This window comes from Rhinolophus sinicus, chromosome 9, assembly GCF_057876585.1.
Source record: "Rhinolophus sinicus isolate RSI-liver-muscle chromosome 9, RSI-T2T, whole genome shotgun sequence".
Lineage (NCBI taxonomy): Eukaryota > Metazoa > Chordata > Mammalia > Chiroptera > Rhinolophidae > Rhinolophus > Rhinolophus sinicus.
This window is the reverse complement of record NC_142509.1, coordinates 316,377-452,301: the sequence shown is the minus strand read 5'-3', so window position 1 is coordinate 452,301 and position 135,925 is coordinate 316,377. Positions and strand designations below refer to the sequence as shown.

The 135,925-nt window shown below is 64.2% G+C and overlaps 1 long non-coding RNA gene, 1 other non-coding gene and 35 pseudogenes across 2 annotated transcripts; 35 read left to right on the top strand and 2 right to left on the bottom strand.

The window, feature by feature from the left end:
- Nucleotides 1–378: 378 nt before the first annotated feature.
- Nucleotides 379–498, top strand: LOC148757111 (5S ribosomal RNA; annotated as a pseudogene).
- Nucleotides 499–1,931: 1,433 nt separating this feature from the next.
- LOC148757110 (5S ribosomal RNA) lies at nt 1,932–2,051 on the top strand (annotated as a pseudogene).
- Nucleotides 2,052–6,754: 4,703 nt separating this feature from the next.
- On the top strand, nt 6,755–6,874 carry LOC148757109 (5S ribosomal RNA; annotated as a pseudogene).
- A 1,434-nt stretch (nt 6,875–8,308) lies between these two features.
- LOC148757108 (5S ribosomal RNA) lies at nt 8,309–8,428 on the top strand (annotated as a pseudogene).
- A 4,698-nt stretch (nt 8,429–13,126) lies between these two features.
- LOC148757107 (5S ribosomal RNA) lies at nt 13,127–13,246 on the top strand (annotated as a pseudogene).
- A 1,394-nt stretch (nt 13,247–14,640) lies between these two features.
- LOC148757106 (5S ribosomal RNA) lies at nt 14,641–14,760 on the top strand (annotated as a pseudogene).
- A 4,703-nt stretch (nt 14,761–19,463) lies between these two features.
- LOC148757105 (5S ribosomal RNA) lies at nt 19,464–19,583 on the top strand (annotated as a pseudogene).
- Nucleotides 19,584–20,977: 1,394 nt separating this feature from the next.
- LOC148757104 (5S ribosomal RNA) lies at nt 20,978–21,097 on the top strand (annotated as a pseudogene).
- Nucleotides 21,098–25,758: 4,661 nt separating this feature from the next.
- LOC148757103 (5S ribosomal RNA) lies at nt 25,759–25,878 on the top strand (annotated as a pseudogene).
- A 1,426-nt stretch (nt 25,879–27,304) lies between these two features.
- Nucleotides 27,305–27,424, top strand: LOC148757102 (5S ribosomal RNA; annotated as a pseudogene).
- Nucleotides 27,425–32,068: 4,644 nt separating this feature from the next.
- LOC148757101 (5S ribosomal RNA) lies at nt 32,069–32,188 on the top strand (annotated as a pseudogene).
- Nucleotides 32,189–33,614: 1,426 nt separating this feature from the next.
- LOC148757100 (5S ribosomal RNA) lies at nt 33,615–33,734 on the top strand (annotated as a pseudogene).
- A 4,643-nt stretch (nt 33,735–38,377) lies between these two features.
- On the top strand, nt 38,378–38,497 carry LOC148757099 (5S ribosomal RNA; annotated as a pseudogene).
- A 1,403-nt stretch (nt 38,498–39,900) lies between these two features.
- LOC148757098 (5S ribosomal RNA) lies at nt 39,901–40,020 on the top strand (annotated as a pseudogene).
- Nucleotides 40,021–44,294: 4,274 nt separating this feature from the next.
- Nucleotides 44,295–44,414, top strand: LOC148757097 (5S ribosomal RNA; annotated as a pseudogene).
- Nucleotides 44,415–45,837: 1,423 nt separating this feature from the next.
- On the top strand, nt 45,838–45,957 carry LOC148757096 (5S ribosomal RNA; annotated as a pseudogene).
- A 4,643-nt stretch (nt 45,958–50,600) lies between these two features.
- LOC148757095 (5S ribosomal RNA) lies at nt 50,601–50,720 on the top strand (annotated as a pseudogene).
- Nucleotides 50,721–52,123: 1,403 nt separating this feature from the next.
- On the top strand, nt 52,124–52,243 carry LOC148757094 (5S ribosomal RNA; annotated as a pseudogene).
- A 4,275-nt stretch (nt 52,244–56,518) lies between these two features.
- LOC148757093 (5S ribosomal RNA) lies at nt 56,519–56,638 on the top strand (annotated as a pseudogene).
- Nucleotides 56,639–58,051: 1,413 nt separating this feature from the next.
- On the top strand, nt 58,052–58,171 carry LOC148757092 (5S ribosomal RNA; annotated as a pseudogene).
- Nucleotides 58,172–62,448: 4,277 nt separating this feature from the next.
- On the top strand, nt 62,449–62,568 carry LOC148757091 (5S ribosomal RNA; annotated as a pseudogene).
- A 1,409-nt stretch (nt 62,569–63,977) lies between these two features.
- LOC148757090 (5S ribosomal RNA) lies at nt 63,978–64,097 on the top strand (annotated as a pseudogene).
- A 4,274-nt stretch (nt 64,098–68,371) lies between these two features.
- Nucleotides 68,372–68,491, top strand: LOC148757089 (5S ribosomal RNA; annotated as a pseudogene).
- Nucleotides 68,492–69,917: 1,426 nt separating this feature from the next.
- On the top strand, nt 69,918–70,037 carry LOC148757088 (5S ribosomal RNA; annotated as a pseudogene).
- Nucleotides 70,038–74,681: 4,644 nt separating this feature from the next.
- LOC148757087 (5S ribosomal RNA) lies at nt 74,682–74,801 on the top strand (annotated as a pseudogene).
- Nucleotides 74,802–76,224: 1,423 nt separating this feature from the next.
- On the top strand, nt 76,225–76,344 carry LOC148757086 (5S ribosomal RNA; annotated as a pseudogene).
- Nucleotides 76,345–80,987: 4,643 nt separating this feature from the next.
- LOC148757085 (5S ribosomal RNA) lies at nt 80,988–81,107 on the top strand (annotated as a pseudogene).
- Nucleotides 81,108–82,510: 1,403 nt separating this feature from the next.
- On the top strand, nt 82,511–82,630 carry LOC148757084 (5S ribosomal RNA; annotated as a pseudogene).
- Nucleotides 82,631–86,906: 4,276 nt separating this feature from the next.
- LOC148757083 (5S ribosomal RNA) lies at nt 86,907–87,026 on the top strand (annotated as a pseudogene).
- Nucleotides 87,027–88,444: 1,418 nt separating this feature from the next.
- LOC148757082 (5S ribosomal RNA) lies at nt 88,445–88,565 on the top strand (annotated as a pseudogene).
- Nucleotides 88,566–92,810: 4,245 nt separating this feature from the next.
- Nucleotides 92,811–92,930, top strand: LOC148757081 (5S ribosomal RNA; annotated as a pseudogene).
- A 1,425-nt stretch (nt 92,931–94,355) lies between these two features.
- Nucleotides 94,356–94,475, top strand: LOC148757080 (5S ribosomal RNA; annotated as a pseudogene).
- A 4,706-nt stretch (nt 94,476–99,181) lies between these two features.
- Nucleotides 99,182–99,301, top strand: LOC148757079 (5S ribosomal RNA; annotated as a pseudogene).
- A 1,395-nt stretch (nt 99,302–100,696) lies between these two features.
- LOC148757078 (5S ribosomal RNA) lies at nt 100,697–100,816 on the top strand (annotated as a pseudogene).
- Nucleotides 100,817–105,486: 4,670 nt separating this feature from the next.
- LOC148757077 (5S ribosomal RNA) lies at nt 105,487–105,606 on the top strand (annotated as a pseudogene).
- Nucleotides 105,607–108,084: 2,478 nt separating this feature from the next.
- Nucleotides 108,085–122,282, bottom strand: LOC141569867 (uncharacterized). The gene is made up of 5 exons (XR_012493632.2): nt 122,147–122,282; nt 113,885–114,064; nt 112,606–112,676; nt 111,229–111,444; nt 108,085–109,760 (listed from the first exon to the last, which is right to left on the bottom strand). It is a non-coding gene; the product is annotated as an uncharacterized LOC141569867 (long non-coding RNA).
- LOC148757076 (U5 spliceosomal RNA) lies at nt 111,186–111,307 on the bottom strand. The gene has a single exon (XR_016022470.1). It is a non-coding gene; the product is annotated as a U5 spliceosomal RNA (small nuclear RNA).
- Nucleotides 122,283–135,925: the final 13,643 nt, after the last annotated feature.

Genomic DNA, 135,925 nt, shown 5'->3' with positions numbered 1-135,925 from the left:
TGAGTGGTGGGGACAGCACAGCAGCAAGGGGGGTGTGCGGTTGTGGGGTTGGGGGGGGGATGAGAGGGGTTGGGGTAGGGGGGGCGTGGTAAAAACCATTCCGGGCGTGGGGAGTCCCAGGATGCCAGGGCGCCCAGACATATGTCACAGTCAGGGAAGTGACAGAGGCCTGTGGAGCCACTTGGGGGCGCGAAGGGGCCTCGCTGCGGGCCAGGAGTAGCCCGTCGCCCACACCAGCGGCGACCGGAGGAGGCGGGGAGCGGGCGGGAGGCACTCGGGCAGACATGCTCGCCACCCGAGCGGCCCAGCAGCATGGCGCGTGCGCTCAGGAGGCAAGTCGGGAGCAGGCTCTTGGAGTGCCGGGAGCCGGGTCCCAGTGCCTAAGGCCATACCACCCTGAACGCAGCAGATCTCGTCTGATCTCGGAAGCGAAGCAGGGTCTGTCCTGGTTAGTACTTGGATGGGAGACCGCCTGGGAATACCTGTTGGCTTTTGCTAGCGTCTCCTTTTGCATCGCCGCTCCGGCGTGGCTCCCTCCGAACCCCTGCCGCCCCTTGCCCCTCTGCAGCCTCCCAGCCAGCCGCAGGTCCCCCTGACCAGCAGAGGGTCAGCCGCCCGGCACTACAAGCTGGCAGCCCCGGCCGCACACCAGGCCCGTGGGCCAGGGCTCCCCCCACACGCCCTCCTCTCAGTCCTCTTCGGTCCCGCAGGCCGTCATCGCGAATCCTTCGCCGACGCGCGGTCGCCGCCACCGCCGCCTGCGCCAAAGCCACCGCCACCACCGGGCTCCCCACACCCCCCCCCACCCCCCACCCCCCGCCAGCGCTGCCCTCGCCCCCGCCCCTGTCCCCGCCCCCGCCGCCGCCACCGCCAAACTCCCTCAAACTCCCTCCTGTGCTCTCCCCACCTCGGCCGCCAGCACCGCGCTCCCCATCTCCGCCACCAGTGCTGCCCTCGCCCCCACCCCCGCCCCCGCCGCCGCCATATCCGTACTCCCTCAATTCCCTCCTCCGCTCTCCCCGCCTCCAGCACCGCCATCTCCCCCGCCCCCGCCCCAGACCCCCGCAGCCACCATCGCCATACTCCCTCAGTCTCCCGCCTCTGCTCTCCCGGCCTCCGCCGCCAGCACCGCCCTCACGCCCTCCCCCGCCCCCGCTGCCGCCATTGCCGCACTCCCTCAATTCCCTCCTCTGCTCTCCCCGCCTCCAGCACCGTCATGTCCCCGCCCCCCCCCCAGCCCCCGCCGCCACCAATGCCATACTCGCTCAGTCTCCCGCCTCTGCTCTCCCGGCCTCCGCCGCCAGCACCGCCCTCACGCCCTCCCCAGCCCCCGCCGCCACCGCCGCCGCCATCGGCCCCCGTGTCCCAGCGCCCACCGTCAAAGCCCCCATTGTCGCCGCCGCCATCGCCGCCCTGGCGCCATCCACGCGGTTGCCATCGCCTACCTCGCCACCCTCCCCTGCCTCCGCCGCCGCCGCCGCCGCCGCCGCCGCCGCAGCCACCCCCGCCGCCGCCGCGGGGTCCTCCCACAACTCCCAGGCCCAGGGTTGCCTGCTGGTGCAGGCCTCCACCAGCCTTGGGGCTGCGGTTGGGGGTAAACCTGGTGGCGGTAGGGGGGCGGGTTGTATGCCGGTCTGGGTGCGGGGAGTCCCAGGATGCCAGAGTTCCACGACTTCTGGCACCATCAGGGAAGTGGCAGTGTCCCATGGAGCCCCGGGTGGCGCGAAGGGGCCTCGCTGTCGGCCAGGAGTAGCCCGCCGCCCACGCCAGGGGCATTAGGAAGAGGCGGGGAGCCGGACTGGGGGGGGACGCGGTGCTGGCAGAGCCGGCCCGCGGGTCGATGCTCGCCACCGGAGCGGCTCATCTGCATGGCGGGCGCTCACGAGACAGGCCGGGAGCAGGCTCTTGGGGCGCGGGAGCCGGGTCCCAGCGTCTACGGCCATACCACCCTGAACGCGCCCGATCTCCTCTGATCTCGGGAGCTAAGCAGGGAGGGGCCTGGTTAGTACTTGCATGGGAGACCGCCTGGGAATACCTGTAGGCTTTTGCTCGCCTCTCCTTTTGCGCCGCCGCCCCGGCGTGCCTCCCTCCGAATCCCTGCCGCCCCTTGCCCCTCTGCAACCCCTGCAGCCGCCCAGCCAGCCGAAGGTCCCCCTGGCCAGAGGAGGGACAGCCGCCCAGCACTACAAGCTCGCATCCCCGGCCGCACACCAGGCCTGTCGGCCAGGGCTCCCCCCCTCTCCCTCTTCTTAGTGCTCTTCGCCGAGGCAGGCCGTCAGCCTGCAGCAGTCAGCCGCGTCTAGGTCGCCGCCGCCGCCACCGCCATCGCAGGGCTCCCTCTCGCTCCCCGACCCTGCCGCCGCCGCAACCCCCAACGCCCAAGCCCAGGGCTGCCTGCCGGCGCAGGCTTCCACCAGGCTCTCTCCATCCCAGGACGTGCCGGTCCTTTGCACCTCGGCCCGAGCCCAGGGGACGCCCATCCCTGCGCCTGCCCCTGGGCCCCGAGACACAGGATCGGCGTGTCCTCGGGCAAACGGGACGCCCACCCGCCCCGCCCCACCGGAGTCTTCTGTCTCCGCGGGCAGGCACCTCTCCCCACACCCCCGCGCGTCCCCTCCCGTCTCCCACAAGAGCCAGGAGCCCTCCCTTCCCGCCGGCCACGGTGTCCCCGACACAAAGGGCACAAAGAGCCGGGACAAACCAGGGGACGGCGGGAGCAGCACCCCAACACACCACGCGCCATCGACTCCAGGGGAGACCGCCACAAGGGAAGAGCAGGCACGCAGGCACACAATCCTCACAACCAGGGTGCCTGGGGGCTGCCACTCTCCTCCCGCGGGCGGGTCCCTGGGCGGGGCTCAGAGCCCACTGGCCCTCCGGAGACCCTGGCGGCCCGCCCCGGGGGCTTCAATGGTGACTGCCAACGCCAGGGCAATGCCTCCTTGGCGGAGCCCAGCCCCGGGCACGACCACACTCCGGTGGAGAAGCCACCACTTCAACACAGCCTCAGTGCGTCTGTCCCAGTCCGTGTGCCCGAATGTGCGTCCCTCCCACCCTCCCCCACCCCATGTCTGTCTGGCTCTGTGACGTGCCTGTTGGGTTCTGGCTCTGGCTCAGGAGCTCTCTCCCCGCGTGCCAGCCCCCTCTTTCTCTGTCTCTGTCCATGTCTCTCTGTATGTCTAGACACATACATGTACATATACGTGTATATTTCCATCTCGCTCCCTCTTACTCCTCCTCCCGTTCTGTCTGTCTGTCCCTGTCCTGCGGTGACTCTAGTCCCTCTGCCCGCACAAGAACGCAGGATTTGGCGAGGCCAAGAAGGAACACCCACAGAGCCACGGATAGGGGGCTCATAGCACCATGTCTCACGGGCGGCTGGCTTGGAGACACGGCAAGCCGGAGCCGCCCGATCCCCCACCTGCTGGCCGATTCTCTGCCAACCAACAGACCCACCAAGCCGGCCCACTGCAGTCCGCGCCCCTCTGCAATTTGCAGTCCACCATCCGCGCTTCCTAGCTTGGCCACCGCAGCTCTGCCGGTGTCCAATGGCCAACTGGCAACAGCTGAAGGCCAAGCGGTAACAGCTGATGTCAGTGCAGCCCCACGCAGTACCCCCGTCCCCCGGTACCCCCGTCTCCCCGTCACCCCTGTCTCCGTTCCCCCGGTTCCCCGTCTTCCTGTCCCCCGTCTCCCGGGTCCCCCGTCCCCACGTTCCACCATCCCCCCTATTCCGGTCCCCCCCGTCCCCTGTTCCCCCCGTCCCCTGATCCCCCTGTTCCCCCGTACCCCCATCCACCCTCTCCCAGTCCACCCGTCCCCCGGTGCCCCCGTCCCCCCAGTGCCCCATCCCCCGTCCCCCGCTCCCCCGTCCCCCCAGTCCCCCCACGCCCCTGGTCCACCCGTCCCCCATTCCCTCGTCTCCCGGTCCCCCCCTCCCCGGGTCCCCCGACCCACATTCCCCCGTCTCCCGGTCCTCCGTCTCGCGGTCCACCTGTCCCCCGGTCCCCCAGTCCCAACGTCTCCCCGTCCCCCCGTCCCTCCTTCGCCTGGTCCCCCCGTCCCCCCATACCCCCGGTCTCCCGTTCCCCGGTCCCCCGTCTCCTGGTCCCCCGGTCCCCCGGTTCCCCCGGCGCCCAGGCGCCCTTCTACCGGTCCCCCCGTTCCCCGGTCGCCCCGTCTCCCGGTCCCCAGTCTCCCGGTCCCCTGTCTCCCGGTCGCCCGGTCTTCCGGTCCCCCGGTCCTCCGTCCAGTGTTACCCCCTTCCCCCGGTCCCCCGGTCCCCCCATCTCCCTGTCCCTCTGTCTCCCGGTCCGGCCGCACACCCATCCCCCCGTCTCCCGGTCCCCCGTCTCCCGGTCGCCCGGTCCCCAGGTCCCACGTCTCCCGGTCCCCTCATCCCCTGGACCCCCAACCCCCGGTCCCTGGTCCCCCGGTCCCCCAGTCCCCCGGTTCCCCCATCGCCCTGGCCCCCGTCTACCGATCCCCCAGTTCTCCGTTCGCCCCGTCTTCCGGTCCTCCCGTCCCACAGTCTCCCGTCTCCCGGTGTCCCATCTCCCGGTCACCCCGTCCCCGGTCCCCCGTCTCGCGGTCCCCCGTCTCCTAGTCGCCCCGTTCCCCGGTACCCGATCTCCCGGTCCCCTCATCCCCCAGTCCCCCAACCCCCGGTCCCCCGGTCCCCCCGTCCCCCGGTCCCCGGTCCCCCGGTCCCCCCATCTCCCGGTCCACTGGTACCCCCGTCCCCCCAGTCCATTCATGCCCCTGGTCACCCCGTCGCACGGTCCCCTATCCCCCGGTCCCCCCAACCTCCGGTCCCCCGGTCCGCGGGTCCCCTGGTCCCCCCATCCGCCGTTCCCCCGGTCCCCCCCGTCTCCGTTGCCCCGGTCCCCCCGTCCCCCGGTCCCCCCATCCCCCGGTCCCCCCGACCCTCCAGTCCCCCTGTCCCTCTGTCTCCCGGTCCCCCCGTCACCCCGTCCCCCCGGCCCCAGGTCCCCCATCTCCCGGTCCCCCCGTCTCACGGTCCCCCATTCCCCCGTTTCCCGGTCCCCCCCTCCCCATGTCCCTCGTCCCCCAGTACCCTCGTACTCCTGTCCCTCCATCCACCGGTCTCCTGGTCCCTCCGTCCCACCGTCCGCCAGTCCCACCGTCCTCTCATTCCCCCAATCCCCCAGTCCCCCAGTCTCCCTGTCCCCCAATTCCCCGGTCTCCCTTTCCCCTGGTACCGTGTCCCCCCATCTCCCGGTCCCCCCGTCCCCTGGTCCCACTGTCTCCCAGTACCCAGTCCCCCTGTCCCCCCGGTCCCCCGGTCCCCTTGTCCCCCCATCCCCCAGACCCCCGTCCCCCCGGCCCTCTCGTACTCCCGTCCCCCCATCTTCCGGTCACCCCTTCCCCCCGTCCCACATGCCCCCGTCTCCCAGACCCCCCGTCCCCCGGTTCTCCCAGTTCCAACGGTCTCCCTGTGCCCCTGCCCCCCTTCCCCCATCTCCTGGTACCCCGTCCCCCGGTACCCCCGCCCCGGGTTCCTACAGTCCCACCGTTCTCCCTGTCCCCCCCTTACACCCGTCTCCCGGTCCCCTGTCCCCCGGTCCTCCCGTCCCCCGGTCCCCCTGTCCCCCCGTTCTGTCTGTCGGTCCCTGTCCTGCGGGGACTCTAGTCCCTCTGCCCGCACAAGAACCCAGGTATTGGCGAGGCCAAGAAGGAACACCAACAGAGCCACGGATAGGGGGCTCATAGCACCATGTCTCACGGGCGGCTGGCTTGGAGACACGGCAAGCCGGAGCCGCCCGATCCCCAACCTGCCGGCCGATTCTCTGCCAACCAACAGACCCACCAAGCCGGCCCACTGCAGTCCGCGCCCCTCTGCAATTTGCAGTCCACCATCCGCGCTTCCTAGCTTGGCCACCGCAGCTCTGCCAGTGGCCAATGGCCAACTGGCAACAGCTGATGGCCAAGCGGTAACAGCTGATGTCCGTGCAGCCCCCACGCAGCACCCCTCCACGCGAGGCCCAGAGCCTGGAAAGTGCTCTCTGCAAGTCTGTCCCCACAGTCCCCGTCTGTCTCTCTCCGCCTACCTCTTGCTCCGTCTCTGGCCTTCTCTCATCCTCTCTCTCAACACCCTGGGTCAGGAGAGGTGATGTGTAGCCAGTGAAGTGACCAGTGATCGGGCGGGACGCCGGTCGCTGATGAGGGGCGAGGGCCCAGACAGAAGGCTGTGTGACGAAGGGTGGCGGCAGTCTGGAGGTGCTGCCCCCTGGTCGCGGGTGGCTCTCCCTGGCTTTGGGCCAGTGGGTGGGGCCGGCCAGGGCCAGGGCCTGGGTTGCACGTCCCTAGGGTGGAGGGGACTGAGAGGACCCTGCGACCCCCTCGGTGGCCCTGAGTGGTGGGGACAGCACAGCAGCAAGGGGGGTGTGCGGTTGTGGGGCTGGGGGGGGGGGATGAGAGGGGTTGGGGTAGGGGGGGCGTGGTAAAAACCATTCCGGGCGTGGGGAGGCCCAGGATGCCAGGGCGCCCAGACATATGTCACAGTCAGGGAAGTGACAGAGGCCCGTTAGAGCCACTGGGGGGCGCGAAGGGGCCTCGCTGCGGGCCAGGAGTAGCCCGTCGCCCACACCAGCGGCGACCGGAGGAGGCGGGGAGCGGGCGGGAGGCACTCGGGCAGACATGCTCGCCACCCGAGCGGCCCAGCAGCATGGCGCGTGCGCTCAGGAGGCAAGTCGGGAGCAGGCTCTTGGAGTGCCGGGAGCCGGGTCCCAGTGCCTAAGGCCATACCACCCTGAACGCAGCAGATCTCGTCTGATCTCGGAAGCGAAGCAGGGTCTGTCCTGGTTAGTACTTGGATGGGAGACCGCCTGGGAATACCTGTTGGCTTTTGCTAGCGTCTCCTTTTGCATCGCCGCTCCGGCGTGGCTCCCTCCGAACCCCTGCCGCCCCTTGCCCCTCTGCAGCCTCCCAGCCAGCCGCAGGTCCCCCTGACCAGCAGAGGGTCAGCCGCCCGGCACTACAAGCTGGCAGCCCCGGCCGCACACCAGGCCCGTGGGCCAGGGCTCCCCCCACACGCCCTCCTCTCAGTCCTCTTCGGTCCCGCAGGCCGTCATCGCGAATCCTTCGCCGACGCGCGGTCGCCGCCACCGCCGCCTGCGCCAAAGCCACCGCCACCACCGGGCTCCCCACACCCCCCCCCACCCCCCACCCCCCGCCAGCGCTGCCCTCGCCCCCGCCCCCTGTCCCCGCCCCCGCCGCCGCCACCGCCAAACTCCCTCAAACTCCCTCCTGTGCTCTCCCCACCTCGGCCGCCAGCACCGCGCTCCCCATCTCCGCCACCAGTGCTGCCCTCGCCCCCACCCCCGCCCCCGCCGCCGCCATATCCGTACTCCCTCAATTCCCTCCTCCGCTCTCCCCGCCTCCAGCACCGCCATCTCCCCCGCCCCCGCCCCAGACCCCCGCAGCCACCATCGCCATACTCCCTCAGTCTCCCGCCTCTGCTCTCCCGGCCTCCGCCGCCAGCACCGCCCTCACGCCCTCCCCCGCCCCCGCTGCCGCCATTGCCGCACTCCCTCAATTCCCTCCTCTGCTCTCCCCGCCTCCAGCACCGTCATGTCCCCGCCCCCGCCCCAGCCCCCGCCGCCACCAATGCCATACTCGCTCAGTCTCCCGCCTCTGCTCTCCCGGCCTCCGCCGCCAGCACCGCCCTCACGCCCTCCCCAGCCCCCGCCGCCACCGCCGCCGCCATCGGCCCCCGTGTCCCAGCGCCCACCGTCAAAGCCCCCATTGTCGCCGCCGCCATCGCCGCCCTGGCGCCATCCACGCGGTTGCCATCGCCTACCTCGCCACCCTCCCCTGCCTCCGCCGCCGCCGCCGCCGCCGCCGCCGCCGCAGCCGCCCCCGCCGCCGCCGCGGGGTCCTCCCACAACTCCCAGGCCCAGGGTTGCCTGCTGGTGCAGGCCTCCACCAGCCTTGGGGCTGCGGTTGGGGGTAAACCTGGTGGCGGTAGGGGGGCGGGTTGTATGCCGGTCTGGGTGCGGGGAGTCCCAGGATGCCAGAGTTCCACGACTTCTGGCACCATCAGGGAAGTGGCAGTGTCCCATGGAGCCCCGGGTGGCGCGAAGGGGCCTCGCTGTCGGCCAGGAGTAGCCCGCCGCCCACGCCAGGGGCATTAGGAAGAGGCGGGGAGCCGGACTGGGGGGGGACGCGGTGCTGGCAGAGCCGGCCCGCGGGTCGATGCTCGCCACCGGAGCGGCTCATCTGCATGGCGGGCGCTCACGAGACAGGCCGGGAGCAGGCTCTTGGGGCGCGGGAGCCGGGTCCCAGCGTCTACGGCCATACCACCCTGAACGCGCCCGATCTCCTCTGATCTCGGGAGCTAAGCAGGGAGGGGCCTGGTTAGTACTTGCATGGGAGACCGCCTGGGAATACCTGTAGGCTTTTGCTCGCCTCTCCTTTTGCGCCGCCGCCCCGGCGTGCCTCCCTCCGAATCCCTGCCGCCCCTTGCCCCTCTGCAACCCCTGCAGCCGCCCAGCCAGCCGAAGGTCCCCCTGGCCAGAGGAGGGACAGCCGCCCAGCACTACAAGCTCGCATCCCCGGCCGCACACCAGGCCTGTCGGCCAGGGCTCCCCCCCTCTCCCTCTTCTTAGTGCTCTTCGCCGAGGCAGGCCGTCAGCCTGCAGCAGTCAGCCGCGTCTAGGTCGCCGCCGCCGCCACCGCCATCGCAGGGCTCCCTCTCGCTCCCCGACCCTGCCGCCGCCGCAACCCCCAACGCCCAAGCCCAGGGCTGCCTGCCGGCGCAGGCTTCCACCAGGCTCTCTCCATCCCAGGACGTGCCGGTCCTTTGCACCTCGGCCCGAGCCCAGGGGACGCCCATCCCTGCGCCTGCCCCTGGGCCCCGAGACACAGGATCGGCGTGTTCTCGGGCAAACGGGACGCCCACCCGCCCCGCCCCACCGGAGTCTTCTGTCTCCGCGGGCAGGCACCTCTCCCCACACCCCCGCGCGTCCCCTCCCGTCTCCCACAAGAGCCAGGAGCCCTCCCTTCCCGCCGGCCACGGTGTCCCCGACACAAAGGGCACAAAGAGCCGGGACAAACCAGGGGACGGCGGGAGCAGCACCCCAACACACCACGCGCCATCGACTCCAGGGGAGACCGCCACAAGGGAAGAGCAGGCACGCAGGCACACAATCCTCACAACCAGGGTGCCTGGGGGCTGCCACTCTCCTCCCGCGGGCGGGTCCCTGGGCGGGGCTCAGAGCCCACTGGCCCTCCGGAGACCCTGGCGGCCCGCCCCGGGGGCTTCAATGGTGACTGCCAACGCCAGGGCAATGCCTCCTTGGCGGAGCCCAGCCCCGGGCACGACCACACTCCGGTGGAGAAGCCACCACTTCAACACAGCCTCAGTGCGTCTGTCCCAGTCCGTGTGCCCGAATGTGCGTCCCTCCCACCCTCCCCCACCCCATGTCTGTCTGGCTCTGTGACGTGCCTGTTGGGTTCTGGCTCTGGCTCAGGAGCTCTCTCCCCGCGTGCCAGCCCCCTCTTTCTCTGTCTCTGTCCATGTCTCTCTGTATGTCTAGACACATACATGTACATATACGTGTATATTTCCATCTCGCTCCCTCTTACTCCTCCTCCCGTTCTGTCTGTCTGTCCCTGTCCTGCGGTGACTCTAGTCCCTCTGCCCGCACAAGAACGCAGGATTTGGCGAGGCCAAGAAGGAACACCCACAGAGCCACGGATAGGGGGCTCATAGCACCATGTCTCACGGGCGGCTGGCTTGGAGACACGGCAAGCCGGAGCCGCCCGATCCCCCACCTGCTGGCCGATTCTCTGCCAACCAACAGACCCACCAAGCCGGCCCACTGCAGTCCGCGCCCCTCTGCAATTTGCAGTCCACCATCCGCGCTTCCTAGCTTGGCCACCGCAGCTCTGCCGGTGTCCAATGGCCAACTGGCAACAGCTGAAGGCCAAGCGGTAACAGCTGATGTCAGTGCAGCCCCACGCAGTACCCCCGTCCCCCGGTACCCCCGTCTCCCCGTCACCCCTGTCTCCGTTCCCCCGGTTCCCCGTCTTCCTGTCCCCCGTCTCCCGGGTCCCCCATCCCCACGTTCCACCATCCCCCCTATTCCGGTCCCCCCCGTCCCCTGTTCCCCCCGTCCCCTGATCCCCCTGTTCCCCCGTACCCCCATCCACCCTCTCCCAGTCCACCCGTCCCCCGGTGCCCCCGTCCCCCCAGTGCCCCATCCCCCGTCCCCCGCTCCCCCGTCCCCCCAGTCCCCCCACGCCCCTGGTCCACCCGTCCCCCAATCCCTCGTCTCCCGGTCCCCCCCTCCCCGGGTCCCCCGACCCCCGTTCCCCCGTCTCCCGGTCCTCCGTCTCGCGGTCCACCTGTCCCCCGGTCCCCCAGTCCCAACGTCTCCCCGTCCCCCGTCCCTCCTTCGCCTGGTCCCCCCGTCCCCCCATACCCCCGGTCTCCCGTTCCCCGGTCCCCCGTCTCCTGGTCCCCCGGTCCCCCGGTTCCCCCGGCGCCCAGGCGCCCTTCTACCGGTCCCCCCGTTCCCCGGTCGCCCCGTCTCCTGGTCCCCAGTCTCCCGGTCCCCTGTCTCCCGGTCGCCCGGTCTTCCGGTCCCCCGGTCCTCCGTCCAGTGTTACCCCCTTCCCCCGGTCCCCCGGTCCCCCCATCTCCCTGTCCCTCTGTCTCCCGGTCCGGCGGCACACCCATCCCCCCGTCTCCCGGTCCCCCGTCTCCCGGTCGCCCGGTCCCCAGGTCCCCCGTCTCCCGGTCCCCTCATCCCCTGGACCCCCAACCCCCGGTCCCTGGTCCCCCGGTCCCCCAGTCCCCCGGTTCCCCCATCGCCCTGGCCCCCGTCTACCGATCCCCCAGTTCTCCGTTCGCCCCGTCTTCCGGTCCTCCCGTCCCACAGTCTCCCGTCTCCCGGTGTCCCATCTCCCGGTCACCCCGTCCCCGGTCCCCCGTCTCGCGGTCCCCCGTCTCCTAGTCGCCCCGTTCCCCGGTACCCGATCTCCCGGTCCCCTCATCCCCCAGTCCCCCAACCCCCGGTCCCCCGGTACCCCGTCCCCCGGTCCCCGGTCCCCCGGTCCCCCCATCTCCCGGTCCACTGGTACCCCCGTCCCCCCAGTCCATTCATGCCCCTGGTCACCCCGTCGCCCGGTCCCCTATCCCCCGGTCCCCCCAACCTCCGGTCCCCCGGTCCGCGGGTCCCCTGGTCCCCCCATCCGCCGTTCCCCCGGTCCCCCCCGTCTCCGTTGCCCCGGTCCCCCCGTCCCCCGGTCCCCCATCCCCCGGTCCCCCCGACCCTCCAGTCCCCCTGTCCCTCTGTCTCCCGGTCCCCCCGTCACCCCGTCCCCCCGGCCCCAGGTCCCCCATCTCCCGGTCCCCGCGTCTCACGGTCCCCCGTTCCCCCGTTTCCCGGTCCCCCCCTCCCCATGTCCCTCGTCCCCCAGTACCCTCGTACTCCTGTCCCTCCATCCACCGGTCTCCTGGTCCCTCCGTCCCACCGTCCGCCAGTCCCACCGTCCTCTCATTCCCCCAATCCCCCAGTCCCCCAGTCTCCCTGTCCCCCAATTCCCCGGTCTCCCTTTCCCCTGGTACCGTGTCCCCCCATCTCCCGGTCCCCCCGTCCCCTGGTCCCACTGTCTCCCAGTACCCAGTCCCCCTGTCCCCCCGGTCCCCCGGTCCCCTTGTCCCCCCATCCCCCAGACCCCCGTCCCCCCGGCCCTCTCGTACTCCCGTCCCCCCATCTTCCGGTCACCCCTTCCCCCCGTCCCACATGCCCCCGTCTCCCAGACCCCCCGTCCCCCGGTTCTCCCAGTTCCAACGGTCTCCCTGTGCCCCTGCGCCCCTTCCCCCATCTCCTGGTACCCCGTCCCCCGGTACCCCCGCCCCGGGTTCCTACAGTCCCACCGTTCTCCCTGTCCCCCCCCTTACACCCGTCTCCCGGTCCCCTGTCCCCCGGTCCTCCCGTCCCCCGGTCCCCCTGTCCCCCCGTTCTGTCTGTCGGTCCCTGTCCTGCGGGGACTCTAGTCCCTCTGCCCGCACAAGAACCCAGGTATTGGCGAGGCCAAGAAGGAACACCAACAGAGCCACGGATAGGGGGCTCATAGCACCATGTCTCACGGGCGGCTGGCTTGGAGACACGGCAAGCCGGAGCCGCCCGATCCCCAACCTGCCGGCCGATTCTCTGCCAACCAACAGACCCACCAAGCCGGCCCACTGCAGTCCGCGCCCCTCTGCAATTTGCAGTCCACCATCCGCGCTTCCTAGCTTGGCCACCGCAGCTCTGCCAGTGGCCAATGGCCAACTGGCAACAGCTGATGGCCAAGCGGTAACAGCTGATGTCCGTGCAGCCCCCACGCAGCACCCCTCCACGCGAGGCCCAGAGCCTGGAAAGTGCTCTCTGCAAGTCTGTCCCCACAGTCCCCGTCTGTCTCACTCCGCCTACCTCTTGCTCCGTCTCTGGCCTTCTCTCATCCTCTCTCTCAACACCCTGGGTCAGGAGAGGTGATGTGTAGCCAGTGAAGTGACCAGTGATCGGGCGGGACGCCGGTCGCTGATGAGGGGCGAGGGCCCAGACAGAAGGCTGTGTGACGAAGGGTGGCGGCAGTCTGGAGGTGCTGCCCCCTGGTCGCGGGTGGCTCTCCCTGGCTTTGGGCCAGTGGGTGGGGCCGGCCAGGGCCAGGGTCTGGGTTGCACGTCCCTAGGGTGGAGGGGACTGAGAGGACCCTGCGACCCCCACGGTGGCCCTGAGTGGTGGGGACAGCACAGCAGCAAGGGGGGTGTGCGGTTGTGGGGTTGGGGGGGGGATGAGAGGGGTTGGGGTAGGGGGGGCGTGGTAAAAGCCATTCCGGGCGTGGGGAGTCCCAGGATGCCAGGGCGCCCAGACATATGTCACAGTCAGGGAAGTGACAGAGGCCTGTGGAGCCACTGGGGGGCGCGAAGGGGCCTCGCTGCGGGCCAGGAGTAGCCCGTCGCCCACACCAGCGGCGACCGGAGGAGGCGGGGAGCGGGCGGGAGGCACTCGGGCAGACATGCTCGCCACCCGAGCGGCCCAGCAGCATGGCGCGTGCGCTCAGGAGGCAAGTCGGGAGCAGGCTCTTGGAGTGCCGGGAGCCGGGTCCCAGTGCCTAAGGCCATACCACCCTGAACGCAGCAGATCTCGTCTGATCTCGGAAGCGAAGCAGGGTCTGTCCTGGTTAGTACTTGGATGGGAGACCGCCTGGGAATACCTGTTGGCTTTTGCTAGCGTCTCCTTTTGCATCGCCGCTCCGGCGTGGCTCCCTCCGAACCCCTGCCGCCCCTTGCCCCTCTGCAGCCTCCCAGCCAGCCGCAGGTCCCCCTGACCAGCAGAGGGTCAGCCGCCCGGCACTACAAGCTGGCAGCCCCGGCCGCACACCAGGCCCGTGGGCCAGGGCTCCCCCCACACGCCCTCCTCTCAGTCCTCTTCGGTCCCGCAGGCCGTCATCGCGAATCCTTCGCCGACGCGCGGTCGCCGCCACCGCCGCCTGCGCCAAAGCCACCGCCACCACCGGGCTCCCCACACCCCCCCCCACCCCCCACCCCCCGCCAGCGCTGCCCTCGCCCCCGCCCCTGTCCCCGCCCCCGCCGCCGCCACCGCCAAACTCCCTCAAACTCCCTCCTGTGCTCTCCCCACCTCGGCCGCCAGCACCGCGCTCCCCATCTCCGCCACCAGTGCTGCCCTCGCCCCCACCCCCGCCCCCGCCGCCGCCATATCCGTACTCCCTCAATTCCCTCCTCCGCTCTCCCCGCCTCCAGCACCGCCATCTCCCCCGCCCCCGCCCCAGACCCCCGCAGCCACCATCGCCATACTCCCTCAGTCTCCCGCCTCTGCTCTCCCGGCCTCCGCCGCCAGCACCGCCCTCACGCCCTCCCCCGCCCCCGCTGCCGCCATTGCCGCACTCCCTCAATTCCCTCCTCTGCTCTCCCCGCCTCCAGCACCGTCATGTCCCCGCCCCCGCCCCAGCCCCCGCCGCCACCAATGCCATACTCGCTCAGTCTCCCGCCTCTGCTCTCCCGGCCTCCGCCGCCAGCACCGCCCTCACGCCCTCCCCAGCCCCCGCCGCCACCGCCGCCGCCATCGGCCCCCGTGTCCCAGCGCCCACCGTCAAAGCCCCCATTGTCGCCGCCGCCATCGCCGCCCTGGCGCCATCCACGCGGTTGCCATCGCCTACCTCGCCACCCTCCCCTGCCTCCGCCGCCGCCGCGGGGTCCTCCCACAACTCCCAGGCCCAGGGTTGCCTGCTGGTGCAGGCCTCCACCAGCCTTGGGGCTGCGGTTGGGGGTAAACCTGGTGGCGGTAGGGGGGCGGGTTGTATGCCGGTCTGGGTGCGGGGAGTCCCAGGATGCCAGAGTTCCACGACTTCTGGCACCATCAGGGAAGTGGCAGTGTCCCATGGAGCCCCGGGTGGCGCGAAGGGGCCTCGCTGTCGGCCAGGAGTAGCCCGCCGCCCACGCCAGGGGCATTAGGAAGAGGCGGGGAGCCGGACTGGGGGGGGACGCGGTGCTGGCAGAGCCGGCCCGCGGGTCGATGCTCGCCACCGGAGCGGCTCATCTGCATGGCGGGCGCTCACGAGACAGGCCGGGAGCAGGCTCTTGGGGCGCGGGAGCCGGGTCCCAGCGTCTACGGCCATACCACCCTGAACGCGCCCGATCTCCTCTGATCTCGGGAGCTAAGCAGGGAGGGGCCTGGTTAGTACTTGCATGGGAGACCGCCTGGGAATACCTGTAGGCTTTTGCTCGCCTCTCCTTTTGCGCCGCCGCCCCGGCGTGCCTCCCTCCGAATCCCTGCCGCCCCTTGCCCCTCTGCAACCCCTGCAGCCGCCCAGCCAGCCGAAGGTCCCCCTGGCCAGAGGAGGGACAGCCGCCCAGCACTACAAGCTCGCATCCCCGGCCGCACACCAGGCCTGTCGGCCAGGGCTCCCCCCCTCTCCCTCTTCTTAGTGCTCTTCGCCGAGGCAGGCCGTCAGCCTGCAGCAGTCAGCCGCGTCTAGGTCGCCGCCGCCGCCACCGCCATCGCAGGGCTCCCTCTCGCTCCCCGACCCTGCCGCCGCCGCAACCCCCAACGCCCAAGCCCAGGGCTGCCTGCCGGCGCAGGCTTCCACCAGGCTCTCTCCATCCCAGGACGTGCCGGTCCTTTGCACCTCGGCCCGAGCCCAGGGGACGCCCATCCCTGCGCCTGCCCCTGGGCCCCGAGACACAGGATCGGCGTGTCCTCGGGCAAACGGGACGCCCACCCGCCCCGCCCCACCGGAGTCTTCTGTCTCCGCGGGCAGGCACCTCTCCCCACACCCCCGCGCGTCCCCTCCCGTCTCCCACAAGAGCCAGGAGCCCTCCCTTCCCGCCGGCCACGGTGTCCCCGACACAAAGGGCACAAAGAGCCGGGACAAACCAGGGGACGGCGGGAGCAGCACCCCAACACACCACGCGCCATCGACTCCAGGGGAGACCGCCACAAGGGAAGAGCAGGCACGCAGGCACACAATCCTCACAACCAGGGTGCCTGGGGGCTGCCACTCTCCTCCCGCGGGCGGGTCCCTGGGCGGGGCTCAGAGCCCACTGGCCCTCCGGAGACCCTGGCGGCCCGCCCCGGGGGCTTCAATGGTGACTGCCAACGCCAGGGCAATGCCTCCTTGGCGGAGCCCAGCCCCGGGCACGACCACACTCCGGTGGAGAAGCCACCACTTCAACACAGCCTCAGTGCGTCTGTCCCAGTCCGTGTGCCCGAATGTGCGTCCCTCCCACCCTCCCCCACCCCATGTCTGTCTGGCTCTGTGACGTGCCTGTTGGGTTCTGGCTCTGGCTCAGGAGCTCTCTCCCCGCGTGCCAGCCCCCTCTTTCTCTGTCTCTGTCCATGTCTCTCTGTATGTCTAGACACATACATGTACATATACGTGTATATTTCCATCTCGCTCCCTCTTACTCCTCCTCCCGTTCTGTCTGTCTGTCCCTGTCCTGCGGTGACTCTAGTCCCTCTGCCCGCACAAGAACGCAGGATTTGGCGAGGCCAAGAAGGAACACCCACAGAGCCACGGATAGGGGGCTCATAGCACCATGTCTCACGGGCGGCTGGCTTGGAGACACGGCAAGCCGGAGCCGCCCGATCCCCCACCTGCTGGCCGATTCTCTGCCAACCAACAGACCCACCAAGCCGGCCCACTGCAGTCCGCGCCCCTCTGCAATTTGCAGTCCACCATCCGCGCTTCCTAGCTTGGCCACCGCAGCTCTGCCGGTGTCCAATGGCCAACTGGCAACAGCTGAAGGCCAAGCGGTAACAGCTGATGTCAGTGCAGCCCCACGCAGTACCCCCGTCCCCCGGTACCCCCGTCTCCCCGTCACCCCTGTCTCCGTTCCCCCGGTTCCCCGTCTTCCTGTCCCCCGTCTCCCGGGTCCCCCGTCCCCACGTTCCACCATCCCCCCTATTCCGGTCCCCCCCGTCCCCTGTTCCCCCCGTCCCCTGATCCCCCTGTTCCCCCGTACCCCCATCCACCCTCTCCCAGTCCACCCGTCCCCCGGTGCCCCCGTCCCCCCAGTGCCCCATCCCCCGTCCCCCGCTCCCCCGTCCCCCCAGTCCCCCCACGCCCCTGGTCCACCCGTCCCCCAATCCCTCGTCTCCCGGTCCCCCCCTCCCCGGGTCCCCCGACCCCCGTTCCCCCGTCTCCCGGTCCTCCGTCTCGCGGTCCACCTGTCCCCCGGTCCCCCAGTCCCAACGTCTCCCCGTCCCCCCGTCCCTCCTTCGCCTGGTCCCCCCGTCCCCCCATACCCCCGGTCTCCCGTTCCCCGGTCCCCCGTCTCCTGGTCCCCCGGTCCCCCGGTTCCCCCGGCGCCCAGGCGCCCTTCTACCGGTCCCCCCGTTCCCCGGTCGCCCCGTCTCCTGGTCCCCAGTCTCCCGGTCCCCTGTCTCCCGGTCGCCCGGTCTTCCGGTCCCCCGGTCCTCCGTCCAGTGTTACCCCCTTCCCCCGGTCCCCCGGTCCCCCCATCTCCCTGTCCCTCTGTCTCCCGGTCCGGCCGCACACCCATCCCCCCGTCTCCCGGTCCCCCGTCTCCCGGTCGCCCGGTCCCCAGGTCCCCCGTCTCCCGGTCCCCTCATCCCCTGGACCCCCAACCCCCGGTCCCTGGTCCCCCGGTCCCCCAGTCCCCCGGTTCCCCCATCGCCCTGGCCCCCGTCTACCGATCCCCCAGTTCTCCGTTCGCCCCGTCTTCCGGTCCTCCCGTCCCACAGTCTCCCGTCTCCCGGTGTCCCATCTCCCGGTCACCCCGTCCCCGGTCCCCCGTCTCGCGGTCCCCCGTCTCCTAGTCGCCCCGTTCCCCGGTACCCGATCTCCCGGTCCCCTCATCCCCCAGTCCCCCAACCCCCGGTCCCCCGGTCCCCCCGTCCCCCGGTCCCCGGTCCCCCGGTCCCCCCATCTCCCGGTCCACTGGTACCCCCGTCCCCCCAGTCCATTCATGCCCCTGGTCACCCCGTCGCCCGGTCCCCTATCCCCCGGTCCCCCCAACCTCCGGTCCCCCGGTCCGCGGGTCCCCTGGTCCCCCCATCCGCCGTTCCCCCGGTCCCCCCCGTCTCCGTTGCCCCGGTCCCCCCGTCCCCCGGTCCCCCCATCCCCCGGTCCCCCCGACCCTCCAGTCCCCCTGTCCCTCTGTCTCCCGGTCCCCCCGTCACCCCGTCCCCCCGGCCCCAGGTCCCCCATCTCCCGGTCCCCCCGTCTCACGGTCCCCCGTTCCCCCGTTTCCCGGTCCCCCCCTCCCCATGTCCCTCGTCCCCCAGTACCCTCGTACTCCTGTCCCTCCATCCACCGGTCTCCTGGTCCCTCCGTCCCACCGTCCGCCAGTCCCACCGTCCTCTCATTCCCCCAATCCCCCAGTCCCCCAGTCTCCCTGTCCCCCAATTCCCCGGTCTCCCTTTCCCCTGGTACCGTGTCCCCCCATCTCCCGGTCCCCCCGTCCCCTGGTCCCACTGTCTCCCAGTACCCAGTCCCCCTGTCCCCCCGGTCCCCCGGTCCCCTTTTCCCCCCATCCCCCAGTCCCCCCGTCCCCCCCGCCCTCTCGTACTCCCGTCCCCCCATCTTCCGGTCACCCCTTCCCCCCGTCCCACATGCCCCCGTCTCCCAGACCCCCCGTCCCCCGGTTCTCCCAGTTCCAACGGTCTCCCTGTCCCCCTGCCCCCCTTCCCCCATCTCCTGGTACCCCGTCCCCCGGTACCCCCGCCCCGGGTTCCTACAGTCCCACCGTTCTCCCTGTCCCCCCCCTTACACCCGTCTCCCGGTCCCCTGTCCCCCGGTCCTCCCGTCCCCCGGTCCCCCTGTCCCCCCGTTCTGTCTGTCGGTCCCTGTCCTGCGGGGACTCTAGTCCCTCTGCCCGCACAAGAACCCAGGATTTGGCGAGGCCAAGAAGGAATACCAACAGAGCCACGGATAGGGGGCTCATAGCACCATGTCTCACGGGCGGCTGGCTTGGAGACACGGCAAACCGGAGCCGCCCGATCCCCAACCTGCCGGCCGATTCTCTGCCAACCAACAGACCCACCAAGCCGGCCCACTGCAGTCCGCGCCCCTCTGCAATTTGCAGTCCACCATCCGCGCTTCCTAGCTTGGCCACCGCAGCTCTGCCAGTGGCCAATGGCCAACTGGCAACAGCTGATGTCCAAGCGGTAACAGCTGATGTCCGTGCAGCCCCCACGCAGCACCCCTCCACGCGAGGCCCAGAGCCTGGAAAGTGCTCTCTGCAAGTCTGTCCCCACAGTCCCCGTCTGTCTCTCTCCGCCTACCTCTTGCTCCGTCTCTGGCCTTCTCTCATCCTCTCTCTCAACACCCTGGGTCAGGAGAGGTGATGTGTAGCCAGTGAAGTGACCCGTGATCGGGCGGGACGCCGGTCGCTGATGAGGGGCGAGGGCCCAGACAGAAGGCTGTGTGACGAAGGGTGGCGGCAGTCTGGAGGTGCTGCCCCCTGGTCGCGGGTGGCTCTCCCTGGCTTTGGGCCAGTGGGTGGGGCCGGCCAGGGCCAGGGCCTGGGTTGCACGTCCCTAGGGTGGAGGGGTCTGAGAGGACCCTGCGACCCCCTCGGTGGCCCTGAGTGGTGGGTACAGCACAGCAGCAAGGGGGGTGTGCGGTTGTGGGGCTGGGGGGGGGGATGAGAGGGGTTGGGGTAGGGGGGGCGTGGTAAAAGCCATTCCGGGCGTGGGGAGTCCCAGGATGCCAGGGCGCCCAGACATATGTCACAGTCAGGGAAGTGACAGAGGCCTGTGGAGCCACTTGGGGGCGCGAAGGGGCCTCGCTGCGGGCCAGGAGTAGCCCGTCGCCCACACCAGCGGCGACCGGAGGAGGCGGGGAGCGGGCGGGAGGCACTCGGGCAGACATGCTCGCCACCCGAGCGGCCCAGCAGCATGGCGCGTGCGCTCAGGAGGCAAGTCGGGAGCAGGCTCTTGGAGTGCCGGGAGCCGGGTCCCAGTGCCTAAGGCCATACCACCCTGAACGCAGCAGATCTCGTCTGATCTCGGAAGCGAAGCAGGGTCTGTCCTGGTTAGTACTTGGATGGGAGACCGCCTGGGAATACCTGTTGGCTTTTGCTAGCGTCTCCTTTTGCATCGCCGCTCCGGCGTGGCTCCCTCCGAACCCCTGCCGCCCCTTGCCCCTCTGCAGCCTCCCAGCCAGCCGCAGGTCCCCCTGACCAGCAGAGGGTCAGCCGCCCGGCACTACAAGCTGGCAGCCCCGGCCGCACACCAGGCCCGTGGGCCAGGGCTCCCCCCACACGCCCTCCTCTCAGTCCTCTTCGGTCCTGCAGGCCGTCATCGCGAATCCTTCGCCGACGCGCGGTCGCCGCCACCGCCGCCTGCGCCAAAGCCACCGCCACCACCGGGCTCCCCACACCCCCCCCCACCCCCCACCCCCCGCCAGCGCTGCCCTCGCCCCCGCCCCTGTCCCCGCCCCCGCCGCCGCCACCGCCAAACTCCCTCAAACTCCCTCCTGTGCTCTCCCCACCTCGGCCGCCAGCACCGCGCTCCCCATCTCCGCCACCAGTGCTGCCCTCGCCCCCACCCCCGCCCCCGCCGCCGCCATATCCGTACTCCCTCAATTCCCTCCTCCGCTCTCCCCGCCTCCAGCACCGCCATCTCCCCCGCCCCCGCCCCAGACCCCCGCAGCCACCATCGCCATACTCCCTCAGTCTCCCGCCTCTGCTCTCCCGGCCTCCGCCGCCAGCACCGCCCTCACGCCCTCCCCCGCCCCCGCTGCCGCCATTGCCGCACTCCCTCAATTCCCTCCTCTGCTCTCCCCGCCTCCAGCACCGTCATGTCCCCGCCCCCGCCCCAGCCCCCGCCGCCACCAATGCCATACTCGCTCAGTCTCCCGCCTCTGCTCTCCCGGCCTCCGCCGCCAGCACCGCCCTCACGCCCTCCCCAGCCCCCGCCGCCACCGCCGCCGCCATCGGCCCCCGTGTCCCAGCGCCCACCGTCAAAGCCCCCATTGTCGCCGCCGCCATCGCCGCCCTGGCGCCATCCACGCGGTTGCCATCGCCTACCTCGCCACCCTCCCCTGCCTCCGCCGCCGCCGCGGGGTCCTCCCACAACTCCCAGGCCCAGGGTTGCCTGCTGGTGCAGGCCTCCACCAGCCTTGGGGCTGCGGTTGGGGGTAAACCTGGTGGCGGTAGGGGGGCGGGTTGTATGCCGGTCTGGGTGCGGGGAGTCCCAGGATGCCAGAGTTCCACGACTTCTGGCACCATCAGGGAAGTGGCAGTGTCCCATGGAGCCCCGGGTGGCGCGAAGGGGCCTCGCTGTCGGCCAGGAGTAGCCCGCCGCCCACGCCAGGGGCATTAGGAAGAGGCGGGGAGCCGGACTGGGGGGGGACGCGGTGCTGGCAGAGCCGGCCCGCGGGTCGATGCTCGCCACCGGAGCGGCTCATCTGCATGGCGGGCGCTCACGAGACAGGCCGGGAGCAGGCTCTTGGGGCGCGGGAGCCGGGTCCCAGCGTCTACGGCCATACCACCCTGAACGCGCCCGATCTCCTCTGATCTCGGGAGCTAAGCAGGGAGGGGCCTGGTTAGTACTTGCATGGGAGACCGCCTGGGAATACCTGTAGGCTTTTGCTCGCCTCTCCTTTTGCGCCGCCGCCCCGGCGTGCCTCCCTCCGAATCCCTGCCGCCCCTTGCCCCTCTGCAACCCCTGCAGCCGCCCAGCCAGCCGAAGGTCCCCGTGGCCAGAGGAGGGACAGCCGCCCAGCACTACAAGCTCGCATCCCCGGCCGCACACCAGGCCTGTCGGCCAGGGCTCCCCCCCTCTCCCTCTTCTTAGTGCTCTTCGCCGAGGCAGGCCGTCAGCCTGCAGCAGTCAGCCGCGTCTAGGTCGCCGCCGCCGCCACCGCCATCGCAGGGCTCCCTCTCGCTCCCCGACCCTGCCGCCGCCGCAACCCCCAACGCCCAAGCCCAGGGCTGCCTGCCGGCGCAGGCTTCCACCAGGCTCTCTCCATCCCAGGACGTGCCGGTCCTTTGCACCTCGGCCCGAGCCCAGGGGACGCCCATCCCTGCGCCTGCCCCTGGGCCCCGAGACACAGGATCGGCGTGTCCTCGGGCAAACGGGACGCCCACCCGCCCCGCCCCACCGGAGTCTTCTGTCTCCGCGGGCAGGCACCTCTCCCCACACCCCCGCGCGTCCCCTCCCGTCTCCCACAAGAGCCAGGAGCCCTCCCTTCCCGCCGGCCACGGTGTCCCCGACACAAAGGGCACAAAGAGCCGGGACAAACCAGGGGACGGCGGGAGCAGCACCCCAACACACCACGCGCCATCGACTCCAGGGGAGACCGCCACAAGGGAAGAGCAGGCACGCAGGCACACAATCCTCACAACCAGTGTGCCTGGGGGCTGCCACTCTCCTCCCGCGGGCGGGTCCCTGGGCGGGGCTCAGAGCCCACTGGCCCTCCGGAGACCCTGGCGGCCCGCCCCGGGGGCTTCAATGGTGACTGCCAACGCCAGGGCAATGCCTCCTTGGCGGAGCCCAGCCCCGGGCACGACCACACTCCGGTGGAGAAGCCACCACTTCAACACAGCCTCAGTGCGTCTGTCCCAGTCCGTGTGCCCGAATGTGCGTCCCTCCCACCCTCCCCCACCCCATGTCTGTCTGGCTCTGTGACGTGCCTGTTGGGTTCTGGCTCTGGCTCAGGAGCTCTCTCCCCGCGTGCCAGCCCCCTCTTTCTCTGTCTCTGTCCATGTCTCTCTGTATGTCTAGACACATACATGTACATATACGTGTATATTTCCATCTCGCTCCCTCTTACTCCTCCTCCCGTTCTGTCTGTCTGTCCCTGTCCTGCGGTGACTCTAGTCCCTCTGCCCGCACAAGAACGCAGGATTTGGCGAGGCCAAGAAGGAACACCCACAGAGCCACGGATAGGGGGCTCATAGCACCATGTCTCACGGGCGGCTGGCTTGGAGACACGGCAAGCCGGAGCCGCCCGATCCCCCACCTGCTGGCCGATTCTCTGCCAACCAACAGACCCACCATGCCGGCCCACTGCAGTCCGCGCCCCTCTGCAATTTGCAGTCCACCATCCGCGCTTCCTAGCTTGGCCACCGCAGCTCTGCCGGTGTCCAATGGCCAACTGGCAACAGCTGAAGGCCAAGCGGTAACAGCTGATGTCAGTGCAGCCCCACGCAGTACCCCCGTCCCCCGGTACCCCCGTCTCCCCGTCACCCCTGTCTCCGTTCCCCCGGTTCCCCGTCTTCCTGTCCCCCGTCTCCCGGGTCCCCCGTCCCCACGTTCCACCATCCCCCCTATTCCGGTCCCCCCCCTCCCCTGTTCCCCCCGTCCCCTGATCCCCCTGTTCCCCCGTACCCCCATCCACCCTCTCCCAGTCCACCCGTCCCCCGGTGCCCCCGTCCCCCCAGTCCCCCCACGCCCCTGGTCCACCCGTCCCCCATTCCCTCGTCTTCCGGTCCCCCCCTCCCCGGGTCCCCCGACCCCCGTTCCCCCGTCTCCCGGTCCTCCGTCTCGCGGTCCACCTGTCCCCCGGTCCCCCAGTCCCAACGTCTCCCCGTCCCCCCGTCCCTCCTTCGCCTGGTCCCCCCGTCCCCCCATACCCCCGGTCTCCCGTTCCCCGGTCCCCCGTCTCCTGGTCCCCCGGTCCCCCGGTTCCCCCGGCGCCCAGGCGCCCTTCTACCGGTCCCCCCGTTCCCCGGTCGCCCCGTCTCCCGGTCCCCAGTCTCCCGGTCCCCTGTCTCCCGGTCGCCCGGTCTTCCGGTCCCCCGGTCCTCCGTCCAGTGTTACCCCCTTCCCCCGGTCCCCCGGTCCCCCCATCTCCCTGTCCCTCTGTCTCCCGGTCCGGCCGCACACCCATCTCCCCGTCTCCCGGTCCCCCGTCTCCCGGTCGCCCGGTACCCAGGTCCCCCGTCTCCCGGTCCCCTCATCCCCTGGACCCCCAACCCCCGGTCCCTGGTCCCCCGGTCCCCCAGTCCCCCGGTTCCCCCATCGCCCTGGCCCCCGTCTACCGATCCCCCAGTTCTCCGTTCGCCCCGTCTTCCGGTCCTCCCGTCCCACAGTCTCCCGTCTCCCGATGTCCCATCTCCCGGTCACCCCGTCCCGGGTCCCCCGTCTCGCGGTCCCCCGTCTCCTAGTCGTCCCGTTCCCCGGTACCCGATCTCCCGGTCCCCTCATCCCCCAGTCCCCCAACCCCCGGTCCCCCGGTCCCCCCGTCCCCCGGTCCCCGGTCCCCCGGTCCCCCCATCTCCCGGTCCACTGGTACCCCCGTCCCCCCAGTCCATTCATGCCCCTGGTCACCCCGTCGCCCGGGCCCCTATCCCCCGGTCCCCCCAACCTCCGGTCCCCCGGTCCGCGGGGCCCCTGGTCCCCCCATCCGCCTTTCCCCCGGTCCCCCCGTCTCCGTTGCCCCGGTCCCCCCGTCCCCCGGTCCCCCCGTCCCCCGGTCCCCCTGACCCTGCAGTCCCCCTGTCCCTCTGTGTCCCGGTCCCCCCGTCACCCCGTCCCCCCGGCCCCAGGTCCCCCATCTCCCGGTCCCCCCGTCTCACGGTCCCCCGTTCCCCCGTTTCCCGGTCCCCCCCTCCCCATGTCCCTCGTCCCCCAGTACCCTCGTACTCCTGTCCTTCCATCCACCGGTCTCCTGGTCCCTCCGTCCCACCGTCCGCCAGTCCCACCGTCCTCTCATTCCCCCAATCCCCCAGTCCCCCAGTCTCCCTGTCCCCCAATTCCCCGGTCTCCCTTTCCCCTGGTACCGTGTCCCCCCATCTCCCGGTCCCCCCGTCCCCTGGTCCCACTGTCTCCCAGTACCCAGTCCCCCTGTCCCCCCGGTCCCCCGGTCCCCTTGTCCCCCCATCCCCCAGACCCCCGTCCCCCCGGCCCTCTCGTACTCCCGTCCCCCCATCTTCCGGTCACCCCTTCCCCCCGTCCCACATGCCCCCGTCTCCCAGACCCCCCGTCCCCCGGTTCTCCCAGTTCCAACGGTCTCCCTGTGCCCCTGCCCCCCTTCCCCCATCTCCTGGTACCCCGTCCCCCGGTACCCCCGCCCCGGGTTCCTACAGTCCCACCGTTCTCCCTGTCCCCCCCCTTACACCCGTCTCCCGGTCCCCTGTCCCCCGGTCCTCCCGTCCCCCGGTCCCCCTGTCCCCCCGTTCTGTCTGTCGGTCCCTGTCCTGCGGGGACTCTAGTCCCTCTGCCCGCACAAGAACCCAGGATTTGGCGAGGCCAAGAAGGAACACCAACAGAGCCACGGATAGGGGGCTCATAGCACCATGTCTCACGGGCGGCTGGCTTGGAGACACGGCAAGCCGGAGCCGCCCGATCCCCAACCTGCCGGCCGATTCTCTGCCAACCAACAGACCCACCAAGCCGGCCCACTGCAGTCCGCGCCCCTCTGCAATTTGCAGTCCACCATCCGCGCTTCCTAGCTTGGCCACCGCAGCTCTGCCAGTGGCCAATGGCCAACTGGCAACAGCTGATGGCCAAGCGGTAACAGCTGATGTCCGTGCAGCCCCCACGCAGCACCCCTCCACGCGAGGCCCAGAGCCTGGAAAGTGCTCTCTGCAAGTCTGTCCCCACAGTCCCCGTCTGTCTCTCTCCGCCTACCTCTTGCTCCGTCTCTGGCCTTCTCTCATCCTCTCTCTCAACACCCTGGGTCAGGAGAGGTGATGTGTAGCCAGTGAAGTGACCAGTGATCGGGCGGGACGCCGGTCGCTGATGAGGGGCGAGGGCCCAGACAGAAGGCTGTGTGACGAAGGGTGGCGGCAGTCTGGAGGTGCTGCCCCCTGGTCGCGGGTGGCTCTCCCTGGCTTTGGGCCAGTGGGTGGGGCCGGCCAGGGCCAGGGCCTGGGTTGCACGTCCCTAGGGTGGAGGGGACTGAGAGGACCCTGCGACCCCCTCGGTGGCCCTGAGTGGTGGGGACAGCACAGCAGCAAAGGGGGTGTGCGGTTGTGGGGCTGGGGGGGGGGATGAGAGGGGTTGGGTAGGGGGGCGTGGTAAAAGCCATTCCGGGCGTGGGGAGTCCCAGGATGCCAGGGCGCCCAGACATATGTCACAGTCAGGGAAGTGACAGAGGCCTGTGGAGCCACTGGGGGGCGCGAAGGGGCCTCGCTGCGGGCCAGGAGTAGCCCGTCGCCCACACCAGCGGCGACCGGAGGAGGCGGGGAGCGGGCGGGAGGCACTCGGGCAGACATGCTCGCCACCCGAGCGGCCCAGCAGCATGGCGCGTGCGCTCAGGAGGCAAGTCGGGAGCAGGCTCTTGGAGTGCCGGGAGCCGGGTCCCAGTGCCTAAGGCCATACCACCCTGAACGCAGCAGATCTCGTCTGATCTCGGAAGCGAAGCAGGGTCTGTCCTGGTTAGTACTTGGATGGGAGACCGCCTGGGAATACCTGTTAGCTTTTGCTAGCGTCTCCTTTTGCATCGCCGCTCCGACGTGGCTCCCTCCGAACCCCTGCCGCCCCTTGCCCCTCTGCAGCCTCCCAGCCAGCCGCAGGTCCCCCTGACCAGCAGAGGGTCAGCCGCCCGGCACTACAAGCTGGCAGCCCCGGCCGCACACCAAGCCCGTGGGCCAGGGCTCCCCCCCCACACCCTCCTCTCAGTCCTCTTCGGTCCCGCAGGCCGTCATCGCGAATCCTTCGCCGACGCGCGGTCGCCGCCACCGCCGCCTGCGCCAAAGCCACCGCCACCACCGGGCTCCCCACACACCCCCCCCCCAGCACTGCCCTCGCACCCGCCCCTGTCCCCGCCCCCGCCGCCGCCACCGCCAAACTCCCTCAAACTCCCTCCTGTGCTCTCCCCACCTCGGCCGCCAGCACCGCGCTCCCCATCTCCGCCACCAGTGCTGCCCTTTCCCCCACCCCCGCCCCCGCCGCCGCCATATCCGTACTCCCTCAATTCCCTCCTCCGCTCTCCCCGCCTCCAGCCCCGCCATCTCCCCCGCCCCCGCCCCAGACCCCCGCAGCCACCATCGCCATACTCCCTCAGTCTCCCGCCTCTGCTCTCCCGGCCTCCGCCGCCAGCACCGCCCTCACGCCCTCCCCCGCCCCCGCTGCCGCCATTGCCGCACTCCCTCAATTCCCTCCTCTGCTCTCCCCGCCTCCAGCACCGCCATCTTCCCAGCCCCCGCCCCAGCCCCCGCCGCCACCAATGCCATACTCGCTCAGTCTCCCGCCTCTGCTCTCCTGGCCTCCGCCGCCAGCACCGCCCTCACGCCCTCCCCAGCCCCCGCCGCCACCGCCGCCGCCATCGGCCCCCGTGTCCCAGCGCCCACCGTCAAAGCCCCCATTGTCGCCGCCGCCATCGCCGCCCTGGCGCCATCCACGCGGTTGCCATCGCCTACCTCGCCACCCTCCCCTGCCTCCGCCGCCGCCGCCGCCGCCGCCGCCGCCGCCGCCGCAGCTGCCCCCGCCGCCGCCGCGGGGTCCTCCCACAACTCCCAGGCCCAGGGTTGCCTGCTGGTGCAGGCCTCCACCAGCCTTGGGGCTGCGGTTCGGGGTAAACCTGGTGGCGGTAGGGGGGCGGGTTGTATGCCGGTCTGGGTGCGGGGAGTCCCAGGATGCCAGAGTTCCACGACTTCTGGCACCATCAGGGAAGTGGCAGTGTCCCATGGAGCCCCGGGTGGCGCGAAGGGGCCTCGCTGTCGGCCAGGAGTAGCCCGCCGCCCACGCCAGGGGCATTTGGAAGAGGCGGGGAGCCGGACTGGGGGGGGACGCGGTGCTGGCAGAGCCGGCCCGCGGGTCGATGCTCGCCACCGGAGCGGCTCATCTGCATGGCGGGCGCTCACGAGACAGGCCGGGAGCAGGCTCTTGGGGCGCGGGAGCCGGGTCCCAGCGTCTACGGCCATACCACCCTGAACGCGCCCGATCTCCTCTGATCTCGGGAGCTAAGCAGGGAGGGGCCTGGTTAGTACTTGCATGGGAGACCGCCTGGGAATACCTGTAGGCTTTTGCTCGCCTCTCCTTTTGCGCCGCCGCCCCGGCGTGCCTCCCTCCGAATCCCTGCCGCCCCTTGCCCCTCTGCAACCCCTGCAGCCGCCCAGCCAGCCGAAGGTCCCCCTGGCCAGAGGAGGGACAGCCGCCCAGCACTACAAGCTCGCATCCCCGGCCGCACACCAGGCCTGTCGGCCAGGGCTCCCCCCCTCTCCCTCTTCTTAGTGCTCTTCGCCGAGGCAGGCCGTCAGCCTGCAGCAGTCAGCCGCGTCTAGGTCGCCGCCGCCGCCACCGCCATCGCAGGGCTCCCTCTCGCTCCCCGACCCTGCCGCCGCCGCAACCCCCAACGCCCAAGCCCAGGGCTGCCTGCCGGCGCAGGCTTCCACCAGGCTCTCTCCATCCCAGGACGTGCCGGTCCTTTGCACCTCGGCCCGAGCCCAGGGGACGCCCATCCCTGCGCCTGCCCCTGGGCCCCGAGACACAGGATCGGCGTGTCCTCGGGCAAACGGGACGCCCACCCGCCCCGCCCCACCGGAGTCTTCGGTCTCCGCGGGCAGGCACCTCTCCCCACACCCCCGCGCGTCCCCTCCCGTCTCCCACAAGAGCCAGGAGCCCTCCCTTCCCGCCGGCCACGGTGTCCCCGACACAAAGGGCACAAAGAGCCGGGACAAACCAGGGGACGGCGGGAGCAGCACCCCAACACACCACGCGCCATCGACTCCAGGGGAGACCGCCACAAGGGAAGAGCAGGCACTCAGGCACACAATCCTCACAACCAGGGTGCCTGGGGGCTGCCACTCTCCTCCCGCGGGCGGGTCCCTGGGCGGGGCTCAGAGCCCACTGGCCCTCCGGAGACCCTGGCGGCCCGCCCCGGGGGCTTCAATGGTGACTGCCAACGCCAGGGCAATGCCTCCTTGGCGGAGCCCAGCCCCGGGCACGACCACACTCCGGTGGAGAAGCCACCACTTCAACACAGCCTCAGTGCGTCTGTCCCAGTCCGTGTGCTCGAATGCGCGTCCCTCCCACACTCCCCCACCCCATGTCTGTCTGGCTCTGTGACGTGCCTGTTGGGTTCTGGCTCTGGCTCAGGAGCTCTCTCCCCGCGTGCCAGCCCCCTCTTTCTCTGTCTCTGTCCATGTCTCTCTGTATGTCTAGACACATACATGTACATATACGTGTATATTTCCATCTCGCTCCCTCTTACTCCTCCTCCCGTTCTGTCTGTCTGTCCCTGTCCTGCGGGGACTCTAGTCCCTCTGCCCGCACAAGAACGCAGGATTTGGCGAGGCCAAGAAGGAACACCCACAGAGCCACGGATAGGGGGCTCATAGCACCATGTCTCACGGGCGGCTGGCTTGGAGACACGGCAAGCCGGAGCCGCCCGGTCCCCCACCTGCTGGCCGATTCTCTGCCAACCAACAGACCCACCAAGCCGGCCCACTGCAGTCCGCGCCCCTCTGCAATTTGCAGTCCACCATCCGCGCTTCCTAGATTGGCCACCGCAGCTCTGCCGGTGTCCAATGTCCAACTGGCAACAGCTGAAGGCCAAGCGGTAACAGCTGATGTCAGTGCAGCCCCACGCAGTACCCCCGTCCCCCGGTACCCCCGTCTCCCCGTCACCCCTGTCTCCGTTCCCCCGGTTCCCCGTCTTCCTGTCCCCCGTCTCCCGGGTCCCCCGTCCCCACGTTCCACCATCCCCCCTATTCCGGTCCCCCCCTTCCCCTGTTCCCCCGTCCCCTGATCCCCCTGTTCCCCCGTACCCCCATCCACCCTCTCCCAGTCCACCCGTCCCCCGGTGCCCCCGTCCCCCCAGTCCCCCCACGCCCCTGGTCCACCCGTCCCCCATTCCCTCATCTTCCGGTCCCCCCCTCCCCGGGTCCCCCGACCCCCGTTCCCCCGTCTCCCGGTCCTCCGTCTCGCGGTCCACCTGTCCCCCGGTCCCCCAGTCCCAACGTCTCCCCGTCCCCCCGTCCCTCCTTCGCCTGGTCCCCCCGTCCCCCCATACCCCCGGTCTCCCGTTCCCCGGTCCCCCGTCTCCTGGTCCCCCGGTCCCCCGGTTCCCCCGGCGCCCAGGCGCCCTTCTACCGGTCCCCCCGTTCCCCGGTCGCCCCGTCTCCCGGTCCCCAGTCTCCCGGTCCCCTGTCTCCCGGTCGCCCGGTCTTCCGGTCCCCTGGTCCTCCGTCCAGTGTTACCCCCTTCCCCCGGTCCCCCGGTCCCCCCATCTCCCTGTCCCTCTGTCTCCCGGTCCGGCCGCACTCCCATCCCCCCGTCTCCCGGTCCCCCGTCTCCCGGTCGCCCGGTCCCCAGGTCCCCCGTCTCCCGGTCCCCTCATCCCCTGGACCCCCAACCCCCGGTCCCTGGTCCCCCGGTCCCCCAGTCCCCCGGTTCCCCCATCGCCCTGGCCCCCGTCTACCGATCCCCCAGTTCTCCGTTCGCCCCGTCTTCCGGTCCTCCCGTCCCACAGTCTCCCGTCTCCCGATGTCCCATCTCCCGGTCACCCCGTCCCCGGTCCCCCGTCTCGCGGTCCCCCGTCTCCTAGTCGTCCCGTTCCCCGGTACCCGATCTCCCGGTCCCCTCATCCCCCAGTCCCCCAACCCCCGGTCCCCCGGTCCCCCCGTCACCCGGTCCCCAGTCCCCCGGTCCCCCCATCTCCCGGTCCACTGGTACCCCCGTCCCCCCAGTCCATTCATGCCCCTGGTCACCCCGTCGCCCGGTCCCCTATCCCCCGGTCCCCCCAACCTCCGGTCCCCCGGTCCGCGGGTCCCCTGGTCCCCCCATCCGCCTTTCCCCCGGTCCCCCCGTCTCCGTTGCCCCGGTCCCCCCGTCCCCCGGTCCCCCCGACCCTCCAGTCCCCCTGTCCCTCTGTGTCCCGGTCCCCCCGTCACCCCGTCCCCCCGGCCCCAGGTCCCCCATCTCCCGGTCCCCCCGTCTCACGGTCCCCCGTTCCCCCGTTTCCCGGTCCCCCCCTCCCCATGTCCCTCGTCCCCCAGTACCCTCGTACTCCTGTCCCTCCATCCACCGGTCTCCTGGTCCCTCCGTCCCACCGTCCGCCAGTCCCACCGTCCTCTCATTCCCCCAATCCCCCAGTCCCCCAGTCTCCCTGTCCCCCAATTCCCCGGTCTCCCTTTCCCCTGGTACCGTGTCCCCCCATCTCCCGGTCCCCCCGTCCCCTGGTCCCACTGTCTCCCAGTACCCAGTCCCCCTGTCCCCCCGGTCCCCCGGTCCCCTTGTCCCCCCATCCCCCAGACCCCCGTCCCCCCGGCCCTCTCGTACTCCCGTCCCCCCATCTTCCGGTCACCCCTTCCCCCCGTCCCACATGCCCCCGTCTCCCAGACCCCCCGTCCCCCGGTTCTCCCAGTTCCAACGGTCTCCCTGTGCCCCTGCCCCCCTTCCCCCATCTCCTGGTACCCCGTCCCCCGGTACCCCCGCCCCGGGTTCCTACAGTCCCACCGTTCTCCCTGTCCCCCCCCTTACACCCGTCTCCCGGTCCCCTGTCCCCCGGTCCTCCCGTCCCCCGGTCCCCCTGTCCCCCCGTTCTGTCTGTCGGTCCCTGTCCTGCGGGGACTCTAGTCCCTCTGCCCGCACAAGAACCCAGGATTTGGCGAGGCCAAGAAGGAACACCAACAGAGCCACGGATAGGGGGCTCATAGCACCATGTCTCACGGGCGGCTGGCTTGGAGACACGGCAAGCCGGAGCCGCCCGATCCCCAACCTGCCGGCCGATTCTCTGCCAACCAACAGACCCACCAAGCCGGCCCACTGCAGTCCGCGCCCCTCTGCAATTTGCAGTCCACCATCCGCGCTTCCTAGCTTGGCCACCGCAGCTCTGCCAGTGGCCAATGGCCAACTGGCAACAGCTGATGGCCAAGCGGTAACAGCTGATGTCCGTGCAGCCCCCACGCAGCACCCCTCCACGCGAGGCCCAGAGCCTGGAAAGTGCTCTCTGCAAGTCTGTCCCCACAGTCCCCGTCTGTCTCTCTCCGCCTACCTCTTGCTCCGTCTCTGGCCTTCTCTCATCCTCTCTCTCAACACCCTGGGTCAGGAGAGGTGATGTGTAGCCAGTGAAGTGACCAGTGATCGGGCGGGACGCCGGTCGCTGATGAGGGGCGAGGGCCCAGACAGAAGGCTGTGTGACGAAGGGTGGCGGCAGTCTGGAGGTGCTGCCCCCTGGTCGCGGGTGGCTCTCCCTGGCTTTGGGCCAGTGGGTGGGGCCGGCCAGGGCCAGGGCCTGGGTTGCACGTCCCTAGGGTGGAGGGGACTGAGAGGACCCTGCGACCCCCTCGGTGGCCCTGAGTGGTGGGGACAGCACAGCAGCAAAGGGGGTGTGCGGTTGTGGGGCTGGGGGGGGGGATGAGAGGGGTTGGGTAGGGGGGCGTGGTAAAAGCCATTCCGGGCGTGGGGAGTCCCAGGATGCCAGGGCGCCCAGACATATGTCACAGTCAGGGAAGTGACAGAGGCCTGTGGAGCCACTGGGGGGCGCGAAGGGGCCTCGCTGCGGGCCAGGAGTAGCCCGTCGCCCACACCAGCGGCGACCGGAGGAGGCGGGGAGCGGGCGGGAGGCACTCGGGCAGACATGCTCGCCACCCGAGCGGCCCAGCAGCATGGCGCGTGCGCTCAGGAGGCAAGTCGGGAGCAGGCTCTTGGAGTGCCGGGAGCCGGGTCCCAGTGCCTAAGGCCATACCACCCTGAACGCAGCAGATCTCGTCTGATCTCGGAAGCGAAGCAGGGTCTGTCCTGGTTAGTACTTGGATGGGAGACCGCCTGGGAATACCTGTTAGCTTTTGCTAGCGTCTCCTTTTGCATCGCCGCTCCGACGTGGCTCCCTCCGAACCCCTGCCGCCCCTTGCCCCTCTGCAGCCTCCCAGCCAGCCGCAGGTCCCCCTGACCAGCAGAGGGTCAGCCGCCCGGCACTACAAGCTGGCAGCCCCGGCCGCACACCAGGCCCGTGGGCCAGGGCTCCCCCCCCACACCCTCCTCTCAGTCCTCTTCGGTCCCGCAGGCCGTCATCGCGAATCCTTCGCCGACGCGCGGTCGCCGCCACCGCCGCCTGCGCCAAAGCCACCGCCACCACCGGGCTCCCCACACCCCCCCCCCAGCACTGCCCTCGCACCCGCCCCTGTCCCCGCCCCCGCCGCCGCCACCGCCAAACTCCCTCAAACTCCCTCCTGTGCTCTCCCCACCTCGGCCGCCAGCACCGCGCTCCCCATCTCCGCCACCAGTGCTGCCCTCTCCCCCACCCCCGCCCCCGCCGCCGCCATATCCGTACTCCCTCAATTCCCTCCTCCGCTCTCCCCGCCTCCAGCCCCGCCATCTCCCCCGCCCCCGCCCCAGACCCCCGCAGCCACCATCGCCATACTCCCTCAGTCTCCCGCCTCTGCTCTCCCGGCCTCCGCCGCCAGCACCGCCCTCACGCCCTCCCCCGCCCCCGCTGCCGCCATTGCCGCACTCCCTCAATTCCCTCCTCTGCTCTCCCCGCCTCCAGCACCGCCATCTTCCCAGCCCCCGCCCCAGCCCCCGCCGCCACCAATGCCATACTCGCTCAGTCTCCCGCCTCTGCTCTCCCGCCTCCGCCGCCAGCACCGCCCTCACGCCCTCCCCAGCCCCCGCCGCCACCGCCGCCGCCATCGGCCCCCGTGTCCCAGCGCCCACCGTCAAAGCCCCCATTGTCGCCGCCGCCATCGCCGCCCTGGCGCCATCCACGCGGTTGCCATCGCCTACCTCGCCACCCTCCCCTGCCTCCGCCGCCGCCGCCGCCGCCGCCGCCGCCGCCGCCGCCGCAGCTGCCCCCGCCGCCGCCGCGGGGTCCTCCCACAACTCCCAGGCCCAGGGTTGCCTGCTGGTGCAGGCCTCCACCAGCCTTGGGGCTGCGGTTCGGGGTAAACCTGGTGGCGGTAGGGGGGCGGGTTGTATGCCGGTCTGGGTGCGGGGAGTCCCAGGATGCCAGAGTTCCACGACTTCTGGCACCATCAGGGAAGTGGCAGTGTCCCATGGAGCCCCGGGTGGCGCGAAGGGGCCTCGCTGTCGGCCAGGAGTAGCCCGCCGCCCACGCCAGGGGCATTTGGAAGAGGCGGGGAGCCGGACTGGGGGGGGACGCGGTGCTGGCAGAGCCGGCCCGCGGGTCGATGCTCGCCACCGGAGCGGCTCATCTGCATGGCGGGCGCTCACGAGACAGGCCGGGAGCAGGCTCTTGGGGCGCGGGAGCCGGGTCCCAGCGTCTACGGCCATACCACCCTGAACGCGCCCGATCTCCTCTGATCTCGGGAGCTAAGCAGGGAGGGGCCTGGTTAGTACTTGCATGGGAGACCGCCTGGGAATACCTGTAGGCTTTTGCTCGCCTCTCCTTTTGCGCCGCCGCCCCGGCGTGCCTCCCTCCGAATCCCTGCCGCCCCTTGCCCCTCTGCAACCCCTGCAGCCGCCCAGCCAGCCGAAGGTCCCCCTGGCCAGAGGAGGGACAGCCGCCCAGCACTACAAGCTCGCATCCCCGGCCGCACACCAGGCCTGTCGGCCAGGGCTCCCCCCCTCTCCCTCTTCTTAGTGCTCTTCGCCGAGGCAGGCCGTCAGCCTGCAGCAGTCAGCCGCGTCTAGGTCGCCGCCGCCGCCACCGCCATCGCAGGGCTCCCTCTCGCTCCCCGACCCTGCCGCCGCCGCAACCCCCAACGCCCAAGCCCAGGGCTGCCTGCCGGCGCAGGCTTCCACCAGGCTCTCTCCATCCCAGGACGTGCCGGTCCTTTGCACCTCGGCCCGAGCCCAGGGGACGCCCATCCCTGCGCCTGCCCCTGGGCCCCGAGACACAGGATCGGCGTGTCCTCGGGCAAACGGGACGCCCACCCGCCCCGCCCCACCGGAGTCTTCGGTCTCCGCGGGCAGGCACCTCTCCCCACACCCCCGCGCGTCCCCTCCCGTCTCCCACAAGAGCCAGGAGCCCTCCCTTCCCGCCGGCCACGGTGTCCCCGACACAAAGGGCACAAAGAGCCGGGACAAACCAGGGGACGGCGGGAGCAGCACCCCAACACACCACGCGCCATCGACTCCAGGGGAGACCGCCACAAGGGAAGAGCAGGCACGCAGGCACACAATCCTCACAACCAGGGTGCCTGGGGGCTGCCACTCTCCTCCCGCGGGCGGGTCCCTGGGCGGGGCTCAGAGCCCACTAGCCCTCCGGAGACCCTGGCGGCCCGCCCCGGGGGCTTCAATGGTGACTGCCAACGCCAGGGCAATGCCTCCTTGGCGGAGCCCAGCCCCGGGCACGACCACACTCCGGTGGAGAAGCCACCACTTCAACACAGCCTCAGTGCGTCTGTCCCAGTCCGTGTGCCCGAATGCGCGTCCCTCCCACACTCCCCCACCCCATGTCTGTCTGGCTCTGTGACGTGCCTGTTGGGTTCTGGCTCTGGCTCAGGAGCTCTCTCCCCGCGTGCCAGCCCCCTCTTTCTCTGTCTCTGTCCATGTCTCTCTGTATGTCTAGACACATACATGTACATATACGTGTATATTTCCATCTCGCTCCCTCTTACTCCTCCTCCCGTTCTGTCTGTCTGTCCCTGTCCTGCGGGGACTCTAGTCCCTCTGCCCGCACAAGAACGCAGGATTTGGCGAGGCCAAGAAGGAACACCCACAGAGCCACGGATAGGGGGCTCATAGCACCATGTCTCACGGGCGGCTGGCTTGGAGACACGGCAAGCCGGAGCCGCCCGGTCCCCCACCTGCTGGCCGATTCTCTGCCAACCAACAGACCCACCAAGCCGGCCCACTGCAGTCCGGGCCCCTCTGCAATTTGCAGTCCACCATCCGCGCTTCCTAGATTGGCCACCGCAGCTCTGCCGGTGTCCAATGGCCAACTGGCAACAGCTGAAGGCCAAGCGGTAACAGCTGATGTCAGTGCAGCCCCACGCAGTACCCCCGTCCCCCGGTACCCCCGTCTCCCCGTCACCCCTGTCTCCGTTCCCCCGGTTCCCCGTCTTCCTGTCCCCCGTCTCCCGGGTCCCCCGTCCCCACGTTCCACCATCCCCCCTATTCCGGTCCCCCCCGTCCCCTGTTCCCCCGTCCCCTGATCCCCCTGTTCCCCCGTACCCCCATCCACCCTCTCCCAGTCCACCCGTCCCCCGGTGCCCCCGTCCCCCCAGTCCCCCCACGCCCCTGGTCCACCCGTCCCCCATTCCCTCGTCTTCCGGTCCCCCCCTCCCCGGGTCCCCCGACCCCCGTTCCCCCGTCTCCCGGTCCTCCGTCTCGCGGTCCACCTGTCCCCCGGTCCCCCAGTCCCAACGTCTCCCCGTCCCCCCGTCCCTCCTTCGCCTGGTCCCCCCGTCCCCCCATACCCCCGGTCTCCCGTTCCCCGGTCCCCCGTCTCCTGGTCCCCCGGTCCCCCGGTTCCCCCGGCGCCCAGGCGCCCTTCTACCGGTCCCCCCGTTCCCCGGTCGCCCCGTCTCCCGGTCCCCAGTCTCCCGGTCCCCTGTCTCCCGGTCGCCCGGTCTTCCGGTCCCCCGGTCCTCCGTCCAGTGTTACCCCCTTCCCCCGGTCCCCCGGTCCCCCCATCTCCCTGTCCCTCTGTCTCCCGGTCCGGCCGCACTCCCATCCCCCCGTCTCCCGGTCCCCCGTCTCCCGGTTGCCCGGTCCCCAGGTCCCCCGTCTCCCGGTCCCCTCATCCCCTGGACCCCCAACCCCCGGTCCCTGGTCCCCCGGTCCCCCAGTCCCCCGGTTCCCCCATCGCCCTGGCCCCCGTCTACCGATCCCCCAGTTCTCCGTTCGCCCCGTCTTCCGGTCCTCCCGTCCCACAGTCTCCCGTCTCCCGATGTCCCATCTCCCGGTCACCCCGTCCCCGGTCCCCCGTCTCGCGGTCCCCCGTCTCCTAGTCGTCCCGTTCCCCGGTACCCGATCTCCCGGTCCCCTCATCCCCCAGTCCCCCAACCCCCGGTCCCCCGGTCCCCCCGTCACCCGGTCCCCAGTCCCCCGGTCCCCCCATCTCCCGGTCCACTGGTACCCCCGTCCCCCCAGTCCATTCATGCCCCTGGTCACCCCGTCGCCCGGTCCCCTATCCCCCGGTCCCCCCAACCTCCGGTCCCCCGGTCCGCGGGTCCCCTGGTCCCCCCATCCGCCTTTCCCCCGGTCCCCCCGTCTCCGTTGCCCCGGTCCCCCCGTCCCCCGGTCCCCCCGACCCTCCAGTCCCCCTGTCCCTCTGTGTCCCGGTCCCCCCGTCACCCCGTCCCCCCGGCCCCAGGTCCCCCATCTCCCGGTCCCCCCGTCTCACGGTCCCCCGTTCCCCCGTTTCCCGGTCCCCCCCTCCCCATGTCCCTCGTCCCCCAGTACCCTCGTACTCCTGTCCCTCCATCCACCGGTCTCCTGGTCCCTCCGTCCCACCGTCCGCCAGTCCCACCGTCCTCTCATTCCCCCAATCCCCCAGTCCCCCAGTCTCCCTGTCCCCCAATTCCCCGGTCTCCCTTTCCCCTGGTACCGTGTCCCCCCATCTCCCGGTCCCCCCGTCCCCTGGTCCCACTGTCTCCCAGTACCCAGTCCCCCTGTCCCCCCGGTCCCCCGGTCCCCTTGTCCCCCCATCCCCCAGACCCCCGTCCCCCCGGCCCTCTCGTACTCCCGTCCCCCCATCTTCCGGTCACCCCTTCCCCCCGTCCCACATGCCCCCGTCTCCCAGACCCCCCGTCCCCCGGTTCTCCCAGTTCCAACGGTCTCCCTGTGCCCCTGCCCCCCTTCCCCCATCTCCTGGTACCCCGTCCCCCGGTACCCCCGCCCCGGGTTCCTACAGTCCCACCGTTCTCCCTGTCCCCCCCCTTACACCCGTCTCCCGGTCCCCTGTCCCCCGGTCCTCCCGTCCCCCGGTCCCCCTGTCCCCCCGTTCTGTCTGTCGGTCCCTGTCCTGCGGGGACTCTAGTCCCTCTGCCCGCACAAGAACCCAGGATTTGGCGAGGCCAAGAAGGAACACCAACAGAGCCACGGATAGGGGGCTCATAGCACCATGTCTCACGGGCGGCTGGCTTGGAGACACGGCAAGCCGGAGCCGCCCGATCCCCAACCTGCCGGCCGATTCTCTGCCAACCAACAGACGCACCAAGCCGGCCCACTGCAGTCCGCGCCCCTCTGCAATTTGCAGTCCACCATCCGCGCTTCCTAGCTTGGCCACCGCAGCTCTGCCAGTGGCCAATGGCCAACTGGCAACAGCTGATGGCCAAGCGGTAACAGCTGATGTCCGTGCAGCCCCCACGCAGCACCCCTCCACGCGAGGCCCAGAGCCTGGAAAGTGCTCTCTGCAAGTCTGTCCCCACAGTCCCCGTCTGTCTCTCTCCGCCTACCTCTTGCTCCGTCTCTGGCCTTCTCTCATCCTCTCTCTCAACACCCTGGGTGAGGAGAGGTGATGTGTAGCCAGTGAAGTGACCAGTGATCGGGCGGGACGCCGGTCGCTGATGAGGGGCGAGGGCCCAGACAGAAGGCTGTGTGACGAAGGGTGGCGGCAGTCTGGAGGTGCTGCCCCCTGGTCGCGGGTGGCTCTCCCTGGCTTTGGGCCAGTGGGTGGGGCCGGCCAGGGCCAGGGCCTGGGTTGCACGTCCCTAGGGTGGAGGGGACTGAGAGGACCCTGCGACCCCCTCGGTGGCCCTGAGTGGTGGGGACAGCACAGCAGCAAAGGGGGTGTGCGGTTGTGGGGCTGGGGGGGGGATGAGAGGGGTTGGGTAGGGGGGCGTGGTAAAAGCCATTCCGGGCGTGGGGAGTCCCAGGATGCCAGGGCGCCCAGACATATGTCACAGTCAGGGAAGTGACAGAGGCCTGTGGAGCCACTGGGGGGCGCGAAGGGGCCTCGCTGCGGGCCAGGAGTAGCCCGTCGCCCACACCAGCGGCGACCGGAGGAGGCGGGGAGCGGGCGGGAGGCACTCGGGCAGACATGCTCGCCACCCGAGCGGCCCAGCAGCATGGCGCGTGCGCTCAGGAGGCAAGTCGGGAGCAGGCTCTTGGAGTGCCGGGAGCCGGGTCCCAGTGCCTAAGGCCATACCACCCTGAACGCAGCAGATCTCGTCTGATCTCGGAAGCGAAGCAGGGTCTGTCCTGGTTAGTACTTGGATGGGAGACCGCCTGGGAATACCTGTTAGCTTTTGCTAGCGTCTCCTTTTGCATCGCCGCTCCGACGTGGCTCCCTCCGAACCCCTGCCGCCCCTTGCCCCTCTGCAGCCTCCCAGCCAGCCGCAGGTCCCCCTGACCAGCAGAGGGTCAGCCGCCCGGCACTACAAGCTGGCAGCCCCGGCCGCACACCAGGCCCGTGGGCCAGGGCTCCCCCCCCACACCCTCCTCTCAGTCCTCTTCGGTCCCGCAGGCCGTCATCGCGAATCCTTCGCCGACGCGCGGTCGCCGCCACCGCCGCCTGCGCCAAAGCCACCGCCACCACCGGGCTCCCCACACCCCCCCCCCAGCACTGCCCTCGCACCCGCCCCTGTCCCCGCCCCCGCCGCCGCCACCGCCAAACTCCCTCAAACTCCCTCCTGTGCTCTCCCCACCTCGGCCGCCAGCACCGCGCTCCCCATCTCCGCCACCAGTGCTGCCCTCTCCCCCACCCCCGCCCCCGCCGCCGCCATATCCGTACTCCCTCAATTCCCTCCTCCGCTCTCCCCGCCTCCAGCCCCGCCATCTCCCCCGCCCCCGCCCCAGACCCCCGCAGCCACCATCGCCATACTCCCTCAGTCTCCCGCCTCTGCTCTCCCGGCCTCCGCCGCCAGCACCGCCCTCACGCCCTCCCCCGCCCCCGCTGCCGCCATTGCCGCACTCCCTCAATTCCCTCCTCTGCTCTCCCCGCCTCCAGCACCGCCATCTTCCCAGCCCCCGCCCCAGCCCCCGCCGCCACCAATGCCATACTCGCTCAGTCTCCCGCCTCTGCTCTCCCGGCCTCCGCCGCCAGCACCGCCCTCACGCCCTCCCCAGCCCCCGCCGCCACCGCCGCCGCCATCGGCCCCCGTGTCCCAGCGCCCACCGTCAAAGCCCCCATTGTCGCCGCCGCCATCGCCGCCCTGGCGCCATCCACGCGGTTGCCATCGCCTACCTCGCCACCCTCCCCTGCCTCCGCCGCCGCCGCCGCAGCCGCCCCCGCCGCCGCCGCGGGGTCCTCCCACAACTCCCAGGCCCAGGGTTGCCTGCTGGTGCAGGCCTCCACCAGCCTTGGGGCTGCGGTTGGGGGTAAACCTGGTGGCGGTAGGGGGGCAGGTTGTATGCCGGTCTGGGTGCGGGGAGTCCCAGGATGCCAGAGTTCCACGACTTCTGGCACCATCAGGGAAGTGGCAGTGTCCCATGGAGCCCCGGGTGGCGCGAAGGGGCCTCGCTGTCGGCCAGGAGTAGCCCGCCGCCCACGCCAGGGGCATTTGGAAGAGGCGGGGAGCCGGACTGGGGGGGGACGCGGTGCTGGCAGAGCCGGCCCGCGGGTCGATGCTCGCCACCGGAGCGGCTCATCTGCATGGCGGGCGCTCACGAGACAGGCCGGGAGCAGGCTCTTGGGGCGCGGGAGCCGGGTCCCAGCGTCTACGGCCATACCACCCTGAACGCGCCCGATCTCCTCTGATCTCGGGAGCTAAGCAGGGAGGGGCCTGGTTAGTACTTGCATGGGAGACCGCCTGGGAATACCTGTAGGCTTTTGCTCGCCTCTCCTTTTGCGCCGCCGCCCCGGCGTGCCTCCCTCCGAATCCCTGCCGCCCCTTGCCCCTCTGCAACCCCTGCAGCCGCCCAGCCAGCCGAAGGTCCCCCTGGCCAGAGGAGGGACAGCCGCCCAGCACTACAAGCTCGCATCCCCGGCCGCACACCAGGCCTGTCGGCCAGGGCTCCCCCCCTCTCCCTCTTCTTAGTGCTCTTCGCCGAGGCAGGCCGTCAGCCTGCAGCAGTCAGCCGCGTCTAGGTCGCCGCCGCCGCCACCGCCATCGCAGGGCTCCCTCTCGCTCCCCGACCCTGCCGCCGCCGCAACCCCCAACGCCCAAGCCCAGGGCTGCCTGCCGGCGCAGGCTTCCACCAGGCTCTCTCCATCCCAGGACGTGCCGGTCCTTTGCACCTCGGCCCGAGCCCAGGGGACGCCCATCCCTGCGCCTGCCCCTGGGCCCCGAGACACAGGATCGGCGTGTCCTCGGGCAAACGGGACGCCCACCCGCCCCGCCCCACCGGAGTCTTCGGTCTCCGCGGGCAGGCACCTCTCCCCACACCCCCGCGCGTCCCCTCCCGTCTCCCACAAGAGCCAGGAGCCCTCCCTTCCCGCCGGCCACGGTGTCCCCGACACAAAGGGCACAAAGAGCCGGGACAAACCAGGGGACGGCGGGAGCAGCACCCCAACACACCACGCGCCATCGACTCCAGGGGAGACCGCCACAAGGGAAGAGCAGGCACGCAGGCACACAATCCTCACAACCAGGGTGCCTGGGGGCTGCCACTCTCCTCCCGCGGGCGGGTCCCTGGGCGGGGCTCAGAGCCCACTGGCCCTCCGGAGACCCTGGCGGCCCGCCCCGGGGGCTTCAATGGTGACTGCCAACGCCAGGGCAATGCCTCCTTGGCGGAGCCCAGCCCCGGGCACGACCACACTCCGGTGGAGAAGCCACCACTTCAACACAGCCTCAGTGCGTCTGTCCCAGTCCGTGTGCCCGAATGTGCGTCCCTCCCACCCTCCCCCACCCCATGTCTGTCTGGCTCTGTGACGTGCCTGTTGGGTTCTGGCTCTGGCTCAGGAGCTCTCTCCCCGCGTGCCTGCCCCCTCTTTCTCTGTCTCTGTCCATGTCTCTCTGTATGTCTAGACACATACATGTACATATACGTGTATATTTCCATCTCGCTCCCTCTTACTCCTCCTCCCGTTCTGTCTGTCTGTCCCTGTCCTGCGGGGACTCTAGTCCCTCTGCCCGCACAAGAACGCAGGATTTGGCGAGGCCAAGAAGGAACACCCACAGAGCCACGGATAGGGGGCTCATAGCACCATGTCTCACGGGCGGCTGGCTTGGAGACACGGCAAGCCGGAGCCTCCCGGTCCCCCACCTGCTGGCCGATTCTCTGCCAACCAACAGACCCACCAAGCCGGCCCACTGCAGTCCGCGCCCCTCTGCAATTTGCAGTCCACCATCCGCGCTTCCTAGCTTGGCCACCGCAGCTCTGCCGGTGTCCAATGGCCAACTGGCAACAGCTGAAGGCCAAGCGGTAACAGCTGATGTCAGTGCAGCCCCACGCAGTACCCCCGTCCCCCGTTACCCCCGTCTCCCCGTAACCCCTGTCTCCGTTCCCCGGTCCCCCGTCTCCTGGTCCCCCGGTCCCCCGGTTCCCCCGGCGCCCAGGCGCCCTTCTACCGGTCCCCCCGTTCCCCGGTCGCCCCGTCTCCCGGTCCCCAGTCTCCCGGTCCCCTGTCTCCCGGTCGCCCGGTCTTCCGGTCCCCCGGTCCTCTGTCCAGTGTTACCCCCTTCCCCCGGTCCCCCGGTCCCCCCATCTCCCTGTCCCTCTGTCTCCCGGTCCGGCCGCACACCCATCCCCCCGTCTCCCGGTCCCCCGTCTCCCGGTCGCCCGGTCCCCAGGTCCCCCGTCTCCCGGTCCCCTCATCCCCTGGACCCCCAACCCCCGGTCCCTGGTCCCCCGGTCCCCCAGTCCCCCGGTTCCCCCATCGCCCTGGCCCCCGTCTACCGATCCCCCAGTTCTCCGTTCGCCCCGTCTTCCGGTCCTCCCGTCCCACAGTCTCCCGTCTCCCGATGTCCCATCTCCCGGTCACCCCGTCCCCGGTCCCCCGTCTCGCGGTCCCCCGTCTCCTAGTCGTCCCGTTCCCCGGTACCCGATCTCCCGGTCCCCTCATCCCCCAGTCCCCCAACCCCCGGTCCCCCGGTCCCCCCGTCCCCCGGTCCCCGGTCCCCCGGTCCCCCCATCTCCCGGTCCACTGGTACCCCCGTCCCCCCAGTCCATTCATGCCCCTGGTCACCCCGTCGCCCGGTCCCCTATCCCCCGGTCCCCCCAACCTCCGGTCCCCCGGTCCGCAGGTCCCCTGGTCCCCCCATCCGCCTTTCCCCCGGTCCCCCCCGTCTCCGTTGCCCCGGTCCCCCCGTCCCCCGGTCCCCCCGTCCCCCGGTCCCCCCGACCCTCCAGTCCCCCTGTCCCTCTGTGTCCCGGTCCCCCCGTCACCCCGTCCCCCCGGCCCCAGGTCCCCCATCTCCCGGTCCCCCCGTCTCACGGTCCCCCGTTCCCCCGTTTCCCGGTCCCCCCCTCCCCATGTCCCTCGTCCCCCAGTACCCTCGTACTCCTGTCCCTCCATCCACCGGTCTCCTGGTCCCTCCGTCCCACCGTCCGCCAGTCCCACCGTCCTCTCATTCCCCCAATCCCCCAGTCCCCCAGTCTCCCTGTCCCCCAATTCCCCGGTCTCCCTTTCCCCTGGTACCGTGTCCCCCCATCTCCCGGTCCCCCCGTCCCCTGGTCCCACTGTCTCCCAGTACCCAGTCCCCCTGTCCCCCCGGTCCCCCGGTCCCCTTGTCCCCTCATCCCCCAGACCCCCGTCCCCCCGGCCCTCTCGTACTCCCGTCCCCCCATCTTCCGGTCACCCCTTCCCCCCGTCCCACATGCCCCCGTCTCCCAGACCCCCCGTCCCCCGGTTCTCCCAGTTCCAACGGTCTCCCTGTGCCCCTGCCCCCCTTCCCCCATCTCCTGGTACCCCGTCCCCCGGTACCCCCGCCCCGGGTTCCTACAGTCCCACCGTTCTCCCTGTCCCCCCCCTTACACCCGTCTCCCGGTCCCCTGTCCCCCGGTCCTCCCGTCCCCCGGTCCCCCTGTCCCCCCGTTCTGTCTGTCGGTCCCTGTCCTGCGGGGACTCTAGTCCCTCTGCCCGCACAAGAACCCAGGATTTGGCGAGGCCAAGAAGGAACACCAACAGAGCCACGGATAGGGGGCTCATAGCACCATGTCTCACGGGCGGCTGGCTTGGAGACACGGCAAGCCGGAGCCGCCCGATCCCCAACCTGCCGGCCGATTCTCTGCCAACCAACAGACCCACCAAGCCGGCCCACTGCAGTCCGCGCCCCTCTGCAATTTGCAGTCCACCATCCGCGCTTCCTAGCTTGGCCACCGCAGCTCTGCCAGTGGCCAATGGCCAACTGGCAACAGCTGATGGCCAAGCGGTAACAGCTGATGTCCGTGCAGCCCCCACGCAGCACCCCTCCACGCGAGGCCCAGAGCCTGGAAAGTGCTCTCTGCAAGTCTGTCCCCACAGTCCCCGTCTGTCTCTCTCCGCCTACCTCTTGCTCCGTCTCTGGCCTTCTCTCATCCTCTCTCTCAACACCCTGGGTCAGGAGAGGTGATGTGTAGCCAGTGAAGTGACCAGTGATCGGGCGGGACGCCGGTCGCTGATGAGGGGCGAGGGCCCAGACAGAAGGCTGTGTGACGAAGGGTGGCGGCAGTCTGGAGGTGCTGCCCCCTGGTCGCGGGTGGCTCTCCCTGGCTTTGGGCCAGTGGGTGGGGCCGGCCAGGGCCAGGGCCTGGGTTGCACGTCCCTAGGGTGGAGGGGACTGAGAGGACCCTGCGACCCCCTCGGTGGCCCTGAGTGGTGGGGACAGCACAGCAGCAAGGGGGGTGTGCGGTTGTGGGGCTGGGGGGGGGGATGAGAGGGGTTGGGTAGGGGGGCGTGGTAAAAGCCATTCCGGGCGTGGGGAGTCCCAGGATGCCAGGGCGCCCAGACATATGTCACAGTCAGGGAAGTGACAGAGGCCTGTGGAGCCACTGGGGGGCGCGAAGGGGCCTCGCTGCGGGCCAGGAGTAGCCCGTCGCCCACACCAGCGGCGACCGGAGGAGGCGGGGAGCGGGCGGGAGGCACTCGGGCAGACATGCTCGCCACCCGAGCGGCCCAGCAGCATGGCGCGTGCGCTCAGGAGGCAAGTCGGGAGCAGGCTCTTGGAGTGCCGGGAGCCGGGTCCCAGTGCCTAAGGCCATACCACCCTGAACGCAGCAGATCTCGTCTGATCTCGGAAGCGAAGCAGGGTCTGTCCTGGTTAGTACTTGGATGGGAGACCGCCTGGGAATACCTGTTAGCTTTTGCTAGCGTCTCCTTTTGCATCGCCGCTCCGACGTGGCTCCCTCCGAACCCCTGCCGCCCCTTGCCCCTCTGCAGCCTCCCAGCCAGCCGCAGGTCCCCCTGACCAGCAGAGGGTCAGCCGCCCGGCACTACAAGCTGGCAGCCCCGGCCGCACACCAGGCCCGTGGGCCAGGGCTCCCCCCCCACACCCTCCTCTCAGTCCTCTTCGGTCCCGCAGGCCGTCATCGCGAATCCTTCGCCGACGCGCGGTCGCCGCCACCGCCGCCTGCGCCAAAGCCACCGCCACCACCGGGCTCCCCACACCCCCCCCCCAGCACTGCCCTCGCACCCGCCCCTGTCCCCGCCCCCGCCGCCGCCACCGCCAAACTCCCTCAAACTCCCTCCTGTGCTCTCCCCACCTCGGCCGCCAGCACCGCGCTCCCCATCTCCGCCACCAGTGCTGCCCTCTCCCCCACCCCCGCCCCCGCCGCCGCCATATCCGTACTCCCTCAATTCCCTCCTCCGCTCTCCCCGCCTCCAGCCCCGCCATCTCCCCCGCCCCCGCCCCAGACCCCCGCAGCCACCATCGCCATACTCCCTCAGTCTCCCGCCTCTGCTCTCCCGGCCTCCGCCGCCAGCACCGCCCTCACGCCCTCCCCCGCCCCCGCTGCCGCCATTGCCGCACTCCCTCAATTCCCTCCTCTGCTCTCCCCGCCTCCAGCACCGCCATCTTCCCAGCCCCCGCCCCAGCCCCCGCCGCCACCAATGCCATACTCGCTCAGTCTCCCGCCTCTGCTCTCCCGCCTCCGCCGCCAGCACCGCCCTCACGCCCTCCCCAGCCCCCGCCGCCACCGCCGCCGCCATCGGCCCCCGTGTCCCAGCGCCCACCGTCAAAGCCCCCATTGTCGCCGCCGCCATCGCCGCCCTGGCGCCATCCACGCGGTTGCCATCGCCTACCTCGCCACCCTCCCCTGCCTCCGCCGCCGCCGCCGCCGCCGCCGCCGCCGCCGCCGCAGCTGCCCCCGCCGCCGCCGCGGGGTCCTCCCACAACTCCCAGGCCCAGGGTTGCCTGCTGGTGCAGGCCTCCACCAGCCTTGGGGCTGCGGTTCGGGGTAAACCTGGTGGCGGTAGGGGGGCGGGTTGTATGCCGGTCTGGGTGCGGGGAGTCCCAGGATGCCAGAGTTCCACGACTTCTGGCACCATCAGGGAAGTGGCAGTGTCCCATGGAGCCCCGGGTGGCGCGAAGGGGCCTCGCTGTCGGCCAGGAGTAGCCCGCCGCCCACGCCAGGGGCATTTGGAAGAGGCGGGGAGCCGGACTGGGGGGGGACGCGGTGCTGGCAGAGCCGGCCCGCGGGTCGATGCTCGCCACCGGAGCGGCTCATCTGCATGGCGGGCGCTCACGAGACAGGCCGGGAGCAGGCTCTTGGGGCGCGGGAGCCGGGTCCCAGCGTCTACGGCCATACCACCCTGAACGCGCCCGATCTCCTCTGATCTCGGGAGCTAAGCAGGGAGGGGCCTGGTTAGTACTTGCATGGGAGACCGCCTGGGAATACCTGTAGGCTTTTGCTCGCCTCTCCTTTTGCGCCGCCGCCCCGGCGTGCCTCCCTCCGAATCCCTGCCGCCCCTTGCCCCTCTGCAACCCCTGCAGCCGCCCAGCCAGCCGAAGGTCCCCCTGGCCAGAGGAGGGACAGCCGCCCAGCACTACAAGCTCGCATCCCCGGCCGCACACCAGGCCTGTCGGCCAGGGCTCCCCCCCTCTCCCTCTTCTTAGTGCTCTTCGCCGAGGCAGGCCGTCAGCCTGCAGCAGTCAGCCGCGTCTAGGTCGCCGCCGCCGCCACCGCCATCGCAGGGCTCCCTCTCGCTCCCCGACCCTGCCGCCGCCGCAACCCCCAACGCCCAAGCCCAGGGCTGCCTGCCGGCGCAGGCTTCCACCAGGCTCTCTCCATCCCAGGACGTGCCGGTCCTTTGCACCTCGGCCCGAGCCCAGGGGACGCCCATCCCTGCGCCTGCCCCTGGGCCCCGAGACACAGGATCGGCGTGTCCTCGGGCAAACGGGACGCCCACCCGCCCCGCCCCACCGGAGTCTTCGGTCTCCGCGGGCAGGCACCTCTCCCCACACCCCCGCGCGTCCCCTCCCGTCTCCCACAAGAGCCAGGAGCCCTCCCTTCCCGCCGGCCACGGTGTCCCCGACACAAAGGGCACAAAGAGCCGGGACAAACCAGGGGACGGCGGGAGCAGCACCCCAACACACCACGCGCCATCGACTCCAGGGGAGACCGCCACAAGGGAAGAGCAGGCACGCAGGCACACAATCCTCACAACCAGGGTGCCTGGGGGCTGCCACTCTCCTCCCGCGGGCGGGTCCCTGGGCGGGGCTCAGAGCCCACTAGCCCTCCGGAGACCCTGGCGGCCCGCCCCGGGGGCTTCAATGGTGACTGCCAACGCCAGGGCAATGCCTCCTTGGCGGAGCCCAGCCCCGGGCACGACCACACTCCGGTGGAGAAGCCACCACTTCAACACAGCCTCAGTGCGTCTGTCCCAGTCCGTGTGCCCGAATGCGCGTCCCTCCCACACTCCCCCACCCCATGTCTGTCTGGCTCTGTGACGTGCCTGTTGGGTTCTGGCTCTGGCTCAGGAGCTCTCTCCCCGCGTGCCAGCCCCCTCTTTCTCTGTCTCTGTCCATGTCTCTCTGTATGTCTAGACACATACATGTACATATACGTGTATATTTCCATCTCGCTCCCTCTTACTCCTCCTCCCGTTCTGTCTGTCTGTCCCTGTCCTGCGGGGACTCTAGTCCCTCTGCCCGCACAAGAACGCAGGATTTGGCGAGGCCAAGAAGGAACACCCACAGAGCCACGGATAGGGGGCTCATAGCACCATGTCTCACGGGCGGCTGGCTTGGAGACACGGCAAGCCGGAGCCGCCCGGTCCCCCACCTGCTGGCCGATTCTCTGCCAACCAACAGACCCACCAAGCCGGCCCACTGCAGTCCGGGCCCCTCTGCAATTTGCAGTCCACCATCCGCGCTTCCTAGATTGGCCACCGCAGCTCTGCCGGTGTCCAATGGCCAACTGGCAACAGCTGAAGGCCAAGCGGTAACAGCTGATGTCAGTGCAGCCCCACGCAGTACCCCCGTCCCCCGGTACCCCCGTCTCCCCGTCACCCCTGTCTCCGTTCCCCCGGTTCCCCGTCTTCCTGTCCCCCGTCTCCCGGGTCCCCCGTCCCCACGTTCCACCATCCCCCCTATTCCGGTCCCCCCCGTCCCCTGTTCCCCCGTCCCCTGATCCCCCTGTTCCCCCGTACCCCCATCCACCCTCTCCCAGTCCACCCGTCCCCCGGTGCCCCCGTCCCCCCAGTCCCCCCACGCCCCTGGTCCACCCGTCCCCCATTCCCTCGTCTTCCGGTCCCCCCCTCCCCGGGTCCCCCGACCCCCGTTCCCCCGTCTCCCGGTCCTCCGTCTCGCGGTCCACCTGTCCCCCGGTCCCCCAGTCCCAACGTCTCCCCGTCCCCCCGTCCCTCCTTCGCCTGGTCCCCCCGTCCCCCCATACCCCCGGTCTCCCGTTCCCCGGTCCCCCGTCTCCTGGTCCCCCGGTCCCCCGGTTCCCCCGGCGCCCAGGCGCCCTTCTACCGGTCCCCCCGTTCCCCGGTCGCCCCGTCTCCCGGTCCCCAGTCTCCCGGTCCCCTGTCTCCCGGTCGCCCGGTCTTCCGGTCCCCCGGTCCTCCGTCCAGTGTTACCCCCTTCCCCCGGTCCCCCGGTCCCCCCATCTCCCTGTCCCTCTGTCTCCCGGTCCGGCCGCACTCCCATCCCCCCGTCTCCCGGTCCCCCGTCTCCCGGTTGCCCGGTCCCCAGGTCCCCCGTCTCCCGGTCCCCTCATCCCCTGGACCCCCAACCCCCGGTCCCTGGTCCCCCGGTCCCCCAGTCCCCCGGTTCCCCCATCGCCCTGGCCCCCGTCTACCGATCCCCCAGTTCTCCGTTCGCCCCGTCTTCCGGTCCTCCCGTCCCACAGTCTCCCGTCTCCCGATGTCCCATCTCCCGGTCACCCCGTCCCCGGTCCCCCGTCTCGCGGTCCCCCGTCTCCTAGTCGTCCCGTTCCCCGGTACCCGATCTCCCGGTCCCCTCATCCCCCAGTCCCCCAACCCCCGGTCCCCCGGTCCCCCCGTCACCCGGTCCCCAGTCCCCCGGTCCCCCCATCTCCCGGTCCACTGGTACCCCCGTCCCCCCAGTCCATTCATGCCCCTGGTCACCCCGTCGCCCGGTCCCCTATCCCCCGGTCCCCCCAACCTCCGGTCCCCCGGTCCGCGGGTCCCCTGGTCCCCCCATCCGCCTTTCCCCCGGTCCCCCCGTCTCCGTTGCCCCGGTCCCCCCGTCCCCCGGTCCCCCCGACCCTCCAGTCCCCCTGTCCCTCTGTGTCCCGGTCCCCCCGTCACCCCGTCCCCCCGGCCCCAGGTCCCCCATCTCCCGGTCCCCCCGTCTCACGGTCCCCCGTTCCCCCGTTTCCCGGTCCCCCCCTCCCCATGTCCCTCGTCCCCCAGTACCCTCGTACTCCTGTCCCTCCATCCACCGGTCTCCTGGTCCCTCCGTCCCACCGTCCGCCAGTCCCACCGTCCTCTCATTCCCCCAATCCCCCAGTCCCCCAGTCTCCCTGTCCCCCAATTCCCCGGTCTCCCTTTCCCCTGGTACCGTGTCCCCCCATCTCCCGGTCCCCCCGTCCCCTGGTCCCACTGTCTCCCAGTACCCAGTCCCCCTGTCCCCCCGGTCCCCCGGTCCCCTTGTCCCCCCATCCCCCAGACCCCCGTCCCCCCGGCCCTCTCGTACTCCCGTCCCCCCATCTTCCGGTCACCCCTTCCCCCCGTCCCACATGCCCCCGTCTCCCAGACCCCCCGTCCCCCGGTTCTCCCAGTTCCAACGGTCTCCCTGTGCCCCTGCCCCCCTTCCCCCATCTCCTGGTACCCCGTCCCCCGGTACCCCCGCCCCGGGTTCCTACAGTCCCACCGTTCTCCCTGTCCCCCCCCTTACACCCGTCTCCCGGTCCCCTGTCCCCCGGTCCTCCCGTCCCCCGGTCCCCCTGTCCCCCCGTTCTGTCTGTCGGTCCCTGTCCTGCGGGGACTCTAGTCCCTCTGCCCGCACAAGAACCCAGGATTTGGCGAGGCCAAGAAGGAACACCAACAGAGCCACGGATAGGGGGCTCATAGCACCATGTCTCACGGGCGGCTGGCTTGGAGACACGGCAAGCCGGAGCCGCCCGATCCCCAACCTGCCGGCCGATTCTCTGCCAACCAACAGACGCACCAAGCCGGCCCACTGCAGTCCGCGCCCCTCTGCAATTTGCAGTCCACCATCCGCGCTTCCTAGCTTGGCCACCGCAGCTCTGCCAGTGGCCAATGGCCAACTGGCAACAGCTGATGGCCAAGCGGTAACAGCTGATGTCCGTGCAGCCCCCACGCAGCACCCCTCCACGCGAGGCCCAGAGCCTGGAAAGTGCTCTCTGCAAGTCTGTCCCCACAGTCCCCGTCTGTCTCTCTCCGCCTACCTCTTGCTCCGTCTCTGGCCTTCTCTCATCCTCTCTCTCAACACCCTGGGTGAGGAGAGGTGATGTGTAGCCAGTGAAGTGACCAGTGATCGGGCGGGACGCCGGTCGCTGATGAGGGGCGAGGGCCCAGACAGAAGGCTGTGTGACGAAGGGTGGCGGCAGTCTGGAGGTGCTGCCCCCTGGTCGCGGGTGGCTCTCCCTGGCTTTGGGCCAGTGGGTGGGGCCGGCCAGGGCCAGGGCCTGGGTTGCACGTCCCTAGGGTGGAGGGGACTGAGAGGACCCTGCGACCCCCTCGGTGGCCCTGAGTGGTGGGGACAGCACAGCAGCAAAGGGGGTGTGCGGTTGTGGGGCTGGGGGGGGGATGAGAGGGGTTGGGTAGGGGGGCGTGGTAAAAGCCATTCCGGGCGTGGGGAGTCCCAGGATGCCAGGGCGCCCAGACATATGTCACAGTCAGGGAAGTGACAGAGGCCTGTGGAGCCACTGGGGGGCGCGAAGGGGCCTCGCTGCGGGCCAGGAGTAGCCCGTCGCCCACACCAGCGGCGACCGGAGGAGGCGGGGAGCGGGCGGGAGGCACTCGGGCAGACATGCTCGCCACCCGAGCGGCCCAGCAGCATGGCGCGTGCGCTCAGGAGGCAAGTCGGGAGCAGGCTCTTGGAGTGCCGGGAGCCGGGTCCCAGTGCCTAAGGCCATACCACCCTGAACGCAGCAGATCTCGTCTGATCTCGGAAGCGAAGCAGGGTCTGTCCTGGTTAGTACTTGGATGGGAGACCGCCTGGGAATACCTGTTAGCTTTTGCTAGCGTCTCCTTTTGCATCGCCGCTCCGACGTGGCTCCCTCCGAACCCCTGCCGCCCCTTGCCCCTCTGCAGCCTCCCAGCCAGCCGCAGGTCCCCCTGACCAGCAGAGGGTCAGCCGCCCGGCACTACAAGCTGGCAGCCCCGGCCGCACACCAGGCCCGTGGGCCAGGGCTCCCCCCCCACACCCTCCTCTCAGTCCTCTTCGGTCCCGCAGGCCGTCATCGCGAATCCTTCGCCGACGCGCGGTCGCCGCCACCGCCGCCTGCGCCAAAGCCACCGCCACCACCGGGCTCCCCACACCCCCCCCCCAGCACTGCCCTCGCACCCGCCCCTGTCCCCGCCCCCGCCGCCGCCACCGCCAAACTCCCTCAAACTCCCTCCTGTGCTCTCCCCACCTCGGCCGCCAGCACCGCGCTCCCCATCTCCGCCACCAGTGCTGCCCTCTCCCCCACCCCCGCCCCCGCCGCCGCCATATCCGTACTCCCTCAATTCCCTCCTCCGCTCTCCCCGCCTCCAGCCCCGCCATCTCCCCCGCCCCCGCCCCAGACCCCCGCAGCCACCATCGCCATACTCCCTCAGTCTCCCGCCTCTGCTCTCCCGGCCTCCGCCGCCAGCACCGCCCTCACGCCCTCCCCCGCCCCCGCTGCCGCCATTGCCGCACTCCCTCAATTCCCTCCTCTGCTCTCCCCGCCTCCAGCACCGCCATCTTCCCAGCCCCCGCCCCAGCCCCCGCCGCCACCAATGCCATACTCGCTCAGTCTCCCGCCTCTGCTCTCCCGGCCTCCGCCGCCAGCACCGCCCTCACGCCCTCCCCAGCCCCCGCCGCCACCGCCGCCGCCATCGGCCCCCGTGTCCCAGCGCCCACCGTCAAAGCCCCCATTGTCGCCGCCGCCATCGCCGCCCTGGCGCCATCCACGCGGTTGCCATCGCCTACCTCGCCACCCTCCCCTGCCTCCGCCGCCGCCGCCGCAGCCGCCCCCGCCGCCGCCGCGGGGTCCTCCCACAACTCCCAGGCCCAGGGTTGCCTGCTGGTGCAGGCCTCCACCAGCCTTGGGGCTGCGGTTGGGGGTAAACCTGGTGGCGGTAGGGGGGCAGGTTGTATGCCGGTCTGGGTGCGGGGAGTCCCAGGATGCCAGAGTTCCACGACTTCTGGCACCATCAGGGAAGTGGCAGTGTCCCATGGAGCCCCGGGTGGCGCGAAGGGGCCTCGCTGTCGGCCAGGAGTAGCCCGCCGCCCACGCCAGGGGCATTTGGAAGAGGCGGGGAGCCGGACTGGGGGGGGACGCGGTGCTGGCAGAGCCGGCCCGCGGGTCGATGCTCGCCACCGGAGCGGCTCATCTGCATGGCGGGCGCTCACGAGACAGGCCGGGAGCAGGCTCTTGGGGCGCGGGAGCCGGGTCCCAGCGTCTACGGCCATACCACCCTGAACGCGCCCGATCTCCTCTGATCTCGGGAGCTAAGCAGGGAGGGGCCTGGTTAGTACTTGCATGGGAGACCGCCTGGGAATACCTGTAGGCTTTTGCTCGCCTCTCCTTTTGCGCCGCCGCCCCGGCGTGCCTCCCTCCGAATCCCTGCCGCCCCTTGCCCCTCTGCAACCCCTGCAGCCGCCCAGCCAGCCGAAGGTCCCCCTGGCCAGAGGAGGGACAGCCGCCCAGCACTACAAGCTCGCATCCCCGGCCGCACACCAGGCCTGTCGGCCAGGGCTCCCCCCCTCTCCCTCTTCTTAGTGCTCTTCGCCGAGGCAGGCCGTCAGCCTGCAGCAGTCAGCCGCGTCTAGGTCGCCGCCGCCGCCACCGCCATCGCAGGGCTCCCTCTCGCTCCCCGACCCTGCCGCCGCCGCAACCCCCAACGCCCAAGCCCAGGGCTGCCTGCCGGCGCAGGCTTCCACCAGGCTCTCTCCATCCCAGGACGTGCCGGTCCTTTGCACCTCGGCCCGAGCCCAGGGGACGCCCATCCCTGCGCCTGCCCCTGGGCCCCGAGACACAGGATCGGCGTGTCCTCGGGCAAACGGGACGCCCACCCGCCCCGCCCCACCGGAGTCTTCGGTCTCCGCGGGCAGGCACCTCTCCCCACACCCCCGCGCGTCCCCTCCCGTCTCCCACAAGAGCCAGGAGCCCTCCCTTCCCGCCGGCCACGGTGTCCCCGACACAAAGGGCACAAAGAGCCGGGACAAACCAGGGGACGGCGGGAGCAGCACCCCAACACACCACGCGCCATCGACTCCAGGGGAGACCGCCACAAGGGAAGAGCAGGCACGCAGGCACACAATCCTCACAACCAGGGTGCCTGGGGGCTGCCACTCTCCTCCCGCGGGCGGGTCCCTGGGCGGGGCTCAGAGCCCACTGGCCCTCCGGAGACCCTGGCGGCCCGCCCCGGGGGCTTCAATGGTGACTGCCAACGCCAGGGCAATGCCTCCTTGGCGGAGCCCAGCCCCGGGCACGACCACACTCCGGTGGAGAAGCCACCACTTCAACACAGCCTCAGTGCGTCTGTCCCAGTCCGTGTGCCCGAATGTGCGTCCCTCCCACCCTCCCCCACCCCATGTCTGTCTGGCTCTGTGACGTGCCTGTTGGGTTCTGGCTCTGGCTCAGGAGCTCTCTCCCCGCGTGCCTGCCCCCTCTTTCTCTGTCTCTGTCCATGTCTCTCTGTATGTCTAGACACATACATGTACATATACGTGTATATTTCCATCTCGCTCCCTCTTACTCCTCCTCCCGTTCTGTCTGTCTGTCCCTGTCCTGCGGGGACTCTAGTCCCTCTGCCCGCACAAGAACGCAGGATTTGGCGAGGCCAAGAAGGAACACCCACAGAGCCACGGATAGGGGGCTCATAGCACCATGTCTCACGGGCGGCTGGCTTGGAGACACGGCAAGCCGGAGCCTCCCGGTCCCCCACCTGCTGGCCGATTCTCTGCCAACCAACAGACCCACCAAGCCGGCCCACTGCAGTCCGCGCCCCTCTGCAATTTGCAGTCCACCATCCGCGCTTCCTAGCTTGGCCACCGCAGCTCTGCCGGTGTCCAATGGCCAACTGGCAACAGCTGAAGGCCAAGCGGTAACAGCTGATGTCAGTGCAGCCCCACGCAGTACCCCCGTCCCCCGTTACCCCCGTCTCCCCGTAACCCCTGTCTCCGTTCCCCGGTCCCCCGTCTCCTGGTCCCCCGGTCCCCCGGTTCCCCCGGCGCCCAGGCGCCCTTCTACCGGTCCCCCCGTTCCCCGGTCGCCCCGTCTCCCGGTCCCCAGTCTCCCGGTCCCCTGTCTCCCGGTCGCCCGGTCTTCCGGTCCCCCGGTCCTCTGTCCAGTGTTACCCCCTTCCCCCGGTCCCCCGGTCCCCCCATCTCCCTGTCCCTCTGTCTCCCGGTCCGGCCGCACACCCATCCCCCCGTCTCCCGGTCCCCCGTCTCCCGGTCGCCCGGTCCCCAGGTCCCCCGTCTCCCGGTCCCCTCATCCCCTGGACCCCCAACCCCCGGTCCCTGGTCCCCCGGTCCCCCAGTCCCCCGGTTCCCCCATCGCCCTGGCCCCCGTCTACCGATCCCCCAGTTCTCCGTTCGCCCCGTCTTCCGGTCCTCCCGTCCCACAGTCTCCCGTCTCCCGATGTCCCATCTCCCGGTCACCCCGTCCCCGGTCCCCCGTCTCGCGGTCCCCCGTCTCCTAGTCGTCCCGTTCCCCGGTACCCGATCTCCCGGTCCCCTCATCCCCCAGTCCCCCAACCCCCGGTCCCCCGGTCCCCCCGTCCCCCGGTCCCCGGTCCCCCGGTCCCCCCATCTCCCGGTCCACTGGTACCCCCGTCCCCCCAGTCCATTCATGCCCCTGGTCACCCCGTCGCCCGGTCCCCTATCCCCCGGTCCCCCCAACCTCCGGTCCCCCGGTCCGCAGGTCCCCTGGTCCCCCCATCCGCCTTTCCCCCGGTCCCCCCCGTCTCCGTTGCCCCGGTCCCCCCGTCCCCCGGTCCCCCCGTCCCCCGGTCCCCCCGACCCTCCAGTCCCCCTGTCCCTCTGTGTCCCGGTCCCCCCGTCACCCCGTCCCCCCGGCCCCAGGTCCCCCATCTCCCGGTCCCCCCGTCTCACGGTCCCCCGTTCCCCCGTTTCCCGGTCCCCCCCTCCCCATGTCCCTCGTCCCCCAGTACCCTCGTACTCCTGTCCCTCCATCCACCGGTCTCCTGGTCCCTCCGTCCCACCGTCCGCCAGTCCCACCGTCCTCTCATTCCCCCAATCCCCCAGTCCCCCAGTCTCCCTGTCCCCCAATTCCCCGGTCTCCCTTTCCCCTGGTACCGTGTCCCCCCATCTCCCGGTCCCCCCGTCCCCTGGTCCCACTGTCTCCCAGTACCCAGTCCCCCTGTCCCCCCGGTCCCCCGGTCCCCTTGTCCCCTCATCCCCCAGACCCCCGTCCCCCCGGCCCTCTCGTACTCCCGTCCCCCCATCTTCCGGTCACCCCTTCCCCCCGTCCCACATGCCCCCGTCTCCCAGACCCCCCGTCCCCCGGTTCTCCCAGTTCCAACGGTCTCCCTGTGCCCCTGCCCCCCTTCCCCCATCTCCTGGTACCCCGTCCCCCGGTACCCCCGCCCCGGGTTCCTACAGTCCCACCGTTCTCCCTGTCCCCCCCCTTACACCCGTCTCCCGGTCCCCTGTCCCCCGGTCCTCCCGTCCCCCGGTCCCCCTGTCCCCCCGTTCTGTCTGTCGGTCCCTGTCCTGCGGGGACTCTAGTCCCTCTGCCCGCACAAGAACCCAGGATTTGGCGAGGCCAAGAAGGAACACCAACAGAGCCACGGATAGGGGGCTCATAGCACCATGTCTCACGGGCGGCTGGCTTGGAGACACGGCAAGCCGGAGCCGCCCGATCCCCAACCTGCCGGCCGATTCTCTGCCAACCAACAGACCCACCAAGCCGGCCCACTGCAGTCCGCGCCCCTCTGCAATTTGCAGTCCACCATCCGCGCTTCCTAGCTTGGCCACCGCAGCTCTGCCAGTGGCCAATGGCCAACTGGCAACAGCTGATGGCCAAGCGGTAACAGCTGATGTCCGTGCAGCCCCCACGCAGCACCCCTCCACGCGAGGCCCAGAGCCTGGAAAGTGCTCTCTGCAAGTCTGTCCCCACAGTCCCCGTCTGTCTCTCTCCGCCTACCTCTTGCTCCGTCTCTGGCCTTCTCTCATCCTCTCTCTCAACACCCTGGGTCAGGAGAGGTGATGTGTAGCCAGTGAAGTGACCAGTGATCGGGCGGGACGCCGGTCGCTGATGAGGGGCGAGGGCCCAGACAGAAGGCTGTGTGACGAAGGGTGGCGGCAGTCTGGAGGTGCTGCCCCCTGGTCGCGGGTGGCTCTCCCTGGCTTTGGGCCAGTGGGTGGGGCCGGCCAGGGCCAGGGCCTGGGTTGCACGTCCCTAGGGTGGAGGGGACTGAGAGGACCCTGCGACCCCCTCGGTGGCCCTGAGTGGTGGGGACAGCACAGCAGCAAGGGGGGTGTGCGGTTGTGGGGCTGGGGGGGGGGATGAGAGGGGTTGGGGTAGGGGGGCGTGGTAAAAGCCATTCCGGGCGTGGGGAGTCCCAGGATGCCAGGGCGCCCAGACATATGTCACAGTCAGGGAAGTGACAGAGGCCTGTGGAGCCACTGGGGGGCGCGAAGGGGCCTCGCTGCGGGCCAGGAGTAGCCCGTCGCCCACACCAGCGGCGACCGGAGGAGGCGGGGAGCGGGCGGGAGGCACTCGGGCAGACATGCTCGCCACCCGAGCGGCCCAGCAGCATGGCGCGTGCGCTCAGGAGGCAAGTCGGGAGCAGGCTCTTGGAGTGCCGGGAGCCGGGTCCCAGTGCCTAAGGCCATACCACCCTGAACGCAGCAGATCTCGTCTGATCTCGGAAGCGAAGCAGGGTCTGTCCTGGTTAGTACTTGGATGGGAGACCGCCTGGGAATACCTGTTAGCTTTTGCTAGCGTCTCCTTTTGCATCGCCGCTCCGACGTGGCTCCCTCCGAACCCCTGCCGCCCCTTGCCCCTCTGCAGCCTCCCAGCCAGCCGCAGGTCCCCCTGACCAGCAGAGGGTCAGCCGCCCGGCACTACAAGCTGGCAGCCCCGGCCGCACACCAGGCCCGTGGGCCAGGGCTCCCCCCCCACACCCTCCTCTCAGTCCTCTTCGGTCCCGCAGGCCGTCATCGCGAATCCTTCGCCGACGCGCGGTCTCCGCCACCGCCGCCTGCGCCAAAGCCACCGCCACCACCGGGCTCCCCACACCCCCCCCCCCCCCCCCCGCCAGCGCTGCCCTCGCCCCCGCCCCTGTCCCCGCCCCCGCTGCCGCCACCGCCAAACTCCCTCAAACTCCCTCCTGTGCTCTCCCCACCTCGGCCGCCAGCACCGCGCTCCCCATCTCCGCCACCAGTGCTGCCCTCTCCCCCACCCCCGCCCCCGCCGCCGCCATATCCGTACTCCCTCAATTCCCTCCTCCGCTCTCCCCGCCTCCAGCACCGCCATCTCCCCCGCCCCCGCCCCAGACCCCCGCAGCCACCATCGCCATACTCCCTCAGTCTCCCGCCTCTGCTCTCCAGGCCTCCGCCGCCAGCACCGCCCTCACGCCCTCCCCCGCCCCCGCTGCCGCCATTGCCGCACTCCCTCAATTCCCTCCTCTGCTCTCCCCGCCTCCAGCACCGCCATCTTCCCAGCCCCCGCCCCAGCCCCCGCCGCCACCAATGCCATACTCGCTCAGTCTCCCGCCTCTGCTCTCCCGCCTCCGCCGCCAGCACCGCCCTCACGCCCTCCCCAGCCCCCGCCGCCACCGCCGCCGCCATCGGCCCCCGTGTCCCAGCGCCCACCGTCAAAGCCCCCATTGTCGCCGCCGCCATCGCCGCCCTGGCGCCATCCACGCGGTTGCCATCGCCTACCTCGCCACCCTCCCCTGCCTCCGCCGCCGCCGCCGCAGCCGCCCCCGCCGCCGCCGCGGGGTCCTCCCACAACTCCCAGGCCCAGGGTTGCCTGCTGGTGCAGGCCTCCACCAGCCTTGGGGCTGCGGTTCGGGGTAAACCTGGTGGCGGTAGGGGGGCGGGTTGTATGCCGGTCTGGGTGCGGGGAGTCCCAGGATGCCAGAGTTCCACGACTTCTGGCACCATCAGGGAAGTGGCAGTGTCCCATGGAGCCCCGGGTGGCGCGAAGGGGCCTCGCTGTCGGCCAGGAGTAGCCCGCCGCCCACGCCAGGGGCATTTGGAAGAGGCGGGGAGCCGGACTGGGGGGGGACGCGGTGCTGGCAGAGCCGGCCCGCGGGTCGATGCTCGCCACCGGAGCGGCTCATCTGCATGGCGGGCGCTCACGAGACAGGCCGGGAGCAGGCTCTTGGGGCGCGGGAGCCGGGTCCCAGCGTCTACGGCCATACCACCCTGAACGCGCCCGATCTCCTCTGATCTCGGGAGCTAAGCAGGGAGGGGCCTGGTTAGTACTTGCATGGGAGACCGCCTGGGAATACCTGTAGGCTTTTGCTCGCCTCTCCTTTTGCGCCGCCGCCCCGGCGTGCCTCCCTCCGAATCCCTGCCGCCCCTTGCCCCTCTGCAACCCCTGCAGCCGCCCAGCCAGCCGAAGGTCCCCCTGGCCAGAGGAGGGACAGCCGCCCAGCACTACAAGCTCGCATCCCCGGCCGCACACCAGGCCTGTCGGCCAGGGCTCCCCCCCTCTCCCTCTTCTTAGTGCTCTTCGCCGAGGCAGGCCGTCAGCCTGCAGCAGTCAGCCGCGTCTAGGTCGCCGCCGCCGCCACCGCCATCGCAGGGCTCCCTCTCGCTCCCCGACCCTGCCGCCGCCGCAACCCCCAACGCCCAAGCCCAGGGCTGCCTGCCGGCGCAGGCTTCCACCAGGCTCTCTCCATCCCAGGACGTGCCGGTCCTTTGCACCTCGGCCCGAGCCCAGGGGACGCCCATCCCTGCGCCTGCCCCTGGGCCCCGAGACACAGGATCGGCGTGTCCTCGGGCAAACGGGACGCCCACCCGCCCCGCCCCACCGGAGTCTTCGGTCTCCGCGGGCAGGCACCTCTCCCCACACCCCCGCGCGTCCCCTCCCGTCTCCCACAAGAGCCAGGAGCCCTCCCTTCCCGCCGGCCACGGTGTCCCCGACACAAAGGGCACAAAGAGCCGGGACAAACCAGGGGACGGCGGGAGCAGCACCCCAACACACCACGCGCCATCGACTCCAGGGGAGACCGCCACAAGGGAAGAGCAGGCACGCAGGCACACAATCCTCACAACCAGGGTGCCTGGGGGCTGCCACTCTCCTCCCGCGGGCGGGTCCCTGGGCGGGGCTCAGAGCCCACTGGCCCTCCGGAGACCCTGGCGGCCCGCCCCGGGGGCTTCAATGGTGACTGCCAACGCCAGGGCAATGCCTCCTTGGCGGAGCCCAGCCCCGGGCACGACCACACTCCGGTGGAGAAGCCACCACTTCAACACAGCCTCAGTGCGTCTGTCCCAGTCCGTGTGCCCGAATGTGCGTCCCTCCCACCCTCCCCCACCCCATGTCTGTCTGGCTCTGTGACGTGCCTGTTGGGTTCTGGCTCTGGCTCAGGAGCTCTCTCCCCGCGTGCCTGCCCCCTCTTTCTCTGTCTCTGTCCATGTCTCTCTGTATGTCTAGACACATACATGTACATATACATGTATATTTCCATCTCGCTCCCTCTTACTCCTCCTCCCGTTCTGTCTGTCTGTCCCTGTCCTGCGGGGACTCTAGTCCCTCTGCCCGCACAAGAACGCAGGATTTGGCGAGGCCAAGAAGGAACACCCACAGAGCCACGGATAGGGGGCTCATAGCACCATGTCTCACGGGCGGCTGGCTTGGAGACACGGCAAGCCGGAGCCTCCCGGTCCCCCACCTGCTGGCCGATTCTCTGCCAACCAACAGACCCACCAAGCCGGCCCACTGCAGTCCGCGCCCCTCTGCAATTTGCAGTCCACCATCCGCGCTTCCTAGCTTGGCCACCGCAGCTCTGCCGGTGTCCAATGGCCAACTGGCAACAGCTGAAGGCCAAGCGGTAACAGCTGATGTCAGTGCAGCCCCACGCAGTACCCCCGTCCCCCGTTACCCCCGTCTCCCCGTAACCCCTGTCTCCGTTCCCCGGTCCCCCGTCTCCTGGTCCCCCGGTCCCCCGGTTCCCCCGGCGCCCAGGCGCCCTTCTACCGGTCCCCCCGTTCCCCGGTCGCCCCGTCTCCCGGTCCCCAGTCTCCCGGTCCCCTGTCTCCCGGTCGCCCGGTCTTCCGGTCCCCCGGTCCTCTGTCCAGTGTTACCCCCTTCCCACGGTCCCCCGGTCCCCCCATCTCCCTGTCCCTCTGTCTCCCGGTCCGGCCGCACACCCATCCCCCCGTCTCCCGGTCCCCCGTCTCCCGGTCGCCCGGTCCCCAGGTCCCCCGTCTCCCGGTCCCCTCATCCCCTGGACCCCCAACCCCCGGTCCCTGGTCCCCCGGTCCCCCAGTCCCCCGGTTCCCCCATCGCCCTGGCCCCCGTCTACCGATCCCCCAGTTCTCCGTTCGCCCCGTCTTCCGGTCCTCCCGTCCCACAGTCTCCCGTCTCCCGATGTCCCATCTCCCGGTCACCCCGTCCCCGGTCCCCCGTCTCGCGGTCCCCCGTCTCCTAGTCGTCCCGTTCCCCGGTACCCGATCTCCCGGTCCCCTCATCCCCCAGTCCCCCAACCCCCGGTCCCCCGGTCCCCCCGTCCCCCGGTCCCCGGTCCCCCGGTCCCCCCATCTCCCGGTCCACTGGTACCCCCGTCCCCCCAGTCCATTCATGCCCCTGGTCACCCCGTCGCCCGGTCCCCTATCCCCCGGTCCCCCCAACCTCCGGTCCCCCGGTCCGCGGGTCCCCTGGTCCCCCCATCCGCCTTTCCCCCGGTCCCCCCCGTCTCCGTTGCCCCGGTCCCCCCGTCCCCCGGTCCCCCCGTCCCCCGGTCCCCCCGACCCTCCAGTCCCCCTGTCCCTCTGTGTCCCGGTCCCCCCGTCACCCCGTCCCCCCGGCCCCAGGTCCCCCATCTCCCGGTCCCCCCGTCTCACGGTCCCCCGTTCCCCCGTTTCCCGGTCCCCCCCTCCCCATGTCCCTCGTCCCCCAGTACCCTCGTACTCCTGTCCCTCCATCCACCGGTCTCCTGGTCCCTCCGTCCCACCGTCCGCCAGTCCCACCGTCCTCTCATTCCCCCAATCCCCCAGTCCCCCAGTCTCCCTGTCCCCCAATTCCCCGGTCTCCCTTTCCCCTGGTACCGTGTCCCCCCATCTCCCGGTCCCCCCGTCCCCTGGTCCCACTGTCTCCCAGTACCCAGTCCCCCTGTCCCCCCGGTCCCCCGGTCCCCTTGTCCCCCCATCCCCCAGACCCCCGTCCCCCCGGCCCTCTCGTACTCCCGTCCCCCCATCTTCCGGTCACCCCTTCCCCCCGTCCCACATGCCCCCGTCTCCCAGACCCCCCGTCCCCCGGTTCTCCCAGTTCCAACGGTCTCCCTGTGCCCCTGCCCCCCTTCCCCCATCTCCTGGTACCCCGTCCCCCGGTACCCCCGCCCCGGGTTCCTACAGTCCCACCGTTCTCCCTGTCCCCCCCCTTACACCCGTCTCCCGGTCCCCTGTCCCCCGGTCCTCCCGTCCCCCGGTCCCCCTGTCCCCCCGTTCTGTCTGTCGGTCCCTGTCCTGCGGGGACTCTAGTCCCTCTGCCCGCACAAGAACCCAGGATTTGGCGAGGCCAAGAAGGAACACCAACAGAGCCACGGATAGGGGGCTCATAGCACCATGTCTCACGGGCGGCTGGCTTGGAGACACGGCAAGCCGGAGCCGCCCGATCCCCAACCTGCCGGCCGATTCTCTGCCAACCAACAGACCCACCAAGCCGGCCCACTGCAGTCCGCGCCCCTCTGCAATTTGCAGTCCACCATCCGCGCTTCCTAGCTTGGCCACCGCAGCTCTGCCAGTGGCCAATGGCCAACTGGCAACAGCTGATGGCCAAGCGGTAACAGCTGATGTCCGTGCAGCCCCCACGCAGCACCCCTCCACGCGAGGCCCAGAGCCTGGAAAGTGCTCTCTGCAAGTCTGTCCCCACAGTCCCCGTCTGTCTCTCTCCGCCTACCTCTTGCTCCGTCTCTGGCCTTCTCTCATCCTCTCTCTCAACACCCTGGGTCAGGAGAGGTGATGTGTAGCCAGTGAAGTGACCAGTGATCGGGCGGGACGCCGGTCGCTGATGAGGGGCGAGGGCCCAGACAGAAGGCTGTGTGACGAAGGGTGGCGGCAGTCTGGAGGTGCTGCCCCCTGGTCGCGGGTGGCTCTCCCTGGCTTTGGGCCAGTGGGTGGGGCCGGCCAGGGCCAGGGCCTGGGTTGCACGTCCCTAGGGTGGAGGGGACTGAGAGGACCCTGCGACCCCCTCGGTGGCCCTGAGTGGTGGGGACAGCACAGCAGCAAGGGGGGTGTGCGGTTGTGGGGCTGGGGGGGGGGGATGAGAGGGGTTGGGGTAGGGGGGCGTGGTAAAAGCCATTCCGGGCGTGGGGAGTCCCAGGATGCCAGGGCGCCCAGACATATGTCACAGTCAGGGAAGTGACAGAGGCCCGTTAGAGCCACTGGGGGGCGCGAAGGGGCCTCGCTGCGGGCCAGGAGTAGCCCGTCGCCCACACCAGCGGCGACCGGAGGAGGCGGGGAGCGGGCGGGAGGCACTCGGGCAGACATGCTCGCCACCCGAGCGGCCCAGCAGCATGGCGCGTGCGCTCAGGAGGCAAGTCGGGAGCAGGCTCTTGGAGTGCCGGGAGCCGGGTCCCAGTGCCTAAGGCCATACCACCCTGAACGCAGCAGATCTCGTCTGATCTCGGAAGCGAAGCAGGGTCTGTCCTGGTTAGTACTTGGATGGGAGACCGCCTGGGAATACCTGTTAGCTTTTGCTAGCGTCTCCTTTTGCATCGCCGCTCCGACGTGGCTCCCTCCGAACCCCTGCCGCCCCTTGCCCCTCTGCAGCCTCCCAGCCAGCCGCAGGTCCCCCTGACCAGCAGAGGGTCAGCCGCCCGGCACTACAAGCTGGCAGCCCCGGCCGCACACCAGGCCCGTGGGCCAGGGCTCCCCCCCCACACCCTCCTCTCAGTCCTCTTCGGTCCCGCAGGCCGTCATCGCGAATCCTTCGCCGACGCGCGGTCTCCGCCACCGCCGCCTGCGCCAAAGCCACCGCCACCACCGGGCTCCCCCCCCCCCCCCCCCCCCCGCCAGCGCTGCCCTCGCCCCCGCCCCTGTCCCCGCCCCCGCTGCCGCCACCGCCAAACTCCCTCAAACTCCCTCCTGTGCTCTCCCCACCTCGGCCGCCAGCACCGCGCTCCCCATCTCCGCCACCAGTGCTGCCCTCTCCCCCACCCCCGCCCCCGCCGCCGCCATATCCGTACTCCCTCAATTCCCTCCTCCGCTCTCCCCGCCTCCAGCACCGCCATCTCCCCCGCCCCCGCCCCAGACCCCCGCAGCCACCATCGCCATACTCCCTCAGTCTCCCGCCTCTGCTCTCCCGGCCTCCGCCGCCAGCACCGCCCTCACGCCCTCCCCCGCCCCCGCTGCCGCCATTGCCGCACTCCCTCAATTCCCTCCTCTGCTCTCCCCGCCTCCAGCACCGCCATCTTCCCAGCCCCCGCCCCAGCCCCCGCCGCCACCAATGCCATACTCGCTCAGTCTCCTGCCTCTGCTCTCCCGCCTCCGCCGCCAGCACCGCCCTCACGCCCTCCCCAGCCCCCGCCGCCACCGCCGCCGCCATCGGCCCCCGTGTCCCAGCGCCCACCGTCAAAGCCCCCATTGTCACCGCCGCCATCGCCGCCCTGGCGCCATCCACGCGGTTGCCATCGCCTACCTCGCCACCCTCCCCTGCCTCCGCCGCCGCCGCCGCAGCCGCCCCCGCCGCCGCCGCGGGGTCCTCCCACAACTCCCAGGCCCAGGGTTGCCTGCTGGTGCAGGCCTCCACCAGCCTTGGGGCTGCGGTTGGGGGTAAACCTGGTGGCGGTAGGGGGGCGGGTTGTATGCCGGTCTGGGTGCGGGGAGTCCCAGGATGCCAGAGTTCCACGACTTCTGGCACCATCAGGGAAGTGGCAGTGTCCCATGGAGCCCCGGGTGGCGCGAAGGGGCCTCGCTGTCGGCCAGGAGTAGCCCGCCGCCCACGCCAGGGGCATTTGGAAGAGGCGGGGAGCCGGACTGGGGGGGGACGCGGTGCTGGCAGAGCCGGCCCGCGGGTCGATGCTCGCCACCGGAGCGGCTCATCTGCATGGCGGGCGCTCACGAGACAGGCCGGGAGCAGGCTCTTGGGGCGCGGGAGCCGGGTCCCAGCGTCTACGGCCATACCACCCTGAACGCGCCCGATCTCCTCTGATCTCGGGAGCTAAGCAGGGAGGGGCCTGGTTAGTACTTGCATGGGAGACCGCCTGGGAATACCTGTAGGCTTTTGCTCGCCTCTCCTTTTGCGCCGCCGCCCCGGCGTGCCTCCCTCCGAATCCCTGCCGCCCCTTGCCCCTCTGCAACCCCTGCAGCCGCCCAGCCAGCCGAAGGTCCCCCTGGCCAGAGGAGGGACAGCCGCCCAGCACTACAAGCTCGCATCCCCGGCCGCACACCAGGCCTGTCGGCCAGGGCTCCCCCCCTCTCCCTCTTCTTAGTGCTCTTCGCCGAGGCAGGCCGTCAGCCTGCAGCAGTCAGCCGCGTCTAGGTCGCCGCCGCCGCCACCGCCATCGCAGGGCTCCCTCTCGCTCCCCGACCCTGCCGCCGCCGCAACCCCCAACGCCCAAGCCCAGGGCTGCCTGCCGGCGCAGGCTTCCACCAGGCTCTCTCCATCCCAGGACGTGCCGGTCCTTTGCACCTCGGCCCGAGCCCAGGGGACGCCCATCCCTGCGCCTGCCCCTGGGCCCCGAGACACAGGATCGGCGTGTCCTCGGGCAAACGGGACGCCCACCCGCCCCGCCCCACCGGAGTCTTCGGTCTCCGCGGGCAGGCACCTCTCCCCACACCCCCGCGCGTCCCCTCCCGTCTCCCACAAGAGCCAGGAGCCCTCCCTTCCCGCCGGCCACGGTGTCCCCGACACAAAGGGCACAAAGAGCCGGGACAAACCAGGGGACGGCGGGAGCAGCACCCCAACACACCACGCGCCATCGACTCCAGGGGAGACCGCCACAAGGGAAGAGCAGGCACGCAGGCACACAATCCTCACAACCAGGGTGCCTGGGGGCTGCCACTCTCCTCCCGCGGGCGGGTCCCTGGGCGGGGCTCAGAGCCCACTGGCCCTCCGGAGACCCTGGCGGCCCGCCCCGGGGGCTTCAATGGTGACTGCCAACGCCAGGGCAATGCCTCCTTGGCGGAGCCCAGCCCCGGGCACGACCACACTCCGGTGGAGAAGCCACCACTTCAACACAGCCTCAGTGCGTCTGTCCCAGTCCGTGTGCCCGAATGTGCGTCCCTCCCACCCTCCCCCACCCCATGTCTGTCTGGCTCTGTGACGTGCCTGTTGGGTTCTGGCTCTTGCTCAGGAGCTCTCTCCCCGCGTGCCTGCCCCCTCTTTCTCTGTCTCTGTCCATGTCTCTCTGTATGTCTAGACACATACATGTACATATACATGTATATTTCCATCTCGCTCCCTCTTACTCCTCCTCCCGTTCTGTCTGTCTGTCCCTGTCCTGCGGGGACTCTAGTCCCTCTGCCCGCACAAGAACGCAGGATTTGGCGAGGCCAAGAAGGAACACCCACAGAGCCACGGATAGGGGGCTCATAGCACCATGTCTCACGGGCGGCTGGCTTGGAGACACGGCAAGCCGGAGCCTCCCGGTCCCCCACCTGCTGGCCGATTCTCTGCCAACCAACAGACCCACCAAGCCGGCCCACTGCAGTCCGCGCCCCTCTGCAATTTGCAGTCCACCATCCGCGCTTCCTAGCTTGGCCACCGCAGCTCTGCCGGTGTCCAATGGCCAACTGGCAACAGCTGAAGGCCAAGCGGTAACAGCTGATGTCAGTGCAGCCCCACGCAGTACCCCCGTCCCCCGTTACCCCCGTCTCCCCGTAACCCCTGTCTCCGTTCCCCGGTCCCCCGTCTCCTGGTCCCCCGGTCCCCCGGTTCCCCCGGCGCCCAGGCGCCCTTCTACCGGTCCCCCCGTTCCCCGGTCGCCCCGTCTCCCGGTCCCCAGTCTCCCGGTCCCCTGTCTCCCGGTCGCCCGGTCTTCCGGTCCCCCGGTCCTCCGTCCAGTGTTACCCCCTTCCCCCGGTCCCCCGGTCCCCCCATCTCCCTGTCCCTCTGTCTCCCGGTCCGGCCGCACACCCATCCCCCCGTCTCCCGGTCCCCCGTCTCCCGGTCGCCCGGTCCCCAGGTCCCCCGTCTCCCGGTCCCCTCATCCCCTGGACCCCCAACCCCCGGTCCCTGGTCCCCCGGTCCCCCAGTCCCCCGGTTCCCCCATCGCCCTGGCCCCCGTCTACCGATCCCCCAGTTCTCCGTTCGCCCCGTCTTCCGGTCCTCCCGTCCCACAGTCTCCCGTCTCCCGATGTCCCATCTCCCGGTCACCCCGTCCCCGGTCCCCCGTCTCGCGGTCCCCCGTCTCCTAGTCGTCCCGTTCCCCGGTACCCGATCTCCCGGTCCCCTCATCCCCCAGTCCCCCAACCCCCGGTCCCCCGGTCCCCCCGTCCCCCGGTCCCCGGTCCCCCGGTCCCCCCATCTCCCGGTCCACTGGTACCCCCGTCCCCCCAGTCCATTCATGCCCCTGGTCACCCCGTCGCCCGGTCCCCTATCCCCCGGTCCCCCCAACCTCCGGTCCCCCGGTCCGCGGGTCCCCTGGTCCCCCCATCCGCCTTTCCCCCGGTCCCCCCCGTCTCCGTTGCCCCGGTCCCCCCGTCCCCCGGTCCCCCCGTCCCCCGGTCCCCCCGACCCTCCAGTCCCCCTGTCCCTCTGTGTCCCGGTCCCCCCGTCACCCCGTCCCCCCGGCCCCAGGTCCCCCATCTCCCGGTCCCCCCGTCTCACGGTCCCCCGTTCCCCCGTTTCCCGGTCCCCCCCTCCCCATGTCCCTCGTCCCCCAGTACCCTCGTACTCCTGTCCCTCCATCCACCGGTCTCCTGGTCCCTCCGTCCCACCGTCCGCCAGTCCCACCATCCTCTCATTCCCCCAATCCCCCAGTCCCCCAGTCTCCCTGTCCCCCAATTCCCAGGTCTCCCTTTCCCCTGGTACCGTGTCCCCCCATCTCCCGGTCCCCCCGTCCCCTGGTCCCACTGTCTCCCAGTACCCAGTCCCCCTGTCCCCCCGGTCCCCCGGTCCCCTTGTCCCCCCATCCCCCAGACCCCCGTCCCCCCGGCCCTCTCGTACTCCCGTCCCCCCATCTTCCGGTCACCCCTTCCCCCCGTCCCACATGCCCCCGTCTCCCAGACCCCCCGTCCCCCGGTTCTCCCAGTTCCAACGGTCTCCCTGTGCCCCTGCCCCCCTTCCCCCATCTCCTGGTACCCCGTCCCCCGGTACCCCCGCCCCGGGTTCCTACAGTCCCACCGTTCTCCCTGTCCCCCCCCTTACACCCGTCTCCCGGTCCCCTGTCCCCCGGTCCTCCCGTCCCCCGGTCCCCCTGTCCCCCCGTTCTGTCTGTCGGTCCCTGTCCTGCGGGGACTCTAGTCCCTCTGCCCGCACAAGAACCCAGGATTTGGCGAGGCCAAGAAGGAACACCAACAGAGCCACGGATAGGGGGCTCATAGCACCATGTCTCACGGGCGGCTGGCTTGGAGACACGGCAAGCCGGAGCCGCCCGATCCCCAACCTGCCGGCCGATTCTCTGCCAACCAACAGACCCACCAAGCCGGCCCACTGCAGTCCGCGCCCCTCTGCAATTTGCAGTCCACCATCCGCGCTTCCTAGCTTGGCCACCGCAGCTCTGCCAGTGGCCAATGGCCAACTGGCAACAGCTGATGGCCAAGCGGTAACAGCTGATGTCCGTGCAGCCCCCACGCAGCACCCCTCCACGCGAGGCCCAGAGCCTGGAAAGTGCTCTCTGCAAGTCTGTCCCCACAGTCCCCGTCTGTCTCTCTCCGCCTACCTCTTGCTCCGTCTCTGGCCTTCTCTCATCCTCTCTCTCAACACCCTGGGTCAGGAGAGGTGATGTGTAGCCAGTGAAGTGACCAGTGATCGGGCGGGACGCCGGTCGCTGATGAGGGGCGAGGGCCCAGACAGAAGGCTGTGTGACGAAGGGTGGCGGCAGTCTGGAGGTGCTGCCCCCTGGTCGCGGGTGGCTCTCCCTGGCTTTGGGCCAGTGGGTGGGGCCGGCCAGGGCCAGGGCCTGGGTTGCACGTCCCTAGGGTGGAGGGGACTGAGAGGACCCTGCGACCCCCTCGGTGGCCCTGAGTGGTGGGGACAGCACAGCAGCAAAGGGGGTGTGCGGTTGTGGGGCTGGGGGGGGGGATGAGAGGGGTTGGGTAGGGGGGCGTGGTAAAAGCCATTCCGGGCGTGGGGAGTCCCAGGATGCCAGGGCGCCCAGACATATGTCACAGTCAGGGAAGTGACAGAGGCCTGTGGAGCCACTGGGGGGCGCGAAGGGGCCTCGCTGCGGGCCAGGAGTAGCCCGTCGCCCACACCAGCGGCGACCGGAGGAGGCGGGGAGCGGGCGGGAGGCACTCGGGCAGACATGCTCGCCACCCGAGCGGCCCAGCAGCATGGCGCGTGCGCTCAGGAGGCAAGTCGGGAGCAGGCTCTTGGAGTGCCGGGAGCCGGGTCCCAGTGCCTAAGGCCATACCACCCTGAACGCAGCAGATCTCGTCTGATCTCGGAAGCGAAGCAGGGTCTGTCCTGGTTAGTACTTGGATGGGAGACCGCCTGGGAATACCTGTTAGCTTTTGCTAGCGTCTCCTTTTGCATCGCCGCTCCGACGTGGCTCCCTCCGAACCCCTGCCGCCCCTTGCCCCTCTGCAGCCTCCCAGCCAGCCGCAGGTCCCCCTGACCAGCAGAGGGTCAGCCGCCCGGCACTACAAGCTGGCAGCCCCGGCCGCACACCAGGCCCGTGGGCCAGGGCTCCCCCCCCACACCCTCCTCTCAGTCCTCTTCGGTCCCGCAGGCCGTCATCGCGAATCCTTCGCCGACGCGCGGTCGCCGCCACCGCCGCCTGCGCCAAAGCCACCGCCACCACCGGGCTCCCCACACACCCCCCCCCCAGCACTGCCCTCGCACCCGCCCCTGTCCCCGCCCCCGCCGCCGCCACCGCCAAACTCCCTCAAACTCCCTCCTGTGCTCTCCCCACCTCGGCCGCCAGCACCGCGCTCCCCATCTCCGCCACCAGTGCTGCCCTTTCCCCCACCCCCGCCCCCGCCGCCGCCATATCCGTACTCCCTCAATTCCCTCCTCCGCTCTCCCCGCCTCCAGCCCCGCCATCTCCCCCGCCCCCGCCCCAGACCCCCGCAGCCACCATCGCCATACTCCCTCAGTCTCCCGCCTCTGCTCTCCCGGCCTCCGCCGCCAGCACCGCCCTCACGCCCTCCCCCGCCCCCGCTGCCGCCATTGCCGCACTCCCTCAATTCCCTCCTCTGCTCTCCCCGCCTCCAGCACCGCCATCTTCCCAGCCCCCGCCCCAGCCCCCGCCGCCACCAATGCCATACTCGCTCAGTCTCCCGCCTCTGCTCTCCTGGCCTCCGCCGCCAGCACCGCCCTCACGCCCTCCCCAGCCCCCGCCGCCACCGCCGCCGCCATCGGCCCCCGTGTCCCAGCGCCCACCGTCAAAGCCCCCATTGTCGCCGCCGCCATCGCCGCCCTGGCGCCATCCACGCGGTTGCCATCGCCTACCTCGCCACCCTCCCCTGCCTCCGCCGCCGCCGCCGCCGCCGCCGCCGCCGCCGCCGCAGCTGCCCCCGCCGCCGCCGCGGGGTCCTCCCACAACTCCCAGGCCCAGGGTTGCCTGCTGGTGCAGGCCTCCACCAGCCTTGGGGCTGCGGTTCGGGGTAAACCTGGTGGCGGTAGGGGGGCGGGTTGTATGCCGGTCTGGGTGCGGGGAGTCCCAGGATGCCAGAGTTCCACGACTTCTGGCACCATCAGGGAAGTGGCAGTGTCCCATGGAGCCCCGGGTGGCGCGAAGGGGCCTCGCTGTCGGCCAGGAGTAGCCCGCCGCCCACGCCAGGGGCATTTGGAAGAGGCGGGGAGCCGGACTGGGGGGGGACGCGGTGCTGGCAGAGCCGGCCCGCGGGTCGATGCTCGCCACCGGAGCGGCTCATCTGCATGGCGGGCGCTCACGAGACAGGCCGGGAGCAGGCTCTTGGGGCGCGGGAGCCGGGTCCCAGCGTCTACGGCCATACCACCCTGAACGCGCCCGATCTCCTCTGATCTCGGGAGCTAAGCAGGGAGGGGCCTGGTTAGTACTTGCATGGGAGACCGCCTGGGAATACCTGTAGGCTTTTGCTCGCCTCTCCTTTTGCGCCGCCGCCCCGGCGTGCCTCCCTCCGAATCCCTGCCGCCCCTTGCCCCTCTGCAACCCCTGCAGCCGCCCAGCCAGCCGAAGGTCCCCCTGGCCAGAGGAGGGACAGCCGCCCAGCACTACAAGCTCGCATCCCCGGCCGCACACCAGGCCTGTCGGCCAGGGCTCCCCCCCTCTCCCTCTTCTTAGTGCTCTTCGCCGAGGCAGGCCGTCAGCCTGCAGCAGTCAGCCGCGTCTAGGTCGCCGCCGCCGCCACCGCCATCGCAGGGCTCCCTCTCGCTCCCCGACCCTGCCGCCGCCGCAACCCCCAACGCCCAAGCCCAGGGCTGCCTGCCGGCGCAGGCTTCCACCAGGCTCTCTCCATCCCAGGACGTGCCGGTCCTTTGCACCTCGGCCCGAGCCCAGGGGACGCCCATCCCTGCGCCTGCCCCTGGGCCCCGAGACACAGGATCGGCGTGTCCTCGGGCAAACGGGACGCCCACCCGCCCCGCCCCACCGGAGTCTTCGGTCTCCGCGGGCAGGCACCTCTCCCCACACCCCCGCGCGTCCCCTCCCGTCTCCCACAAGAGCCAGGAGCCCTCCCTTCCCGCCGGCCACGGTGTCCCCGACACAAAGGGCACAAAGAGCCGGGACAAACCAGGGGACGGCGGGAGCAGCACCCCAACACACCACGCGCCATCGACTCCAGGGGAGACCGCCACAAGGGAAGAGCAGGCACTCAGGCACACAATCCTCACAACCAGGGTGCCTGGGGGCTGCCACTCTCCTCCCGCGGGCGGGTCCCTGGGCGGGGCTCAGAGCCCACTGGCCCTCCGGAGACCCTGGCGGCCCGCCCCGGGGGCTTCAATGGTGACTGCCAACGCCAGGGCAATGCCTCCTTGGCGGAGCCCAGCCCCGGGCACGACCACACTCCGGTGGAGAAGCCACCACTTCAACACAGCCTCAGTGCGTCTGTCCCAGTCCGTGTGCTCGAATGCGCGTCCCTCCCACACTCCCCCACCCCATGTCTGTCTGGCTCTGTGACGTGCCTGTTGGGTTCTGGCTCTGGCTCAGGAGCTCTCTCCCCGCGTGCCAGCCCCCTCTTTCTCTGTCTCTGTCCATGTCTCTCTGTATGTCTAGACACATACATGTACATATACGTGTATATTTCCATCTCGCTCCCTCTTACTCCTCCTCCCGTTCTGTCTGTCTGTCCCTGTCCTGCGGGGACTCTAGTCCCTCTGCCCGCACAAGAACGCAGGATTTGGCGAGGCCAAGAAGGAACACCCACAGAGCCACGGATAGGGGGCTCATAGCACCATGTCTCACGGGCGGCTGGCTTGGAGACACGGCAAGCCGGAGCCGCCCGGTCCCCCACCTGCTGGCCGATTCTCTGCCAACCAACAGACCCACCAAGCCGGCCCACTGCAGTCCGCGCCCCTCTGCAATTTGCAGTCCACCATCCGCGCTTCCTAGATTGGCCACCGCAGCTCTGCCGGTGTCCAATGTCCAACTGGCAACAGCTGAAGGCCAAGCGGTAACAGCTGATGTCAGTGCAGCCCCACGCAGTACCCCCGTCCCCCGGTACCCCCGTCTCCCCGTCACCCCTGTCTCCGTTCCCCCGGTTCCCCGTCTTCCTGTCCCCCGTCTCCCGGGTCCCCCGTCCCCACGTTCCACCATCCCCCCTATTCCGGTCCCCCCCTTCCCCTGTTCCCCCGTCCCCTGATCCCCCTGTTCCCCCGTACCCCCATCCACCCTCTCCCAGTCCACCCGTCCCCCGGTGCCCCCGTCCCCCCAGTCCCCCCACGCCCCTGGTCCACCCGTCCCCCATTCCCTCATCTTCCGGTCCCCCCCTCCCCGGGTCCCCCGACCCCCGTTCCCCCGTCTCCCGGTCCTCCGTCTCGCGGTCCACCTGTCCCCCGGTCCCCCAGTCCCAACGTCTCCCCGTCCCCCCGTCCCTCCTTCGCCTGGTCCCCCCGTCCCCCCATACCCCCGGTCTCCCGTTCCCCGGTCCCCCGTCTCCTGGTCCCCCGGTCCCCCGGTTCCCCCGGCGCCCAGGCGCCCTTCTACCGGTCCCCCCGTTCCCCGGTCGCCCCGTCTCCCGGTCCCCAGTCTCCCGGTCCCCTGTCTCCCGGTCGCCCGGTCTTCCGGTCCCCTGGTCCTCCGTCCAGTGTTACCCCCTTCCCCCGGTCCCCCGGTCCCCCCATCTCCCTGTCCCTCTGTCTCCCGGTCCGGCCGCACTCCCATCCCCCCGTCTCCCGGTCCCCCGTCTCCCGGTCGCCCGGTCCCCAGGTCCCCCGTCTCCCGGTCCCCTCATCCCCTGGACCCCCAACCCCCGGTCCCTGGTCCCCCGGTCCCCCAGTCCCCCGGTTCCCCCATCGCCCTGGCCCCCGTCTACCGATCCCCCAGTTCTCCGTTCGCCCCGTCTTCCGGTCCTCCCGTCCCACAGTCTCCCGTCTCCCGATGTCCCATCTCCCGGTCACCCCGTCCCCGGTCCCCCGTCTCGCGGTCCCCCGTCTCCTAGTCGTCCCGTTCCCCGGTACCCGATCTCCCGGTCCCCTCATCCCCCAGTCCCCCAACCCCCGGTCCCCCGGTCCCCCCGTCACCCGGTCCCCAGTCCCCCGGTCCCCCCATCTCCCGGTCCACTGGTACCCCCGTCCCCCCAGTCCATTCATGCCCCTGGTCACCCCGTCGCCCGGTCCCCTATCCCCCGGTCCCCCCAACCTCCGGTCCCCCGGTCCGCGGGTCCCCTGGTCCCCCCATCCGCCTTTCCCCCGGTCCCCCCGTCTCCGTTGCCCCGGTCCCCCCGTCCCCCGGTCCCCCCGACCCTCCAGTCCCCCTGTCCCTCTGTGTCCCGGTCCCCCCGTCACCCCGTCCCCCCGGCCCCAGGTCCCCCATCTCCCGGTCCCCCCGTCTCACGGTCCCCCGTTCCCCCGTTTCCCGGTCCCCCCCTCCCCATGTCCCTCGTCCCCCAGTACCCTCGTACTCCTGTCCCTCCATCCACCGGTCTCCTGGTCCCTCCGTCCCACCGTCCGCCAGTCCCACCGTCCTCTCATTCCCCCAATCCCCCAGTCCCCCAGTCTCCCTGTCCCCCAATTCCCCGGTCTCCCTTTCCCCTGGTACCGTGTCCCCCCATCTCCCGGTCCCCCCGTCCCCTGGTCCCACTGTCTCCCAGTACCCAGTCCCCCTGTCCCCCCGGTCCCCCGGTCCCCTTGTCCCCCCATCCCCCAGACCCCCGTCCCCCCGGCCCTCTCGTACTCCCGTCCCCCCATCTTCCGGTCACCCCTTCCCCCCGTCCCACATGCCCCCGTCTCCCAGACCCCCCGTCCCCCGGTTCTCCCAGTTCCAACGGTCTCCCTGTGCCCCTGCCCCCCTTCCCCCATCTCCTGGTACCCCGTCCCCCGGTACCCCCGCCCCGGGTTCCTACAGTCCCACCGTTCTCCCTGTCCCCCCCCTTACACCCGTCTCCCGGTCCCCTGTCCCCCGGTCCTCCCGTCCCCCGGTCCCCCTGTCCCCCCGTTCTGTCTGTCGGTCCCTGTCCTGCGGGGACTCTAGTCCCTCTGCCCGCACAAGAACCCAGGATTTGGCGAGGCCAAGAAGGAACACCAACAGAGCCACGGATAGGGGGCTCATAGCACCATGTCTCACGGGCGGCTGGCTTGGAGACACGGCAAGCCGGAGCCGCCCGATCCCCAACCTGCCGGCCGATTCTCTGCCAACCAACAGACCCACCAAGCCGGCCCACTGCAGTCCGCGCCCCTCTGCAATTTGCAGTCCACCATCCGCGCTTCCTAGCTTGGCCACCGCAGCTCTGCCAGTGGCCAATGGCCAACTGGCAACAGCTGATGGCCAAGCGGTAACAGCTGATGTCCGTGCAGCCCCCACGCAGCACCCCTCCACGCGAGGCCCAGAGCCTGGAAAGTGCTCTCTGCAAGTCTGTCCCCACAGTCCCCGTCTGTCTCTCTCCGCCTACCTCTTGCTCAGTCTCTGGCCTTCTCTCATCCTCTCTCTCAACACCCTGGGTCAGGAGAGGTGATGTGTAGCCAGTGAAGTGACCAGTGATCGGGCGGGACGCCGGTCGCTGATGAGGGGCGAGGGCCCAGACAGAAGGCTGTGTGACGAAGGGTGGCGGCAGTCTGGAGGTGCTGCCCCCTGGTCGCGGGTGGCTCTCCCTGGCTTTGGGCCAGTGGGTGGGGCCGGCCAGGGCCAGGGCCTGGGTTGCACGTCCCTAGGGTGGAGGGGACTGAGAGGACCCTGCGACCCCCTCGGTGGCCCTGAGTGGTGGGGACAGCACAGCAGCAAAGGGGGTGTGCGGTTGTGGGGCTGGGGGGGGGGATGAGAGGGGTTGGGTAGGGGGGCGTGGTAAAAGCCATTCCGGGCGTGGGGAGTCCCAGGATGCCAGGGCGCCCAGACATATGTCACAGTCAGGGAAGTGACAGAGGCCTGTGGAGCCACTGGGGGGCGCGAAGGGGCCTCGCTGCGGGCCAGGAGTAGCCCGTCGCCCACACCAGCGGCGACCGGAGGAGGCGGGGAGCGGGCGGGAGGCACTCGGGCAGACATGCTCGCCACCCGAGCGGCCCAGCAGCATGGCGCGTGCGCTCAGGAGGCAAGTCGGGAGCAGGCTCTTGGAGTGCCGGGAGCCGGGTCCCAGTGCCTAAGGCCATACCACCCTGAACGCAGCAGATCTCGTCTGATCTCGGAAGCGAAGCAGGGTCTGTCCTGGTTAGTACTTGGATGGGAGACCGCCTGGGAATACCTGTTAGCTTTTGCTAGCGTCTCCTTTTGCATCGCCGCTCCGACGTGGCTCCCTCCGAACCCCTGCCGCCCCTTGCCCCTCTGCAGCCTCCCAGCCAGCCGCAGGTCCCCCTGACCAGCAGAGGGTCAGCCGCCCGGCACTACAAGCTGGCAGCCCCGGCCGCACACCAGGCCCGTGGGCCAGGGCTCCCCCCCCACACCCTCCTCTCAGTCCTCTTCGGTCCCGCAGGCCGTCATCGCGAATCCTTCGCCGACGCGCGGTCGCCGCCACCGCCGCCTGCGCCAAAGCCACCGCCACCACCGGGCTCCCCACACACCCCCCCCCCAGCACTGCCCTCGCACCCGCCCCTGTCCCCGCCCCCGCCGCCGCCACCGCCAAACTCCCTCAAACTCCCTCCTGTGCTCTCCCCACCTCGGCCGCCAGCACCGCGCTCCCCATCTCCGCCACCAGTGCTGCCCTTTCCCCCACCCCCGCCCCCGCCGCCGCCATATCCGTACTCCCTCAATTCCCTCCTCCGCTCTCCCCGCCTCCAGCCCCGCCATCTCCCCCGCCCCCGCCCCAGACCCCCGCAGCCACCATCGCCATACTCCCTCAGTCTCCCGCCTCTGCTCTCCCGGCCTCCGCCGCCAGCACCGCCCTCACGCCCTCCCCCGCCCCCGCTGCCGCCATTGCCGCACTCCCTCAATTCCCTCCTCTGCTCTCCCCGCCTCCAGCACCGCCATCTTCCCAGCCCCCGCCCCAGCCCCCGCCGCCACCAATGCCATACTCGCTCAGTCTCCCGCCTCTGCTCTCCTGGCCTCCGCCGCCAGCACCGCCCTCACGCCCTCCCCAGCCCCCGCCGCCACCGCCGCCGCCATCGGCCCCCGTGTCCCAGCGCCCACCGTCAAAGCCCCCATTGTCGCCGCCGCCATCGCCGCCCTGGCGCCATCCACGCGGTTGCCATCGCCTACCTCGCCACCCTCCCCTGCCTCCGCCGCCGCCGCCGCCGCCGCCGCCGCCGCCGCAGCTGCCCCCGCCGCCGCCGCGGGGTCCTCCCACAACTCCCAGGCCCAGGGTTGCCTGCTGGTGCAGGCCTCCACCAGCCTTGGGGCTGCGGTTCGGGGTAAACCTGGTGGCGGTAGGGGGGCGGGTTGTATGCCGGTCTGGGTGCGGGGAGTCCCAGGATGCCAGAGTTCCACGACTTCTGGCACCATCAGGGAAGTGGCAGTGTCCCATGGAGCCCCGGGTGGCGCGAAGGGGCCTCGCTGTCGGCCAGGAGTAGCCCGCCGCCCACGCCAGGGGCATTTGGAAGAGGCGGGGAGCCGGACTGGGGGGGGACGCGGTGCTGGCAGAGCCGGCCCGCGGGTCGATGCTCGCCACCGGAGCGGCTCATCTGCATGGCGGGCGCTCACGAGACAGGCCGGGAGCAGGCTCTTGGGGCGCGGGAGCCGGGTCCCAGCGTCTACGGCCATACCACCCTGAACGCGCCCGATCTCCTCTGATCTCGGGAGCTAAGCAGGGAGGGGCCTGGTTAGTACTTGCATGGGAGACCGCCTGGGAATACCTGTAGGCTTTTGCTCGCCTCTCCTTTTGCGCCGCCGCCCCGGCGTGCCTCCCTCCGAATCCCTGCCGCCCCTTGCCCCTCTGCAACCCCTGCAGCCGCCCAGCCAGCCGAAGGTCCCCCTGGCCAGAGGAGGGACAGCCGCCCAGCACTACAAGCTCGCATCCCCGGCCGCACACCAGGCCTGTCGGCCAGGGCTCCCCCCCTCTCCCTCTTCTTAGTGCTCTTCGCCGAGGCAGGCCGTCAGCCTGCAGCAGTCAGCCGCGTCTAGGTCGCCGCCGCCGCCACCGCCATCGCAGGGCTCCCTCTCGCTCCCCGACCCTGCCGCCGCCGCAACCCCCAACGCCCAAGCCCAGGGCTGCCTGCCGGCGCAGGCTTCCACCAGGCTCTCTCCATCCCAGGACGTGCCGGTCCTTTGCACCTCGGCCCGAGCCCAGGGGACGCCCATCCCTGCGCCTGCCCCTGGGCCCCGAGACACAGGATCGGCGTGTCCTCGGGCAAACGGGACGCCCACCCGCCCCGCCCCACCGGAGTCTTCGGTCTCCGCGGGCAGGCACCTCTCCCCACACCCCCGCGCGTCCCCTCCCGTCTCCCACAAGAGCCAGGAGCCCTCCCTTCCCGCCGGCCACGGTGTCCCCGACACAAAGGGCACAAAGAGCCGGGACAAACCAGGGGACGGCGGGAGCAGCACCCCAACACACCACGCGCCATCGACTCCAGGGGAGACCGCCACAAGGGAAGAGCAGGCACGCAGGCACACAATCCTCACAACCAGGGTGCCTGGGGGCTGCCACTCTCCTCCCGCGGGCGGGTCCCTGGGCGGGGCTCAGAGCCCACTAGCCCTCCGGAGACCCTGGCGGCCCGCCCCGGGGGCTTCAATGGTGACTGCCAACGCCAGGGCAATGCCTCCTTGGCGGAGCCCAGCCCCGGGCACGACCACACTCCGGTGGAGAAGCCACCACTTCAACACAGCCTCAGTGCGTCTGTCCCAGTCCGTGTGCCCGAATGCGCGTCCCTCCCACACTCCCCCACCCCATGTCTGTCTGGCTCTGTGACGTGCCTGTTGGGTTCTGGCTCTGGCTCAGGAGCTCTCTCCCCGCGTGCCAGCCCCCTCTTTCTCTGTCTCTGTCCATGTCTCTCTGTATGTCTAGACACATACATGTACATATACGTGTATATTTCCATCTCGCTCCCTCTTACTCCTCCTCCCGTTCTGTCTGTCTGTCCCTGTCCTGCGGGGACTCTAGTCCCTCTGCCCGCACAAGAACGCAGGATTTGGCGAGGCCAAGAAGGAACACCCACAGAGCCACGGATAGGGGGCTCATAGCACCATGTCTCACGGGCGGCTGGCTTGGAGACACGGCAAGCCGGAGCCGCCCGGTCCCCCACCTGCTGGCCGATTCTCTGCCAACCAACAGACCCACCAAGCCGGCCCACTGCAGTCCGGGCCCCTCTGCAATTTGCAGTCCACCATCCGCGCTTCCTAGATTGGCCACCGCAGCTCTGCCGGTGTCCAATGGCCAACTGGCAACAGCTGAAGGCCAAGCGGTAACAGCTGATGTCAGTGCAGCCCCACGCAGTACCCCCGTCCCCCGGTACCCCCGTCTCCCCGTCACCCCTGTCTCCGTTCCCCCGGTTCCCCGTCTTCCTGTCCCCCGTCTCCCGGGTCCCCCGTCCCCACGTTCCACCATCCCCCCTATTCCGGTCCCCCCCGTCCCCTGTTCCCCCGTCCCCTGATCCCCCTGTTCCCCCGTACCCCCATCCACCCTCTCCCAGTCCACCCGTCCCCCGGTGCCCCCGTCCCCCCAGTCCCCCCACGCCCCTGGTCCACCCGTCCCCCATTCCCTCGTCTTCCGGTCCCCCCCTCCCCGGGTCCCCCGACCCCCGTTCCCCCGTCTCCCGGTCCTCCGTCTCGCGGTCCACCTGTCCCCCGGTCCCCCAGTCCCAACGTCTCCCCGTCCCCCCGTCCCTCCTTCGCCTGGTCCCCCCGTCCCCCCATACCCCCGGTCTCCCGTTCCCCGGTCCCCCGTCTCCTGGTCCCCCGGTCCCCCGGTTCCCCCGGCGCCCAGGCGCCCTTCTACCGGTCCCCCCGTTCCCCGGTCGCCCCGTCTCCCGGTCCCCAGTCTCCCGGTCCCCTGTCTCCCGGTCGCCCGGTCTTCCGGTCCCCCGGTCCTCCGTCCAGTGTTACCCCCTTCCCCCGGTCCCCCGGTCCCCCCATCTCCCTGTCCCTCTGTCTCCCGGTCCGGCCGCACTCCCATCCCCCCGTCTCCCGGTCCCCCGTCTCCCGGTTGCCCGGTCCCCAGGTCCCCCGTCTCCCGGTCCCCTCATCCCCTGGACCCCCAACCCCCGGTCCCTGGTCCCCCGGTCCCCCAGTCCCCCGGTTCCCCCATCGCCCTGGCCCCCGTCTACCGATCCCCCAGTTCTCCGTTCGCCCCGTCTTCCGGTCCTCCCGTCCCACAGTCTCCCGTCTCCCGATGTCCCATCTCCCGGTCACCCCGTCCCCGGTCCCCCGTCTCGCGGTCCCCCGTCTCCTAGTCGTCCCGTTCCCCGGTACCCGATCTCCCGGTCCCCTCATCCCCCAGTCCCCCAACCCCCGGTCCCCCGGTCCCCCCGTCACCCGGTCCCCAGTCCCCCGGTCCCCCCATCTCCCGGTCCACTGGTACCCCCGTCCCCCCAGTCCATTCATGCCCCTGGTCACCCCGTCGCCCGGTCCCCTATCCCCCGGTCCCCCCAACCTCCGGTCCCCCGGTCCGCGGGTCCCCTGGTCCCCCCATCCGCCTTTCCCCCGGTCCCCCCGTCTCCGTTGCCCCGGTCCCCCCGTCCCCCGGTCCCCCCGACCCTCCAGTCCCCCTGTCCCTCTGTGTCCCGGTCCCCCCGTCACCCCGTCCCCCCGGCCCCAGGTCCCCCATCTCCCGGTCCCCCCGTCTCACGGTCCCCCGTTCCCCCGTTTCCCGGTCCCCCCCTCCCCATGTCCCTCGTCCCCCAGTACCCTCGTACTCCTGTCCCTCCATCCACCGGTCTCCTGGTCCCTCCGTCCCACCGTCCGCCAGTCCCACCGTCCTCTCATTCCCCCAATCCCCCAGTCCCCCAGTCTCCCTGTCCCCCAATTCCCCGGTCTCCCTTTCCCCTGGTACCGTGTCCCCCCATCTCCCGGTCCCCCCGTCCCCTGGTCCCACTGTCTCCCAGTACCCAGTCCCCCTGTCCCCCCGGTCCCCCGGTCCCCTTGTCCCCCCATCCCCCAGACCCCCGTCCCCCCGGCCCTCTCGTACTCCCGTCCCCCCATCTTCCGGTCACCCCTTCCCCCCGTCCCACATGCCCCCGTCTCCCAGACCCCCCGTCCCCCGGTTCTCCCAGTTCCAACGGTCTCCCTGTGCCCCTGCCCCCCTTCCCCCATCTCCTGGTACCCCGTCCCCCGGTACCCCCGCCCCGGGTTCCTACAGTCCCACCGTTCTCCCTGTCCCCCCCCTTACACCCGTCTCCCGGTCCCCTGTCCCCCGGTCCTCCCGTCCCCCGGTCCCCCTGTCCCCCCGTTCTGTCTGTCGGTCCCTGTCCTGCGGGGACTCTAGTCCCTCTGCCCGCACAAGAACCCAGGATTTGGCGAGGCCAAGAAGGAACACCAACAGAGCCACGGATAGGGGGCTCATAGCACCATGTCTCACGGGCGGCTGGCTTGGAGACACGGCAAGCCGGAGCCGCCCGATCCCCAACCTGCCGGCCGATTCTCTGCCAACCAACAGACGCACCAAGCCGGCCCACTGCAGTCCGCGCCCCTCTGCAATTTGCAGTCCACCATCCGCGCTTCCTAGCTTGGCCACCGCAGCTCTGCCAGTGGCCAATGGCCAACTGGCAACAGCTGATGGCCAAGCGGTAACAGCTGATGTCCGTGCAGCCCCCACGCAGCACCCCTCCACGCGAGGCCCAGAGCCTGGAAAGTGCTCTCTGCAAGTCTGTCCCCACAGTCCCCGTCTGTCTCTCTCCGCCTACCTCTTGCTCCGTCTCTGGCCTTCTCTCATCCTCTCTCTCAACACCCTGGGTGAGGAGAGGTGATGTGTAGCCAGTGAAGTGACCAGTGATCGGGCGGGACGCCGGTCGCTGATGAGGGGCGAGGGCCCAGACAGAAGGCTGTGTGACGAAGGGTGGCGGCAGTCTGGAGGTGCTGCCCCCTGGTCGCGGGTGGCTCTCCCTGGCTTTGGGCCAGTGGGTGGGGCCGGCCAGGGCCAGGGCCTGGGTTGCACGTCCCTAGGGTGGAGGGGACTGAGAGGACCCTGCGACCCCCTCGGTGGCCCTGAGTGGTGGGGACAGCACAGCAGCAAAGGGGGTGTGCGGTTGTGGGGCTGGGGGGGGGATGAGAGGGGTTGGGTAGGGGGGCGTGGTAAAAGCCATTCCGGGCGTGGGGAGTCCCAGGATGCCAGGGCGCCCAGACATATGTCACAGTCAGGGAAGTGACAGAGGCCTGTGGAGCCACTGGGGGGCGCGAAGGGGCCTCGCTGCGGGCCAGGAGTAGCCCGTCGCCCACACCAGCGGCGACCGGAGGAGGCGGGGAGCGGGCGGGAGGCACTCGGGCAGACATGCTCGCCACCCGAGCGGCCCAGCAGCATGGCGCGTGCGCTCAGGAGGCAAGTCGGGAGCAGGCTCTTGGAGTGCCGGGAGCCGGGTCCCAGTGCCTAAGGCCATACCACCCTGAACGCAGCAGATCTCGTCTGATCTCGGAAGCGAAGCAGGGTCTGTCCTGGTTAGTACTTGGATGGGAGACCGCCTGGGAATACCTGTTAGCTTTTGCTAGCGTCTCCTTTTGCATCGCCGCTCCGACGTGGCTCCCTCCGAACCCCTGCCGCCCCTTGCCCCTCTGCAGCCTCCCAGCCAGCCGCAGGTCCCCCTGACCAGCAGAGGGTCAGCCGCCCGGCACTACAAGCTGGCAGCCCCGGCCGCACACCAGGCCCGTGGGCCAGGGCTCCCCCCCCACACCCTCCTCTCAGTCCTCTTCGGTCCCGCAGGCCGTCATCGCGAATCCTTCGCCGACGCGCGGTCGCCGCCACCGCCGCCTGCGCCAAAGCCACCGCCACCACCGGGCTCCCCACACCCCCCCCCCAGCACTGCCCTCGCACCCGCCCCTGTCCCCGCCCCCGCCGCCGCCACCGCCAAACTCCCTCAAACTCCCTCCTGTGCTCTCCCCACCTCGGCCGCCAGCACCGCGCTCCCCATCTCCGCCACCAGTGCTGCCCTCTCCCCCACCCCCGCCCCCGCCGCCGCCATATCCGTACTCCCTCAATTCCCTCCTCCGCTCTCCCCGCCTCCAGCCCCGCCATCTCCCCCGCCCCCGCCCCAGACCCCCGCAGCCACCATCGCCATACTCCCTCAGTCTCCCGCCTCTGCTCTCCCGGCCTCCGCCGCCAGCACCGCCCTCACGCCCTCCCCCGCCCCCGCTGCCGCCATTGCCGCACTCCCTCAATTCCCTCCTCTGCTCTCCCCGCCTCCAGCACCGCCATCTTCCCAGCCCCCGCCCCAGCCCCCGCCGCCACCAATGCCATACTCGCTCAGTCTCCCGCCTCTGCTCTCCCGGCCTCCGCCGCCAGCACCGCCCTCACGCCCTCCCCAGCCCCCGCCGCCACCGCCGCCGCCATCGGCCCCCGTGTCCCAGCGCCCACCGTCAAAGCCCCCATTGTCGCCGCCGCCATCGCCGCCCTGGCGCCATCCACGCGGTTGCCATCGCCTACCTCGCCACCCTCCCCTGCCTCCGCCGCCGCCGCCGCAGCCGCCCCCGCCGCCGCCGCGGGGTCCTCCCACAACTCCCAGGCCCAGGGTTGCCTGCTGGTGCAGGCCTCCACCAGCCTTGGGGCTGCGGTTGGGGGTAAACCTGGTGGCGGTAGGGGGGCAGGTTGTATGCCGGTCTGGGTGCGGGGAGTCCCAGGATGCCAGAGTTCCACGACTTCTGGCACCATCAGGGAAGTGGCAGTGTCCCATGGAGCCCCGGGTGGCGCGAAGGGGCCTCGCTGTCGGCCAGGAGTAGCCCGCCGCCCACGCCAGGGGCATTTGGAAGAGGCGGGGAGCCGGACTGGGGGGGGACGCGGTGCTGGCAGAGCCGGCCCGCGGGTCGATGCTCGCCACCGGAGCGGCTCATCTGCATGGCGGGCGCTCACGAGACAGGCCGGGAGCAGGCTCTTGGGGCGCGGGAGCCGGGTCCCAGCGTCTACGGCCATACCACCCTGAACGCGCCCGATCTCCTCTGATCTCGGGAGCTAAGCAGGGAGGGGCCTGGTTAGTACTTGCATGGGAGACCGCCTGGGAATACCTGTAGGCTTTTGCTCGCCTCTCCTTTTGCGCCGCCGCCCCGGCGTGCCTCCCTCCGAATCCCTGCCGCCCCTTGCCCCTCTGCAACCCCTGCAGCCGCCCAGCCAGCCGAAGGTCCCCCTGGCCAGAGGAGGGACAGCCGCCCAGCACTACAAGCTCGCATCCCCGGCCGCACACCAGGCCTGTCGGCCAGGGCTCCCCCCCTCTCCCTCTTCTTAGTGCTCTTCGCCGAGGCAGGCCGTCAGCCTGCAGCAGTCAGCCGCGTCTAGGTCGCCGCCGCCGCCACCGCCATCGCAGGGCTCCCTCTCGCTCCCCGACCCTGCCGCCGCCGCAACCCCCAACGCCCAAGCCCAGGGCTGCCTGCCGGCGCAGGCTTCCACCAGGCTCTCTCCATCCCAGGACGTGCCGGTCCTTTGCACCTCGGCCCGAGCCCAGGGGACGCCCATCCCTGCGCCTGCCCCTGGGCCCCGAGACACAGGATCGGCGTGTCCTCGGGCAAACGGGACGCCCACCCGCCCCGCCCCACCGGAGTCTTCGGTCTCCGCGGGCAGGCACCTCTCCCCACACCCCCGCGCGTCCCCTCCCGTCTCCCACAAGAGCCAGGAGCCCTCCCTTCCCGCCGGCCACGGTGTCCCCGACACAAAGGGCACAAAGAGCCGGGACAAACCAGGGGACGGCGGGAGCAGCACCCCAACACACCACGCGCCATCGACTCCAGGGGAGACCGCCACAAGGGAAGAGCAGGCACTCAGGCACACAATCCTCACAACCAGGGTGCCTGGGGGCTGCCACTCTCCTCCCGCGGGCGGGTCCCTGGGCGGGGCTCAGAGCCCACTGGCCCTCCGGAGACCCTGGCGGCCCGCCCCGGGGGCTTCAATGGTGACTGCCAACGCCAGGGCAATGCCTCCTTGGCGGAGCCCAGCCCCGGGCACGACCACACTCCGGTGGAGAAGCCACCACTTCAACACAGCCTCAGTGCGTCTGTCCCAGTCCGTGTGCCCGAATGTGCGTCCCTCCCACCCTCCCCCACCCCATGTCTGTCTGGCTCTGTGACGTGCCTGTTGGGTTCTGGCTCTGGCTCAGGAGCTCTCTCCCCGCGTGCCTGCCCCCTCTTTCTCTGTCTCTGTCCATGTCTCTCTGTATGTCTAGACACATACATGTACATATACGTGTATATTTCCATCTCGCTCCCTCTTACTCCTCCTCCCGTTCTGTCTGTCTGTCCCTGTCCTGCGGGGACTCTAGTCCCTCTGCCCGCACAAGAACGCAGGATTTGGCGAGGCCAAGAAGGAACACCCACAGAGCCACGGATAGGGGGCTCATAGCACCATGTCTCACGGGCGGCTGGCTTGGAGACACGGCAAGCCGGAGCCTCCCGGTCCCCCACCTGCTGGCCGATTCTCTGCCAACCAACAGACCCACCAAGCCGGCCCACTGCAGTCCGCGCCCCTCTGCAATTTGCAGTCCACCATCCGCGCTTCCTAGCTTGGCCACCGCAGCTCTGCCGGTGTCCAATGGCCAACTGGCAACAGCTGAAGGCCAAGCGGTAACAGCTGATGTCAGTGCAGCCCCACGCAGTACCCCCGTCCCCCGTTACCCCCGTCTCCCCGTCACCCCTGTCTCCGTTCCCCGGTCCCCCGTCTCCTGGTCCCCCGGTCCCCCGGTTCCCCCGGCGCCCAGGCGCCCTTCTACCGGTCCCCCCGTTCCCCGGTCGCCCCGTCTCCCGGTCCCCAGTCTCCCGGTCCCCTGTCTCCCGGTCGCCCGGTCTTCCGGTCCCCCGGTCCTCTGTCCAGTGTTACCCCCTTCCCCCGGTCCCCCGGTCCCCCCATCTCCCTGTCCCTCTGTCTCCCGGTCCGGCCGCACACCCATCCCCCCGTCTCCCGGTCCCCCGTCTCCCGGTCGCCCGGTCCCCAGGTCCCCCGTCTCCCGGTCCCCTCATCCCCTGGACCCCCAACCCCCGGTCCCTGGTCCCCCGGTCCCCCAGTCCCCCGGTTCCCCCATCGCCCTGGCCCCCGTCTACCGATCCCCCAGTTCTCCGTTCGCCCCGTCTTCCGGTCCTCCCGTCCCACAGTCTCCCGTCTCCCGATGTCCCATCTCCCGGTCACCCCGTCCCCGGTCCCCCGTCTCGCGGTCCCCCGTCTCCTAGTCGTCCCGTTCCCCGGTACCCGATCTCCCGGTCCCCTCATCCCCCAGTCCCCCAACCCCCGGTCCCCCGGTCCCCCCGTCCCCCGGTCCCCGGTCCCCCGGTCCCCCCATCTCCCGGTCCACTGGTACCCCCGTCCCCCCAGTCCATTCATGCCCCTGGTCACCCCGTCGCCCGGTCCCCTATCCCCCGGTCCCCCCAACCTCCGGTCCCCCGGTCCGCAGGTCCCCTGGTCCCCCCATCCGCCTTTCCCCCGGTCCCCCCCGTCTCCGTTGCCCCGGTCCCCCCGTCCCCCGGTCCCCCCGTCCCCCGGTCCCCCCGACCCTCCAGTCCCCCTGTCCCTCTGTGTCCCGGTCCCCCCGTCACCCCGTCCCCCCGGCCCCAGGTCCCCCATCTCCCGGTCCCCCCGTCTCACGGTCCCCCGTTCCCCCGTTTCCCGGTCCCCCCCTCCCCATGTCCCTCGTCCCCCAGTACCCTCGTACTCCTGTCCCTCCATCCACCGGTCTCCTGGTCCCTCCGTCCCACCGTCCGCCAGTCCCACCGTCCTCTCATTCCCCCAATCCCCCAGTCCCCCAGTCTCCCTGTCCCCCAATTCCCCGGTCTCCCTTTCCCCTGGTACCGTGTCCCCCCATCTCCCGGTCCCCCCGTCCCCTGGTCCCACTGTCTCCCAGTACCCAGTCCCCCTGTCCCCCCGGTCCCCCGGTCCCCTTGTCCCCCCATCCCCCAGACCCCCGTCCCCCCGGCCCTCTCGTACTCCCGTCCCCCCATCTTCCGGTCACCCCTTCCCCCCGTCCCACATGCCCCCGTCTCCCAGACCCCCCGTCCCCCGGTTCTCCCAGTTCCAACGGTCTCCCTGTGCCCCTGCCCCCCTTCCCCCATCTCCTGGTACCCCGTCCCCCGGTACCCCCGCCCCGGGTTCCTACAGTCCCACCGTTCTCCCTGTCCCCCCCCTTACACCCGTCTCCCGGTCCCCTGTCCCCCGGTCCTCCCGTCCCCCGGTCCCCCTGTCCCCCCGTTCTGTCTGTCGGTCCCTGTCCTGCGGGGACTCTAGTCCCTCTGCCCGCACAAGAACCCAGGATTTGGCGAGGCCAAGAAGGAACACCAACAGAGCCACGGATAGGGGGCTCATAGCACCATGTCTCACGGGCGGCTGGCTTGGAGACACGGCAAGCCGGAGCCGCCCGATCCCCAACCTGCCGGCCGATTCTCTGCCAACCAACAGACCCACCAAGCCGGCCCACTGCAGTCCGCGCCCCTCTGCAATTTGCAGTCCACCATCCGCGCTTCCTAGCTTGGCCACCGCAGCTCTGCCAGTGGCCAATGGCCAACTGGCAACAGCTGATGGCCAAGCGGTAACAGCTGATGTCCGTGCAGCCCCCACGCAGCACCCCTCCACGCGAGGCCCAGAGCCTGGAAAGTGCTCTCTGCAAGTCTGTCCCCACAGTCCCCGTCTGTCTCTCTCCGCCTACCTCTTGCTCCGTCTCTGGCCTTCTCTCATCCTCTCTCTCAACACCCTGGGTCAGGAGAGGTGATGTGTAGCCAGTGAAGTGACCAGTGATCGGGCGGGACGCCGGTCGCTGATGAGGGGCGAGGGCCCAGACAGAAGGCTGTGTGACGAAGGGTGGCGGCAGTCTGGAGGTGCTGCCCCCTGGTCGCGGGTGGCTCTCCCTGGCTTTGGGCCAGTGGGTGGGGCCGGCCAGGGCCAGGGCCTGGGTTGCACGTCCCTAGGGTGGAGGGGACTGAGAGGACCCTGCGACCCCCTCGGTGGCCCTGAGTGGTGGGGACAGCACAGCAGCAAGGGGGGTGTGCGGTTGTGGGGCTGGGGGGGGGGGATGAGAGGGGTTGGGGTAGGGGGGCGTGGTAAAAGCCATTCCGGGCGTGGGGAGTCCCAGGATGCCAGGGCGCCCAGACATATGTCACAGTCAGGGAAGTGACAGAGGCCTGTGGAGCCACTGGGGGGCGCGAAGGGGCCTCGCTGCGGGCCAGGAGTAGCCCGTCGCCCACACCAGCGGCGACCGGAGGAGGCGGGGAGCGGGCGGGAGGCACTCGGGCAGACATGCTCGCCACCCGAGCGGCCCAGCAGCATGGCGCGTGCGCTCAGGAGGCAAGTCGGGAGCAGGCTCTTGGAGTGCCGGGAGCCGGGTCCCAGTGCCTAAGGCCATACCACCCTGAACGCAGCAGATCTCGTCTGATCTCGGAAGCGAAGCAGGGTCTGTCCTGGTTAGTACTTGGATGGGAGACCGCCTGGGAATACCTGTTAGCTTTTGCTAGCGTCTCCTTTTGCATCGCCGCTCCGACGTGGCTCCCTCCGAACCCCTGCCGCCCCTTGCCCCTCTGCAGCCTCCCAGCCAGCCGCAGGTCCCCCTGACCAGCAGAGGGTCAGCCGCCCGGCACTACAAGCTGGCAGCCCCGGCCGCACACCAGGCCCGTGGGCCAGGGCTCCCCCCCCCACACCCTCCTCTCAGTCCTCTTCGGTCCCGCAGGCCGTCATCGCGAATCCTTCGCCGACGCGCGGTCTCCGCCACCGCCGCCTGCGCCAAAGCCACCGCCACCACCGGGCTCCCCACACCCCCCCCCCCCCCCCCCGCCAGCGCTGCCCTCGCCCCCGCCCCTGTCCCCGCCCCCGCTGCCGCCACCGCCAAACTCCCTCAAACTCCCTCCTGTGCTCTCCCCACCTCGGCCGCCAGCACCGCGCTCCCCATCTCCGCCACCAGTGCTGCCCTCTCCCCCACCCCCGCCCCCGCCGCCGCCATATCCGTACTCCCTCAATTCCCTCCTCCGCTCTCCCCGCCTCCAGCACCGCCATCTCCCCCGCCCCCGCCCCAGACCCCCGCAGCCACCATCGCCATACTCCCTCAGTCTCCCGCCTCTGCTCTCCCGGCCTCCGCCGCCAGCACCGCCCTCACGCCCTCCCCCGCCCCCGCTGCCGCCATTGCCGCACTCCCTCAATTCCCTCCTCTGCTCTCCCCGCCTCCAGCACCGCCATCTTCCCAGCCCCCGCCCCAGCCCCCGCCGCCACCAATGCCATACTCGCTCAGTCTCCCGCCTCTGCTCTCCCGCCTCCCGCCGCCAGCACCGCCCTCACGCCCTCCCCAGCCCCCGCCGCCACCGCCGCCGCCATCGGCCCCCGTGTCCCAGCGCCCACCGTCAAAGCCCCCATTGTCGCCGCCGCCATCGCCGCCCTGGCGCCATCCACGCGGTTGCCATCGCCTACCTCGCCACCCTCCCCTGCCTCCGCCGCCGCCGCCGCAGCCGCCCCCGCCGCCGCCGCGGGGTCCTCCCACAACTCCCAGGCCCAGGGTTGCCTGCTGGTGCAGGCCTCCACCAGCCTTGGGGCTGCGGTTGGGGGGTAAACCTGGTGGCGGTAGGGGGGCGGGTTGTATGCCGGTCTGGGTGCGGGGAGTCCCAGGATGCCAGAGTTCCACGACTTCTGGCACCATCAGGGAAGTGGCAGTGTCCCATGGAGCCCCGGGTGGCGCGAAGGGGCCTCGCTGTCGGCCAGGAGTAGCCCGCCGCCCACGCCAGGGGCATTTGGAAGAGGCGGGGAGCCGGACTGGGGGGGGGACGCGGTGCTGGCAGAGCCGGCCCGCGGGTCGATGCTCGCCACCGGAGCGGCTCATCTGCATGGCGGGCGCTCACGAGACAGGCCGGGAGCAGGCTCTTGGGGCGCGGGAGCCGGGTCCCCAGCGTCTACGGCCATACCACCCTGAACGCGGCCCGATCTCCTCTGATCTCGGGAGCTAAGCAGGGAGGGGCCTGGTTAGTACTTGCATGGGAGACCGCCTGGGAATACCTGTAGGCTTTTGCTCGCCTCTCCTTTTGCGCCGCCGCCCCGGCGTGCCTCCCTCCGAATCCCTGCCGCCCCTTGCCCCTCTGCAACCCCTGCAGCCGCCCAGCCAGCCGAAGGTCCCCCTGGCCAGAGGAGGGACAGCCGCCCAGCACTACAAGCTCGCATCCCCGGCCGCACACCAGGCCTGTCGGCCAGGGCTCCCCCCCTCTCCCTCTTCTTAGTGCTCTTCGCCGAGGCAGGCCGTCAGCCTGCAGCAGTCAGCCGCGTCTAGGTCGCCGCCGCCGCCACCGCCATCGCAGGGCTCCCTCTCGCTCCCCGACCCTGCCGCCGCCGCAACCCCCAACGCCCAAGCCCAGGGCTGCCTGCCGGCGCAGGCTTCCACCAGGCTCTCTCCATCCCAGGACGTGCCGGTCCTTTGCACCTCGGCCCGAGCCCAGGGGACGCCCATCCCTGCGCCTGCCCCTGGGCCCCGAGACACAGGATCGGCGTGTCCTCGGGCAAACGGGACGCCCACCCGCCCCGCCCCACCGGAGTCTTCGGTCTCCGCGGGCAGGCACCTCTCCCCACACCCCCGCGCGTCCCCTCCCGTCTCCCACAAGAGCCAGGAGCCCTCCCTTCCCGCCGGCCACGGTGTCCCCGACACAAAGGGCACAAAGAGCCGGGACAAACCAGGGGACGGCGGGAGCAGCACCCCAACACACCACGCGCCATCGACTCCAGGGGAGACCGCCACAAGGGAAGAGCAGGCACGCAGGCACACAATCCTCACAACCAGGGTGCCTGGGGGCTGCCACTCTCCTCCCGCGGGCGGGTTCCTGGGCGGGGCTCAGAGCCCACTGGCCCTCCGGAGACCCTGGCGGCCCGCCCCGGGGGCTTCAATGGTGACTGCCAACGCCAGGGCAATGCCTCCTTGGCGGAGCCCAGCCCCGGGCACGACCACACTCCGGTGGAGAAGCCACCACTTCAACACAGCCTCAGTGCGTCTGTCCCAGTCCGTGTGCCCGAATGTGCGTCCCTCCCACCCTCCCCCACCCCATGTCTGTCTGGCTCTGTGACGTGCCTGTTGGGTTCTGGCTCTGGCTCAGGAGCTCTCTCCCCGCGTGCCTGCCCCCTCTTTCTCTGTCTCTGTCCATGTCTCTCTGTATGTCTAGACACATACATGTACATATACATGTATATTTCCATCTCGCTCCCTCTTACTCCTCCTCCCGTTCTGTCTGTCTGTCCCTGTCCTGCGGGGACTCTAGTCCCTCTGCCCGCACAAGAACGCAGGATTTGGCGAGGCCAAGAAGGAACACCCACAGAGCCACGGATAGGGGGCTCATAGCACCATGTCTCACGGGCGGCTGGCTTGGAGACACGGCAAGCCGGAGCCTCCCGGTCCCCCACCTGCTGGCCGATTCTCTGCCAACCAACAGACCCACCAAGCCGGCCCACTGCAGTCCGCGCCCCTCTGCAATTTGCAGTCCACCATCCGCGCTTCCTAGCTTGGCCACCGCAGCTCTGCCGGTGTCCAATGGCCAACTGGCAACAGCTGAAGGCCAAGCGGTAACAGCTGATGTCAGTGCAGCCCCACGCAGTACCCCCGTCCCCCGTTACCCCCGTCTCCCCGTCACCCCTGTCTCCGTTCCCCGGTCCCCCGTCTCCTGGTCCCCCGGTCCCCCGGTTCCCCCGGCGCCCAGGCGCCCTTCTACCGGTCCCCCCGTTCCCCGGTCGCCCCGTCTCCCGGTCCCCAGTCTCCCGGTCCCCTGTCTCCCGGTCGCCCGGTCTTCCGGTCCCCCGGTCCTCTGTCCAGTGTTACCCCCTTCCCCCGGTCCCCCGGTCCCCCCATCTCCCTGTCCCTCTGTCTCCCGGTCCGGCCGCACACCCATCCCCCCGTCTCCCGGTCCCCCGTCTCCCGGTCGCCCGGTCCCCAGGTCCCCCGTCTCCCGGTCCCCTCATCCCCTGGACCCCCAACCCCCGGTCCCTGGTCCCCCGGTCCCCCAGTCCCCCGGTTCCCCCATCGCCCTGGCCCCCGTCTACCGATCCCCCAGTTCTCCGTTCGCCCCGTCTTCCGGTCCTCCCGTCCCACAGTCTCCCGTCTCCCGATGTCCCATCTCCCGGTCACCCCGTCCCCGGTCCCCCGTCTCGCGGTCCCCCGTCTCCTAGTCGTCCCGTTCCCCGGTACCCGATCTCCCGGTCCCCTCATCCCCCAGTCCCCCAACCCCCGGTCCCCCGGTCCCCCCGTCCCCCGGTCCCCGGTCCCCCGGTCCCCCCATCTCCCGGTCCACTGGTACCCCCGTCCCCCCAGTCCATTCATGCCCCTGGTCACCCCGTCGCCCGGTCCCCTATCCCCCGGTCCCCCCAACCTCCGGTCCCCCGGTCCGCGGGTCCCCTGGTCCCCCCATCCGCCTTTCCCCCGGTCCCCCCCGTCTCCGTTGCCCCGGTCCCCCCGTCCCCCGGTCCCCCCGTCCCCCGGTCCCCCCGACCCTCCAGTCCCCCTGTCCCTCTGTGTCCCGGTCCCCCCGTCACCCCGTCCCCCCGGCCCCAGGTCCCCCATCTCCCGGTCCCCCCGTCTCACGGTCCCCCGTTCCCCCGTTTCCCGGTCCCCCCCTCCCCATGTCCCTCGTCCCCCAGTACCCTCGTACTCCTGTCCCTCCATCCACCGGTCTCCTGGTCCCTCCGTCCCACCGTCCGCCAGTCCCACCGTCCTCTCATTCCCCCAATCCCCCAGTCCCCCAGTCTCCCTGTCCCCCAATTCCCCGGTCTCCCTTTCCCCTGGTACCGTGTCCCCCCATCTCCCGGTCCCCCCGTCCCCTGGTCCCACTGTCTCCCAGTACCCAGTCCCCCTGTCCCCCCGGTCCCCCGGTCCCCTTGTCCCCCCATCCCCCAGACCCCCGTCCCCCCGGCCCTCTCGTACTCCCGTCCCCCCATCTTCCGGTCACCCCTTCCCCCCGTCCCACATGCCCCCGTCTCCCAGACCCCCCGTCCCCCGGTTCTCCCAGTTCCAACGGTCTCCCTGTGCCCCTGCCCCCCTTCCCCCATCTCCTGGTACCCCGTCCCCCGGTACCCCCGCCCCGGGTTCCTACAGTCCCACCGTTCTCCCTGTCCCCCCCCTTACACCCGTCCCCCGGTCCCCCTGTCCCCCCGTTCTGTCTGTCGGTCCCTGTCCTGCGGGGACTCTAGTCCCTCTGCCCGCACAAGAACCCAGGATTTGGCGAGGCCAAGAAGGAACACCAACAGAGCCACGGATAGGGGGCTCATAGCACCATGTCTCACGGGCGGCTGGCTTGGAGACACGGCAAGCCGGAGCCGCCCGATCCCCAACCTGCCGGCCGATTCTCTGCCAACCAACAGACCCACCAAGCCGGCCCACTGCAGTCCGCGCCCCTCTGCAATTTGCAGTCCACCATCCGCGCTTCCTAGCTTGGCCACCGCAGCTCTGCCAGTGGCCAATGGCCAACTGGCAACAGCTGATGGCCAAGCGGTAACAGCTGATGTCCGTGCAGCCCCCACGCAGCACCCCTCCACGCGAGGCCCAGAGCCTGGAAAGTGCTCTCTGCAAGTCTGTCCCCACAGTCCCCGTCTGTCTCTCTCCGCCTACCTCTTGCTCCGTCTCTGGCCTTCTCTCATCCTCTCTCTCAACACCCTGGGTCAGGAGAGGTGATGTGTAGCCAGTGAAGTGACCAGTGATCGGGCGGGACGCCGGTCGCTGATGAGGGGCGAGGGCCCAGACAGAAGGCTGTGTGACGAAGGGTGGCGGCAGTCTGGAGGTGCTGCCCCCTGGTCGCGGGTGGCTCTCCCTGGCTTTGGGCCAGTGGGTGGGGCCGGCCAGGGCCAGGGCCTGGGTTGCACGTCCCTAGGGTGGAGGGGACTGAGAGGACCCTGCGACCCCCTCGGTGGCCCTGAGTGGTGGGGACAGCACAGCAGCAAGGGGGGTGTGCGGTTGTGGGGCTGGGGGGGGGGGATGAGAGGGGTTGGGGTAGGGGGGCGTGGTAAAAGCCATTCCGGGCGTGGGGAGTCCCAGGATGCCAGGGCGCCCAGACATATGTCACAGTCAGGGAAGTGACAGAGGCCTGTGGAGCCACTGGGGGGCGCGAAGGGGCCTCGCTGCGGGCCAGGAGTAGCCCGTCGCCCACACCAGCGGCGACCGGAGGAGGCGGGGAGCGGGCGGGAGGCACTCGGGCAGACATGCTCGCCACCCGAGCGGCCCAGCAGCATGGCGCGTGCGCTCAGGAGGCAAGTCGGGAGCAGGCTCTTGGAGTGCCGGGAGCCGGGTCCCAGTGCCTAAGGCCATACCACCCTGAACGCAGCAGATCTCGTCTGATCTCGGAAGCGAAGCAGGGTCTGTCCTGGTTAGTACTTGGATGGGAGACCGCCTGGGAATACCTGTTAGCTTTTGCTAGCGTCTCCTTTTGCATCGCCGCTCCGACGTGGCTCCCTCCGAACCCCTGCCGCCCCTTGCCCCTCTGCAGCCTCCCAGCCAGCCGCAGGTCCCCCTGACCAGCAGAGGGTCAGCCGCCCGGCACTACAAGCTGGCAGCCCCGGCCGCACACCAGGCCCGTGGGCCAGGGCTCCCCCCCCACACCCTCCTCTCAGTCCTCTTCGGTCCCGCAGGCCGTCATCGCGAATCCTTCGCCGACGCGCGGTCTCCGCCACCGCCGCCTGCGCCAAAGCCACCGCCACCACCGGGCTCCCCACACCCCCCCCCCCCCCCCCCCCCCCCCCCCCCGCCAGCGCTGCCCTCGCTCCCGCCCCTGTCCCCGCCCCCGCCGCCGCCACCGCCAAACTCCCTCAAACTCCCTCCTGTGCTCTCCCCACCTCGGCCGCCAGCACCGCGCTCCCCATCTCCGCCACCAGTGCTGCCCTCTCCCCCACCCCCGCCCCCGCCGCCGCCATATCCGTACTCCCTCAATTCCCTCCTCCGCTCTCCCCGCCTCCAGCCCCGCCATCTCCCCCGCCCCCGCCCCAGACCCCCGCAGCCACCATCGCCATACTCCCTCAGTCTCCCGCCTCTGCTCTCCCGGCCTCCGCCGCCAGCACCGCCCTCACGCCCTCCCCCGCCCCCGCTGCCGCCATTGCCGCACTCCCTCAATTCCCTCCTCTGCTCTCCCCGCCTCCAGCACCGCCATCTTCCCAGCCCCCGCCCCAGCCCCCGCCGCCACCAATGCCATACTCGCTCAGTCTCCCGCCTCTGCTCTCCCGCCTCCGCCGCCAGCACCGCCCTCACGCCCTCCCCAGCCCCCGCCGCCACCGCCGCCGCCATCGGCCCCCGTGTCCCAGCGCCCACCGTCAAAGCCCCCATTGTCACCGCCGCCATCGCCGCCCTGGCGCCATCCACGCGGTTGCCATCGCCTACCTCGCCACCCTCCCCTGCCTCCGCCGCCGCCGCCGCAGCCGCCCCCGCCGCCGCCGCGGGGTCCTCCCACAACTCCCAGGCCCAGGGTTGCCTGCTGGTGCAGGCCTCCACCAGCCTTGGGGCTGCGGTTGGGGGTAAACCTGGTGGCGGTAGGGGGGCGGGTTGTATGCCGGTCTGGGTGCGGGGAGTCCCAGGATGCCAGAGTTCCACGACTTCTGGCACCATCAGGGAAGTGGCAGTGTCCCATGGAGCCCCGGGTGGCGCGAAGGGGCCTCGCTGTCGGCCAGGAGTAGCCCGCCGCCCACGCCAGGGGCATTAGGAAGAGGCGGGGAGCCGGACTGGGGGGGGACGCGGTGCTGGCAGAGCCGGCCCGCGGGTCGATGCTCGCCACCGGAGCGGCTCATCTGCATGGCGGGCGCTCACGAGACAGGCCGGGAGCAGGCTCTTGGGGCGCGGGAGCCGGGTCCCAGCGTCTACGGCCACACCACCCTGAACGCGCCCGATCTCCTCTGATCTCGGGAGCTAAGCAGGGAGGGGCCTGGTTAGTACTTGCATGGGAGACCGCCTGGGAATACCTGTAGGCTTTTGCTCGCCTCTCCTTTTGCGCCGCCGCCCCGGCGTGCCTCCCTCCGAATCCCTGCCGCCCCTTGCCCCTCTGCAACCCCTGCAGCCGCCCAGCCAGCCGAAGGTCCCCCTGGCCAGAGGAGGGACAGCCGCCCAGCACTACAAGCTCGCATCCCCGGCCGCACACCAGGCCTGTCGGCCAGGGCTCCCCCCCTCTCCCTCTTCTTAGTGCTCTTCGCCGAGGCAGGCCGTCAGCCTGCAGCAGTCAGCCGCGTCTAGGTCGCCGCCGCCGCCACCGCCATCGCAGGGCTCCCTCTCGCTCCCCGACCCTGCCGCCGCCGCAACCCCCAACGCCCAAGCCCAGGGCTGCCTGCCGGCGCAGGCTTCCACCAGGCTCTCTCCATCCCAGGACGTGCCGGTCCTTTGCACCTCGGCCCGAGCCCAGGGGACGCCCATCCCTGCGCCTGCCCCTGGGCCCCGAGACACAGGATCGGCGTGTCCTCGGGCAAACGGGACGCCCACCCGCCCCGCCCCACCGGAGTCTTCTGTCTCCGCGGGCAGGCACCTCTCCCCACACCCCCGCGCGTCCCCTCCCGTCTCCCACAAGAGCCAGGAGCCCTCCCTTCCCGCCGGCCACGGTGTCCCCGACACAAAGGGCACAAAGAGCCGGGACAAACCAGGGGACGGCGGGAGCAGCACCCCAACACACCACGCGCCATCGACTCCAGGGGAGACCGCCACAAGGGAAGAGCAGGCACGCAGGCACACAATCCTCACAACCAGGGTGCCTGGGGGCTGCCACTCTCCTCCCGCGGGCGGGTCCCTGGGCGGGGCTCAGAGCCCACTGGCCCTCCGGAGACCCTGGCGGCCCGCCCCGGGGGCTTCAATGGTGACTGCCAACGCCAGCGCAATGCCTCCTTGGCGGAGCCCAGCCCCGGGCACGACCACACTCCGGTGGAGAAGCCACCACTTCAACACAGCCTCAGTGCGTCTGTCCCAGTCCGTGTGCCCGAATGTGCGTCCCTCCCACCCTCCCCCACCCCATGTCTGTCTGGCTCTGTGACGTGCCTGTTGGGTTCTGGCTCTGGCTCAGGAGCTCTCTCCCCGCGTGCCAGCCCCCTCTTTCTCTGTCTCTGTCCATGTCTCTCTGTATGTCTAGACACATACATGTACATATACGTGTATATTTCCATCTCGCTCCCTCTTACTCCTCCTCCCGTTCTGTCTGTCTGTCCCTGTCCTGCGGGGACTCTAGTCCCTCTGCCCGCACAAGAACGCAGGATTTGGCGAGGCCAAGAAGGAACACCCACAGAGCCACGGATAGGGGGCTCATAGCACCATGTCTCACGGGCGGCTGGCTTGGAGACACGGCAAGCCGGAGCCGCCCGATCCCCCACCTGCTGGCCGATTCTCTGCCAACCAACAGACCCACCAAGCCGGCCCACTGCAGTCCGCGCCCCTCTGCAATTTGCAGTCCACCATCCGCGCTTCCTAGCTTGGCCACCGCAGCTCTGCCGGTGTCCAATGGCCAACTGGCAACAGCTGAAGGCCAAGCGGTAACAGCTGATGTCAGTGCAGCCCCACGCAGTACCCCCGTCCCCCGGTACCCCCGTCTCCCCGTCACCCCTGTCTCCGTTCCCCCGGTTCCCCGTCTTCCTGTCCCCCGTCTCCCGGGTCCCCCGTCCCCACGTTCCACCATCCCCCCTATTCCGGTCCCCCCCCCCCGTCCCCTGTTCCCCCCGTCCCCTGATCCCCCTGTTCCCCCGTACCCCCATCCACCCTGTCCCAGTCCACCCGTCCCCCGGTGCCCCCTTCCCCCCAGTGCCCCATCCCCCGTCCCCCGCTCCCCCGTCCCCCCAGTCCCCCCACGCCCCTGGTCCACCCGTCCCCCATTCCCTCGTCTCCCGGTCCCCCCCTCCCCGGGTCCCCCGACCCCCGTTCCCCCGTCTCCCGGTCCTCAGTCTCGCGGCCCACCTGTCCCCCGGTCCCCCAGTCCCAACGTCTCCCCGTCCCCCCGTCCCTCCTTCGACTGGTCCCCCCGTCCCCCCATACCCCCGGTCTCCCGTTCCCCGGTCCCCCGTCTCCTGGTCCCCCGGTCCCCCGGTTCCCCCGGCGCCCAGGCGCCCTTCTACCGGTCCCCCCGTTCCCCGGTCGCCCCGTCTCCCGGTCCCCAGTCTCCCGGTCCCCTGTCTCCCGGTCGCCCGGTCTTCCGGTCCCCCGGTCCTCCGTCCAGTGTTACCCCCTTCCCCCGGTCCCCCGGTCCCCCCATCTCCCTGTCCCTCTGTCTCCCGGTCCGGCCGCACACCCATCCCCCCGTCTCCCGGTCCCCCGTCTCCCGGTCGCCCGGTCCCCAGGTCCCACGTCTCCCGGTCCCCTCATCCCCTGGACCCCCAACCCCCGGTCCCTGGTCCCCCGGTCCCCCAGTCCCCCGGTTCCCCCATCGTCCTGGCCCCCGTCTACCGATCCCCCAGTTCTCCGTTCGCCCCGTCTTCCGGTCCTCCCGTCCCACAGTCTCCCGTCTCCCGGTGTCCCATCTCCCGGTCACCCCGTCCCCGGTCCCCCGTCTCGCGGTCCCCCGTCTCCTAGTCGCCCCGTTCCCCGGTACCCGATCTCCCGGTCCCCTCATCCCCCAGTCCCCCAACCCCCGGTCCCCCGGTCCCCCCGTCCCCCGGTCCCCGGTCCCCCGGTCCCCCCATCTCCCGGTCCACTGGTACCCCCGTCCCCCCAGTCCATTCATGCCCCTGGTCACCCCGTCGCCCGGTCCCCTATCCCCCGGTCCCCCCAACCTCCGGTCCCCCGGTCCGCGGGTCCCCTGGTCCCCACATCCGCCGTTCCCCCGGTCCCCCCCATCTCCGTTGCTCCAGTCCCCCCGTCCCCCGGTCCCCCCGTCCCCCGGTACCCCCGACCCTCCAGTCCCCCTGTCCCTCTGTCTCCCGGTCCCCCCGTCACCCCGTCCCCCCGGCCCCAGGTCCCCCATCTCCCGGTCCCCCCGTCTCACGGTCCCCCGTTCCCCCGTTTTCCGGTCCCCCCCTCCCCATGTCCCTCGTCCCCCAGTACCCTCGTACTCCTGTCCCTCCATCCACCGGTCTCCTGGTCCCTCCGTCCCACCGTCCGCCAGTCCCACCGTCCTCTCATTCCCCCAATCCCCCAGTCCCCCAGTCTCCCTGTCCCCCAAATCCCCGGTCTCCCTTTCCCCTGGTACCGTGTCCCCCCATCTCCCGGTCCCCCCGTCCCCTGGTCCCACTGTCTCCCAGTACCCAGTCCCCCTGTCCCCCCGGTCCCCCTGTCCCCCCGGTCCCCCGGTCCCCCAGTCCCCCCGTCCCCCCGGCCCTCTCGTACTCCCGTCCCCCCATCTTCCGGTCACCCCTTCCCCCCGTCCCACATGCCCCCGTCTCCCAGACCCCCCGTCCCCCGGTTCTCCCAGTTCCAACGGTCTCCCTGTCCCCCTGCCCCCCTTCCCCCATCTCCTGGTACCCCGTCCCCCGGTACCCCCGCCCCGGGTTCCTACAGTCCCACCGTTCTCCCTGTCCCCCCCTTTACACCCGTCTCCCGGTCCCCTGTCCCCCGGTCCTCCCGTCCCCCGGTCCCCCTGTCCCCCCGTTCTGTCTGTCGGTCCCTGTCCTGCGGGGACTCTAGTCCCTCTGCCCGCACAAGAACCCAGGATTTGGCGAGGCCAAGAAGGAATACCAACAGAGCCACGGATAGGGGGCTCATAGCACCATGTCTCACAGGCGGCTGGCTTGGAGACACGGCAAGCTGGAGCCGCCCGATCCCCAACCTGCTGGCCGATTCTCTGCCAACCAACAGACCCACCAAGCCGGCCCACTGCAGTCCGCGCCCCTCTGCAATTTGCAGTCCACCATCCGCGCTTCCTAGCTTGGCCACCGCAGCTCTGCCAGTGGCCAATGGCCAACTGGCAACAGCTGATGTCCAAGCGGTAACAGCTGATGTCCGTGCAGCCCCCACGCAGCACCCCTCCACGCGAGGCCCCGAGCCTGGAAAGTGCTCTCTGCAAGTCTGTCCCCACAGTCCCCGTCTGTCTCTCTCCGCCTACCTCTTGCTCCGTCTCTGGCCTTCTCTCATCCTCTCTCTCAACACCCTGGGTCAGGAGAGGTGATGTGTAGCCAGTGAAGTGACCCGTGATCGGGCGGGACGCCGGTCGCTGATGAGGGGCGAGGGCCCAGACAGAAGGCTGTGTGACGAAGGGTGGCGGCAGTCTGGAGGTGCTGCCCCCTGGTCGCGGGTGGCTCTCCCTGGCTTTGGGCCAGTGGGTGGGGCCGGCCAGGGCCAGGGCCTGGGTTGCACGTCCCTAGGGTGGAGGGGACTGAGAGGACCCTGCGACCCCCTCGGTGGCCCTGAGAGGTGGGGACAGCACAGCAGCAAGGGGGGTGTGCCGTTGTGGGGCTGGGGGGAGATGAGAGGGGTTGGGGTAGGGGGGCGGGGTAAAAGCCCTTCGGGGCCTGGGGAGGCCCAGGATGCCAGGGCGCCCAGACATATGTCACAGTCAGGGAAGTGACAGAGGCCCGTTAGAGCCACTGGGGGGCGCGAAGGGGCCTCGCTGCGGGCCAGGAGTAGCCCGTCGCCCACACCAGCGGCGACCGGAGGAGGCGGGGAGCGGGCGGGAGGCACTCGGGCAGACATGCTCGCCACCCGAGCGGCCCAGCAGCATGGCGCGTGCGCTCAGGAGGCAAGTCGGGAGCAGGCTCTTGGAGTGCCGGGAGCCGGGTCCCAGTGCCTAAGGCCATACCACCCTGAACGCAGCAGATCTCGTCTGATCTCGGAAGCGAAGCAGGGTCTGTCCTGGTTAGTACTTGGATGGGAGACCGCCTGGGAATACCTGTTGGCTTTTGCTAGCGTCTCCTTTTGCATCGCCGCTCCGGCGTGGCTCCCTCCGAACCCCTGCCGCCCCTTGCCCCTCTGCAGCCTCCCAGCCAGCCGCAGGTCCCCCTGACCAGCAGAGGGTCAGCCGCCCGGCACTACAAGCTGGCAGCCCCGGCCGCACACCAGGCCCGTGGGCCATGGCTCCCCCCACACGCCCTCCTCTCAGTCCTCTTCGGTCCCGCAGGCCGTCATCGCGAATCCTTCGCCGACGCGCGGTCGCCGCCACCGCCGCCTGCGCCAAAGCCACCGCCACCACCGGGCTCCCCACCCCCCCCACCCCCCCCCACCCCCCGCCAGCGCTGCCCTCGCCCCCGCCCCTGTCCCCGCCCCCGCCGCCGCCACCGCCAAACTCCCTCAAACTCCCTCCTGTGCTCTCCCCACCTCGGCCGCCAGCACCGCGCTCCCCATCTCCGCCACCAGTGCTGCCCTCTCCCCCACCCCCGCCCCCGCCGCCGCCATATCCGTACTCCCTCAATTCCCTCCTCCGCTCTCCCCGCCTCCAGCAGCGCCATCACCCCCGCCCCCGCCCCAGACCCCCGCAGCCACCATCGCCATACTCCCTCAGTCTCCCGCCTCTGCTCTCCTGGCCTCCGCCGCCAGCACCGCCCTCTCCCCCTCCCCCGCCCCCGCTGCCGCCATTGCCGCACTCCCTCAATTCCCTCCTCTGCTCTCCCCGCCTCCAGCACCGCCATCTTCCCCGCCCCCGCCCCAGCCCCCGCCGCCACCAATGCCATACTCGCTCAGTCTCCCGCCTCTGCTCTCCCGGCCTCCGCCGCCAGCACCGCCCTCACGCCCTCCCCAGCCCCCGCCGCCACCGCCGCCGCCATCGGCCCCCGTGTCCCAGCGCCCACCCTCAAAGCCCCCATTGTCGCCGCCGCCATCGCCGCCCTGGCGCCATCCACGCGGTTGCCATCGCCTACCTCGCCACCCTCCCCTGCCTCCGCCGCCGCCGCGGGGTCCTCCCACAACTCCCAGGCCCAGGGTTGCCTGCTGGTGCAGGCCTCCACCAGCCTTGGGGCTGCGGTTGGGGGTAAACCTGGTGGCGGTAGGGGGGCGGGTTGTATGCCGGTCTGGGTGCGGGGAGTCCCAGGATGCCAGAGTTCCACGACTTCTGGCACCATCAGGGAAGTGGCAGTGTCCCATGGAGCCCCGGGTGGCGCGAAGGGGCCTCGCTGTCGGCCAGGAGTAGCCCGCCGCCCACGCCAGGGGCATTAGGAAGAGGCGGGGAGCCGGACTGGGGGGGGACGCGGTGCTGGCAGAGCCGGCCCGCGGGTCGATGCTCGCCACCGGAGCGGCTCATCTGCATGGCGGGCGCTCACGAGGCAGGCCGGGAGCAGGCTCTTGGTGCGAGGGAGCCGGGTCCCAGCGTCTACGGCCACACCACCCTGAACGCGCCCGATCTCCTCTGATCTCGGGAGCTAAGCAGGGAGGGGCCTGGTTAGTACTTGCATGGGAGACCGCCTGGGAATACCTGTAGGCTTTTGCTCGCCTCTCCTTTTGCGCCGCCGCCCCGGCGTGCCTCCCTCCGAATCCCTGCCGCCCCTTGCCCCTCTGCAACCCCTGCAGCCGCCCAGCCAGCCGAAGGTCCCCCTGGCCAGAGGAGGGACAGCCGCCCAGCACTACAAGCTCGCATCCCCGGCCGCACACCAGGCCTGTCGGCCAGGGCTCCCCCCCTCTCCCTCTTCTTAGTGCTCTTCGCCGAGGCAGGCCGTCAGCCTGCAGCAGTCAGCCGCGTCTAGGTCGCCGCCGCCGCCACCGCCATCGCAGGGCTCCCTCTCGCTCCCCGACCCTGCCGCCGCCGCAACCCCCAACGCCCAAGCCCAGGGCTGCCTGCCGGCGCAGGCTTCCACCAGGCTCTCTCCATCCCAGGACGTGCCGGTCCTTTGCACCTCGGCCCGAGCCCAGGGGACGCCCATCCCTGCGCCTGCCCCTGGGCCCCGAGACACAGGATCGGCGTGTCCTCGGGCAAACGGGACGCCCACCCGCCCCGCCCCACCGGAGTCTTCTGTCTCCGCGGGCAGGCACCTCTCCCCACACCCCCGCGCGTCCCCTCCCGTCTCCCACAAGAGCCAGGAGCCCTCCCTTCCCGCCGGCCACGGTGTCCCCGACACAAAGGGCACAAAGAGCCGGGACAAACCAGGGGACGGCGGGAGCAGCACCCCAACACACCACGCGCCATCGACTCCAGGGGAGACCGCCACAAGGGAAGAGCAGGCACGCAGGCACACAATCCTCACAACCAGGGTGCCTGGGGGCTGCCACTCTCCTCCCGCGGGCGGGTCCCTGGGCGGGGCTCAGAGCCCACTGGCCCTCCGGAGACCCTGGCGGCCCGCCCCGGGGGCTTCAATGGTGACTGCCAACGCCAGCGCAATGCCTCCTTGGCGGAGCCCAGCCCCGGGCACGACCACACTCCGGTGGAGAAGCCACCACTTCAACACAGCCTCAGTGCGTCTGTCCCAGTCCGTGTGCCCGAATGTGCGTCCCTCCCACCCTCCCCCACCCCATGTCTGTCTGGCTCTGTGACGTGCCTGTTGGGTTCTGGCTCTGGCTCAGGAGCTCTCTCCCCGCGTGCCAGCCCCCTCTTTCTCTGTCTCTGTCCATGTCTCTCTGTATGTCTAGACACATACATGTACATATACGTGTATATTTCCATCTCGCTCCCTCTTACTCCTCCTCCCGTTCTGTCTGTCTGTCCCTGTCCTGCGGGGACTCTAGTCCCTCTGCCCGCACAAGAACGCAGGATTTGGCGAGGCCAAGAAGGAACACCCACAGAGCCACGGATAGGGGGCTCATAGCACCATGTCTCACGGGCGGCTGGCTTGGAGACACGGCAAGCCGGAGCCGCCCGATCCCCCACCTGCTGGCCGATTCTCTGCCAACCAACAGACCCACCAAGCCGGCCCACTGCAGTCCGCGCCCCTCTGCAATTTGCAGTCCACCATCCGCGCTTCCTAGCTTGGCCACCGCAGCTCTGCCGGTGTCCAATGGCCAACTGGCAACAGCTGAAGGCCAAGCGGTAACAGCTGATGTCAGTGCAGCCCCACGCAGTACCCCCGTCCCCCGGTACCCCCGTCTCCCCGTCACCCCTGTCTCCGTTCCCCCGGTTCCCCGTCTTCCTGTCCCCCGTCTCCCGGGTCCCCCGTCCCCACGTTCCACCATCCCCCCTATTCCGGTCCCCCCCCCCGTCCCCTGTTCCCCCCGTCCCCTGATCCCCCTGTTCCCCCGTCCCCCCATCCACCCTCTCCCAGTCCACCCGTCCCCCGGTGCCCCCGTCCCCCCAGTGCCCCATCCCCCGTCCCCCGCTCCCCCGTCCCCCCAGTTCCCCCACGCCCCTGGTCCACCCGTCCCCCATTCCCTCGTCTCCCGGTCCCCCCCTCCCCGGGTCCCCCGACCCCCGTTCCCCCGTCTCCCGGTCCTCCGTCTCGCGGTCCACCTGTCCCCCGGTCCCCCAGTCCCAACGTCTCCCCGTCCCCCCGTCCCTCCTTCGCCTGGTCCCCCCGTCCCCCCATACCCCCGGTCTCCCGTTCCCCGGTCCCCCGTCTCCTGGTCCCCCGGTCCCCCGGTTCCCCCGGCGCCCAGGCGCCCTTCTACCGGTCCCCCCGTTCCCCGGTCGCCCCGTCTCCCGGTCCCCAGTCTCCCGGTCCCCTGTCTCCCGGTCGCCCGGTCTTCCGGTTCCCCGGTCCCCCGTCCAGTGTTACCCCCTTCCCCCGGTCCCCCGGTCCCCCCATCTCCCTGTCCCTCTGTCTCCCGGTCCGGCCGCACACCCATCCCCCCGTCTCCCGGTCCCCCGTCTCCCGGTCGCCCGGTCCCCAGGTCCCCCGTCTCCCGGTCCCCTCATCTCCTGGACCCCCAACCCCCGGTCCCTGGTCCCCCGGTCCCCCAGTCCCCCGGTTCCCCCATCGCCCTGGCCCCCGTCTACCGATCCCCCAGTTCTCCGTTCGCCCCGTCTTCCGGTCCTCCCGTCCCACAGTCTCCCGTCTCCCGGTGTCCCATCTCCCGGTCACCCCGTCCCCGGTCCCCCGTCTCGCGGTCCCCCGTCTCCTAGTCGCCCCGTTCCCCGGTACCCGATCTCCCGGTCCCCTCATCCCCCAGTCCCCCAACCCCCGGTCCCCGGTCCCCCGGTCCCCCCATCTCCCGGTCCACTGGTACCCCCGTCCCCCCAGTCCATTCATGCCCCTGGTCACCCCGTCGCCCGGTCCCCTATCCCCCGGTCCCCCCAACCTCCGGTCCCCCGGTCCGCGGGTCCCCTGGTCCCCCCATCCGCCGTTCCCCCGGTCCCCCCCCCCCCCGTCTCCGTTGCCCCGGTCCCCCCGTCCCCCGGTCCCCCCGTCCCCCGGTCCCCCCGACCCTCCAGTCCCCCTGTCCCTCTGTCTCCCGGTCCCCCCGTCACCCAGTCCCCCCGGCCCCAGGTCCCCAATCTCCCGGTCCCCCCGTCTCACGGTCCCCCGTTCCCCCGTTTCCCGGTCCCCCCCTCCCCATGTCCCTCGTCCCCCAGTACCCTCGTACTCCTGTCCCTCCATCCACCGGTCTCCTGGTCCCTCCGTCCCACCGTCCGCCAGTCCCACCGTCCTCTCATTCCCCCAATCCCCCAGTCCCCCAGTCTCCCTGTCCCCCAATTCCCCGGTCTCCCTTTCCCCTGGTACCGTGTCCCCCCATCTCCCGGTCCCCCCGTCCCCTGGTCCCACTGTCTCCCAGTACCCAGTCCCCCTGTCCCCCCGGTCCCCCGGTCCCCCAGTCCCCCCGTCCCCCCGGCCCTCTCGTACTCCCGTCCCCCCATCTTCCGGTCACCCCTTCCCCCCGTCCCACATGCCCCCGTCTCCCAGACCCCCCGTCCCCCGGTTCTCCCAGTTCCAACGGTCTCCCTGTCCCCCTGCCCCCCTTCCCCCATCTCCTGGTACCCCGTCCCCCGGTACCCCCGCCCCGGGTTCCTACAGTCCCACCGTTCTCCCTGTCCCCCCCTTTACACCCGTCTCCCGGTCCCCTGTCCCCCGGTCCTCCCGTCCCCCGGTCCCCCTGTCCCCCCGTTCTGTCTGTCGGTCCCTGTCCTGCGGGGACTCTAGTCCCTCTGCCCGCACAAGAACCCAGGATTTGGCGAGGCCAAGAAGGAATACCAACAGAGCCACGGATAGGGGGCTCATAGCACCATGTCTCACAGGCGGCTGGCTTGGAGACACGGCAAGCTGGAGCCGCCCGATCCCCAACCTGCTGGCCGATTCTCTGCCAACCAACAGACCCACCAAGCCGGCCCACTGCAGTCCGCGCCCCTCTGCAATTTGCAGTCCACCATCCGCGCTTCCTAGCTTGGCCACCGCAGCTCTGCCAGTGGCCAATGGCCAACTGGCAACAGCTGATGTCCAAGCGGTAACAGCTGATGTCCGTGCAGCCCCCACGCAGCACCCCTCCACGCGAGGCCCCGAGCCTGGAAAGTGCTCTCTGCAAGTCTGTCCCCACAGTCCCCGTCTGTCTCTCTCCGCCTACCTCTTGCTCCGTCTCTGGCCTTCTCTCATCCTCTCTCTCAACACCCTGGGTCAGGAGAGGTGATGTGTAGCCAGTGAAGTGACCCGTGATCGGGCGGGACGCCGGTCGCTGATGAGGGGCGAGGGCCCAGACAGAAGGCTGTGTGACGAAGGGTGGCGGCAGTCTGGAGGTGCTGCCCCCTGGTCGCGGGTGGCTCTCCCTGGCTTTGGGCCAGTGGGTGGGGCCGGCCAGGGCCAGGGCCTGGGTTGCACGTCCCTAGGGTGGAGGGGACTGAGAGGACCCTGCGACCCCCTCGGTGGCCCTGAGAGGTGGGGACAGCACAGCAGCAAGGGGGGTGTGCGGTTGTGGGGCTGGGGGGAGATGAGAGGGGTTGGGGTAGGGGGGCGGGGTAAAAGCCCTTCGGGGCCTGGGGAGGCCCAGGATGCCAGGGCGCCCAGACATATGTCACAGTCAGGGAAGTGACAGAGGCCCGTTAGAGCCACTGGGGGGCGCGAAGGGGCCTCGCTGCGGGCCAGGAGTAGCCCGTCGCCCACACCAGCGGCGACCGGAGGAGGCGGGGAGCGGGCGGGAGGCACTCGGGCAGACATGCTCGCCACCCGAGCGGCCCAGCAGCATGGCGCGTGCGCTCAGGAGGCAAGTCGGGAGCAGGCTCTTGGAGTGCCGGGAGCCGGGTCCCAGTGCCTAAGGCCATACCACCCTGAACGCAGCAGATCTCGTCTGATCTCGGAAGCGAAGCAGGGTCTGTCCTGGTTAGTACTTGGATGGGAGACCGCCTGGGAATACCTGTTAGCTTTTGCTAGCGTCTCCTTTTGCATCGCCGCTCCGACGTGGCTCCCTCCGAACCCCTGCCGCCCCTTGCCCCTCTGCAGCCTCCCAGCCAGCCGCAGGTCCCCCTGACCAGCAGAGGGTCAGCCGCCCGGCACTACAAGCTGGCAGCCCCGGCCGCACACCAGGCCCGTGGGCCAGGGCTCCCCCCACACACCCTCCTCTCAGTCCTCTTCAGTTCCGCAGGCCGTCATCGCGAATCCTTCGCCGACGCGCGGTCGCCGCCACCGCCGCCTGCGCCAAAGCCACCGCCACCACCGGGCTCCCCACCCCTCCACCCCCCCCCCCCCCCCCCCCGCCAGCGCTGCCCTCTCCCCCACCCCCGCCCCCGCCGCCGCCATATCCGTACTCCCTCAATTCCCTCCTCCGCTCTCCCCGCCTCCAGCCCCGCCATCTCCCCCGCCCCCGCCCCAGACCCCCGCAGCCACCATCGCCATACTCCCTCAGTCTCCCGCCTCTGCTCTCCCGGCCTCCGCCGCCAGCACCGCCCTCACGCCCTCCCCCTCCCCCGCTGCCGCCATTGCCGCACTCCCTCAATTCCCTCCTCTGCTCTCCCCGCCTCCAGCACCGCCATCTTCCCCGCCCCCGCCCCAGCCCCCGCCGCCACCAATGCCATACTCGCTCAGTCTCTCGCCTCTGCTCTCCCGGCCTCCGCCGCCAGCACCGCCCTCACGCCCTCCCCAGCCCCCGCCGCCACCGCCGCCGCCATCGGCCCCCGTGTCCCAGCGCCCACCGTCAAAGCCCCCATTGTCGCCGCTGCCATCGCCGCCCTGGCGCCATCCACGCGGTTGCCATCGCCTACCTCGCCACCCTCCCCTGCCGCCGCCGCCCGCGCCGCCGCCGCCGCCGCCGCCCGCGCCGCCGCCGCGGGGTCCTCCCACAACTCCCAGGCCCAGGGTTGCCTGCTGGTGCAGGCCTCCACCAGCCTTGGGGCTGCGGTTGGGGGTAAACCTGGTGGCGGTAGGGGGGCGGGTTGTATGCCGGTCTGGGTGCGGGGAGTCCCAGGATGCCAGAGTTCCACGACTTCTGGCACCATCAGGGAAGTGGCAGTGTCCCATGGAGCCTCGGGTGGCGCGAAGGGGCCTCGCTGTCGGCCAGGAGTAGCCCGCCGCCCACGCCAGGGGCATTAGGAAGAGGCGGGGAGCTGGACTGGGGGGGGACGCGGTGCTGGCAGAGCCGGCCCGCGGGTCGATGCTCGCCACCGGAGCGGCTCATCTGCATGGCGGGCGCTCACGAGACAGGCCGGGAGCAGGCTCTTGGGGCGCGGGAGCCGGGTCCCAGCGTCTAAGGCCATACCACCATGAACGCGCCTAATCTCGGAAGCTAAGCAGGGTCGGACCCAGTTAGTACTTGGATGGGAGACCGCCTGGGAATACCTGTAGGCTTTTGCTTGCCTCTCCTTTTGCTCCGCCGCCCTGGCGTGGCTCCCTCCAAAACCCGGCCGCCCCTTGCCCCTCTGCAGCCGCCCAGCCAGCCAAAGGTCCCCCTGGCCAGGGGCCCGTCAGCCCCCCGGCACGACAAGCTGGCAGCTCCGGCCGCACAGCAGGCCGTCGGCCAGGGCTCCCCCCCACATCCTCTTCTTAGTCCTCCTCACTGAGGCAGGCCGTCAGCCAGCAGCAGTTAGCCGAGCCTGTGTCTCTGCCGGCAGGCACCTCTCCCCACACCCCCACGTGCTCCCTTCCGTCGCCCACAAGGGCCAGCAGCCCTCCCTTTCCGCCGTTCGCTGTAGCCCCAACACATAGGGCACAAAGAGCCGGGTAAACCAGGGGACCGAGGGAGCAGCACCTCAACCCACCGCAGGCCCTCGGACTCCAGGAGAGACCACCACAAGGGGAAGTGCAGGCACACAACCCTCACAACCAGGGTGCCTGTGTGCTGCCACTCTCCTCCTGCGGGGGGGTCCCAGGGCTGTGCTCAGAGCCCACTGGCCCTCCGGCCCGGCCCGGGGGCTTCAAGTTTGACTGCCAACGCCCGGGCACTGCCTACTTAGTGGAGCCCAGTCCCGGGCATGACCACACTTCAGTTTAGAAGCTGGCACTTCAAAACAGCCTCAGTGCGTCTGTCCCAGTCCGTGTGCCCGCTTGTGCGTCCCTCCCTCCTCCCCCACCCCATGTCTCTCTGGCTCTGTGACGTGCCTGGGGGGCTCTGGCTCTAGCTCAGGAGCTCTCTCCCCGCGTGCCAGCCCCCTCTTTCTCTGTCTCTGTCCATGTCTCTCTGTATGTCTAGGTACATACAGGTACATATAGGTGTATATTTCGATCTCGCTCCCTCTTACTCCTCCTCCCGTTCTGTCTGTCGGTCCCTGTCCTGCGGGGACTCTAGTCCCTCTGCCCACACAAGAACGCAGGATATGGCGAGGCCAAGAAGGAACAGCAAAGCAGCCACGGATAGGGGTCTCATAGCACGATTTCTCACGGGGGGCTTGCTTGGAGACACGGCAAGCCGGAGCCGCCCGATCCCCAACCTGCCGGCCGATTCTCTGCCAACCAACAGACCCACCAACCTACCGACCCACCAAGCCGGCCAAGTGCAATCCGCGCCCCTCTGCAATTTGCCGTCCAGTATCCGCGCTTCCTAGCTTCGGCACCGCAGCTCCTCCGGTGGCCAATTGCCAACTGGCAACAGCTGATGGCCAAGCGGTCACAGCTGCTGACCCTGCAGTCCCCACGCAGCACCCCTCCATGCGAGGTCCAGAGCCTGGAAACTGTTCTCTGGGAGTCTGTCTCCACAGTCCCCGTCTGTCTCTCTCCGCCTCTCTCTTGCTCCGTCTCTGGCCTTCTCTCATCCTCTCTCTCACCTCCCGGGGTCAGGAGAGGTGACGTGTAACCAGTGAAGGGACCGGAGATCGGGCAGGTCTCCGGTCGCTGACTAGGGGTGAGGGCCACAACTAAAGTCTTGTGACGAAGAGTGGCTGTAGACTGGAGCTGCTGTACCCTGGTGGCAGGGGTGGCTCTCCCTGGCTTTGGGCCAGTGGGTGGGGCCGGCCAGGGCATGGGACTGGGTTGCACGTCCCTAGGGCTGGAGGACACTGAGAGGACCCTGCGACCCCCTCGGTTGCCCTGAGCGGGGGCTATATATTTGTAGTCTATATATTTTTAATATTCACCTACATTTAACATTTCACCATCATCAAATATCTGAACATTGAATTTTGTTTCAGGTAATTTGAAAACTATGTTTCTTTCTGGATACTTACTTCTCTTTCTGCTTTCATGTTTTCATGATGATACAGTCTTTCATTTAAATGAGTCCATTCATTGAGTAACACCTTATTTCTCTCCTCCAGCATACAATCTAGTTTCTCAGTTTGAGGTGAAATATTTTTATGATAATCTGAAACTGGTCTTGGATACTAATTACTCGCTTTTCATTGTGACTTTTGTTGCGAGCATCATCCCGTTGCTGTCGAAGCAATGTATTTTCACTTTGTAGGTGAGAACACCTCTCCTCTAGGGATTCCAGCTTTCCAATGTATGTGTTCACTTTTTCTCGATCACTTTGATACATGTGTTCAATTTTCTTTTTTTGACACTGTGTTTGGCTTAGGTCTCTGTGAACACGTTCTAAAACCAAAGTCGTTTCTCTAAGAGCAACTCCTGTGTGATGGCACTTAGTTTCTAGACTACTGAATTTACTTTCAGCTTTAGAAAGTTGTTGAGAAAGAATCTCATTGTTATCTTTTAGGCTAGACACATCAAAATTCACTTTGTCCCGTAAAACAAACCATTCCTCTCTTGTTCTCTGGAAAGCAAGCAGTACACCTCTTTTAGATTTCCGACTTTGCTCAAGACCGTGGATAGCGGTAGCCAGTCTAGAATGGCAGGATTCAACTTCTGTTTGCAGTCTTTCTCTGTTTCGTTTTCCACTCCGCGTTTCAGAGGTTAGTCTTTTATTCTCAGCTGTCAGAACATCCAGCTGTCCATTACATTGAAATATTGTTTTCATTAGTGTTTCCTCATAGAGTTTTATTGTCTTTTGAAGATGGTCATTCTTTTCTTTTACAATTGCAATGTCCTCAAAATACTTTTTTTCCATTTCCTGATACGCATTTTTAACCCTATCTGTTTCCAGTCTTAGTATGGCAATTTCATGCAACAGATCTTTTTGTTTTTCATGACTCTCAGAAACCTAGGTAAAAGAAAAAAAGACTTGTAACTAGCCCTCAGTGAAATGACGTATTGTGATATCCTCTGAAATTAAAGAAGAACCTATATGTTTATATAATGAAAGGTTGCAATAAATGGATATCCCACTGATTGAAATAAATGGATATCCCAAACCTCCAACTTTGTACAAGCATAAATTCTCCAAAGTTCAAAAATTTAGTACAAAAGGCTGAATCCATGAGAGTGGAAAACAGAATTTTAAAATCATAAGAGAATTTTAAGAGTCTCTGATTTGGAAAAGATACAAAATGAGAAGGCATAAATGATTAAGAAATCTCACTTTAAAAAAGAGTTTCCAGTCGGAAAATACAGCAAATCCAGAGTAAGAGTATTAACTCTGCCTATATTCAGACAGATTAAATTTCCTAAAATTCTTTTTTCTGATATATTCCATAGATATTCTAATTTTCCAGTATTTTCATAGTCAGTTATGAAAATTACATCTACTAATAGCTGATAAATCTAGGCATTGCACTAAGCTCTTCTCGTTTGTTATCACAATCTAAAACAGAGAAATTGAAAAGATCAGTGAGTTTAGGGTTTTCCCCAGGACTTCTGACTCTACAATAGTGCTCTCACACCAAACCACAGCGATTCCTCTAGTGTAAATATATAAATTGAAGAGGCCTTAGAAATTCATGAGAATATTTGCTGCTGCAGTAATTTTATTTCCTCTTTATAATGTTTAAAGTAGCCATAATTATAAAATGGGAAAATACACTGACCTATTTGACTAGGAATAAAATACTCATCAGTAAATTATCACTTGGTATATATATATACACACACACACACACACACACACATATATATATATATCACACACACATATATACACACACACACACACACACACACACACACACACACACCATGGCATACAATCTTCTTCAAAAGTTCATTGTACTGAAATAGGATACTACTTGGAGCAAATTGTTCCTTTTCTCAAAAGGAGGAGAATGAATGTAAAATATGGTCTGACCTGGCTGTACATTAGCCTCAATGGAAATGAAAACTAACCTCTCTATTGATACAGCAAGGGGATGAAATCACTGCCGAAAACTGGAACATCTGTTGATAGTAGCAATCGTTTTGAGATTATAGAAAGCTCATAGATTCCTGCAAAAAGTGTTAAAGCCTTCACTATGGATGAGGCCACTGTGAATGTCACCACTTGTCTGTTGGACATAGACGGATTTGAATCAAGAATATCATTTACTGCAATGGACCAAAAACGTCACTCCGCATAAAACACACACACACACACACACACTTTCACACATGCACACAGAGATGCACACAGACTCACAAACACATACACACATACATATGCTTTCAAAATCCTCAATATTTCCCATATGTACAGTGTTGGTTTTTAAATATATATACACACAATTACACATGTGTTTGAAAATGACTAAACAAAATACCTCAGAGTTCTTTTTCTTTCCACGGAAATCTTTAGTAAAAGGCGAAAGATTTATACGATTTGGAGAGAAACCAGAGTATAAAGAGTTCATTTTCTTAAAATCTATTTCTTTCTCCTTTTGTTTGCAAAGGTCATTAGTCAGAATTGCATCTTGTAATATTCTGTCATTGTGCCCTGGAGAACGTCTCCTCTGAGTGTCACGTTGCTCTACTGCCACCTAGCGCATCGTGTATGAACAAAGAAAAATTAGAACGTAATTAAAATTTAAGTGTTAAACTTCTTAATCGATGTTTACTTACTCCCAAATTACTGGACTACAACTAGGAAGTGGCAGATAAAGTGCCTCAGTCTAAATTAAGAGAAAAACATGAACCCACCAATCGAATTTTGTCCCTGTTTGAACTAAACAATTCATTAGATGTTAAATCCACCCAAAAATGAATTAGTAGATGATTGCTAAATGTTATAGAGGCTTCCTCCCTTAAAATATGTCACCCCACCATATCTTAATTAGTGAGTACCTACCGTGAACCTAACAACATTTTTAAAGATTAATAGCTGGAGAAGAGGCAAACTTTAAACTATTAGGACACAAAAACATTTACATGAAGCAGAAAGAGAAGCCAATTTCTAAATTTTTATTCAGATTATATACTATGAAAGGGTTATGCATTCATAGAGTTACCTGTTGCATTCAGTTCCAATTGATTCTCATACCCACTGAGGTGAGCAGATAAAAGCAATGAGTAACACTGACCAATTTCCTACACCAAAATGAAAAACTAGAAAGTGCTTGTACCCTAACAACAGAAGGTCTCATCGTGCAGGATGTGGTTCTCTTAATAGGCAGGTGAGTTGATTTCATGACCCCATCCTCTACCTCAATGTAGACTCGGAAGTCAATTACACAGAGGTCCCAAGGCAGAGTCCATCTCTCACCTCGGCCTTAGTGAGCAGCCATACAAAACTCCAAATTTTGAACCACTGAGAATGATGAGTCCTTTCACACGAGTCCGACTCAGTGGTCAGCATTTGCACTGTGTTCATAATTTCAACTGTTTAATTGTCTGATTCAATAATTGATGGTACCTTCTTTATCATGTAAGGAAGTTAAAACAACGAGGAAGAAAACAATATTCAGGACTTTTTTTTTTCTTTTGCCTCAGTTCCAAGAATAAAATTGACTTACAAGTAACTATAGATTCTAACCATATTTAAAGTTTTGTAAGCAGTTCAAATGTGATGAAAATAATATTCAATTATGACCTAGTGACTCTTAAAAAGCTAGCTTGAAAGTTAATTTCAATGGGCCATGTTACGTTATTGATGCATTAAAAACGACATTATTCTAGAAATTTAAAAGTAAATTTTCACATACATGACAGTGGTTCTTTTCACTTCCATCAAGCCCCACTTGCTCTTTCTCTGATTTCATGCTTAAATGTAGTTCTGTGGATAAATCTATATATTAGATAAAATGAACTACTCAGGACATTTAGATAAAAACTATAATCTCTATGGAAACAAAATAACATGTTATCAATTGAGACTTTAAATTAAGCTTAATCTTTCACTGAACATTGACTTAAAAAATACTTGTGATTACCTAAAACTTCAACAAACCATTTGGGAAATAACAAATGTCACAAAGCTGAAGGCATATAAACATGTCAAAATCCATTCACAAATTCATTCACCCAACTTCAATGAAAACACAGTCAGAAACAGAACAAAACAAACAAATACTGGACAGACATATCTCGTCGTGATGTACTCTGTTGTCTACCTCCTAAGAGTACCTTTCAACAGCACCCTAAGATTCAACTGCAACATCGTTCACAGTTTCCAGAAGTTGTGTTACTGTTTACGCCTTTGTCAGTGTACACCTTTCCTCATATCTGAAGTGTTTTCCTCTACTATCCTGACAAATTTCCTTTAATCTTTGAGGATTCAGCAATGGGCTTTAAGGAAGAACTGAGATAAGAGGGGACAGACTATGTGGACACAGCTGTGAAGGAAGTACAATGCAGCAAATTCTCAACAAAATCCATTACGGCTGGAAAAGTCCACTCTGAGGTACATAAAGCCATAGAAAATGCAAGAAATATTTTAATATTTGGTTTCAGAAGGTGCTTTTTCAGTTACACTGAATAGAGTTATAACTGATACTTGGGAATTAACTCAGGGCTATAAAACTAAAGCTAAGAAACCACGTGTCCTCTCAGTAATCAATCTTTAGATCTCTTCCTATGTTTCCAATCTGCCTCCAACGTTCTACATATAATCCCCCTGCCCACTCCCCAGGGTAGGCTAAGTGTTACTCTAAAGGAAATCATGCTGTCAACTCATTGTCTTTCTTATTTACGTATATGTGACTGGAGTTACCGGAAGAATGCAAATGTCTTGCTGAAAGGTATTCCGTTTGGATATCTGTTGAATAAATGGAGTGAATATAAAGTAGATTTTGCCACAAAATGACTTTTGGAAAGTCAGAAAACTATGGTGAAGCCACACAGAGGTGCTCTAGGGTTAAACTCTTTCTGTTTCTTTCTTTCTTTTTTTTCTTTTTTTTTTTTAATGTTCTTTGCTGTCTCTGTTTCCCGGTAGCTGTGATTCACACAAGTCACAGAGCCTATAATATCCTAATAGGAACACACCTCCAATATGAGTCTTTTCTTTATCTACTAAGATCATGTGTCCAAACTCTGTGGATGCTGACAGATTTTGCGTCATTGAGTGTGATGCAAATGGACATTGATCATCAACTTTCCAATCCCTGGATCTTTCACGAGTGTCATCACTGAAGCTCAAAGCAGTAGGATCCCATTCTGAAGAATCTGAAAAGAAGTTCTCATTGAGTAAAATGGAAATGATAACACAAATTTGACAATCGTGTAAAACTTCCTTCTTCAGTCCCATGTCCTCCCTTTCCCCAAACACGCTACTCCTTCATCGCACACGTTACTTTAGGTGTCCTATACCTGCCATTCACATAGATAAGTTCAATTAAGTGTTGCCACTCAGCGATTTCTGTTACATAATGTGTTTCAGGTCACAGCTTTGCTTCTTAATAGTTAAGATTGTTCACGGTATGAATTTCTTTGTTATTATCAAAAGTTATGTCCAGCCACCTATTTTAAGTTTAAATATGCATGTAAAACATGGGTTTAAAAAGCTTTTAATGAATGGTACTGCTTCAAATAAGAGACCACTTATTCCAAGGAAATGGTCTTTTCTAAATGCACAAATATCTTCAGAATTCATCCTTTAAGCCTCAAGTAAACAGAACTTCATATGACAGAGGACAGCCTTGGGTGATCTTACTGCTTCCAAGGAAATATAGGATCAGATTAGGTCCAAACTAGCTACCTCCAAAGGGTACAGAGTGTCACAAGACAGAAAGGGAATATATCACAAACTTATTTTCCTTTTAGAAAAAACAAAACTCTCAGATAAAGTTTTGAAGACAAGGGCAAGACAAAAGAAACAACTGTAGAGGTGAAGCTTTAAAGCCTGTCTCTTCATGAGGAGTAGCTTCATCATGTCACATCATGGGGCTTCCAAAGGTAGTTCTCAATGTCACGTGAGAGTCCCTGAAGTCCCAAGATGTATGAGTTCAGGGGCCTGAAGAGGTCAAAACTACCTTCTCAGGAATACTAAATGTCATTTGCCATTTTCACTCTCATTCTCTTGATCAGTGTCCCATAGAGTGTTCCACAGCCATGGTGACATCGTAGCTCTAGTGGTTACTGGGTCATCTCTCTAAGGGCGAATGGAATGTGCATGACGGGTGTGCTTGCACTTTAAATTTTTCTGTTATAATTTCTAATATTGTAAATATCGTGTTTCCCTGAAAACAACACCTAACTGGACAATCAGTTCTAATGCGTCTTTTGGAGCAAAAATCAATGTGAGACCTGGTCTTATTTTACTATATTATAAACCAGGTCTTATCGAACATAAAATAAGACCAGGTCTTACATTGATTTTTGCTCCAAAAGATGCAGTATAGCTGATTGTCTGGGTAGGCCTTATTTTGGGGGAAACAGGGTATCAACAGACACTCCCAACTTACACAAAATTCTTTGGGATTCTCAATAATTCTTTCTGTTTTTTGTTTTTTTAAATTCTTAATAGTATAAAAGGACCCTAAGGCCCAAAAGTTTCAGAATTACAGTTTTCGAAGATTGTGTCTACCAAATAGTCATTGTGATTACTTACTCCCACCGCTTGAAATAATCAAAGACACCATAAGCGTGCCTGCCCGCACACACACACATAGTCTGCTAATCAGAACATCAGGTTGGCTTAACGTCATTCGTGTAACAACACTAACATGACGTCAAGTTAAAACATAGTCGACATGTTAGCAACTTAGGTAAAGGGCAACGTTTAAATGAGCATTTCAGAATACTGGAAAATTCTCCGAGGGTGATAATTAATGTCTGGGAAAGCCGATTAAACAAGGAATTCCAAACTGGGAAATTTAGGGTGTCAAAACAGAAGTAGAAACATCTCAATTAAAGCACACATTTTTTGAATGTCTTTTTCTTATTCTTGTAAACATCTTTTTTTCTCAAATATGGATACAAACAATGACATCTGTACCATTTACATCAAATCCATCAATTACATTTGTAAAATGCAAAAAACACACACAAAGGAATGAGTAAGAAGACTGTGAGCACGTCAGAGATCATATTTTTTATCTGAAGAATGGATTGATGGGAAACCTGAGGATAGAATCAACAGCATATCTTGACTGCAATCCATCAGAAACATTTATACCATCACGCTACAAGGATTTATCATGTTCTTCAATTTTTCCTGTAATTCAGCAAGTACACAGTTGTGAGGAGAGTTCTGTTGAATGCATAATGCATTTGTCAACAGATGAAGTGTTATGAATCGATCAGCTGGGATATGCAATGACAGAATATCAATTCATAAAAAATTCATTACTTTCCACACCAATGTGGCTACGAGTGTGCCTACACTTCTCGTATCCTCTACTTTACAAACATCACGAAGTTTCTCGATCTGCTCATGCAAGAAGCTGTATCAAAATCCTCTAAGAAATGATGTAGAATGAACCTTCAACATGAAATATGATACTAAACAGAAAAAATTAATTTAACAGCCACAGAAATATTAGATATAAAAAATAATTTATATTTCAAATTCCATGTCACATTTACTGAAAACAACAATTTTAGAACTTAGGGAATGAATTCTCTAACTTCTTTTGTTTCCAAACTTAGTTTCCTTTGGTATCTCATGCTAGACTTTAAAGAACTTTTATGAAATGGCCATCTTATCACAGACAAATGGCGCAGCGAGCAGGGTCTCCCGCACAACACCCTGCATGACAGTAATGTCAGGGTGACCATCATAGTTGAGCCAAAGATGCTTATTTTGTAACACGCTCAGCTACAATATTGACTCCGCCTCTCACCTTCCCAGGCAGTGAAACTCTCCATGTCATCTTAAGAGCTCACATTTACTTAACTATAATTTGCCACATTCTCCTGCTTCCTGTTCTCAGGAGCTGCGTTTTTCTCTATTCAGCCTTGATTCACACTCCACAACCTGGAAATTTTTTTCCTATAAAATATTCATTACGTTGTGGCAGAAAATCATCTCTTACGGTTTTATTACCTCAAATACAATGGAGAGAAGCTTCTTCACCCTGGAGGATTAAATCACCTTTCCTCTAGAGTTACATAGCTTGGGAATTTCTGGTCAAAAGAGCGGAGCAGGTAAACACTGTGCTCACCTCTCAGGACCACATCAATTACAGCTAAACCAAGAAAAACACTGTTCAGAATCATCTGAATTCCAGCTGTACCGAAAGCCCTGCCCCTACAAGCATACACAAGAAGCCAACTTGAGACTCGTTAAAGAGGTAGAAACCAGAAACATGGAATGGGCTGTTCCAACACCTGCATGTGACCATTAAAAATCCGGAGGTATATCTCAACTGCAGTTTCCCTCCCCAGAGGTGGGAGGTGTCCCAGCTGCTCCCCATCCCAGGGCTCCAATGCTGGGGAGAGAAGTCCCCAGACTTCTGGCTGTGAATACCAGGGGAGATTGTGACTGAGTGTGACAGAGGGCGGCTGCACTGCCAGGCACGCCTCTTAAAGGGAACACATATGGACTTACCCACCAATGGAATCACTGGCTCTGAGCTCCAGCACTGGAATAGCAGCTCAGAAGGTACCAGGAACGTATGGGGAGGAACCGAGTTTTCTGGCTTCAGATTGAAGGCTGAAGGGGCTGCTTGCTTCTGGACCGATGAGCAGGTGAAAGCCATTATGAGTTTGTTGAGCCCTCCCCCTCCCTGCATGCAGACGCACACAGACGTCTCACCTGAGTCTCATCAAACTGGCTAATGCCGTTCATTTGCCCTGGTGATTGTGAAACCCTGCTCTACCCAAATTTCAGGCACACCCAAGCTGCTTTTCCATTAAAATGGTCTACTTTCACTCATGCTGGGACATTCCTAAAATCTCTCAGAGGTTCACAAAACCCAAACAAGCAACATCTGGCTTCAGCATGACCCTTATCAGTGGCTGAGCGGCCCTAAGCCCCCGGCATTGGTGGCAGCTGGCTTCAGGTCGGAGCTTGGCCTCTCAAGGCAACTCCAAGTACAGTGCAGGTGGCAGCCATCTGCGGATTAACGGGAGGCTCATGCCCGGTGCCGTCAGGCAGGGCACAGACTGCAGCTGAACTTGGTCTGCAGTGAGGCCTCCTTCAGAAGACCCTGGGGCTGGCAGGCCCAGTTACCAGCTTTAAACAGAGCCAAAGCATTACACAGCCATCTCCAAGGATGACAAATCTAAAGGGCTGATCTGACAGGCAGCTGAACCCCCACTAAACTGAATTGTGCTCTGTAGGGTCAGCCCCCCCACACCACAGCTCCTGTACTGTAGTCCCAGCCAGTCCTCACAGGCAGTCAATCTTTCTCATTGACACGTAAGCAGTGATCAAGTCTCAACTACAAGAGGTAGGTACACGCATGGCACACAGGGGACACACCTGAAACACCCAGCTCTGGTGACCAAGGAGTCTGCACCACTGGGTCCCACAGGACACCTACTACGTAAGCCTACTCTGCTAAGACTGGGAGGCATAGCAGCCTTACATAGAAACAAACATAGGGGGGGCAACCAAAATGGGAAGACAAAGAAATATTTGGTAAATGAAAGAACAGACAAAGGTCCAGAAAAAGACTTAAACGAAACGAACACAAGAAATCTACCAGATGTAGAAGTCAAATCACTGTTTATAAGGATGCTCAATGTTCTCAGGGAGAAATTCAACAAAGAGGTAGAAAACATAAAAACGCAGAGAGAAAACATAAAAAAGAACTTATCATAAATAATGACTATAATAACTGAAATGAAAAATACATCAGAGGGAATCAACAGTAGATTAGATGAAGTAGTGGATCGAGACAGTGATTTAGAAGATGAGGGAGCAGAGACACTGTTCTATCCATTATCCATGTTAGTAAGACTCTATTAATATTTTCAGTTTGAACAAGTATTTTTTTTGAGTAAAATGATCCCTATCGGTTCAACCCTTGCATCGTGACTTTCCGATGAATTCCTAGGTGACAGTGGTCTCTCAATCAAGAGAGCAGGAAGCTATCACCTAGTTATCTTTATAAGACTATTTCATTTCTGATTTACTCATCGTGAAAGTCATCGTTTAATATCCTTCTTCAGTAACTAAATGAGTGTCTCAGAATAATGGTGTGTGTACCTGTTAAAATTGTCTACTTATTACATCTCTGTATATGGTATGGAAGAGGACAGGTTTTTCCTTTACGGTATTTGGTCACTTTCTTTCCCTGTGAAGTTTACTGAATTTAAAAAGTGTTGACAATAAACACTTTTGCCGTCAGTCCTTTAAGAAGGCCAAAGGGGGGAAGATAGATACGTGTGTGTGTGTGTGTGTGTGTGTGTGTGTGTATGTTGATATGGATATATGGAGATATATATGTTTATACATATATATCTACATATAGACATATATGTCTACATATATACATATATGTGTGTGTGTGTATATATATATATTTACAAGTGACAAGTGTTATCTACCTTCTGCACATCATGGCACACATAGAAAATATTTGTATTCATACAGCGAACACTGGGGTAAATAGAAAAGGCTACAACTGATCCCCTGACAGCTCAGTAGTATGCAATGGATCACCTGATGGGTGGGAAGCTCTGCTTAGGTCATTTTATTCAAAGTAGTGGGCAACACATTGTTCTTTGTGTATGCATTTACTGGAGGTTTATTTAAATTTTTCAAGAAAAACAAACTAAAAGAAAATTCCTTTGTCCTCTAAATTCAGTGTTCTCTTATTTAACAGCATCATCTGAATATCTATTAATAACATATCATAGATGAATAGCTTGATATAATGTTTTTACCATTGTTTTCTCTTATAGCTTGCTGTATTCCATCACAGTCAGGAGAAAGAAAAGAGAATATTTGGGACTATATCAAACTGAAAAGTTTTTTCACGGGAATCTTAACCATAAATAAAACAAAAACGCATCCTACTGAGTGGGACAAGGTATTTTCCAATGATATATCTCATAAGGGGTTAATGCCATAATTAACTTAAAAACTCAACTCAATACCAAAAAACTCGATTAAAAAATGGGCAGAGGACATCAAGAAATATTTCTCTAGAGTGGACATATACCATGTGTCAGTGAAACCATATGTTTCTCTACTTTTTCTGTCTGGCTTATTTCGCTTCGCATTATAATCTCAAATTCCATCCATGTTGTCACAAATGGTTCTATTTCATCTTTTCTCTTACCACCAAATAGTATTCCATTGTGGATATATACCACAACTTCTATCTCCGTTCATGTATCGAAGGACATTTTGGTTGTTTCCTTGTCTTGGCCACTATAAATACAGCTGCAATGAACATTGGAGCACACACATCTTTATGGATAAATGTTTTCAGAATTTTGGGGTAGATACCCAGGAGAGGGATTGCCAAAAACAGACGAACAAGACAAACAAATGAGAAACAAAAACTCATAGACACAGACAACAGCTTAGTGGTTACCAGAGGGCAAGGGGGAGAAGGGGATGGTAGATGAGGTTAAAGGGGATCAAATATATGGTGATGGAAGGAGAACTGACTCTCCGTGGTGAACACACAATGTGATTTATAGATGATGTAATACAGAATTGTTCACCTGAATTCTATGTAACTTTACTAACAATTGTCACCCCAAAAAACTTTAATTAAAAAAAGAACAAAAAGAAAAGATCAAAACATTTTCAAGTAAAAAAAAAAAGTGGACATAAAGATGGCAAACAGACAGACATAAGAAAACATGCTCAACATCACTATCATTAGATACATGCAAATAAAAACCACAATGAGATACCACCTCACACCTATCAGAATAGCTATCATCAATAAATCAACAAACAACAAGTGTTGGCAAGGATTTGGAGAAAAGAGAACACTGTGCATTGTTAATGGGGTTGCAGATTGGTGCAGCCACTATGGAAAACAGTATGGAAGGACCTCAAAAAATTGAAAATGGCACTGCTTTATGACCGAGCAATTACATTCCTGAGTATCTGTCCTAAAAACTACAAAACTCTAATTTAAAAAAAATATGCACCCCTATGTTCAGTGCAGCACTATTTACATCAGCCAAGATACGGAAAAAACTGATATGCCAATCAATATATGGTTGGATAAAGAAACTGTTGTACATTTGTACTATGGATTATTATTTGGCTATAAAATAGAATTAAATATTACCATTTGCAACAACATGAATGGACCTTGTAAATATTGTGCTAAGTTAAATAACTCAGACTTAGAAAACACACATACCATATGATCTCAATTACATGTGGAACCTAAAGAACAGAATAAATGAGCAAACAAAACAGAAATAGACTCAGAGATATAGGGGAAAAAATGTTGGTTGCTCAATGGTGGGGAGGAGAGAATGGCAAGAAGGTGAAGGAATCAGAAAGAACAAATTAGGAGACTCAATATAGTCGTGAGTATATGAAACAAGAGTATGAGGAATATAATCAACAATGTTGTCAAGATTACGTAAGGTGCCAGGTGGGCACTGGCCTTCTCAGTGGGATCACTGGGAGCCTGTGCCGATGCCTGAACACTACGGTGGACACTGAAGCTGAGGTAGAATGATTAGTGGACATCTCACCTATAATTAAATACATATACATATACATACATATATGTTGTGACAGAGGGAGAAGTGCAGCATAAGGAAGACAGCGAATGGTATAGTAACAGCTATATAAGCTGTCAGAGTGGTAGTAGCTTGGGGAAGGGAGGCTATCGCTTTGTGAGGGGTGTAAATGTCTAACTGTTACATTTCTTTGTACACCTGAAACTAATAAAAATAATGATTTTTGTAAAAAAGAGGACCACAATAAATAAGATCTTCATTTTTCTCCACACATGATACAGGATGAAGTAGCAAATCCCTGGCAGTATTAAAATCTTGCCTAATAGTAACGTATACTGCAAATCAATCTTGCATCAAAGTCATAAATCCTGACAATGTAGCTAATATAAGAATGGCCCAAAACGGTTACAAAATGCTCATTCCAAGTACTTGTGGTAAAAACTAAGTGAATTAATTTATTCTGCACTTATTGCAACCAAAGTTCCTAACATCTTTACATTTGCTTTAGGAAATTGTAGAAATTAACCTTCAATCTTTGCTAATGAGAACAATTTTATTTAATGGATTGCTGTTCTAGTTGGTTGGCACAGAAGGAAAAGTAAAGGGAGTTAAGGACGTAGAGTCGGTATATAAAAATGTCTCTTAAAAAACACAAAAAACTGTGCTATTACGGAGAGCAGAGGAAAGGGCAAGTACCTGGTGGGGACTGTGAGGCCTGAGTATTGTTTCTGCAGCTGAATAGAAAGGAACAGTCATGGACGATCAACAGAACACAGAGCTTCAGCCAACACATCTTTGGTATTAACTTGACAGGGAGAAGCTGAGAAAAGGGAATACTGAAAAACAAACAAACAAACAAACAAACAAATTGAGGTCCATCATGAGAAATGAGGTTATAAGAGAGAATGCAGCATCTCTAAATAACTTCAAGTCCCCAGGGACACCATATTTCAGAGTGCCACAAGAACTTAAAATGAAATTCCGTATTGCTGACATCAATCCTGAAAACAGTATAGATGCCTCAAAAGGGAATATGTCCATTGTCCAAACATGGGCATAGATGGATTCTGTCCACCAGTGAGCTCAGCATCGACAACATGCAAAACGCTAACTGCATTGCTGGAGGCGGGGTGTGTAAATGTTCAGGAAAAGAACCCAACGTCACCAGGCCCCAGGTTGTGGTCACTTAGTACAAATTGTGTACATTCTGCTTTAATTCCTTTTTTTGAGAGAGCTCTAGATCAGCAAGTCAAAGAGCTGGGATTCAAGCAGAGAAGAGGTCACAAACTATGCCCCAAAGGCCAAATCTAGCTAGATAGGTTGTTTTTTGTTTTTGTTTTTTTAAATAAAGTAGTATTGGAATAGAGCCATCCTCGTTTATTTATCATTATTGAAGACAATGCTGTTCCTCTCTCTCTCTTCCTCATCTCTTGGGAAGGGCAGCTGTACTGCTGTTAGAAGAGGTCCATGTGGTAAAAACTAAGGAAATAAGCCTTCTGTCAACATCCAATTAGAAACAGAGACCTCCAATCATAAGATGTGTGCATGAGCCTTCTTCAAAATTGATTCTCCAGAACTGGTCAGGACTTACCATGACTGAAGCTCTGCCCAACGTTTTACCTGCAACTTCAAAAAGACCCTGAGCCATATCCCTCCTGCTAAGTCTCTCTAATATCCCTGACCTTCAGATATTATTTATTAGAAGTTTTCTGTATTTTCAGCTACTATGTCAAAGTTTTTATTTTTTATGAATCATGTTCACCATCCTTACAAATGAATAAAAGGTGACTTATTTCCATGTCCAATCTTTTCCCCACATCACTGATTATTTCTCAAGTTGATGAGAATAAAACAAGTTAAGACATAAATCGAAGTTCCTTCAGACCCCTTTTTCCTTTACTTTATCTTCCACACTCAGATAAATTATGTTATTATAGTATGAGTTTTGTCTAACTTCATTCCTTCTGAAAAATCATTTCATAGCTCTCTGTTGTGTGTATATGAAAATTCAGCCTCCATGCCAGGTCCATCTGTGGTTTGACTCCATCCCTTTCCCCATTTATCATTCTCCCTAACCACAGCATACCCAGGTTACATTTTTGCTTGATTGTAAACTCCCTGAGTAAATGTACATAATGTCATTCATCACTATAGTTTTCAGGACTCAGTACAGAACCTGAATAATGGTTGGTGCTCAATAAATTCTGTCTGCTTGCCAAAAATACTCCATCTTGATCCTGCCAAATTTTGTCCCTATCTACCTTAAACAACTATTATCTGATCACCACTTTCAAGTCACCTCTTTCCCGATCTAATCTTATTGTAACAATATTAGGTGCTCCTTACATAATTTTTATAACACTTATAGCATGTTATAATATTTACCTTTAAGTCTTTCCTACTGCATCTAGGATGGAGGTCGGATTCAATTTGTTGACTTTAATAATTACTGAATCAAAGTGAGATCCTTTGCCCCATACTCTAAGAATTTGGATCTAAAGAGCAAAGTCATATTGTGTCCTGGGTCTCCTTATGCCAGTCCTTACCCCCTCACTTAGGAGCAACGCTCCACTTTATCTGTCTTCACTCTTTGCTTCTGAGTTGAGCCAGGCTACAGAATAGTGTTTCTCCCTATGGCATAACTTCTTAGTTTTGACTGGTGACCTTCTGTGCACCTCTGTAAGACCATATCTCTGTCATAACCACGAACATAGGAAACAAACCCACTTACATTTTCACTCACACCATCATCACAGGTTAGAGAACTCTATAGAGAATCAAAGTTGTCTCAGCCCATGCCCCTGACTCCCAAGAACTGATCTCTGCTTGGGTTCATCTCAGTCCCTGTGCTTCACTGACCTGCTTTAATGATAGATGTGTAGCTGCATTAAAGATGAGCTGGTTAGTTCCTTGGACAATAGGCTGTTCGGGCTTGCTCGTTGCAGGAGTCAGCAACATAGAAGAGCTTATGTTTAACCATACAGAGGAGGAACAGAACCACTTTCTCATGTCCTTTATCCTCTTGACCCATCTGTTCTGAGCTGTGTCAAGCACAGAACATCATGCCTCACCATTAAGTTATTTCAAAATTTGACTAACAAGTCTTCAGCAAGGCATTTTTTTTAATTTATTGGGGTGACAATTGTTAGTAAAATTACATAGATTTCAGATGTACAATTCTGTATTACATCATCTATAAATCCCATTGTGTGTTCACCACCCAGAGTCAGTTCTCCTTCCATCACCATATATTTGATCCCCCTTACCCTCATCTCCCACCCCCCACACCCCACACCCCTTACCCTCTGGCAACCACTAAACTATTGTCTGTGTCTATGAGTTTTTGTTTCTCATTTGTTTGTCTTGTTCTTTTGTTGTTTTTGGTTTATATACCTCATATCAGTGAAATCATACGGTTCTCTGCTTTTTCTGTCTGACTTATTTCGCTTAGCATCATACTCTCAAGATCCATCCATGTTGTCACAAATGTTCCTATATCAGCTTTTCTTACCGCCAAATAGTATTCCATTATGTATGTATACCACATCTTCTTTATCCATTCATCTATCGAAGGACATCTTGGTTGTTTCCATGTCTTGGCCACCGTAAACAAAGCTGCAATGAACATTGGAGCACACGTGTCTTTATGTATAAATGTGTGTCAGGTCTTATGCTTAAGTCTTTGATCCATTTTGAATTAATTTTGGTACATGGTGACAGATAGCAGTCAAGTATCACTCTTTTGCATGTGGCTATCCAATTCACCCAGCACCATTTATTGAAGAGGCTGTCTTTTCTCCAATGTATGTGTAAATGTAATTCTTAATTTTTGGACTTCCTAATCAGTAGAAAATTGTGGAAAGAAAAACAAAATGCTGTGAAGGAAATGCATAGACTCTCCTATCAAAAACTGTAGCTCGGGAGACGTCATCAAAATGGCAGCGTGAGGTGAGCCTCTGTAAAGCTCCCCTGGAATTTACAACAAATCGAACAACAATAACTTCACAAAGGACTCCCTGCACAGCAGACAGGCAAGATGAAGAGGCGCACTACCGAAGTCACCTACAGGAGTAAACAGAACTGCTGAAACACACGGGCTCTGAATCTGGAGCTGGAAGAGCTTTGGAACATCAAAAGCTCTCCACATACCCACCGGGACACAGCGCCCTGTGACCTAGACGAACTATTAACAGAGGAGAAGCCCATCTCCCAGGGAATCCCCCCATTGTGTGAGAAGCTGGAATAGTGCAGAGCAAACATAGCACTACTGTGTGGGAGAAGAAAAATAGGCTGCAGTCGGAGAAAAAATAAACCATTCTACCAACAATACTGGAAAACAAAAGAAAGACATCTTCCTATCAAGCTGTTGCAGAAGCCACTCCTGTAGATATCTAGGAAGAGCAATAGTAAATCAGAAATTGCCATGAGTAACCAAGGCAACAAGATAGCTCAGAAAGAAAGTGAAAAGTCTACCGAAAAGGCACTTAAAGATACAGAAATATGTGACTTAAATGACAGAGAATTCAAGAGTGCAGTTCTGAAAAAACTCAACGAGATGCAAGAAAACACAGATAGGCAGTTAAATGAACTCAGAAACACAATCAAAGAACAGCATGAGCATTTTATGAAACAGATTGAAATTTTAAAAAAGAACCAGTAGAATTTCTGGAGATTAAGAACTCAATAGAAGAAATTAAGAATGAAATAACCAGCTTAGGTAGTAGAGTTGACCAGATGGAGGAAAGAATCAGTGACATCGCAGATAGAAATCTGGAAACGACACAGATGGAAGAAGAAAGAGACTTGAGACTTAAAAGAAATGAAAGAACTCTACAAGAACTTTCTGACTCCATCAGAAAGAGCAATATAAGAATAATGGGCATACCAGAAGGAGAAGAAAGAGAGAAGGGAACAGAGAATATATTCAAACAAATTGTCGATGAGAACTTCCCAAACTTGTGGACAGAACTGGACTCTCAAATCCAAGAAACACATAGAACAACTAATTACCTCAATCCCAACAGGCCTTCTCCAAGGCACATTGTATTGAAGCAGTCTAAAATCAATGACAAAGAAAGAATCCTCAAGGCAGCCAGAGAAAAGAAGACAGTAACTTACAAAGGAAAGCCCATTAGATTATCATCAGATTTTTTCAGCAGAAACTCTACAAGCCAGAAGGGAGTGGAACCAAATATTCAAACTATTGAAAGAGAGAAATCATGAGCCAAGAATAGTATATCCAGCAAAGATATCCTTTAGATACGAAGGAGGAATAAAGACCTTTCCAGACATACAGAAGCTGAGGGGATTTTCTAATACACGACCTGCACTACAAGAAATACTAAAGGAGGCTATTCGACCAGCATCAAGAGTCACAATTTGTGTCAACCAAAACATAAAAAGGAGGAGAGTAAAGGCCTGAACCGGAATATGGGAATGGAGAAAGTAAGCGTGCTGAAAAAAACGGAATACTCTAAATATCAAACTATCTTTTGCATAAACTTAAGAGTAACCACTCAAAAAAATCCAGAACTGAAATATATACTGAAATAAAAGAAGAAACAGAGGGGAAAATCATAGAATACCCCCACACAGAAATAATAGACAACAACAAAAAGGCAAAGAAACAATGGAGACACAGCCTTACCAGAAAACTAAAGATAGAACAATAGGAAATCCTCACATATCAATAACCACCCTAAATGTAAATGGACTGAACTCACCAATAAAAAGGCACAGAGTAGCAGATTGGATCAAAAAACTAAACCCAACCATATGCTGTCTCCAAGAGACAAATCTCAGCTACAAGGACAAGCATAGACTCAAAGTGAAAGGGTGGAAATTGACATTCCAAGCAAATGGTACCCAGAGAAAATCAGGTGTAGCCATAATGATATCAGATGAAACAGACTTCAAGGTGAAAAGATAACAAGAGACAAAGATGGACATTTCATAATGGTGAAGGGGACTGTACAACAAGAAGACATAACAGTCATCAATATTTATGCCCCCACGCAGGGACCACCGAAGTATACCAAGAAACTACTAACAGAACTAAAGGGAGAAATTGACCAAAACACGATTATAATAGGGGACTTACATACATCATTGACAGCACTGGAAAGATCATCCAAACAGAAAATAAATAACAAAATAGCAGCCCTAAATGACACATTAGATGAAATGGACATAATTGACATTTATAGAGCACTTCATCCTGAAACATCAGACTATACATTCTTTTCTAGTGTACATGGAACATTCTCAAGGATAGACCATACACTGGGATATAAAATCAATCAGCCTCAGGAAATTTAAGAAGATTGAAATCATACCAAGCATATTCTCTGATCACAAGGCTTTGAAATTGGATATCAACTGCAAAAAGAAAGCAGTAAGAAACACAAATACATGGAGATTAAACAACATACTTTTAAAGAACGACTGGGTCAAAGAAGAAATTAGAGGAGAGATCGAAAGATACATAGAAACAAATGACAATGAAAATACATCCTACCAAATCTTTGGGACACAGTGAAAGCAGTTTTAAGAGGGAAATTTATATCAGTACAGGCCTATCTCAAGAAACAAGAAAACTCCCAAATAAATAACCTCATGTTACACCTTAAAGAACTAGAAAAAGAAGAACAAGTAAAACCCAAGGTCAGCAGAAGAAAGGAAATAACAAAAACCAGAGCAGAACTAAATGAAATAGAGAACAAAAAGACAATAGAAAAAATTAATGTGACAAAGAGCTGGTTCTTTGAAAAGATTAACAAAATTGACAAACCCTTGGCTAGACTCACTAAGATAAAAAGAGAGAAGACACTAATTAACAAAATCAGAAACGAAAAAGGGGACGTTATCATGGACACCACAGAAATACAAGGATCATCCAAGAATACTATGAAGGACTATATGCCACCAAATTCAATCACCTAGAAGAAATGGACAAGTTCTTAGAAACATATAGCCTTCCAAGGCTGAACCATAAAGAACTGGAAAATCTAAACAGGCTGATCACCAGTAATGAAATCGAATCAGTCATTCCAAACCTTCCCAAAAGTAAAAGTCCGGGACCAGATGGCTTCACTAGTGAATTCTACCAAACCTTCAAAGAGGATCTAATACCAATCCTGCACACACTCTTCCAAAAAATTGAAGAAGAGACAGTACTCCCTAACACATTTTATGAGGCCAACATTACCCTGATACCAAAACCTGGTAAGGACAGCACAAAAAAAGAGAACTACAGACCAATATCTCTAATGAATACCGATGCAAAAATCCTAAATAAAATTCTAGCAAATCGAATACAACAATGCATTAAAAAGATTATTCATCACGACCAAGTGGGGTTCATCCCCGGGGCACAAGGATGGTTCAACATACGCAAATCCATCAATGTGATACATCGTATAAACAAAATAAAGGACAAAAATCATATGATTACATCAATTGATGCAGAAAAAGCATTTGACAAGATACAACATCCATTTATGATTAAAACACTTAATAAAATAGGTATAGAAGGAAAATACCTTAACATAATAAAGGCCATAAATGACAAGCCCTCTGCTAATCTCATAATTAATGGAGAAAAACTGAAGCCCTTTGCTCTACGTTCAGGAACACGACAGGAATGTCCCCTGTCACCTCTGCTTTTCAACATCGTGTTGGAAGTCCTTGCCAGAGCAATCAGGCAAGAGAAAGAAATAAAAAGCATCCAAATTGGGAATGAAGAAGTTAAATTATCACTCTTTGCAGATGACATGATGCTATATATATATATAGAAAACCCTAAAGACTCCACCAAAAAGCTATTAGAAACAATCAACGAATACAGTAAAGTTGCTGGCTACAAAATCAACGCACAAAAGTCCATTGCCTTCCTATATACTAACAATGAAATCTCAGAAAAAGAAATACAAAAAACAATTCATTTTGCAATTGCAGCAAAAAGAATAAAATACCTAGGAACAAACTTAACCAAGGATGTGAAAGACCTATATCCTGAAAACTATAAGACTTTTTTGAAAGAAATCGAAGAAGACACAAAGAAATGGAAAGACATTCCGTGCTCATGGATTGGAAGAATCAACATAGTTAAAATGGTCATATTACCCAAAGCAGTATACAGATTTAATGCAATCCCCATCAAAATCCCAATGGCATTTTTTAAAGAAATAGAACAAAAAATCATCAGATTTGTTTGGAACCACAAAAGACCCCAAATAACCAAAGCAATCTTAAGAAAAAAGAACAATGATGGAGGTATCACACTCCCTGACTTTAGCTTTACTACAGGGCTACAATAATCAAAACAGCATGGTATTGGCAGAAAAACAGACACATAGAACAATGGAATAGAATTGAGAACCCATAAATAAAACCACATAAATATGGACAGATAATTTTTGACAAAGAAGCTAAAAACATACAATGGAGCAAAGACAGCCTCTTCAATAAATGGTGCTGGGAGAATTGGATAGCCACGTGCAAAAGAATGAAACTGGACTGCTATGTTTCACCATGTACCAAAATTAATTCAAAATGGATCAAAGACTTAAGCATAAGACCTGACACAATAAACTGCATAGAAGAAAACATAGGTACTAAACTTATGGACCTTGGGTTCAAAGAGCATTTTATGAATTTGACTCCAAAGGCAATGGAAGTTAAAGCTAAAATAAACGAATGGGACTGTATGAAACTTAAAAGCTTCTGCACAGCAAAAGAAAGCATTGACAAAATAAAGAGGCCACCAACTGAATGGGAGAAGATTTTTGCAAACAGTGCCTCTGATAAGGGGCTAGTATCCAGAATATACAAGGAACTCATGCAACTCAACAACAAAAAAACAAACAACCCAATTGAAAAACGGGCAGAGGATCTGAAGAGGCATTTCTCCAAAGAGGACATACAAATGGCAAACAGGCATATGAAAAAATGTTCAGCATCACTAATTATCAGAGAAATGCAAATGAAAACCACAATGAGATATCACCTCACCCCAGTTAGAATGGCTACCATCAACAAGACAAATAGTAACAAGTGTTGGAGAGGCTGTAGAGAAAAAGGAACCCTCATACACTGTTGGTGGGAATGCAGACTGGTGCAGCTACTATGGAAGGCAGTGTGGAGGTTCCTCAAAAATTTTTGAATAGAATTATCTTATCACTCAGCAATCCCTCTCCTGGGTATCTACCCCAAAATTCTGAAAACATTTATCCATAAAGACACGTGTGCTCCAATGTTCATTGCAGCTTTATTTATGGTGGCCAAGACATGGAAACAACCAAAATGTCCTTCGATAGATGAATGGATAAAGAAGTTGTGGTATATATACACAATGGAATACTATTTAGTGGTAAGAAGAGATGAAATAGAAACATTTCTGACAACATGGATGGATCTTGAGAGTATAATGCTAAGTGAAATAAGTCAGACAGAAAAAGCAGAGAACTGTATGATTTCACTGATATGTGGTATATAAACCAAAACAACAAAAGAACAAGACAAACAAATGAGAAACAAAAACTCATAGACACAGACAATAGTTTAGTGGTTACCAGAGGGTAAGGGGGTGGGGGGCAGGAGATGAGGGTAAGGGGGATCAAATATATGGTGATGGAAGGAGAACTGACTCTGGGTGGTGAACACACAATAGGATTTATAGATGATGTAATACAGAATTGTACACCTGAAACCTATGTAATTTTACTAACAATTGTCATCCCAATAAAATTTAATTTAAAAAAAGAAGGAAAGGAAGGAAGGAAGGAAGGAAGGAAGGAAGGAAGGAAGGAAGGAAGGAAGGAAGGAAGGAAGGAAGAAAACTGGGCTATTAAGGAGAGCAGAGGAAAGGGCCAGTAACTGGTGGGTGATGTGTTACCTGAGTCTTGTCTGTGCTGCTGAGAAGAGTGGAATACTGATGGATGAGCAACTGAACACAGAGCTTCACCCAACACATCTTTGAATATAAATTTGACAGGGAGATGGTGAGAAAAGAGAATACTGAAAAAAGTGAACTGATGTCCATGATGAGAACTGAGATTATAAGAGAGAATGTAGCATCTCTCAATGACTTCAAGTCCTCAGGGAGACAATATTCAGGGTGCCACAAGAATTTAAAACGAAATACCATATGGCTGACATGAATTCCAGAAAACAGTATAGATGCTCCAAAAGGAAATATGAGCAGAAATTGTGTCCATTGTCCAGAGAGGCAAAGATGGATTCTGTCCACCAGTGAGCTCAGCATCAACGATGTGCAAAATGCTAGACTGCATTACTGGAGGTGGGGTGTATAAATGTTCAGGAAAAGAAACCAAGGTTACCAGGCCCCAGCTTGTGGTCACCTATTGCAGATTGTGTACACTTTGCTTTAATTCCTTCTTTGAGAGAGCTCTAGATCAGCAAGTCAAAGAACTGGGATACAAGCAGAGAAGAGGTCACAAACTATGCCCCACAGGCCAAACCTAGCAGGATGGGTTGTTTTTTTTAAAGAAAGTGTTATTGGAATAAAGTCATCCTCATTTATTTATCATTATTGAATGATAAATAAATTTATCACTCCTCTCTCTCTCCTCCTGATCTCTTGTGAAGGCCAGCTGTGCCACTGTTAGAAGTTGTCCATGTGGTAGAAACTAAGGCAATAAGCCTTCTGTCAACATCCAATTAGAAACTGAGGCCTCTAATTAAAAGATGTGTGCTTAATCCTTCTTCAAAATTGATTCTTCACCCCCAGTCAGGCCTTACCATGACTGAAGCTCTGGCCAACATTTTTCCTGCAACTTCACAAAGACCCTGACCCAGATCCCTCCAGCTAAGCCTCTCTCATATCCCTGACCTGCAGAAATTGTGTGAGATATTAGATTATTTGTTTGTTTATTTTAAGTTACTTTGTCAAAGATTTTATTTCTTATGAATCATATTCACCATTCTTCCAAATGAATAAGAGCTGACTCATTTCCATGCCCAGTCTTTCCCCCAAATCACTGCTTATTTCTCAAATTGTTGAGAGTATAAGGTATAAGATATAAGTCAAAATTCCATCAGATCATTTTCCCCTTCACTTTATCTTCCGCAATATCAGTAATTATGTTTTTATAACATAAATTTTGTCCTATTCCACTCCTGTTAAAACAACTACTAGAAAAAGCCAATAAAAGCTTAAATTGCAGTAATAGAAATGGACAGACAATAGAACAAGAGAGAACACAGGCTTGTTTGCTCTTTCTGTAGCCCCAGCACAGCTGTAGTAGTACTATGTTCAGTTCTGAGCAACATACTTGAGAGAGTGTGTGTAAAGCGGAACTATTCAGAGGAAAGTTGCCAGAATGATGATACTCAAAAGCCAGCAGGAATTTCAGAAAATAGAGATGAGTGATCAGGGTTACTGTGTTTAAATGAACAAAACACCATTTGTGTGGGGGAAGGGTTACCTTAATTCTGGACGTTGTCCATGGGAGAACCAAAACAAGTGACAACAAGATTGTTGTCAATATAAAGGAAGATTTTCTATACCGGAAGGAAGGAAGACCTATCCAAAGATACCAGAAATGTCTTAAGAACTAAGTTCCTGCGTTTTGAGGGGTGCAAGATAAGGTGATGGAGAACTGACTCTGGATGGTGAGCACACAATGGGATATAGAGATGATGTATCCCTGCTCTCATCATGGATATTCAACTTGTGATATTTTCAACTATAACTAAAATACCTTTCACTGGTCACTATAAATCATTTCCTGATCCAAATGAGGTATTGATGTAAGTAATGCCATGGGGTTCCTGCATATTACTTTTAGAAACATGCAGGGTATAAATCAGTCAGTAGGGTGTGGGAGACAAATATTAGTATCCACACTCACAGATAAGAAATGTAAAACTCAGAGACTGAATGACTCAGTGAAGGTCACACAGCCAATAAGGAACAGAAATGAGTCTAGAATTATCTGAATGTTGTGTGTTGTACTAGTCACTGCACCCTCTACCTTCCTGTACGTTTTCTATGATGTGTATCTGTAGTGTAATTTATAACAAACATGTTATTCATACACTAACATAGAATTAGAGTAGGAAATAGTTTAAACATATATTATATAGTTTGTTTTTACCCTCCTGTGTACATATTTTAAATACCTGAACAACAGGTCTAGGGCTTCTCCAGTGCTTCCAAGCAATCAAGGTTTTTCTTACAATATTGAAAAAAAGGAAACTACCTTTAATTCAAACTGACAGGTATTTTTCTTTTGGGTCTACAATGATGAAAGTAGCATTTTATGCTAAGACTCTTGAGATTGTATACAAAATAAGAATTATGTGCTTGAACCAAAAATTATGAACTTTGGATGCAAAATGCATTAGCGTAGACCTAAAAGCCATTTAAAAGATTGAAAATGATAAGTTTTCACTAGCTTTTCAGTTCCTACCCAGGAGGGAATTGATGAGTCCATTAGAGCCATAATCTATGTCTGCAGAGCGAGTTAGGGCAGATTCCAGCCCAACAAACTGTGGCTGATGCCTGGGAAGCAAGAGGTGAGCCCTTGAACTGGAGAACCAGAAGAACATGATACGCATAATTTATACACCACCAAATGATCCTAGAAAATCAATTTTTCAAAAGCTCAGAGTCATCTGAGGTGTATTGTAAGTGCATCTACAATGATTTATTTTTTTAATTGCTGTGGTATATTGTGGGATGTCACAAAGTTAATTTGACAGAGACCCACCATCCCCTCGAATTCACTGACATTTCTGTACCAGGTTCCCGTGCAGCTTTAGGGAAAAAGAGGTGAAAAATCTCTCTTTTCCGCCTACTAATTATCTTTCAAATTTAGGGGCACTATAGTCACTTATGTCAGGGTGACCATCATTGTCACGCAGGGCGGCCTGCAGGGTCTCTGCTCCCGCTCCACACATAAGAAAGCAGGATGTGGCTAGGCCTAAAAGGAACACCCACGGAGCCATAGGTAGGGGAGTCATACCACAATGGTCTCACTGGAGGCTGGGCCCACCGGACGCCGACAAGCCATCCGCCTTTCCGCCAACCGACCGACCGACAAATGGCGCAGCGAGCAGGGTCTCCCGCACGACAAATGGCGCAGCGAGTAGGGTACGGTGCCGGCCAAAACCTACCGAAGTATGGTGGAGCAGTTTGTGCGTGTGAGAGCCCAGCTTCGGGAGGCCCATGAGGAGTGACACCTGGAAAGGGAGGCGCGGTCTGCCTGGGAGACTCAAGCCTCCAGCTGGTACATCACCCTCTTGGCCATGGACGGCATTGTGTTCATTTCAGTAATCTGCTGCGGCCTTAAGCTCCGAGAGTTGTGGACATCTGCCGCGGAGGACTCCACCCACTCAGACACCTGGCACGGTGAGCTGGATGTTCCTCACGGCCTTGAGTCTCAACACGGAAAATGGGCTTAATGAAATGGCCCGGGTGCCGAACCAGGTGTCCTGGTTGGAAGCGCTGGAAGCCCGGGTCTGCCTGTTAGAACAGGGGCCTCAAGGTGGAGACTCTGAGGCAGAGGTGGAGGAAGCAAGTGGAGACAATGTAGCTCCCAACCCCCAAGCCCGGCCAATCTTGAAGCAAAGGGTAAAACGTGAGCAACCTTTGGGCCCTGGGGGCGTTGCTGCCGGCAACCCAGCTGTGACTGAGTTCACAACCTACACCCCATACACTCCCACTGAGTTGCAGGAGCTGGGGAGGCGGTACAGACAGCGCCCTGGAGAGCCAGTCTCGGCTTGGCTGTTACGTTTATGGGATGAGGGAGCAGACAGCATTCTCTGCTCCCCAGGCGAGATGGAAAAGCTAGCCTTCGTGACAGTGCATCCGTCCCTGCGACAAAGGTTACAAAACTGCCATAGGTTGGCCAACAACCAGGGCAACCATTCTCTAATGGCGTGGCTCACTGCTGCGGTACACACCGTATGGGAACAGGCTGGCGAGCTGCCAGATACTGTGAGTCAATGGCAGTCATATACGGAACTTATGCAAATAATCCGTGAAATGGGTATGAGACATGCTATTTTTGACCTCAACATGCAGGGCCCAGATGACGAGCTTTTTACTGCCAGCATGAGAGATCTGGTTTTGGATACTGCACCTGCGAGTGCTTTTGGATCCTTGGTTGCTATTCTTACACCGTATGTAGGGCGACGGATCCATGCAGTTACAACTGCCATGGCCACCCTAGGGGATGTTGAGAGCCGAGAGAGCGGAAGAGAGTCGAGGAGAGTGGAGGAGATTCGTCGGTCGGTCGGTTGGCAGAAAGGCGGACGGCAGGTTGCACATCCGATGAACCCAGCCTCCAGTGAGACCATAGTGGTATGACTCCCCTAACTATGGCTCCGTGGGTGTTCCTTTCAGGCCTCACCATATCCTGCGTTCTTATGTGGGGAGCGGGACCAGAGACCCCGCAGGCCGCTCCACACGACAAATGGCGGAGCGAGCAGGGTCTCCCGCACGACACC